General features: G+C 55.6%; 2 protein-coding genes across 7 annotated transcripts; both read right to left on the bottom strand.

The window, feature by feature from the left end:
• Positions 1-8,114: 8,114 nt before the first annotated feature.
• SIGIRR (single Ig and TIR domain containing) lies at positions 8,115-68,103 on the bottom strand. Of its 5 annotated transcripts, none has more exons than XM_039911347.1 (13): positions 68,086-68,103; positions 58,036-58,162; positions 49,712-49,842; positions 41,280-41,381; positions 35,631-35,845; positions 27,827-28,025; positions 26,621-26,742; positions 24,956-25,114; positions 19,726-19,869; positions 19,088-19,190; positions 17,051-17,201; positions 11,674-11,851; positions 8,115-8,837 (listed from the first exon to the last, which is right to left on the bottom strand). In XM_039911347.1, the coding sequence occupies exons 5-13, from the start codon at positions 35,635-35,637 to the stop codon at positions 8,653-8,655; spliced, it is 1,248 nt and encodes a 415-aa protein (XP_039767281.1). In that variant the 5' UTR covers positions 35,638-35,845; positions 41,280-41,381; positions 49,712-49,842; positions 58,036-58,162; positions 68,086-68,103; the 3' UTR covers positions 8,115-8,652. The 5 variants fall into 5 exon arrangements, with proteins under 5 accessions (XP_039767281.1, XP_028917144.1, XP_028917145.1 ...); XM_029061311.2 differs by lacking the exon at positions 68,086-68,103 and adding an exon at positions 63,099-63,196; XM_029061312.2 differs by lacking the exons at positions 49,712-49,842; positions 68,086-68,103 and adding an exon at positions 63,099-63,196.
• Positions 68,104-80,101: 11,998 nt separating this feature from the next.
• ANO9 (anoctamin 9) lies at positions 80,102-124,669 on the bottom strand. Of its 2 annotated transcripts, none has more exons than XM_029059070.2 (25): positions 124,550-124,669; positions 109,883-109,945; positions 105,157-105,219; positions 104,206-104,316; positions 102,152-102,291; positions 101,967-102,013; positions 101,237-101,295; positions 100,907-100,992; positions 100,402-100,536; positions 97,876-97,972; positions 96,542-96,602; positions 96,096-96,178; positions 95,143-95,247; positions 93,977-94,144; positions 93,674-93,710; positions 93,095-93,206; positions 91,259-91,316; positions 90,965-91,062; positions 89,584-89,750; positions 87,471-87,623; positions 87,208-87,349; positions 86,216-86,335; positions 84,318-84,411; positions 84,089-84,201; positions 80,102-80,593 (listed from the first exon to the last, which is right to left on the bottom strand). In XM_029059070.2, exons 1-25 carry the CDS (start codon positions 124,553-124,555, stop codon positions 80,572-80,574), a joined length of 2,340 nt encoding a protein of 779 aa, XP_028914903.1. In that variant the 5' UTR covers positions 124,556-124,669; the 3' UTR covers positions 80,102-80,571. The 2 variants fall into 2 exon arrangements, with proteins under 2 accessions (XP_028914903.1, XP_028914904.1); XM_029059071.1 differs by lacking the exon at positions 124,550-124,669 and adding an exon at positions 114,836-114,867.
• Positions 124,670-127,698: the final 3,029 nt, after the last annotated feature.

The following is a 127,698-nucleotide window of genomic DNA, read 5'->3' as shown; positions in this document are numbered from 1 at the left end:
GGAGTCTGAGGTCATGGGTTCGAATCCCTGCTCCTCCACTTAGCTTTATGACTGTGGGCCAGTCACTTCCCTTCTCTGTGCCTCAGTGGCCTCATCTGGAAAATGGGGATGAAGACGTGGGCCTCACGTGGCCCAGCCTGACTACCCTGTATCTACCCCAGTGCTTAGAACAGTGCTCTGCACATAGTAAGCGCTTAACAAATACCAACATCATTATTTCCAGATGAGGGAACGGAGGCCCAGGGAAGTGAAGCGTCTTGGCCGAGGTCACGCAGCGGACAGGTGGGGGGGGGACCCAGGACCTCCTGACTCCCTGGCGCGGGTTCTAGCCACTAGGCCACGCCGCATCTCACGGCGGTAACTCAGCGCCCGCCCCCCGGGGCACCCCAGGCCCACCCCGTTCCCACAGGCCGTAGGTGGGAACGAGGACGGGGAGGAGGCCGAGGCCGTCGGGAGATTTGCGGGCCCGGGCGGGCGCTGACTCACCCCCGCCTCCAGTCCGTCCTCCTTACAAGGCGGCGGGCGAGGGTGGCCCCGGCCTGAGTCAGATCACGGCGGTGCCCACTGACTCACCCCGTCCCGCCCTCCCTCCGGCCAGGGCCGACCGCTCCGCCCGGGGGGCTGCGGCCACCCCCGCTCCCTTCACGAGGGGCCAGTCCCCTCACTGAGAATGGGGAGGAGGAAGAGGATGATGATGGCATTTTTTAAGCGCTTACTATGTGCCAAGCACTCTTCTAAGCGCTGGGGGATACAAGGTGATCAGCTTGTCCCACGTGGGGCTCGCAGTCTTCATCCCCATTTGACAGATGAGGGAACTGAGGCCCAGAGAAGCGCAGTGACTTGCCCAAAGTCGCACAGCTGGCGGCGGAGCCGGGATTAGAACCCATGACCTCTGACTCCCAAGCCCGGGCTCTTTCCACTGAGCCGCGCTGCTTCTCTGAGGAGGGGCGGAGACCTGGCCCGAGGGGGTAGGAGGTCAGGGTGGGCTCGGAGCCTGCTTCTCGTGGCTCCAAGTGCTGGCGAAGCAGCACGGCCTAGTGGTTAGAGCTCGGGCCTGGGAGTCAGAAGGTCATTCATTCATTCGATCGTATTTATTGAGCGCTTACCGTGTGCAGAGCACTGGACTGAGCGTTTGGAAAGTACAGTTCGGCAACAGAGACAATCCCTACCCAACGACGGGCTCACGGTCTAGAAGGTCGTGGCTTCTCATCCCGGCTCTGCTGTGGGACCTCGGGGGAGTCACTTCACTTCTCTGGGCCTCAGCGACCTCGTCTGAAAAATGGGGATGGGGGCCGTGAGTCCTGGGTGGGACGGGGACCGTGTCCAACCCGATTCTCTCGGATCTCCCCCGGCGCTTAGTACAGTGCCTGGCACGTAGTAAGCACTTAACGAATACCAGGGACTTCATCTGCAGCTGAGCTTGAAGGTGGAGCCCAGAGGGTGGGGTTCGAAGTGTGTGAGGGCAGGTGTGTATAACACACACATGCACACACACACACACACACACTCTCTCCCCCCCACACACTCTCCCCACATCCATAATAATAATTATGGTATTTGTTGAGCGCTTACTATGTGCTGAGCACTATTCTAAGCACTGGGGTAGATACGGGATAATCAGATTGTCCCACGTGGGGCTCACATTTTTTTTTTACAGATGAGGTAACTGAGGCACGGAGAAGTGAAGTGACTTGTCCAAGGTCACACAGCAGACAAGTGGAGGAGGCAGGATTAGAACCCATGATCTCTGACTCCCAAGCCCGTGATCTTTCCACTAAGCCATCCAAACACTCTTTCTCTTTTTCCCCCCTTTCACACACACATGCATCCTGTCCCCCAACACACACTTTCTCTCTCCACACACACAGACACGCAAACTCTCTTCTCTCTCCCTTTACACACTCTCTGCCCCCACACACACTTTCTCTCTTTTCCCATACACATTCATTCATTCAATCGTATTTATTGAGCACTTACTTTGAGCAGAGCACTGGACTGAGCGCTTGGAATATACAATTTGGCAACAGGTAGAGACAATCCCTGCCCAATAACGGGCTCACAGTCTATGCATTCTTTCCCCCAACACACACTTTCTCTCTCCACACACACAGGCACACAAACTCTCTTTCTCTCCCCCTTTACACACTCTCTGCCCCTATGCACACACACACACACAAAAAGCAAACAAGCACACCTGCATTCTTTCCCCCAACACACACTTTCTCTCTCCACACACACAGGCACATAAACTCTCTTTCCCTCGCCCTTTTCACACTCTCCACCCCTACACACACACACACACACACAAGCACACATGCATTCTTTCTCCCAGCACACTTTCTCCACACACACAGGCAAACTCTCTTTCTCTCCCTCTTTACACACTCTCCGCCCCCTACACACACACACACACACAAAAACCCCCACACATGCATTTTTTCCCCAAACACACGCTTTCTCTCTCCACACACACAGGCACACAAACTCTCTTTCTCTCTCCCCCTACTCACTCTCCACCCCCACACACATGCATTCTTTCCCCCGACACACACTTTCTCTCTCCACACTCACAGGAACGCAAACTCTCTTTCTCCTTTTACACACTCTCCACCCCCACACACGCTTTCTCTCTCTCCCCACACACACCTATTCATTTTTTCCCCCAACACACACTTTCTCTCTCCACACACACAGTCACTTTCTCTCTCCCCCAACACACTCTGCCCCCCCAAACACTTTCCCCACACACAACCATTTTATTCCCCCAACACAATACTTTCTCTACACACACACACACACACACACTCTCTCTTTCTCTCTGTCCCCATTGTACACACTCTTTCTCTCTCCCCCCACAACTTTGTGTGTGTGTGTCTCTCTCTCTGCAAAAACACACACAAATATACACACATAGTCTCTCTCTTCCTCCACCCCTACACACCCCCATGTTGAGAAGCAGCGTGGCTCAGTGTCAAGAGCCCGGGCTTGGGAGCCAGAGGATGTGGGTTTCAATCCTGGCTCTGCTACTTGTCTGCTGTGTGACTGTGGGCAAGTCACTTCACTTCTCTGTGCCTCAGTTCCCTCATCTGTCAAATGGGGATGAAGACTAGGAGCCCCACGTGGGACAACCTGATGACCTTGTATCTACCCCAGAGCTTAGAACAGTGTTTGACACACAGTAAGCGCTTAACAAATACAATCATTATTATTATTAGAGCCCGGGCCTGCGAGTCATAAGGATCTGGGTTCTAATCCCAGTTCCGCCCCTTGTCTGCTGTGAGACCTCGGGCAAATCTCTTCACTTCTCTGTGCCTCAGTTATCTCATCTGTAAAACGGGGATGAAGATGGTGAGCCCCAGGCGGGCAGGGACTGTGTCCAACCAGATTAGCTGGTTTCTACCTCAGTGCTTAGTACAAGGCCTGGCACGTAGAAAACACTTAACAGATACCACTGGGGGAAAAAAAAACAACGTTGGGGCCAGTGGTAGAAAAGCAGCGTGGCTCAGTGAAAAAAGCTGGGACTTGGGAGTCAGAGGTCATGGGTTCAAATCCCAGCTCTGCCACGTGTCAGCTGTGTGACTGTGGGCAAGTCACTTCACTTCTCTGGGCCTCAGTTCCCTCATCCATAAAATGGGGATGAAGATTGTGAGCCTCACGTGGGACAATCTGATGACCTTGTATCTACCCCAGTGCTTAGAACAGTGCTCTGCACATAGTAAACGCTTAACAAATACCAACATTATTACATTATCACTCACTCAGTAATGCTGATTGATCCCTTGCAGGTTGAAGAGCACCATAGTAGGCACTTGGGAGAGTATAATTAAGAGAACAGGGACCCTGAACTCAAGGGGCTTTTACACTCTAAAGGAGAGCAGACCTGAGCTATTTAAACATGGTACAGCTCCTCCTCTATTCATTCAATCAACTGTATTTATTAAGCGCTTTTTGTGTGCAGAGTGCTGTACTAGGCGCTTGGGAAAGCGCAATACAACAATAAACCGTGACATTCCCTGCCTACATGAGCTCACAGTCTAGAGTATAATTTCCTTGTGGGCAGAGAAGAAGTTTGTTTGTTTTCTGGTGCTCGTTAAGCACTTACCATGTGTCGAGCAGTTGTTCTAAGCGCCGGGGTGGATGCCAGTTAATCAGGGCGGACCCAGTCCCGGGCCCGCAAGGGGCTCACGCTCTTAATCCCCATATGAGGGATGAGGTAACCGAAGTCCGGAGAAGTGAAGTGACTTGCCCAAAGTCACGCAGCAGGTGGGTTGGCGGCGCCGGGATTAGAACTCGGGTCCTCTGACGCCCAGGCCCGGGCTCTTTGCCGGCCTCACCACTTGTCTGCTGTGTGATCTTGGGCAAGTCGCTTCACTTCGCTGGGCCTCAGTTACCGCATCTGTCAAAGGTGGATGAAGACCGTGAGCCCCACGTTGGACACAGTCCAAACCGCTTTGCTTGTTTCCACCCCAGTGCTTAGTACAGTGTCTGGCACATAATAAGCACTTTACAAATATCACTATTATTATTACTATCATTTCCACTACTAGGCCACGCTGCTTCCCTAAGACATCTATCGACTGCGGTGTATTGTACTCTCCCAAGCGCTTAGTACAGTGCTCTGTACATGGTAAGTGCTCAATAAATACTATTGATTGATTGCAGAGATAAAGGGAGATAAATGGATAAGTCCAGGGTCTCTCCCCCCTTCAATATTGTGCTAGCAGATGACAGGAGGTCAGGGGACCTGGGGGTGAATCCCTGCTCTGCCACTGGCCTGATGTGTGTCCTTGGGCAAGTCATTTCCCTCCTCTGGGCCTCAGTTTCCTCATCACTGACATGAAGAATCAATAACCGTCCTTCCATCTCCTCAGATTGGGAATTTGCCCGTCAAACGGCAGGGACTGTCTCTATCTGTTGCCGACTTGTTCATCCCAAGCGCTTAGTACAGTGCTCTGCACATAGTAAGCGCTCAATAAATACTATTGAATGAATGAATGAATGAATGAATTGGGAATTGTGTCCAGCCTGATTATCTCGCATTTACCGCCGTGCTTAGTACAGTGCTGGGCACATGGTAAGCCCTTAGTGCCAAAGTCTCATAATTACTATTAATATTACCGATAGTGCTAGGAAATGGGAGATTGCAGAGGAGAGAGGTTGGGTTTCGGGAGGGGGTCACTGAAATGCAGGGAGTGGACGAGCTCCAGTGGAAGGTATTGTAAAGCGAGAAGAGAAAGTGTCCCAAACAGAGCTTGAAGGGACGCCCCTCACCCTCAACAGTTAGGGTAGGAGATCAGAGACAGAAAAGAAGCTAGTGAAAAGAATAAAAAGAATTGTGGTATTTGTTAAACGCTTACTATGTGCCAAGTATTGTACTAAGCACTGGGGGAGATACAAGGTAATCAGGTCGTCCCACGTGGGGCTCACGGTCCAAGTAGGAGGGAACATATAGAAGCAGCGTTGCTCAGTGGAGAGCCCGGGCTTGGCAGTCAGAGGTCACGGGTTCTAATCCCGCCTCCGCCACTCGTCAGCTGTGTGACCTTGGGCAACTCACTTCACTTCTCTATGTCTCAGTTACCCCACCTTGTAATAATAACGTTGGTATTTGTTAAGCCCTTACTATGTGCAGAGCACTGTTCTAAGCGCTGGGAGAGATACAGGGTGATCAGATTGTCCCACGTGAGGCTCCCAGTCTTCATCCCCATTTCACAGATGAGGTCACTGAGGCCCAGAGAAGTGAAGTGACTTGCCCACAGTCACACAACTGACAAGTGGCAGAGTCAGGATTCGAACCCATGGCCTCTGACTCCCAAGCCCGGGATCTTTCCACTGAGCCACGGCGCTTAGAATAGTGCTTTGCACATAGTAAGCACTTAACAGATGCCATCATCATCATTATTATTATTATCCCCGTTTTACAGATGAGGAAACTGAGGCCTAAAAAAGTGAAGTGACTTGCGCAGCGAGTAATTGGCAGAGAAGGGATTAGAAGTCAGGTCCTCTGCCTCCCACCTCTCGGGGCGGCACCTGGAGAGTTTCCAGTCCTCTACCAGTCTCGGCTACGGGAGGGAGAGTCAAACAGAGGCCCGTCCGGTCCATTCCTACCTTGGGCAGTGGCTAGCGAGCGGAAGGCCACCCGCTACAAGTCAAAACTCACCGGTGCTGGGCAGCGGCGGCGCGGGAGAGAGTCGAGGGCAGAGATTTGAGTGGGCGGCGCGGAAGGCGGCGATTGGAAACCGCTTCCGTATTTTGACCAAGAAAACTCAGTGGATCCACTACCAGAAGGATCGCTGATGGAGAGCGGGGCGTTCCGGGAGAGATGCGTCCGCGGTGTCGCCGCGGGTCGGAAACGACTCGACGACACATGACAACAACAACCTCTGACTCCCGGGCCCGGGCTCTTTCCGCTAGGCCACGTTGCCTCTCTTGTGGGCAGGGAATGTGACTCTACCAACTCTATGATATTGTATATCCCCAAACGCTGAATACGGGGCTCCCCCCGCAGTAGGCACTCCAATAAATACAATTGATCGATTGATTGATTTACTAGCTTCCCCTAGACCTTCCTGCGCTTTCTTTCCCATGAATTCACCTTCAAATGAGCCACTTGCCTGCAGGCCTAGGGAACAGACAGTCTACACTGAGCCAAAACCCACTTCCAGGCCTCTGAGATCACTCTTTTAGTCGTGATGCAATCAGAGCAACAATTTAATTGTGCTATTTGCTAAGCGCTTATCCTGTGCCAAGCACTGAATTAAGCACTGGAGTAGATACGAGATGATCAGGTTGGACACGGTCCCTATCCTACGGAGAGGCGGCGTGGCTTACTGGAAAGAGCCCCAGCTTGGGAATCAGAGGTGGTGGGTTCTAATCCCGGCTCCGCCTCTTGTCAGCTGTGTGACTTTGGGCAAGTCAACACTTGTCAGCTGCGTTACTTTGGGCAAGTCAACACTTGTCAGCTGTGTGACTTTGGGCAAGTCACTTTACTTCTCTGGGCCTGAGTTACCTCATCTGTAAAATGGGGATGAAGATGATGAGCCCCCCACATGGGACAGTCTGATGATCTTGTATCTACGACAGTGCTCGGCACATAGTAAGCACTTAACAAATACCATCATCATCATTATATTATTCTCTGTGCCTCAGTTATCTCATGGGGATGAAGACGGTGAGCCCCACGTGGGACAATCTGATGACCTTTTATCTACCCCAGTGCTTACAACAGTGCTTGGCACATGGTAAGCGCTTAACCAATACCATCATTATTATTATTACCCCACATGGGGCTCATTGTCTAAGTAGGAAGGAGACTAGGTATTGAATGCCTCTTTTAAAGATGAGGAAACCGAGGCAGAGAAGTGAGCTGCCCAAGGTCACGCAGCAGGCAAATGGCAGAGCTGAGATTCGAACCCAGGACTTCGGGCTCCCAGGTCCCTGTTCTTTCTACTGGACCACACCAGGGGTTTGGGAGAAATCAGCTTGGTTTTTGGAATGGACTGTTGAACCCCTATTCTTCCGGACTCGGGGGACCGGCTGCAAGTGAGAAGCAGCGTGGCTCCGTGGAAACGGCATGGGGTTTAGGAGTCAGAGGTCATGGGTTCGAATCCCGGCTCCTCCACCTGTCAGCTGTGTGACTTTGGGCAAGTCACTTCACTTCGAGGCCTCGGTTCCCTCATCTGTAAAATGGGGATTAAGACTGTAAGCCTCACGTGGGACAATCTGATGACCCTGGATCTCCCCCAGCGCTTAGAACAGTGCTCGGCACACAGTAAGCACTTCACAAATACCATAATTATTATTATTACTATTAACATAAATTTTAAAAAACCCCAAGCCTTCAAAACCCACAGTGAGGGTGGTCGGGATGAGCAGATGGCTTCCGGTTCTCCCACCGGGGATGCCAGCTCTATATCCTCCCCGCTGCTCTCTCCCAGCAGCCCGGGGAGGGGGATCGGGGCTGCCTCAGTTTCCCTGTTTGGTCCTCCACCATGGGCAACCCCTCCCTAAGCTGACCCACGGTGGAGGAGGGGCAATTGTTCGTTTCCCACTTCCCCCTCCGGTAGGATCTTGCCTGGCCCCAGGCGGGACGGCGAGGCGGGGTGGGGAGACTGGTCTGGAATTATTGCCTTTATTTTCATTTCTGGAGGAAGGAACCAATCAGGGTGCTCCCTGGGAATGCTGGGGGGGGGGGGGTCTCCCCACAATCATCACCTTAACCCCATCCCGGAGGGACCCGAGTTGGAGGGGTGGGGGACAGAGCGACCCGGCATCTTTGACACAGCCGCACGGGGAGCGGCTGGAGGCGGGAAGAGAGGAAGCCTGGGGGTGGTCTTTGGGGGTCTGAGCCCGGCCAAGGGGGGGCGAGGGGGCACCCGGGGGTCGCGGTCCCCGATGTTTGGCATCACACCGACCCTCACGGCGGAGGGGGCCGTGTTCCCCGGGGGCGGGTTTGCTTCCTGGCTGCGGGCCGGGCTCCCCAAATCGAGGGGCCCGGGGGCCGGAGTCCGCACTGCTCCACGGGGGCAGCGGACGAGGACCCTCCCGGGCCTGCCTGCCCCCGGCCCCTCTAAGGTTGGAGATGTGCGTGCCCCTCGGGGAGTGGGGGGCCCGCCGCGGCCGCCCCCTCCGGCCTGCCCAGCCCGGGCCGGGCCCCTACACGTCGTCTTCGGTGACCAGGCAGTAGAAGTCCGTCCGCGCCCCGTAGTTGCGGGAGCCCAGGTCGGACACGTCGATGTCGGCCCTCGGCGGGGGCTCCCCCGACGGGGTCTCGGCCGGGGTCCGGGCCTCGGCGCTCAGGTACAGGGGGCGGGGGTCTTTGAAGATGGGCCCGCGGGTACCTGTGGGGGAAGGATGAAGTGCGAGACGTCGGCAGAGAGGAGGAGGAGACCGGTGAGCCCTCCTGGGGTATGCCCGCCCCACTAATCATCATGGTGGTATCTGTGAGGCGCTTACTGTGTACCAGGTGCCGTACTAAGCGCTGGGGTGGATGCAGACAAATCAGGTTGGATGCAGTCCCTTGTCCCACGTGGGACTCAACAGTTTCAATTCTCATTTTACAGGTGAGGCAATTGAGGTCCAGGGAAGTCAAGTGACTTGCTCAAGATCAGCAGAACAGCAGACAAGTGGCAGAGTCAGGATTAGAACCCATGACCTTCTGACTCCCAGGCCTGTGCTCTAGCCGCTACGCCATGCTCATTTAGACATGAAGTCGGCCCCAGACTGCCTTCTTTAAGGCCCAGCCTGATTTCTTTCCGGACTGGCTGCCTTAGGCACTTCCCCTCTGGCAGAGGGAGGGGAAAGGGAAGAGGAAGTGGACGTCAAGAAGGTAAACGTCCCGGCTTTTCCTCCTCCCCATCTCTTTGCCGGCCCCCTTCCCCCAGGCCCGGCATCACGGATGTCCCGGGGAAGCTTCTGGGGGGGTGGGCTGCCACGGCGGGGCAGCGGGACTCTGAGCATGATGCCCAGCAAGGAGCCGGGCCGGCCGGCCCGGCCCGATTTCCAGGATGCTCTGGGGCCGTCAGGGGCGGCCCGATTCCCGGCAGGCGGCGGGGTCCGCACGTCCTCGGGCGGGGAGGCCTGTGGCTGCCTCGCTCCAACGGAAAGCCCCTTCTCCCCTCCCCCCCAACTCTGCGCGGGGCCATATTTGACCGCGACGCCACTCGGCCCTCGAGGTTTCCTCCCGAGCTGGACAGACATGGGCCGCCCGCCGCAGGGTGGGGTGGGGGAAGGGGTTGGGGTGCTGACCTGATGAGCTCATGGCTACCCCAGCCCTCAGCCCAGGGCTTGGCACAGAGTAAGCGCTTCACACACCCGCCACTGTTCTTCTCCTCCTCATTAGGATGCCCCGTTCCCCGCCCTCCAGAAAACCCCAGCTTCCGGGCCAAGCCGGGGGAAGACCGGCCAGAGACACCAGTTTGGCCCCGTGTGCCCGCCTGCTTCAGACAATGCCTCCCACCAAGACGATTGTTCTCTCCGTCTCCAGGCCGGAAAAAAACGGAACGCTTTTTGGCCCGGGTGTATGGGAGGCCACACCGCCCCCCCCCAAATCCCACCACCCTCCGGGGCCAGTCCTGGTGTGACTCCCAAACTTAACAATAGAGAAAAACGCAACTACCGGGCGGTGGACGAACCCCTCCTGTCCGGGCTTGTTCTCCCGACGCCCCCGGGGCGCTATCGGTTGCGCTGTCGGGGGGCCGTCGGGGCTCCCCGCGGGTCGGGGAGCAGCCCGGGGGTCGCGTGGGCTGCCCCTCCCCTGGACCCAGGCCCCGGGATAACTCCCACCCCCAGCCCGTCTTCCCAAGCTGGGTTTTCTGGCGCTCCTCTGAGGATTGCCTCAGGAAGGGAGCGTCTGGATAGAGGAAGAGAGGGGTCTTTGTTCCTGGAATGTCTGCGGTGGGGGGAGGGGGGTTTGTATTAACTGTCCGAACCAAACTGCCGGGGGAGGTGGCCCACCCGAGGGGTGGCACGGGCGGTGTTCTGCCAACTGGGGGAGGTTGGCAGCAGTGTCAGATGCTGGCAGGCCCGCCCTGGCCGAGACGAACAAACAGCGCATTGAGCATCCGGCGGGCTGACGAGTCCAGTGGGCCATTGCTGAGGGGGACGGTGGGATCCATCAGGAGATGAGCGGAGTATAAATCACACGTGTGGGGGGTGGGGGGGATGAAGATGGGCGAGGAGGCCTAGGCTGGAGCCAACTGACCCAGACTTGGAAAGGAAGGAAGAGATTGGGTGTTCGGGGTGTGCGGTGGAGGTGTTGCGCAATAATAATAATAATGATGGTATTTGTTAAGCGCTTACTACGTGCCAGGCACTCTTCTAAACTCTGGGGTAGATACAAGCAAGTCGGATTGGACACAGTCCCTGTCCCACATGGGGCTTACAGTCTCACTCCCCACGCTGAAGCAGCGTGGCTCAGTGGCAAGAGCCCGGGCTTGGGAGTCAGAGGTCAAGGGTTCAAATCCTGGCTCTGCTACTTGTCTGCTGTGTGACTGTGGGCAAGTCACTTCACTTCTCTGTGCCTCAGTGACCTCATCTGTAAAATGGGGATGAAGACTGAGAGCCTCACGTGGGACGATCTGATTACCCTGCATCTACCCCAGCACTTAGAATAGTGCTCTGCACATAGTAAGTGCTTAACAAATACCAACATTATTATTATTTTGCAGGTGAGGTAACTGAGGCCCAGAGAAGTGATGCGACTAGCCCAAGGTCACACAGCAGGCAAGTGGCAAAGCTGGGATTAGAACCCATGACCTTCTGACTCCCAGGCCTGTGCCCTTTCCATTACATCACGCATCCGGCAGGAGCCGGGCTCCCTCGGGCAGAGACGGTAGCCCTGCTGGCACCCGGGGCCGGGGAATGTCTGTCAGGAGGCGGGCTACCCCGGTTGGAGCAGGTAGCCCCATCGGCTCCCCCCGAGGCAGCGAGAGCACCCCCGGCATCCAGTCGACGCCGTGCGGAAAGGACCTCCCGTCCGGGACCCTTATCCCCTGCCCTGCCCGGCCCGGCCGCCCCCCCGAGAAGAGCCGACGGCCTCGGGGCGCCCAGGGGCCGACGGGGGAACTCGGTGCCCGGCGTCCCACGGTGCCAGACGCGCCCCTCGGGCACCAGGAGGCCCAGTCCGGCCTACAGCGGCGGGGAGGGGGGATGGTGGGAGGGGTGGGGGCATCATACCCAGGTCTCCGTCGGGGTCGGGGTCAGCCCGAGCCTCCAGGTAGCTGCCGCTGTGCAGGGTGAGCATGGGGTCCTTGTCCTCCTGGAGCTGGGTCTGGGGGTCCCCCACGAGGGTCCGGTAGGGCAGCCGCCGGGGCAGGGCCAGGCACAGCTCCTTCCAGAAGTCCGAGGACGGCGTCTGCCAAGCAATCGCATTGATCGACTGATTGTTGGATTGATTTCTAGTACTGCCGGCCTCCCCCTCTGGACTCTCAGCTCACGGTGGGCAGGGAATGTGTCTGTTTATTATCCTGTCGTCCTCTCCCAAGCGCTTAGTAGAGAAGCGGCGCGGCTTAGTGGAAAGAGCCCGGGCTTGGGAGTCAGAGGACGTGGGTTCCAATCCCCGCTCCGCCACTCATTCGCTGTGTGACCGCGGGCAAGCCACTTCACTGCTCTGTGCCTCGGTGATCTCATCTGTAAAATGGGGATGATGACTGTGAGCCCCATGAGGGACAACCTGATCACTCTGTACCTCTCCCAGCGCAAAGGACAGTGCTTGGCAAGTAGTAAGTACTTAAGAAACACCATAATTATTATTACTACAGTGCTGTTCACACAGTAAGCTCTCGATAAATACGATTGAATGAATGAACGAATTGAGCGCTTACTGTGCGCACGGCACTGGAGCAGCACGTCATATTGATGGTCTTTGTTAAGTACTTACTACATATCAAGCACTGTTCTAAGCGCTGAGTTAGAGACAAGATAATTGGGTTGGACACACACGGGGCTCACGGTCTTAATCCCCATTTTACAGATGAGGGATTTATTGAGCGCTTATTACGTGCACAGCACCTGACTAAGTGCTTCATAACTGACAATGACTCGCCCCACCTTCAAAGCCTTTTTCAAAGCACATCTCCTCCAAGAGGCCTTCCCCGGCTAAGCCTTCATTTCTTCTACTCCCTCTCCTTTCTGCATCGCACCTGGCGCTCGGATTTTCCCCCTTCATTTACCCCACCTTCAGCTCCACATATGCCCATATCCGTCATTCCTTTATTTATATTCACGTGGAGCGCTCTGCACATAGTACGCACTTAATAAATACGATCGATTGATTGATGTCTGCCTCCCTCTCTGGACTGTAATCTCGTCATGGGCAGAAAATGTATCTACCAACTCTGTGATACTGTAGTCTCCCTAACACTTAGGACAGTGATCAGCACACAGTAAGCGATCAATACATTCCATTGATTGATTAATAATATTTGTGTTATTCGTTGAGCACTTACAATGCGTCGGCATTGTACTACACACGGGGAGACATGAAAGTTAATTAGATCCCACGTGCGGCTCTCAGTCTAAGCAGGAAGGAAAAAGAGATTGAATCTCCATTTTGCAGGTGAAGGAACTGAGGGACAGAGAAGTCCATGCCTACGGTCACAAGGCAGACAGGTGGGGGACTGAGATTAGAACCCAGATCCCCAGACTCCCAGGATGAGGCTCCTTCCACTAGGCCATGTGGTTTACTCGCTGGAGTGGGCTACTTTGGCCTCCCTGCAGTTTGGAGGGTTGGATTTTTTTCCAACGGGGTGGGGGGCAAGGGGCAATCCCTCCCCCCACCGCCCCGTGCCCCCAACTTTTCCATTTGCAGCTCCCTGAGGGCAGGAACTGCGCTCGTTCACTCAGACTGAAATACCCCCATGCCTAGAAAAATACTCAGCCCACCAGAAAATGCTCAGCCCCCTGTAAAGTGCTCGCTCCATTGACATACGGGTGTCACGTTCGTTTGTACGTTCGTTCATTTCTTCATTCCTTCAATTGCATAAATAATAATAATCATGATAATCATTTGTTAAGCACTTACTATGCTATACTACTATATACTTACTATACAATGCCAAGCATTGTTTTAACCGCTGCGGTAGATACAAGGTAGCCAGGTTGTCCCACGTGGGGCTCACAGTCTTAATCCCTATTTTACGGATGAGGGAAGTGAGGCCCAGAGAAGTGAAGTGACTTGCCCAAGGTCACCCAGCACACACAAGTGGCGGAGCTGGAATCAGAACCCAGGTCCTCTGACTTCCAAGCCCGGGCTCTTTCCACTAGGCCGTACCGCTTCCCTAACGAGTGCTGAGGGTTTTCCCAACTCCCGGGCCCGCCCAAATATCCAGGTAGCTTTGGCTCCCCATCAGGGAAGGAGACTCCTTATCAACCAATGGTATTTATTGGATGCTTACTGTGTGCAGAGCGCTGAACTAAGCGCTTGGGAGAGTCCACTAGGACAATCTAACAGACTCCCTAGATTCTTTGGCGGGAGGTTGGGCCAGCTCTGTCTGTCTGTACGTATTTATTCGAGAAGCAGTGTGGCTCAGTGGAAAGAGACCGGGCTTGGGAGTCAGAGGTCGTGGGTTCAAATTCTGACTCCGCCACTTGTCAGCCGTGTGACTTTGGGCAAGTCACGTCACTTCTCTGTGCCTCAGTACCCTCCTCTGTAAAATGGCGATTAAGACTGTGAGCCTCACATGGGACAACCTGATGAATCTGTATCAACCCCAGCGCTTAGAACAGTGCTCTGCACATACTAAGCGCTTAACAAATACCAACATTATTATTATTACTAATTCTATTTATTTATACTGATGCTATTGATGCCCGTCTACTTGTCTTGCTTTGTTTTGTTGTCTGCCTCCCCGCATCTAGACTGGGAGCCCATTGTTGGGTAGAGATCGTCTCTATCTGTTGCCAAATTGGACTTTCCAAGTGTTAGTCCAGTGCTCTGCACACAGTAGGCGCTCAATAAATTCGATTGAATGAATGAATGAATGACCCACAGCCTTCTCCCGTCACGGGGCGGTGCTGTCTTCTAGGAAACCCTGGGGAAACATCGGCTCCAACTACCCACCGCGGGTTTCCTAGGAGACAGCACCATCCCGTGGCCAGTTGTTATTAATAATAATAATAATTATTATTATGGCATTTGTTAAGCGCTTACTATGTGCAAAGCACTGTTCTAGGCGCTGGGGAAGATACAAGGTGATCAGGTTGTCCCACGTGGGGCCCACAGGCTTCATCCCCATTTTACACATAGGGTAACTGAGGCACAGAGAAGTTAAGTGACTCGCCCAAAGTCACACCGCTGACAAGTGGCTGAGCCGGGTAATTATAATGATAATAGTTGTTAATAATAATAATGGTATTTGTTAAGTGCTTGACAGGCACTGTAACTAAGCGCCGGGGTGGTTACAAGCAAATCAGGTTGGAAACGGTTCCTGTCCCATATGGGACTCCCCATCTTAATCCCCATTTTACAGATGAGGGAACTGAGGCCCAGAGGAGTGAAGTGACTTGCCCAAAGATACAGAGCAGACAAGGGGCAGAGCCGGGAATAGAACCCATGACCTTCTGACTCCCAGGCCGGGGATTTATCCACTAGGCCAGGTTGTTAAGCACTTACTATGCGCCAGGCACCGTACTAAGCGCTGGGGTGGATACAATTACATTGGGTTGGACACAGTCCATGTCCCATTTGGGGCTCACAGTCTCCATCCCCATTTTCCAGATGAGGGAACTGAGGCACAGAAGAAGGGAAGTGAGTTGCCCAAGGCCACAGAGCAGATGAGGGGCAAAGCTGGGATTAGAACCCAGGACCTTCTGACTGTAAACCCGTGATTAGACTTTAAGCCCGTCACTGGGCGGGGATTATCTCTATCTGTTGCCGAATTGTACATTCCAAGCGCTTAGTACAGTGCTCTGCACATAGTAAGCGCTCAATAAATACTACTGAATGACTCCCAGGCCCAAGCTCTTCCCACTAGATCACGCTACTTTTCCAGATCTCGTGGCCTGGCGCGACCCCATCAGCCCAAGATGAGGGCGGGAGGGGTCCCGAAGGAAGCCGGCCAGGGAGGGCCAGGCTCATCGTGGCCACCAGTCGATCAATCGTATTTATTGAGCGCTCATTTTGTGCCGATCACTGTAGTAAGCGCTTGGAAGTGTCCAATACAACAATATAACAGTCGCATTCCCCGCCCACAAGGAGTTTACACTCTAGAGGGGGAGACAGGCATTAAGGAGTGAGGAAAAGAAGGTTTTTTGGTTTTTTTGAGTAGGGCCAGGGGAACACTGACCCTCCCCCTGCCCAGGCTGGCCACACAGCAGGGCCTGGAAGCGGCGCAGGGTGGGGAGGTCTACCCAGCGCTTAGTACAGTGCCTGGTGCACAGTAACTGCTTAACAAATACCATTATTATTATTAGCACTCAGTGTCCAGCGCTTAAAACAGTGCTCGGCACAGAATAAGCACAGAGAAGCAGCGTGGCTTAGTGGAAAGAGCCCGGGCTTGGGAGTCAGAGGAAGTGGGTTCTGATCCCGGCTCGGCCACTTGTTTGCTGTGTGACCTGGGGCAAGTCACTTCACTTCTCCGTGCCTCAGCTGCCTCATCTGTCAAATGGGGATGAAGACTGTGAGCCCCATGTGGAACAAGCTGATAACCTTCTATCTACCCCAGGGCTTAGAAAAGTGCTTGGCACATAGTAAGTGCTTAACAAATACTATTATTATTAATAATAAGTGCTTAACAAGTACCATAATTATTCTTACAGTGCTGGCAACTGGTCTGGGTTGGGGAGTAGCGGGGGGAAGGGGACATCCAACTCGTGCCTGCTGAACTCCTCCCCTAGAGGCAGGGATTGTCTCTATCTGTTGCCGAGTTGTCCATTCCAAGCGCTTAGCACAGTACTCTGCACATAGTAAGCGCTCAATAAATACTATTGAACGAATAAATGAACTCGCTTTTGTCTTTCTATACAGGGGAGTCCTACAAAGGTCAGAGGGGGATTCCTCTAGATGGTAAACTCGTTGTGGGCAGGGAACGTTGTCTACCGTCTCTTCTTTTTAGTTGTTTTTTGTTTGTTTTGTGGTAACACCATTTCAAAAAAAAGGAGCTTCCAGTCCAGGGGATGATGACGATTCATTTGTTCATTCAATCATATTTACTGAGCACTTACTGTGTGCAGAGCACTGGACTAAGCGCTTGGGACATATATTTTTATTACCCTATTTATTTTGTTAATGAGGTGTCCAGCCCCTCGATTCTATTTATCATGATTTAAGTTGTCTTGTTTTGGTCCGTCTGTCTCCCCCGATTAGACCGTGAGCCCGTCATTGGCTATCTGTTGCCGAAATGTCCCCTGCAAGCGCTTAGTACAGTGCTCTGCACATAGTAAGCGCTCAATAAATACGACCGAATGAATGGCAAAAAGAAAATAAACAGACACGGTCCCTGCCCACCACGAGCTTAGAGGCTCCGGATGATTGAGAGCGTGTGGCTGGCCGGGTTTCCAGGTGCCCGCTCGCCCCCCGCCGTGCCCGTGCCCGGGGCCCCCCGGCCGTGCCCACCATGGATCCGGCCCTCCAGAGCAGCAGGGTGACGGTGTGCTTGTGTTGCCGCAGCAGGCGGATGGCCGGGTGAGACAGCTCTCGGTACTGGCTCTCGAACGCGATGAAGATGGGTTTTCGGGACAGTTCCAGCAGCCTCCACAGCCCTTCCCTGCAAAACAGGACCCCCCCAAACCCTCACCGGGGGGCTGCGGAAGGCTCCGGTCGACCCCACCCGCCTCCCCGCCCCCCCACCGCTCCCCCCTTGGCGGCCCCCTACTCGGAAGCCCAGGCTACAGACCCTGCTGTGAGCCCCTCTCCCTCCTCTGCCCTAGAATTCATCCATCCATCGGTGGGATTTATTGAGTGCCGACTATGTGCGGAGCACTGGACGAAGCTCTTGGGAGAGGACAATAATAATCACTATGCTATCCGTTAAGCGCTTTCTACGTGCCAAGCACTGATCCAAGCCCTGGGGTAGATACGAAGCAATGTGGTTGTTCCACGTGGGGCTCAGAGTCTTAATGCCCATTTTCCAGATGAGGGAACTGAGGGCCAGAGAAGTGAAATGACTTGCCCAAAGTCACACAGCTGACAAGCGGTGGAGCTGGGATTAGAACCCACGACCTCCGACTCCCAAGCCCGGCCTCTTTCCACTAAGCCACGCTGCTTCACAAATACTCTGTTGTACTGTCCTATCCCGGGTAATAAGAATTATTATTAATAATAATGTTGGTATTTGTTAAGCGCTTACTATGTGCAGAGCACTGTTCTAAGCGCTGGGGGGAGAGACAGGGTAATCAGGTTGTCCCACATGAGGCTCACATTCTTCATCCCCATTTTACAGATGAGGGAACTGAGGCCCAGAGACGTGAAGTGACTTGCCCACAGTCACACAGCTGACAAGCGGCAGAGCCGGGATTCGAACCCATGACCTCTGCCTCCCAAGCCCGGGCTCTTTCCACTGAGCCACGCTGCTTCTCTATGATGGTATTTGTTAAGTGCTTACTATGTGCCAAACACTGTTCTAAGCACCAGGGTAGATTCAGAGTCATCAGGTTGCCCACGTGGGACTCACGGTCTTAATCCCCCTTTAACAGATGAGGTCACTGAGGCCCAGAGAAGTGACTTGCCCAAAGTCACACAGCTGACAAGTGGTGGAGGCGGGATTAGAACCCCCGACCTCTGACTCCCAAGCCGGGACTCTTTCCACTAAGCCACGCTGCTTGAACCGCTAGCGATTGACCAGTTGATTGGATTTATTGAGTGCTGACTGTGTGCAGAGCACTGGACTAAGTGCTTGGGAGAGGGTAATAATAATAATAATAATAATAATGTCGGTACTTGTTAAGCGCTTACTATATGCAGAGCACTGTTCTAAGTGCTGAGGGAGATAGAGGGTCATCAGGTCCCTCGTGGGGCTCACAGTCTTCGTTCCCATTTTACAGATGAGAGAACTGAGGCCCAGAGACGTGAAGTGACTTGCCCACAGTCACATCGCTGACAAGTGGCCGAGCCGGCATTCGAACCCATGACCTCTGACTCCCAAGCCCGGGCTCTTGCCACTGAGCCACGCTGCTTCTCATTGATTGATCTCATTGACTGATCGATGACGGCCACTGAGAAGCCGCCCTGGGAGTCTCTCAGCAAGTCGAGGGTCCCTAATGGAAAAAGAGTTGGGGGACCTGGGTTCTAATCCCGGCTGCGCCCCCGGTCTGCCGTGGGACCGTGGGCAAGTCACTTCACTCCTCTGAGCCTCGGTTTCAGCATCTGTAAGATGGGGACTGGTCTCCTTCCCACCTGGAAACCCCCTGGGAGAGAAGGGTCTGGGCCGGATCTGGATGCTGCTCTACCTACCTCAGGGCTCCGGACAGTGCTCGGCACAGTGCTCGGCACAGGGTAAGCGCTTAACCGATATCGGTTATCGTCAATCCTATCCCCGAAGGAGGTGCGTGGGTACCGGGTCACGCTGCAGGGTAAATGTGTCCCTTCCCCAAGACCCCCCGTCCCCCCTCCGGCCTCTCCCCTCCCCCCCGCCCCGCCCGGCCGCCAGCGTACTTGAAATTGGTGTTGCACCAGTCCTGCTCCAGGTAGGCGTTGGAGAGAACGACGATGAGACGCCGGCAGCGGCTGACGTTCATGATCAGGTCGGCCGAGGGTTCTGTGCCCGGGATGGACGGACGGACGGACGGACGGACGGACGGAGGGAAGGGAGGGAGTTAGCCGGGCCGGTCAGTGTGGGAGGAAAAGGGACGGGGACGACTTGCCTCCTACTCATGTCTGTCTCGCCTTCTAGACTGTCAGCTCGTTGCGGGCAGGGAATGGGTCTGTTTATTGTTCTACTGGACTCTCTCAAGCGCTCAGTGCTCTGCACACAGTTAGCACCCCATAAATACGATCGAATGAATGAATGACGATGGGCTGGGGTCCCCCTGGGGTCTCTCTGAGCCAGGGAGAGAGCCGGGCTGGTCAGTCTCAAAGGGCAGGGACCGTCTCTATCTGTTGCCGATTTGTACATTCCAAGTGCTTAGTACAGTGCTCTGCACATAGTAAGCGCTCAATAAATACTATTGAATGAATGAATGAATGTGATGGGGAAAGGATGGGGATGATGGGTTGGGGGTCCCTTTGGTGGGTGAGCGAGGGGAAAGATGGGCGAGGGGAAAGATGGACCCCTCCCCACCCCCGTCACGCACCTGAGTGAGGGAGGATGTCTTTGTCATCCAGGAACAGCTTGTAGCCGTGCCGATTCTCCAAGTGGGGCTTGACGATGAAATTCACAAACTTCCGGTCATCGGCCGAGTTGATGTAGGAGACGTAGGCGTCGTAGAGTTTCCCGTCTTGGGGGGCGGAAGGGACGGGGCAGAGAGGTCGAGGGAAAAAGCAGGGAGGACACTCAGGTTCTCTCGGGGAAGTCCGTTGACGGCGACCCCATCTGCCAAGCCCTACTGAAATCAGGCCTCCTCCGGGAAGCCTTCCCCGACTGACCCCCCCATTTCGCATCCCTCCTTCCTCAGGTCCTGCACTGCGGTCTAGTGGGTAGAGCCCGGGCCTGGGAGTCGGAAGGACCTGGGTTCTACTCCCAGCTCCGCCGTGAGTCTGCTGGGTGACCTTTGACAAGTCACTTTACTTCTCTGGGCCCCAGATGCCTCATCTGTAAAATGGGGATGAAGGCTGTGAGCTTAATGTGGGACAGGGACTGCATCCAACCTGATGACCTTGTATCTAGCCCACCGCTTAGTACAGTGCCTAACATATAGTAAGCACTTAACAAATACCATTATTATCATCATCAGCTGGCATGGGAGTCCGTACTCCCTAAGCTCTTAGGTAAGATACCTTGTATCTATTCTAGCACTTAGAACAGTGCTCGGCACATAGTAAGCACTTAACAAATACTATTATTATTATTATTATCCCCACTGCACTTATTTACTCATTCGCTCCCATGGCTTGAAAAATGGTTACAGGAGGAGAGTGGTGAGGTAGGAGGGAGCAAGGGGATGGAGGGTTTTAAAGCCAATAGTGAGGAGTTTCTGTTTGATGCAGAGGTGGATGGACAACCAGTGGAGGGTCTTGAGGAGCGGGGAAACATGTCCTGAGCCTTTCCGTAGAAAAAGGATCCGGGCAGCAGAGTGAAGTGTGGACTGGAGTGGGGAGAGACGGGAGGTCAGCAAGGAGGCTAATGCAATAATCCACGCAGTTTAGGATGACTTGCTCCCTTTGTTCTTCCCCCCTCCTAGCTCCACGGCATTTATGTAATATCTATCGCTTATTTATATTAAATGTCAGTCTCCCCCGGCTCCAGACTGTAAACCCCCGGTGGGCAGGGAATGTGTCTGTTTATTGTTGTATTGTCCTCTCTCAAGCTCTTAATACAGTGCTCTGCACCCAAAAGTGCTCAATAAATACAAATGAGTGAATTACCACCTCTGGGAGGAATACTCCCAAATCTCCATCTCCAGCCCTGATCTCCCTCCTTCTCTGCAGTCTCACATTTCCTCTTGTATTCTGAGAACTGCAAGGGGCAGCGGGGGGCTGCATAGTAATAATCATCGGTGTCTGTAATGCGCTTACTATGTGCTAAGCGCTTTACCCTATTTATTTTGTTAATGAAGTGTCCATCCCCTCGATTCTATTTATCGTGATTAAGTTGTCTTGTTTCTGTCCATCCGTCTCCCCCGATTAGACTGTGAGCCCGTCAATGGGCAGGGATGGTCTCTATCTGTTGTCGAATCGTCCATTCCAAGCGCTTAGTCCAGTGCTCTGCACAGAGTAAGCGCTCAGTAAATACTCTTGAAAGAATGAATGAATGTTCTATGCACTGGGGTCCACACGAGGTAATCGGGTTGTCCCACGTGGGGCTTCCAGTCTTCCTCCCCATTTTACAGAAGAGGGAACCGAAGCCCAGAGAAGTGAGGTGACTCGCCCAGGGTCACCCAGCAGACGAGGGGCGCAGCCGGGATTAGAACTCACGCCCTCTGAACTCCAAGCCCAGGCTTTCGCCATTAGGCTCCTCCGCATAGAGACGCAGGGGGGGCAGCAGAGAGCAGCAGAGGGCTGCACAGAGACGTAGGGGGCAGCAGGGGGCAGCACGGAGACAGGGGGCAGCTGAGGGCTGCGTGGCTCAGTGGAAAGAATCCGGGTTTGGGAGTCAGAATTCATGGGTTCGAATCCCGGCTCTGCCACTTAGCTGTGTGACTGTAGGCAACTCACTTCACTTCTCTGGGCCTCAGTTCCCTCATCTGTAAAATGGGGATTAACTGTGAGCCTCACGTGGGACAACCTGATTATCCCGTATCTACCGCAGCGCTTAGAACAGTACTCTACACGTAGTAAGCGCTTAATACCAACATTATTAGAAATGTAGGGGCAGCAGGGGGCAGCAGAGGGCTGCAGAGAGACGCAGGGAGCAGCAGAGAGCAGTAGGGGGCAGTAGAGGGCAACAGGGGGCAGCAGAGAGCAGCAGGGGGTGGCAGAGGGCTGCACAGAGACGTAGGGGGCAGCAGGGGGCAGCACGGAGACATGGGGGCAGCAGAGAGCTGCATAGAAATGTAGGGGCAGAAGGGGGCGGCAGAGGGCTGCAGAGAGACGTAGGGGGCAGCAGAGGGCAGCAGAGAGACGTAGGGAGCAGCAGGGAGCAGTAGGGGGCAGCAGAGAGCGGCAGGGGGTGGCAGAGGGCTGCACAGAGTCATGGGGGCAGCAGGGGGCAGCAGAGGGCTGCAGAGAGACGCAGGGGGCAGCAGAGGGCAGCAGGGGGCAGCAGAGGGCTGCACAGAGACGTAGGGGCCAGCAGAGGGCAGCAGAGGGCTGCAGGGGGCAGCCGAAGGTTGCATAAAGACGTATGGGGCAGCAGGGGGCAGCAGAGGGCTGCACAGAGATATAAGGGGCAGCGGGGGGGCAGCGGGGGGCTGCATTATCATCATCATCAGGAAAGAGGCCGGGCTGGGGAGTCTGAGGTCATGGGTTCGAATCCCGGCTCTGCCACTTGGCAGCTGGGTGACTGTGGGCAAGTCACTTCACTTCTCCGGGCCTCGGTTCCCTCATCTGTCAAATGGGGATGAAGACGGTGAGCCACCTGTGGGCCAACCCGATGACCTGTATCTCCCCCAGCGCTTAGAATGGTGCTCTGCACATAGTAAGTGCTTAACAAATACCAACATTATTATTATTATTATTTGCAGAGAAGCAGCATGGCTTAGTGGAAAGAGGCCGGGCTTGGGAGTCAGAGGTCATGGGTTCTAATCCCGACTCTGCCACTTGTCTGCTGTGTGACCTTAGGCAAGTCACTTCACTTCTCTGGGCCTCGGTTACCTCATCTGTAAAAATGGGGATTAAAAAATGTGAGCCCCATGAGGGACAATCTGATGATCCTGTATCTACCCCAGCACTTAGAACAGTGTTCTGCACATAGTAAGCGCTTAACAAATGCCATAATTATAATTAATTATTATTTGTTAAGCGTTTACTATGTGCCAAGCACTTTTCTAAGCCCTGGGGGACATACAAGGTGATCAGGTTGTCCCAAGTGGGGCTCACAGTCTTCAACCCCACTTTACAGATGAGGGAACTGAGGCACGGGGCAGTTAACGTGGCTTAGTGGAAAGGGCCCGCGCTTGGGAGTCAGAGGCCGTGGGTTCTAATCCCAGCTCCACCACTTGTCAGCTGTGTGACCTCGGGCAAGTCACTTAACTTCTCTGTGCCTCAGTTACCTCATCTGTAAAAATGGGGATTTAAAAATGTGCACCCCACATGGGACAATCTGATTAACCTCTATCAACCCCAGCGCTTAGAACAGTGCTCTGCACATAGTAAGCACTTAACAAATACCATAATTTGTTTTTTTAAAGTGACCGGCCCCAAGCCACCCAGCTGACAAGTGGCGGAGCCAGGACTAGAACCCACGACCTCTGGCTCCCAGGCCCGGGCTCTTTCCACTGAGCCACGCTGCTTCAAGAGAGCATAGAGATGTAGGGGGCAGCGGGGGCAGGCCGGAGACCCGGGCCGGGGGGAGCAGGGGGCAGCCGGGGGCAGCAAAGTCCCGGCCACCCAGCCTGCTTCGGCCTTCAATCGTCACCGGGGTCATCTATTGAGCGCTTACTATGTTTAGAGCGCCGGACTAAGTGCTTGGGAGAGGACCACGTGGCAGAGAAGGGCAGTCAGTCGACCAGTGGTACTTATTGAGCGCTTTCTTTAGGGTATTTCTGAAGCACTTCTCTTACTGGAAGTTTTACCGCATTTGTAGCGGACGGAGAGACGTTCGAAACAGTTGACGGTTTTTCTCTCCCGGGTCGATTATCGATAATCAAGGAACATGGCGTTACGGAGGCCTCGTTACGAAGAGCCTCGAAAAAGTCACGGAAGGCGCCGACGTAACGATCGCCACGGAAATACAAGTCGTCAATTCTATGGTGTTTCCAGTGACGGCGTATGGATCCGAAAGCCGGACGGTGGGAAAAAAAAAAAAAAAAACGGGAAAGAAAGAGCCTCGATTCTTTTGAAATGTGGTGTTGGAGAGGCTTTGGCGAAGACTGTGTTTGTTTTTCCGACGTGGAAAAACAAACAAGGGGGTTTTAGAGTAAATTAGGCCAAAGTGGTCTTTGGGAGGTCAAATAACTCGGTTTAGATGCGCACATTCTGGACACGTCATCTTCGATTCCCTGGAGAAGAGGCTGATGCTAGAAAAAGTCCAGGGAAATTACGGAAGAGGCAGACGGGCGACTAGATGGACAGAGACCATAACAGCGATAACGGAAGACCGTTAGAAAGGTTGCGGATTATGGCAGAGGACGGACGTCCCGGATCGGAAACGACCCGATGGCCCTCGATATTAAAAATCGGAATACGTGCCAGGCACCGTAGTAAGCGGTAGGGTAGATACTAAGTAAATCGGGTCGGACCCAATCCCCGTCCCACGTTGCGGGGGTCACGGTCTTCATCCCCATTCGACAGGTGGGGGAACCGAGGCCCAGAGAAGCGACTCGCCCAAGGGCACGGGGGAGAGGTGGGATGAGAGAAATAGCGTGGCTCAGTGGCAAGAGCCCGGGCTTGGGAGTCAGAGGTGGTGGGTTCAAATCCCGGCTCAGCCGCTTGTCGGCTGTGAGACTTTGGGGCGACTCGCTTCGCTTCTCTGGGCCTCAGTTCCCTCATCTGTCAAGTGGGGATGAAGACCGGGACGACCCGATGGCCTCGTATCCTCCCCGGCGCTCGGAACCGTGCCCTGCGCGTAGTAGGCGCCTCCCGGATGCCACCGTCATCGTTAGTGGTAGTATCAGGACGCGGGGCCGGGCTCTTCCCACTGGGCCGCAGGGCGGGAACGTCCGGACGGAGCCCCGGACGACGTGGGCCCCCACCCCGAGCGGAAGCCCGGCCCGGCCGCCCCGCCTCCCGCCCCCCGGGGTCTCGGTCGCCCCCCCCGGCTCTGACCGTTGATCTCGAAGTCCCCGTAGTTGTTGCGGTACCAGAGGCGGGCGTTGAGGCGGCAGTTCCGGGCGAGCAGCAGGGCCCCCGCCAGCAGCAGCAGAGCCAACCCCAGCAGCGCCGCCGGCGGCCCCCACGCCGACCACCACCACCGGCCCGACGCCTCTACGGAGACACAATCCGGGGGGGGAGGGGGGCCGGCGTGGGGCCCGCGCACCTGCCCGCCCCACCCTCGCACCCCGAGACGCACACACACCCACCCCCGGGACACCTCCGCCACAGGGGCACGCGTCCGACACCCGGAGACGCGTCCACCGCGAGGGCACACACCCAACACACCCCGGGGGGCGCGTCCAACGCACCCATGAGGACGCGCCAGAGGGAAATGTCCACCACACGTGGCCACGCTCAACGCCCACGTGGGCACTCGACACGGGCACGCGGGAACACATCCACCACGCGGGCACGCCCGCCACCCACATGGGCACAGGCCAAGGGGACACACCCACCTCGCGGGTACACCCCGGGCACACACGTGACATACCCGGCACACGGAGGGGGCGGTCCGCTGGGCCGACGTTGGCCAAGGGACTCGGGGCGGACACGTCGCCGCGTGACCCCCGACCCGGGACCGGCCTCTCTCCAGCCCGCACCCCCAATGTTTTATTTTTCCTTCACGGTACTTGTTAAGCGCTTACTCTGTGCCGGGCGCTGTACTAAGCGCCGGGGAGATGCAACGTTTATCTTTTTTTTTAAGGGCATCTTTTAAGCGCTTCCGTGCCAGGCATCACAGTCAACGCCGCGCACAGATACAAGCTAATCGCTGTCCCACATGGGTCTTACTCTCCATTTTACAGACGCGGGAACCGAGGGATCAGAGAAGGGACTTGCCCGAGGTCACCCGGCAGACAGGTGGCGGAGCCGGGATCGGAACCCAGGTCCTTCGATTCGCAGGCCCGGGATCTATCCGCCAGGCCCCGCTGCTTCTTTCGGCTCTGCGTCTTTGGGAGCCAGCCGGCGCTTTAGCGCCGGCCCGGATGTCGGTGATGCGGCCGCCCGCCCCGATCGGAGCCGTCGACCGGGCCCCGTGCTAAACACTGGCGTCGATGCTTTCGGCTCAGACCCGATCTCCGTCCCACACGGGGCTCACAGTCCGAGAGGGAGGGAGAGCGGGGATCGGAGCCCCGACGTCCGGCTGAGGAAACCGAGGCCCGGAGAAGAGAAATGACTTGCCCGAGGTCACGCGGCAGGCGGAGCCGGGATTAGAAATCGGGACTCCTGATCCTCTCCCCCAGCGCCCCCGGTCCTGTGATCTTGCACGGCGTAGGGACTCGAGCCCGGGCTTGGGAGTCGGAAGGTCACGGGTTCTAATCCCCGCTCCGCCGCTCGTCTGCCGCGTGACCTCGGACGAGCCACTTCACTTCTCTGAGCCTCAGTTCCCTCCTCTGGAAAATGGGGATGGCGACTGGGAGCCCCGCCGGGGACGGGGACTGCGTCCAACCCGATTTGGTCGAATCTACCCCAGCGCTTAATACAGTGCCCGGCACATAGGAAGCGGTTAAGGGATACCACGGTTATCGTTATCAGGACCCTATCGGAGGCTCCGGCCCCCGGCCCACCCAGCCCTCTGCCGCCGGGGATGGGGGCCGGGGAGGGGCGGGGGGCGGGTACCCGCGGGCCGCAGCGTGAACGAGGCGGTGGCGTTCCTCACGAGGCAGGAGAACAGGCCGTAGTCCTGCGGGCCGGTCAGGTTGACCCTCAGGAAGCTGGTGCGGATGTCCGTAGCGTTGGCCCTGTCCCCCGACCCAAAGAGAAACCCCTCCTCACCGTCGGCCTCAGGGCCCTCCCCCCCCCAGACGGGACGCTCGCTGCGGGCAGGGAGCGTGTCCGCTTAGCGTTCCACTGCCCTCTCCCAACGGCGCCCCGCCCAGAGTGAGCGCTCGGTAAATACGGAGCAGCGTGGCTCGGTGGGAAGAGCCTGGGCTTCGGAGTCGGAGGTCATGGGTTCGACTCCCGGCTCCGCCGCCTGTCAGCTGTGTGACTGTGGGCGAGTCGCTTCACTTCTCTGGGCCTCAGTTCCCTCATCTGGAAAATGGGGATTAACCGGGAGCCTCCCGTGGGACGACCCGATGACCCCGTATCTCCCCCAGCGCTTAGAACGGTGCTCTGCACACAGGAAGCGCTTAACAGATACCAACGAATACCAACATTATTATACCACGTCCTCCGGCTGTCCCGGAACGCCCTCCCTCCTCGCCTCCGCCAAACTCATTCTCTTCCCCTCTTCAAATCCCCACTTAGAGGCTCACCTCCTCCGAGAGGCCTTCCCACACTGGGCTCCCCCTTTTCCCTCTGCTCCCTCTACCCCTCCTTCACGTCTCCTCAGCTAAGCCCCCTTTTCCCCCCTTTTCCCTCTGCTCCTCCCCCTCTCCCTTCCCCTCAGCACCGTGCCCGCCCGCTCAACTGTATATATTTTTATTACCCTATTTATTTTGTTAATGAGATGTACATCACCTTGATTCTATCTGTCGCTATTGTTTTAATGAGCTGTACATCGCCTTGATTCTATTTATTGCTACTGTTTTTGTCCGTCTCCCCCGATTAGACCGTAAGCCCGTCAATGGGCAGGGACCGTATCTGTTGCCGATCTGTCCATTCCAAGCGCTTAGTCCAGTGCTCTGCACACAGCAGGCGCTCAATAAATACTATTGAATGAATGAATACGACCGACCGGCCGACCGATTTTACCGGCTCGGTCCCTCTCTGACGTCGCTGATGACCGCACGGCCTCGCACCATTCCGGGACCCCCACCCCCCCCCCCCCGGGCCCACCCCCCGGCCCCCCGGCCCCGGTCGAGCCCCCCAGAGTGCGCTTACGGGCCCGGCCCCTCGCTGACGTCGCCGAGGCGGTCCAGCTGCCGGCCGTCTTTGGTCCAGCTGAAGGCGTCCCCCGGGCAGAGCGGCCTGTCGGCCGGCAGCCGGACGGTGCAGTTGAGCGTGAGCTGGTTGCCCGGGGCCACGTCCAGGATCTGCTCCCCCAAGGGCCACAGGAACTCGGGGAGGACGCTGCACCAATCTGAGGGGGGTGCGGGCGAGCGGGGAGGGTCCGGGACCCGGAGGCGAGGGAGACGGAGAGAGAGGAAAAACACACGTGAAGCCTCTGCACCCAGCTCGTCCTCAAGACGGCAAGCTCGCCGCGGGCACGGAATGCGAATGTGGCTGCTTATTGTTCTACTGTCCTCTCCCAACCGCTTAGTATTCATTCATTCAATCGACAGTACTTACCGAGCGCTCACTACGTGCGGAACACTGGACTAAGCGCTTGGAATGGACGATTCGGCAAAGATAGAGACCATCGCTGCCCGATGACGGGCTCACAGTCTAAAGGACGGGCAAATCCTCCTCCCTCCTACGTACACTCTGAGCCTTATGTGGGCTCAGACCCGATAAACGGGGCTCGGTGGAAAGAGCCCGGGCTTGGGAGTCAGAGGTCATGGGTTCGAATCCCGGCTCCGCCACTTGTCAGCCGGGTGACCGTGGGCGAGTCGCTTCACTTCTCGGTGCCTCGGTTACCTCATCTGTAAAATGGCGATGAAGACTGAGAGCCTCACGTGGGACGACCCGATGACCCTGTATCTCCCCCAGCGCTTAGAACGGTGCTCTGCACATAGTAAGCGCTTAACAAATACCAACATTATTATTATTATAAAACCTGTATCTACTCCAGCACTTATAAAAGCGTTTAGCGCTCTGCACACGGTAAGCACTCAGTAAATACGACTGAATGAATGAATGCACATCTATTAATCTGCATAACAGTAATGGCTCAGTGGAAAGAGCCCGGGCTTGGGAGTCAGAGGTCGTGGGTTCGTATCCCAGCGATGCCACTTAGCTGTGTGACTGTGGGCGAGTCACTTCCCTTCTCTGGGCCTCAGTTCCCTCATCTGTAAAATGGGGATGAAGACGCGGGCCTCACGTGGGACAACCTGATGACCCCGTATCTCCCCCAGCGCTTAGAACAGTGCTCTGCACATAGGAAGCGCTTAACAAATACCAACATTATTAATGATAATAATCATGGCATTTGTTAAGCTCTTACTAGGCACCAGGCACCGTACTAAGCGCTGGGGTGGATACAAAGAAATCGGGTGGACGCAGTCCCTGCCCCACGTGGGACTCACAGTCTCAACCCCAATTTTACAGATGAGGGAACTGAGGCCCAGAGAAGTGAAGTGACTTGCTCAAGGTCTCCCAGCAGACAGGTGGCAGAGCCGGGATTAGAACCCATGACCTTATGACTCCCAATCCCGGGTTCTATCCACTCTGCCATGCTGCTTCCGTAATAATGATGATAATAATAATGATAATCCTGGTATTTTTTAAAAATGGCATTTGTTAAGCGCTTTTACAAATGGGGATTTGTATTTTGCAAATATAAATTTAAATTTTACAAATGGGGGTATTTTACAAATCCCTCAAATTCCCCCCGTTCCAGGACCTCTTTATGGATTTCCCGCCAGCACCTCTAGTCAATAGTTTCAAACCTAATGGGGCTCGCGGTCTTGATCCCCATTTTCCAGATGAGGTAACTGAGGCACAGAGAAGTGAAGTGACTCGCCCAACGTCCCCCAACAGACAAGTGGCAGAGCCGGGATTAGAATCCAGGTCCTTCCGACTCCCAGGCCCGTGCTCTACCCACTAGGCTGCTCTGCTTCTAGATTGCTCTGCACACAGTAAGCGCTCAATGAATACCACTGATTGATTGATCGATTGATTGGTTGGATCCCAGCTCTGCCATCGGCCCTCTGGGTGACCTTGGGCAACTCACTTCCCTTCTCAGGGACTCAGTTCCTTCAACTGGAAGACGGGGACGAAATCCCCGGTCTCTCCCCACGCTTAGGCCGTGGGACGGGGACCGGGTCCGAGAAGCAGCAAGACACAGTGGGTAGAGCCCGGCCCTGGGCTTCAGAGGGCCATGGGTTCTAATCCCGGCTCCGCCACTTGTCTGCTGGGTGATTTTGGGCAAGTCGCCTCACCTCTCTGCGCCTCAGCGTCCTCATCTGGAAAATGGGGATGGAGACGGTGAGCCCCACGTGAGACTGGGTCTGTGTCCACCCCAATTTGCTTCTATCCACCCCAGCGCTTAGTACGGTGCCCGGCACAGAGTAAGCGCTTAAATGGGAAGCAGCGTGGCTTAGTGTAAAGAGCCCGGGCTTGGGAGTCAGGGGTCACGGGTTCGAATCCCGGCTCCGCCGCTTGGCAGCTGTGTGACTGTGGGCGAGTCACTTCACTTCTCCGGGCCTCGGTTCCCTCATCTGTCAAATGGGGATGAATCCCGTGAGCCTCACGTGGGACGACCTGATGACCTTGTATCTCCTCCAGTGCTTAGAACAGTGCTCTGCACACAGTAAGCGCTTAACAAATACCAACATTATTATTATTACGTGGGGCGACCTGATTACTTGTATCTACCCCAGCGCTTGGCATATAGTAAGCGCTTAACAAATACCATAATTATTATTAAATATCATATTATTATTACCTCATAAGCCAGGACCCAACCCCACGGCTTGAGGCATAGTAAGCGCTTAACGAATCCCACAGTGATTGTTATTATGATCGGACCCCCCGTGATACACAGCACAGCCTAGTGGATCGAGCCCCCGGCCCGGGAGTCGGAGGCCCTGGGTTCTAATTCCGGCTCCGCCCCTCGTCCGCTGGGTGAGCTCGGGCGAGTCACTTCACTTCTCTGGGCCTCAGTTCCCTCATCCGTAAAATGGGGATGAAGACTGCGAGCCCCATGTGGGAGAGGGATTGTGTCCAACCTGATTAGCCTGGATCTACTCCAGCGCTTAGGACAGCGCCTGGCACAAAGTAAGCACTTAAATAGAATAAAAATAAAGAGAGACGGCGGTTTAGAGGGGGAAAGGGAAGGCAGCCATGAAAACCTCTCGCTCCCCAATGTCAATCCAGTCAGTCAATGTCAACTGATTCATTCAATCATATTTATTGACTGCCTACTGTGTGCAAAGCACTGTACTAAACACTTGGGAGTACAGCTGGCCATAGTGGATAGAGCATGGGCCTGGGAGTCGAAAGGTTGTGGCTCCTAATCCTGACTCTGCCACTTTCCTTCCTTCATTCAAGCGTTATTTATTGAGCGCTTCCTGTGTGCGGAGCACTGTCCTAAGCGCTCGGAAAGTACAATTCTGGAAAGTACAACTGGGGAAGCAGCGCGGCTCCGTGGAAAGAGCCTGGGCTTCGGAGTCAGGGGTCACGGGTTCGACTCCCAGCTCTGCCGCTCGTCAGCTGTGTGACTGTGGGCGAGTCACTTCACTTCTCCGGGCCTCAGTTCCCTCATCTGGAAAATGGGGATTAACCGTGAGCCTCCCGTGGGACGACCCGATGACCCTGTATCTCCCCCAGCGCTTAGAACGGTGCTCTGCCCATAGGAAGCGCTTAACAAATACCAACATCATTATCATTATTACAATTCGCAACAAAGAGAGACAATCCCTGCCCACGACGGGCTCACGGTCTAGAAGACGGGCTCGCTGCTGCGTGACTTTGGACAAGTCGCTTCCTTTCTCTGTGCCTCAGTTCCCTCGTCTGGAAAATGGGGGTCCTGACTGTGAGCCCCATGTAGGACAGGGCCGCGATGTGCCCGCATCCACCCCGGCGCTTAACACGGTGCCTATGTAAGCGCTAAACAAACACCACGATATCACCATCGACGGCCACAGTCCCTGCCCACAAGAAGCCTCGAGCGCGGAGGCCGTACGGGGCTGCGGGAACGGCCGGCCGACGTGGGAGCTCGTCGTGGCCGGCGTGAGATGGATCGTTTGGCCGGCCCCGCCTCGGGCCTAACCTCCGGGAGCCGATCCCTCCGCCGGCCCGAGACGTCCGGTCTGGCCGCGGGCTCGTAGAGGAGGCGGGCGGCTGATCGTTAACTGGAGCCAAGGAAACGGGCCACCTTTGTCCCCTTCTGGGCATCGAGAAAGTCTCCGCCCACGGAAAGCTCCAGCCGCGACTCGAACCAGGAGCGCGGCCTCGCTGGGCCCGGGGGCTGGGCCGGACTGAACCCCGGCGCTCTGGGTCGCTGAGCCCCTGGAGAGGCTGGGATGGCCCCCCGCCGCCCCCCGCCCTCCCCCAGTCTGCCCTGTTCCTTTCACCCTCCACGTCTCTCCCCGTGTCTCTTTCTCTCTATTTGTCCAGCACTTACTATTCATTCGATCATCCTTATCGAGTGCTTAATAATTAGACCGTAAGCCCGTCAAAGGGCAGGGATCGTCTCTATCTGTTACCGATTTGTACATTCCAAGCGCTTAGTACGGTGCTCTGCACATAGTAAGCGCTCAATAATAATAATCTGTCGCCGACTTGTTCATTCCAAGCGCTTAGTACAGTGCTCTGCACAAAGTAAGCGCTCAATAGATACTATTGAATGAATGAATGGATGAATAATAATAATAATGTTGGTATTTGTTAAGCGCTTACTATGCGCAGAGCACCGTTCTATGCGCTGGGGGAGATACAGGGTCATCAGGCGGTCCCACGTGAGGCTCACAGTTTTAATCCCCATTTTACAGATGAGGGAACTGAGGCCCAGGGAAGTGAAGTGACTCGCCCACAGTCACACAGCTGACAAGTGGCAGAGCGGGGATTCGAACCCGTGACCTCTGACTCCAAAGCCCGGGCTCTTTCTACTGAGCCACGCTGCTTCTCAATAAATACTATTGAATGAATGAATGAATGATGGTATGTGTTAAGCGCTTACTCCGTGCCAAGCACTGTTCTAAGCACCGGGGGAGACACGAGGTCATCAGGTCGTCCCCCGTGGGGCTCACGGTCTTCATCCCCATTTTCCAGATGAGGTCACCGAGGCCCAGAGAAGTCAAGTGACTTGCCCCAAGTCACACAGCCGACACGTGGCGGAGGCGGGATTAGAACCCACGACCTTCCGACTCCCAAGCCCGGGCTCCTTCCACTGAGCCGCGCTGCTTCTCATTCCTTCGATCGTCTTTATCGAGCCCTTCCTATTTGTTCATTCAACCGCACTGATTGAGTACTTTTACTGATCGTTCATTCATTCAACTGCATTTATGGAGCGCATACTGTGTGCAAACACTGTACTGAACGCTTGGGAGAGTACAATATACTATTCATTCATTCAATCGTATTTATCGAGCGCTTACCGTGTGCAGGGCACTGTACTAAGCGCTTGGAAAGTACAGTTCGGCAACAGATAGAGACCATCCCTGCCCAACAGCGGGCTCACAGTCTCAAAGTCTCACAGTTTCATCTGTAAAATGGGGGCGAAGACTGGGAGCCTCACGTGGGCCAACCCGATGACCCTGGATCTCCCCCAGCGCTTAGAACAGTGCTCTGCACGTAGTAAGCGCTTAACAAATACCAACATTATTATGATTATTAGAGGGGGGAGACAGACAACAAAACAAAACAAGTAGACAAGCGTCAATACCATCAATATCAATGAATACTAATACTAATAAAGAGACACGTTCCCTGCCCGCGACGAGCTGACGGTCTAGAGTGTGCAGAGCGCTGTACTAAGCACTTGGGACCGTCCAAGTACAGTACTTGGGAAGCAGGGTGGCTCAGTGGAAAGAGCCTGGGCTACGGAGACAGAGGTCATGGGTTCGACTCCCGGCTCTGCCACTTGTCGGCCGGGTGACTGTGGGCGAGTCACTTCACTTCTCTGGGCCTCAGTGACCTCGTCTGTAAAATGGGGATTAACTGTGAGCCTCACGTGGGACGACCCGATGACCCTGTATCTACTCCAGCGCTTAGAACAGTGCTCTGCACAGAGTAAGCGCTTAACAAATACCAACATTTTCGTTATTATTACAACAGAACAAAAATCGGACACATTCCCTTGACCACAGCGAGAGCTTAGAGTCTAGAAGATGAGCTTCTTATGTGCCAGGTACTGTACTAAGCGCTTGGGTTGATACAAGATCATCAGGTTGGACAGAGTCCCTGTCCCCCGTGGGGCTCACGGTCTCAATCCCCATTTTACAGATGAGGGAACTGAGGCACAGAGAAGTGAAGTGACTTGCCCGAGGTCACACGGCAGACCGGCCGCCCACGTCCTGCCTCGGGCCTGGAACGCCCCCCCCTTTCCATATCCGACAGACGATCACTCTCTCCCCCTCTTCGAAGCCTCATCGAGGGCCCGTCTCCTCCAGGAGGCCTTCCCCGACTAAGCCCTCTTTACCTCTTCTCCGGCTCCCTTATCATTATTATTATGTTGGCATTTATTAAGCGCTTACTATGTGCCAAGCACTGTTCTAAGCTCCGGGGTAGACACAAGGTGATCAGGTTGTCCCACACGGGGCTCACAGTCTTCATCCCCATTTTACAGATGAGGGAACTGAGGCCCAGAGAAGTTAAGTGACTTGCCCGAGGTCACCTAGCTGACAAGCGGCAGAGCCAGGATTAGAACCCATGACCTCTGACTCCTAAGTCCGTACCCTTTCCACTACGCCACGTTGCCTTCTGCGTCGCCCTGACTCGCTCCCTTTCTTCATCCCCCCCTCCCAGCCCCACACCACCTACGTCCATATCCGTCATTTATTTCTTTCTATTCATGTCTGTCTCCCCCCGTAGTCAGTCACTCAATTGTATTTACTGAGTGCTTACTGTGTGCAGAGCACTGTACTAAGCGCTGGGGACGGTACGCTATAACAATACGACACATTCCCTGCCCGCAAAAAGCTTACAGTCTAGACTCTAAGCTCGTCTTGGGCAAGGAACGGGTCTCCCGACTCTTATATATGTGGCTCGGTGGAATGAGGTCGGGCCTGGGAGTCAGAGGTCCTGGGTTCTAATCCCGGCTCTGCCACACGCCTGCTGTGAGACCTTGGGGCAAGTCACTCTCCGACACCTCATCTGTAAAATGGGGATTGAATCTTACTCCTTCCCGCTTAAACTCGGAGCCCCACGTGGGACAGGGACTGCGTTCAATCTGATTAAGCAGCGTGGCTCAGTGGAAAGAGCCCGGGCTTGGGAGTCCGAGGTCATGGGTTCGAATCCCAGCCCTTCCACTTCTCAGCTGTGTGACTGTGGGCGAGTCACTTCACTTCTCTGTGCCTCAGTCACCTCATCTGGCAAATGGGGATGAAGACGGTGAGCCTCCCGTGGGACAACCCGATGACCCTGTATCTCCCCCAGCGCTTAGGACGGTGCTCGGCACACAGTAAGCGCTTAACAAATACCGATATTATTATTAGCCTGTATCTCCTCCGGTGCTTAGGACAGTGCTTGGCACATAGCAAGCGCTTCGAAAGTCCCATCGTTACTACTCTTACGATCGTCCCCTCCCACACGCCAAGTCCAGCCCAGCGCTCTCAGTCCGTCCGATGGACGGACGGATCGATCGCTCGACTGAAGGAAGGGGCAGAGCCGGGACCAGATGCCCGGCTACTTGTTTTGTTTTGTTGTCCGTCCCCCGCTTCTGGCCTTTGAGCCCGTTGCTGGGTAGGGATCGTCTCTATCTGTGGCCCCGTTGGACCTAGTGCGGTGCTCTGCGCACGGTCAGCGCTCAGCAACTACGACCGAGCGAATGAATGAGAATCAATCCAGTGCTCTGCGCATAGTAAGCGCTCAATAAATACTGCTGAATGACTGAATGAACCCAGATCCCCGCCGCCGGGCCTACCCGCCATGGCCGGCCGCCCCCGGAGCGGGTGTGTCCTCAGCAGGCGGTGTCGGCTCCCGGCATCGCCGGCCCGCCGCCGGCCCCGCCGGTCTCCCGGGGGTCGGTCGAGGGGCGCCGGAGGCGCGGTGTCCGCGGAGTCCGGCGTCGCCGAGGGCGATGGGGTCCTCGTGGGGTCGGGCGGGCCGGAGCGGGGGCCGCCGGGGTCACGGAGCGGCCTGAAAAACCAGAAGCGGGCGGGTTAAAGTCTAACCGCGGCGCCGTACTGACCCGCACCGCGTCCACGCGGAGCTGAAACCGGCGCCGGTCTCTCCGCCGCTGACCGGCCCCAAAGGTCGCCTTCGAAGGGGGGCTCACGGAGCGAGGGGAGAGCGGCCGCCCGCGCGGATCCCACCGAGGGGCGGAGGCCGGTGGGGCCGGGGCGCCAGGCTGCCCGGGAGACGGCAGCCCGGCCCGTCGGTCGACCGGACCCGGCGCGGCACGCGTGCGGCGGCCGGAACCCCAGAAGCGGCGTGGCCTGGCGGGGAGAGCCCGGGCCCGGGAGTCGGAAGGCCCGGGTGTCTCGATCCGACTCCGCCTCTCGTCCGCCGGGCAAGCGTGGCTCAGTGGAAAGAGCCCGGGCTTGGGAGTCGGAGGTCGTGGGTTCTAATCCCGGCTCCGCCACTTGGCAGCTGGGTGACTTTGGTCACTTCCCTTCTCTGGGCCTCACTTACCTCATCTGGAAAATGGGGATGAAGACTGGGAGCCCCATGAGGGACAACCTGATCACCTTGTGTCCCCCCAGCGCTTAGAACGGTGCTTTGCCCATAGTAAGCGCTTAACAAATACCAAAAAAAAAAAAAAGTCACTTCCGTGGCTCAGTGGAAAGAGCCCGGGCTTGGGAGTCCGAGGTCATGGGTTCGACTCCCGGCTCCGCCGCTTGTCAGCTGGGTGACTGTGGGCGAGTCACTTCACTTCTCTGGGCCTCGGTTCCCTCATCTGTAAAATGGGGATGAAGACCGTGAGCCCCACGTGGGACAACCTGATTACCTTGTTTCTCCCTCAGTGCTTAGAACAGTCCCTGGCACAGAGTAAGCGCTTAACAAATACCAACATTATTATTTTCTGAGCCTCGGTTCCCTCATCCGGAAAATGGGGATTAAGGCTGGGAGCCCCAAGTGGGATACGGACTGTGCCCAAGTATCTACCCCAGCGTTTAGTACAGTGCCTGGCACACGATAAGCGCTTACTAAATACCGTTAAAAAAATATATCCTAGGGAGTCCAGGCCTGTTCAGCTCACTCCTCCTGTAGACTCATAATAATAATAACGTTGGCATTTGTTAAGCGCTTACCATGTGCAGAGCACTGTTCTAAGCGCTGGGGTAGATACAGGGTCATCAGGTTGTCCCCCGTGGGGCTCCCAGTTTTAATCCCCATTTCACAGATGAGGTCACCGAGGCCCAGAGAAGTTAAGTGACTTGTCCACAGTCACACAGCTGCCAAGCGGCAGAGTCAGGATTCGAACCCATGACTCCCAAGCCCAGGCTCTTTCCACCGAGCCACGCTGCTCTTAGACCTTAAACTCCGTGTGGGCCAGGATCGCACCTGCAAACTCTTTTTTTTTTAATGGTACCTGTAAAGTGCTCACTATGTGCTAGGCACTGTACTGAACGTTGGTGGGGGGGGGGGAGGGAGACAAGCTAATCCGGTCAGACACGGTCCCTGTCCCACACGGGGCTCACGGTCCTCATCCCCGTTTGACAGACGAGGGGACCCGGGGCAGAGACAAATGAAGGGGCTTGCCCAAGGCCACACAGCTGGCAAGGGGCGGAACTGGAATTAGAACCCAGATCCTTCCGACTCCAGAGGCAGGCTCTAGCCAGCAGAACACGCCGCTTCCCTAACTTTTACAACTCCGTTGAATTGAACCCTCCCAAGGGCTTAGCCCAGCGTTCCGCACACAGTAAACGCTCAGTAAACACCACTGACTGATTCTCTCACGGTGGCGGCCGATTCCGCCTCACCCTTCGACGCCTTGGCGTAAACGTTAAACTTTTCTATGCATCGAGCGCTGGGGCAGACCCGGGAGAATCAGATCAAACTCAATCTCTGTCCCACAAGGGACTCCCAGACCAATGACAATAATAATGACGGCATTTGTTAAGCGCTTACTATGTGCCGAGCGCTGGGGTAGTCATTTGATCCTATTTATTGAGCGCCTACTGTGTGCAGAGGAAGATACAAGGTCATCAGGTCGTCCCACGAGGTGCTCCCAGTCTTCATCCCCATTTTCCAGATGAGGTCACTGAGGCCCAGAGAAGTCAAGTGACCTGCCCAGAGTCGCCCGGCTGACCAGCGGCGCAGCCGGAATTCGAACCCATGACCTCTGACTCCCAAGCCCGGGCTCTTTCCACAGTGTCACGCTGCTTCTCCGACTTGTAAACACCACAGACTAAGCAGGAGAACGGTTCCTGGATCCCAATTTTACGGAAGAGGAAACTGGGGCACGGAGTGACTTGCCCAAGGTCACGCAGTGGGCGAGCGGAGGAGTCAGCATCGGAATCCAGGTCTCTCGACTTTTTTTTTATGGTATTTAATAATGTTGGTATTTGTTAAGCGCTTACTACGTGCAGAGCACCGTTCTAAGCGCCGGGGGAGAGACGGGGTCATCGGGTCGTCCCACGGGAGGCTCACGGTTAATCCCCATTTTCCAGATGAGGTCACTGAGGCCCAGAGAAGTGAAGCGACTCGCCCACAGTCACCCGGCTGACAAGGGGCAGAGCCGGGATTCGAACCCATGACCTCCGATTCCCAAGCCCGGGCTCTTTCCACTGAGCCACGCTGCTTCTCTTTTCTTAAGCGCTGACCCATGTGGCTGCAGAACAAGAACATCGGGTTGGACAGAGTCCGTGTCCCACGTGGGGCTCGCAGTCTCAAACCCCGTTTTGGAGAATGAGTATTTTTTTTATGGCACTTGTTAAGCGCTTACTATGTGCCAGGCACTGTAATAATAATAATGGTGGCTTTGTTAAGCGCTTACCACGTGCAAAGCACCGTTCTAAGCGCTGGGGGGGGGGGATACAAGGTGATCAGGTCGTCCCACGTGGGGCTCAGAGTCTTCATCCCCATTTTCCAGATGAGGGAACTGAGGCCCAGAGAAGTCAAGTGACTTGCCCAAAGTCACACAGCTGGCAAGCGGCCGAGCCGGGATTAATAACAACAACAATAATAATAATAATAATGTTGGTATTTGTTAAGCGCTTACTACGTGCAGAGCGCCGTTCTAAGCGCTGGGGGAGATACGGGGTCATCGGGTCGTCCCACGGGAGGCTCACAGTTTAATCCCCATTTTCCAGACGCGGTCACTGAGGCCCAGAGAAGTGAAGCGACTCGCCCACAGTCACACAGCTGACGAGTGGGAGAGCCGGGAGTCGAACCCATGACCTCTGACTCCGAAGCCCGGGCTCCTTCCACCGAGCCACGCCGCCTCTCCGGGCACCAAGCACTGGGGAAGATGCAAGCTAACTGGGTGTCCCCCATGGGGCTCCCAGTCTTCATCCCCATTTTGCAGATGAGGGAACTGAGGCCCAGAGAAGTGAAGTGACTTGCCCGGGGTCACCCAACAGGCCCCGCTGCTCCTCCCAAGCGATCTCGGCTCCGGCAGCGGGCGGGATGTGCCACGGCCGGATCCCGGTGGCCGGCCCCCCTCCTCTGGGCACGTTTCCCGCCTCCTCCAGGACGGGCAGCGAGGCCGGGGGGCCCGGCCCTCGGGGAGGAACCGGCACCCGGGGCCGGCGGAGGAAGCTAGGCCGGAGCCCCCCGTTCCCACCCCGGGAACGCCGCGGGGGTCAGCGAGGGGCCCAGCCGGGAGACGCCCAGCCGGGGCCTGCCGTGGGAGGGGAGAAGCCCGGGCCTAGGAGCCGGAAGGACCCGGGTTCTGATCCTGGCTCCGCCGCCTTCCTTTAACGAAGGAGGCAACCGTGGCACAGAGAATAACGATGATGATAATAACGGTATCCGTTGAGCGCTTACTACGTGCCAAGCACCGTTCTGAGCACTGGGGGAGATACGACGTAATCAGGGTGTCCCGCAAGGGGCTCGCGGTTTCAATCCCCGTTTTCCAGATGACATCACTGAGACCCAGAGAAGTGAAGCGACGGGCCCGAAGTCACCCAGCTGACAAGGGGCGGAGCCGGGATCCGAACCCACGACCTCCGACTCCCAAGCCCGGGCTCTTTCTACCGAGGCACCAAGCCAAGTGACTTGCCCTGGGTCCCACAGCACAGGAGGCGGGACGAGAGCCTAGGTGCCCCTTTCCGGTTAAGGTACTTGCTAAGCGCTTACTACGTACCGAGGCCCGAGGCGGAATCGGCCGTGCCAACGAGGCCGGCCCACGCGACCCGGGGCAAGGAACAGGTCGCGCCCGCCGGGCACCGCCTCGGGTGAGACGTGGGTGGGGGCTGCCTTCTTTGCTCGACTTCCTCCCGGTCTGAGATCGAAAGCTCTCCGTACCCCAAAGGGGCTCTAATAATACTGTTGGTATCTGCTAGACGCTTCCTACGCGCAGAGCCCCGTTCTAAGCGCCGGGGGAGATCCGGGGTCATCGGGTCGGCCCACGGGAGGCTCCCGGTCTTCATCCCCATTTTCCGGATGAGGTCACTGAGGCCCAGGCCAGCGAAGTGACTCGCCCCCAGTCACCCAGCTGACCGGCGGCAGAGCCGGGATTCGAACCCATGATCTCTGACTCCCAAGCCCGGGCTCCTTCCCCTGAGCCGCGCTGCTCGATAACTGTCAGCCCCTGCGGGCGGGGAACGTGTCTACCGATTCTGCCGTCCCGGACTCTCCCAAGTGCTCGGCACAGTGTCCTGCACACAGTGAGGGCTCCGGAAATACGACCGATCGACTGCTACTGTCCCGAGAGCCTAATCCAGTGCTCTGCACCTAGTGAACCCTCATTAAATCCCATTTATTGATTGATTTTTTTAAATGGCACCTGTTAAACGCGTACTGCGTGTCAGGTACTGTTCCAAGAGCTGGAGTAGATCCAAGCTAATCATTCAGTTGAATCTGTTGAGCGCTTCTAGTGTGCGGAGCACTGTATTAAGCGCTTGGGCAAGTAAAATAAATACCCAGAGAAGCAGCGTGGCTCAGCGGAAAGAGCCCGGGCTTGGGATTAAGAGGTCATGGGTTCAAATCCCAGCTCTGCCACTTGTCAGCTGTGGGACTGTGGGCGAGTCACCTCACTGGGCCTCAGCTCCCCTCATCTGTAAAATGGGGATGAAGACCGGGAGCCTCACGTGGGCCAACCTGATGACCCTGTATCTCCCCTGGTGCTCGGAACAGTGCTCGGCACACAGTGAGCGCTTAACAAATAAGCCCGTCAAAGGGCAGTCTCTATCCGTTACCGATTTATACATTCCAAACGCTTAGTACAGTGCTCTGCACATAGTAAGCGCTCAATAAATACTATTGAATGAATGAATGAACAAATACCAACATTATCATTATTATTATCAAAATACCAACATTATTAAAATACCACAATAAACTGACACATTCCCTGCCCACAACGAGGCGGAAAGTCCCCGTCCCCCATGGGGCTCCCGATATTAATCCCCACTTTCCAGATGAGGTAACTGAGACCCAGAGAGGTGGCCGATTCATCGATTACCTTCGGAAGCCGCCGTCCTCTCCTGTCCCGCTTTACTCCGGCCGGGGCGGGCAGGACGCGGGCCCGACTCACATCCACTCGGGGTTCCTCACGGGCCAAACCCTGCGCGGGCAACAAAAGGAAAACCATGGTGACTGGGCTATCTACTAAGCGCTTACTACGTGCCAGGCGCCGTTCTAAGCGCTGGGGTGGATAGAAGATCATCGGGCTGGACACGGTCCCTGTCCCACGTGGTGCTCGCAGTCTTCATCCCCATTTTCCAGATGAGGTCACTGAGGCCCAGGGAAATGAAGCGATTTGCCCAAGGTCCCGTGGCAGACAGGGGGTGGAGCCGGGATTGGAACCCAGGTCCTTCTGACTCCCAGGCCCGGGATCTTTCCTCTAGGCCATGCTGCTTCTCATTACATATGATAATAATAATAATAATAATATTTAAGCACTCATTATGTGCTAGGCACTGTAATAATAATGATAATAATGTTGGTATTTGTTAAGCGCTTACTCTGTGCAGAGCACCGTTCTAAGCGCCGGGGGAGATACGGCGTCATCGGGTTTGCCCCACGCGAGGCTCCCGGTCTTCATCCCCATTTTACAGATGAGGTAACTGAGGCCCAGAGAAGTGAAGTGACTCGCCCACAGTCACCCAGCTGACAGGTGGCCGAGCCGGCATTCGAACCCATGACCTCTGACTCCAAAGCCCGGGCTCTTGCCCCTGAGCCAGGCTGCCTAGAGGAGGAGACCGACAATAACAGAAATAGATAAACGACAGGCGGCGCGGGGCCGGGCCGGGGGACGGATGAGGGGGGCGAGTCGGGGCGACCCAGACGGGAGCCGGAGAAGAGGAAAGGAGGGCGTAGGCAGGGAAGGCCTCTGGGAGGAGGTGGGCCGTCCATAGGGCTTTGAAGTGGGGGAGAGTGGGGGTCTGTGGGGTTTGGGGAGGGAAGGCGTTCCCAGCCAAAGGTGGGATGAGGGCGACAGACAGATGAGACAGCGGGACGGGGAGTAATCATAATAATAACGTTGGTATTTGTTAAGCGCTTACTACGTGCAGAGCACCGTTCTAAGCGCTGGGCTAGAGACAGGATCGTCAGATGGTCCCACGTGGGGCTCACATTTTTTAATCCCCATTTTTACAGATGAGGTAACTGAGGCACAGAGGAGTGAAGTGACTTGCCCGAGGTCACACAGCAGACGAGTGGCAGAGTGGGGATTAGAACCCACGACCTCTGACTCCCAAGCCCGGGCTCTTTCCGCTGGGCCGCGCTGCTTCCAGGTTGGCACTGGAGGAGTGAAGTGTGCGGGCTGCGCTGGAGTAATAATAATAATAATAATAATGTTGGTATCTATTAAGCGCTTCCTACGTGCAGAGCACCGTTCTAAGCGCCGGGGGAGATCCGGGGTCATCGGGTCGGCCCACGTGGGGCTCACGGTCTTCATCCCCATTTGACAGACGAGGGAACCGAGGCCCAGAGAAGGGAAGTGACTCGCCCACAGTCACACAGTTGCCGGGTGGCAGAGCCGGAATCCGAACTCATGACCTCTGGCTCTTTCCACCGAGCCACGCCGAGAAGGGAGGTGAGGCAGGAAGGGGCGAGGAAACTGAGGACTTTACAGCCCTTCCCCTAGAGTCCCCCGGGGTGGCGGAGAAGAGGGAGGGCAAGAACGATAATAATAATGTCGGTATCTGTTAGGCGCTTCCTATGTGCAGAGCACTTTGCTAAGCACTGGGGGAGATACAGGGGAGTCAGGTGGTCCCACGTTGAGGCTCAGAGTTAATCCCCATTTTACAGATGAGGGAACTGAGGCACAGAGAAGTGAAGTGAGTGCTTCTATGACGACCCCAGGCCCCGAAGGGAAGCATAATAATAATAATGATGATGGCATTTGTTAAGCGCTTACTCTGTGCCGAGCACCGTTCTAAGCGCCGGGGGAGATACGGGGTCATCGGGTCGGCCCCCGTGGGGCTCCCGGTCTTCATCCCCATTTTCCAGCTGAGGTCACTGAGGCCCAGAGAAGGGAAGTGACTCGCCCACAGTCACACAGCCGACAAGTGGCTGAGCCGGCATTCGAACCCATGACCTCTGACTCCCCAGCCCGGGGTCTTTCCACTGAGCCAGGCTGCTTCTCAAACAGAGAGATGCCATCCTCTCCGGTTCCCCCCGCCAACCCGGACCCCCCTACTGCCGTTTCTCACGGTGGGCATCGAACTAGCGACATTCATTCATTCAATCGAATACATTGAGCGCTTACTCTGTGCAGAGCGCTGTACTGAGCGCTTGGAACGGACAATTCGGCAACAGATGGAGACCGTCCCTGCCGAGGGACGGGCTCACGGTCGAATCATTCGAGACTAAGACGTCCCCACGACCCCCCCTCCGCCCGGCCCAGGTATCGGGGGTCCGGGCTGGCGTCTCCCCGGAGGGTCTCCCGGCTGGTGGGGCCGGGTCCCGGCCGACCGACGGGCTCTGGGCAGCGTGGCTCAGGGGAAAGAGCCCGGGCTTGGGAGTCAGAGGTCATGGGTTCGAATCCCGGCTCCGCCACCGGTCAGCTGTGTGACTGTGGGCGAGTCACTTCGCTTCTCTGGGCCTCAGTTCCCTCATCTGTAAAATGGGGATGAAGACCGGGAGCCCCACGTGGGCCGACCCGATGACCCCGGATCTCCCCCGGCGCTCAGAACGGTGCTCGGCACATAGTAAGCGCTTAACAGATACCACCGTTATTATTATTATTATTATTACTGTCCCCCGCCCAGGGGTGACCTGCAGCTTCCTTCCCTCTCGGTCACGCGGAACCATCTCGGACATCGTGTCCGAGTCAACCGGGCCGGCCAGTCTCAGCAGGAGGGAGGTCAGAGATCGAATCTACACCCTCTCCCTCGGAGAACCCGTTCGGCTTCAACTCCCACCCCTAGGCAGCGTGGCCCGGTGGCTAGAGCCCGGGTTTGGGAGTCAGAGGTCGTGGGTTCTAATCCCGCCTCCGCCCCTTGTCTGCTGGGTGACCTGGGGCAAGTCGCTTCTCTTCTCTGGGCCTCAGTTCCCCCATCTGGAAAATGGGGATGAAGACCGTGAGCCCCACGTGGGCCAACCTATCTTGTATCTCCCCAGTGCCTAGAACAGTGCTTGGCACCTGGTAAGCGCTTAAGAAATACTATTATTATTATGCCATCTCCAGCCCCGATCCCTCTCCAATCTCACATTTCCGCCCGCCTTCGGGACATCTCTACTTAGATTCTATTTATCGTGACCGTGTCGTCCTGTTTGCGTCTGTCTCCCCCGATTAATGATAATGTTGGCATTTGTTAAGCGCTTACTATGCGCAGAGCGCCGTTCTAAGCGCCGGGGCGGACACAGGGGAGTCGGGTGGCCCCCCCCCCCCCCCCCGTGAGGCTCCCAGTCTTCATCCCCATTTTCCAGATGGGGTCACTGAGGCCCAGAGCAGCGAAGTGACTTGCCCACAGTCACCCAGCTGACAAGAGGCAGAGCCGGGATTCGAACCCATGACGTCTGACTCCCAAGCCTGTGCTCTTTCCACTGAGCCACGCCGCTCGGATTAGACCGTGAGCCCGTCCATGGGCAGGGATGGCCTCTATCCGTCGCCGAAGTGTCCGTCCCAAGCGCTTAGTCCAGTGCTCTGCACGGAGTAAGCGCTCAATAAATACTATTGAATGAACGAATGTCCTCCTCTCACCTCCAACTTACCACATCCCACACAGAACTCCTCATCTTCCCACCCAAACAAACCCTGTCCTCCCCCTGACTTTCCCATCACTGTAGACAGCACCGCCGTCCTTCCCGTCTCACAAGCCCGGAACCCTGACGTCCTTCTCTCTCTCTCAACCCACAAATTCGATCCGTCGCCAAATCCCGTCGGTCCCACCTTCACCGTGTCATCAGAATCCGCCCTTTCCTCGCCGCCCAAACAGTTGCCCCGCTGACACGGCCACTCCCGTCTCCGAGCTCACTGTGGGCAGGGAACGGGTCTGTCTACTGTTCTGTCGTCCTCTCCCAAGCGCTTACTACAGTGCTCTGCACACGGTGGGCGCTCAACGAATCTAACGGAATGAACGGCAATAACGCTGGCATTTAAGCGCTCGCTACAGGCAGAGCACCGTTCTAAGCGCCGGGGGAGACACGGGGTCATCGGGTCGGCCCACGGGAGGCTCACGGTCTTCATCCCCATTTGACAGAGGAGGGGACTGAGGCACGGAGAAATGAAACGACTTTCTCGAGGTCACACAGCAGACGAGTGGCAGGGCCAGGATTAGAACTCGCCACCTTCTGACTCCCAGTCCCGGGCTTCATCGACCACGCCGTCTATCTACCCCAGCGCTCCGTACGGTCCTCGGCACAGAATGAGTGTTTAACGGCCCCGCTGTGACCACTGTTTCCCCAAACGTCCTTCTCTGCCACGTTTTCCCTTTCCTTTCCACTCCGGTTTCCAGGAGCAGAAAGTCGCTTCACTTCTCTTCGCTTAGAGAAGCAGCGCGGCTCAGTGGAAGGAGCCCGGGCTTGGGAGTCAGAGGTCACGGGTTCGAATCCCGGCTCCGCCACCTGTCAGCTGGGTGACTGTGGGCGAGTCACTTCCCTTCTCTGGGCCTCAGTGACCTCATCTGTCCAATGGGGATGGAGACCGCGAGCCCCACGTGGGACGGGGACTGTGTCCGACCCGCTTGGTCTGTATCCACCCCAGCGCTCAGTACAGCGCCTGGCACATAGTAAGCGCTCCACCAATACCACAATCTATTTTACTTGAAAAAAAGATTTGTTTGGAAGGCGGACCGGGGGACGGAGAAGCGGCGATCGCCGGTCGACGAGACTCCGGAAAACCAGACACGAATCAGTGGGCGACTTAACCGCCAACGACGCCGAGCGTTTTCACGCGTTGGAGATGCTCGCGGGTTTGAAGAGGTGGGGGGCTGGTGACCTAATGGGTAGAGGCCCAGCCTGGGAGTCAAAAGGACCCGGGTTCTAACCCCGCTTCCGCCACTAGTCCGCTGGGTGACCCTGGGCCAGTCACTTCCCTTCTCCGTGCCTCGGTTACCTCATCCGTAAAACGGGGATTAAGAATAATAGTAACGACGGTATCCGTTAAGCGCTCACTACGTGCCGAGCACCGTTCTAAGCACTGGGGGAGATACAGGGTCATCAGCTCGTCCCACGTGGGGCTCCCGGTCTCCATCCCCATTTTCCAGATGAGGTCACCGAGGCCCAGAGAAGTGAAGCTACTTGCCCGAAGTCACCCAGCTGATAAGTAATGATAATAATAATGTCGGTATTTGTTAAGCGCTCGCTGTGTGCCGAGCACCGTTCTAAGCGCTGGGGGAGATACGGGGTCATCGGCTTGTCCCACTCTTCATCCCCATTTTCCAGATGAGGTCACCGAGGCCCAGGGAAGGGAAGCGACTCGCCCAAAGTCACCCAGCTGATAAGTGGCGGAGCCGGCATTCGAACCCACGACCTCTGACTCCCCAGCCCGGGCTCTTCCCACTGAGCCACGCTGCTTCTCCAAGGCCGTGAGCCCCGGGCGGGGCGGGGACCGTGTCCCACCCGCTTTGCTTCTATCGACCCCGGCGCTTAGTCCTGGGCCTGGCACGTAGTAAGCGCTTAACAAATACCGTAAAAAGAAAATAAAATAAATTCTCCCGGACTATGAACTCCGGGAAGGGCAGGGGCTGTGGCCGATTAGATTACCGGGTATTTACCTTTCAAATTCTTGTCATTCACCCTACCCTCGGCCCCACGGCGTTTAGGACCAGATCCGTCATTCCTTTCAACGTCTGCCTCCCCTCCGGACTCTAAATTTGTTGTGGGTGCGGGGAGGGAACGTTTCTCCTAGGGAAGCATGCCGTTTCTGGAGAAGCAGCGTGGCTGCGGGGCAAGAGCCCCGGCTTGGGAGTCAGAGGTCGTGGGTTCTAATCCTGGCTCTGCCCCTTGTCAGCTGGGTGACTCTGAGCGAGTCACCTCCCTTCTCTGGGCCTCAGTTCCCTCATCTGTCAAAGGGGGATTAACTGTGAGCCTAGGGAGCGCTTAACAAATACCAACATTATCATTTAGGAAAGCCGTGTGGCTCGGTGGAAAGAGCCCGGGCTTGGGAGTCAGGGGTCATGGGTTCGACTCCCGGCTCTGCCCCTTGTCAGCTGGGTGACTGTGGGCAAGTCCCTGCACTTCTCTGGGCCTCGGTTCCCTCGTCTGTCAAATGGGGATGAAGACCGTGAGCCTCACGTGGGACGACCCGATCACCCCGTATCTCCCCCAGCGCTTAGAACGGTGCTCTGCACGTAGTAAGCGCTTAACAAATACCAACATTATTATTATTATTATTATTATTATTATTATTATTAATCCCGCCTCCTCCCCTTAGCTGCTGTGTGACTTTGGGCATGTCATTTCACTTCTCTGGGCCTCAGTGGCCTCATCTGTCAGATGGGGGTGAAGACTGGGAGCCCCCGCCGTGGAACAACCTGATTACCTCGTATCTACCCCAGTGCTTAGAACGGTGCTTGGCACATAGTAAGCGCTTAACAAATACCATCATTATTATTACCTCTGTTGTACTGTCCTCTCCCAAACACTTAGTCCAGTGCTCTCTAACACGGTCGGCGTCCGATAAACTTATTTTTTGGATGGCACCGGTTAGGCGCTTGCTGTGAGCCAGGCACTGTACTAAGCGCTGGGCCGGATCCAAGCTAGTCAGCTTGGACTAGCATGTTGGAAGCACTTAGCGGATACCGTAATTATTATTAATTATTATATTATTACACCCCGGAGAGACAGGTGCAATCTATAGACTGTAAGCCCGTCAATGGGCAGGGATCGTCTCTATCTGTTGCCGAACTGTACCTTCCGAGCGCTTAGTGCTCTGCACCTAGTAAGCGCTCAATATATTCGATTGAATGAATGAATGAATCAAGTGCCTCTGCCTCTGCTCCGTGACCTTGGGCGAGTCACGCCACTTCTCTGTGCCTCAGTTCCCTCATCTGTAAAACGGGGATTACAGCCCCCCCCCCCCATGGGGCTCACGGTCTTCACCCCCATTTTCCAGGTGAGGTCACTGAGGCCCAGAGAAGCGAAGGGACTTGCCCGAGGTCATGAGACAGACAAGTGACCGAGTCGGGATTAATTCACCGCTTCTACCCCGACGGTCGGTACAGAGCAAACGTTTTTAAAAATCCCGTTCTGGAATTAACACTATTATCACCTCCTCTGTGACCCCTTCTGACCGCCTCGGGTTTTCGGGAGACTGGAGAGGGGAAAAGAAAAAAAAATACCTCAGGAAACCTCAGTTCACCTCAGTTCAGAAACCGGGTTCTAATCCTGCCTCCGCCACGCGTCTGCTGCGTGACCCTGGGCAAGTCTCTTCACTTCTCTGGGCCTCAGTGACCTCATCTGGAAAATGGGGATGAAGACCGGGAGCCCCACGGGGGGCAACCCGATGACCTTGTATCTACCCCAGCGCTTAGAACAGTGCTAGGCACATACTGAGCGCTCAATAAATGTCATCATCGTCATCATCATCATCATCATTTCACTTCTCTGGGCCTCAGTGACCTCATCCGGAAAATGGGGATGAAGCCTGGGAGCCCCAAGGGGGACGACCCGATGACCTTGCTTCTGCCCCAGCGCTTAGAACAGTGCTAAGCACATTCTGAGCGCTTAAAAAATACCATCATCATCACCTCACTTCTCTGGGCCTCGGTGACCTCGTCTGGAAAATGGGGATTGAGACTGGGAGCCCCACGGGGGTCAAGGGACTGCGTCCAACCCGACGAGCTTGGACCCTCAGTGCTTAGAACAGTGCTGGGCACGTTGGAAGCCCTTAACAGACACCATGATTATCATTAATTATTATCCCGCCTCCGCCACCTGTCTGCTGTGTGACCTTGGGCAAGTCACTTCACTTCTCCGGGCCTCGGTCACCTCATCTGGAAAACGGGAATTAAAAGGGTGAGCCCCACGTGGGACAACCCGATGACCCCGCATCTCCCCCCAGCGCTTAGAACGGTGCTCGGCACATAGTAGGCGCTTCACGGATACCATAGTTATCATTTTACCCCTGAGAGACCCGTGCCACCTAGCAAGCGCCTCGGCCACTTGTCCGGTGTGTGACCCTGGGCGAGTCACGCCACCTCTCTGTGCCTCAGTTCCCTCATCTGTACAACGGGGATCCAGACCCAGGTGGGACGAGCGACCCTGTCCGACCTGCTTAGCTTCTATCTCCCCCGGCGCTTAGTACAGTGCCTGGCACGCAGGAAGCGCTCACCAAATACGATAAAAAAGAACCACCACCCCAAAATCTGGCGAACTCTCCTTCCCGCTTCTCCCTGCTACCCCAGGCCGGCCTGCGTCTCCGGAGCAGAGCTCAGCCCTCCCCGTGCCCGGTTCGAATCCCGCGAGCCTCACAGGAGCGCCAGAGAGAGAAAAAAAGTTTTTCACCTGTTTTCTTCGTCTTTCTTCCTGATCCTGGCGCAGCCATTTGCTCCGATCACGACGACGAAACTCTTTTCGGCGGCAAGTAACCCATTCCGAACTCAACAGAAATTGCTCTGGAGGTTTTCCCCTTTTTACTTAGCGAAGTCAAATAAATAAAATTAAGCTCTGCCAAGCCCGTCACCCCACAACTGCAAGAGCTATTGGGGGGTTGGGTTTTTTTTTTTTTTGGCTTTTTGATCTGAACTGTATTTTCCCCTGTAGCTTCCTGGCTGTTGCTCACATCCTCTCCTACACCGAAACCCCACCCGGATGTTAACCCCTTCTCCACCGATATTTCAAAAAAAAAAAAAAAAGAAATCAGAGTGACCAAGTGACCACACCAAAAAAAAAAAAAAAAGGCATTGTATGAAAAATCCCCGAACACTTTCCTCCCAGTTTTTCCTGGCATTTTCCGGCTGGATTTGACCTCCGTCTGGCCCGTGAAAGTTAACTCTTTCTGTTCATTCATTCGATCGCATTTATTGAGCGCTCGCTGTGCGCAGGGCACTGCGCTAAGCGCTCAGACCCGGGGGCTCTCGCTGGCCTAGCCCGGAAGCTCGTTGTGGGCAGGGAACTTCTCTCCCAGCTCCGTTGTTGGAGAAGCGGCACGGTCCGGGCAGCCACTCATTCATTCAACTGTATCTGTTGAGCGCTTACTGTGGGCAGAGCACTGTGGTGAGCGCTCAGACACATTTGGGAAAGAGCCTGGGCTTCGGAGTCCAGAGGTCATGAGTTCGACTCCCGGCTCTGCCACCTGTCAGCTGTGTGACCGTGGGCGAGTCACTTCACTTCTCTGGGCCTCAGTTCCCTCATCTGTCAAATGGGGATTAACCGCGAGCCTCCCGTGGGACGACCTGATGACCCTGCATCTCCCCCGGCGCTTAGAACAGTGCTCTGCACGTAGTAAGCGCTTAACAAATAACCAACACGATTATCATTTGCCGCCCACGACACGCTGACGGTCTAGAGGGGGAGAGGGACATGAATAGAAAGAAAGAAATGACGGACTGGGACGTCACGCGGTGCGGGGCCGGGGGGAGGGGGATGAAGGATGGGAGGAAGTCGGGGCGACGCAGAAGGGAGCGGGAGAAGAGGAAAAGCGGGGGTCAGTCAGGGAAGGCCTCTGGGAGGAGGAAGCGACCCTTCAGTAAGTCTTTGAAGCGGGGGAGAGTCACTGTTCGTGACATTCGAGGCCTAGCGGCTGCAGCCCGGGCCTGGGAGTCGGAAGGGCCCGGGTTCTAAACCCGACGCCGCCCCCCGTCTGCTGGGTGACCTCGTCGGGCAAGTCTGGGCCTCCGTTCCCTCATCTGTAAAATGGGGATTAAGAGCGGGAGCCCCACGCGGGACAGGGACCGTGTCCGACCCGACGATTTCGTATCTATCCCGGCTCTTAGAACGGTGCCTGGCACGTGGGAAGTGCTTAACGGATACCACGGTTATTATTACTCTCCCCAGCGTTTGGTCCGGTGCTCTGGATCCAGGAAGTGCCCGATAAATAGTGATGATTGATTGACCGGTGGGTACCGGAGCTGCCCCAAACACTGGGTTTTGATGGCCAGGCCTGGGCAGGGTTTTAAAGAGGAATAATAGGGGCTGGACCCTGGAAGCTCGCTGTGGGCTGGGAAAGTTTCTCCCAACTCCGTTGCATCATCCTCGCCCAAGCGCTTAGTCCGGTGCTCTGCACACAGGAAGTGCTCAAAAAAGACAACAACATTCGACTGATTTCCCACCGTAAGCACTCAACCAACCAATCAGTCGTACTTATTGAGCGCTTTCTGGGTGCAGGGGACTGTACCAAGCACTTGGGAGAGTACATTCTCGTCAATCAGTGTTATTTATTGGGCGCTTCCTGGGTGCAGAGCACTGTACTAAGCACTTGGGAGAATAACAATAATAATTATGGTATTTATGAAGCGCTTACTATGTGCCGGGCACTGTGCTAAGCCCTGGGGTGGATGTAAGCAAATCAGGTTGGACGCGGCCCCTGTCCCATGAGGGGCTCATGGTCTCAATCCCCATTTTGTAGATGAGGCAACTGGGGCACAGAGAAGTGAAGTGACTTGCCCAAGGTCACACAGCAGACAAGTGGCGGGGCCTGGATTAATAATAATAATAATACTAATAATAATGTCGGTATTTTTTAAGCACTTACTAGGTGCAGAGCACCGTTCTGAGTGCCGGGGGAGATACAGGGTCATGAGGTTGTCCCACGTGAGGCTCCCGGTCTTCATCCCCATTTTCCAGATGAGGGAACTGAGGCCCCGAGAAGTGAAGTGACTTGCCCAGAGTCACACAGCAGACAAGTGACGCAGCCAGGATTAGAACCCGTGACCTCATGACTCCCAGGCCCGTGCTCTTTTGAGCGCTTCCTGTGTGCACAGCACTGTACTAAGCACTTGGGAGAGTAGTAATAATAATAATAATTACGGTATTTGCTATGCGCTTACTACGGGCCAAGCACCGTTCTAAGCGCTGGGGGAGCTACAAGGTGATCAGGTCGTCCCACGTGGGGCTCACGGTCTTCAACCCCATTTTACAGATTCATTCATTCATTCGCTAGTATTTCTTGAGTGCTTACTATGTGCAGAGCACTGTACTAAGCGCTTGGAATGGACAAATCGGTAACAGATGCGGAAACGGAGGCCCAGAGAAGTGCGATGACTTGACCGAGGTCACCCAGCAGACAAGCGGTGGAGCCGGAATCGGAACCCAGATCCTTCTAGCTCCCAGACCCGGGTTCGATCCACTCGGCCACGCTTTCCTCTAGGCCCCGCCGCTTCTCCGTCAGTCAGTCGGTGCAGCGTGGCTCGGTGGAAAGAGCACGGGCTTGGGAGTCAGAGGTCACGGGTTTGAATCCCGGCTCTGCCGCCTGTCAGCTGGGTGACCGTGGGCGAGTCACTTCACTTCTCTGGGCCTCAGTTCCCTCATCTGTCAAATGGGGAAGAAGACTGGGAGCCTCACGTGGGACAACCCGATGACCCCGTATCTGCCCCGGCGCTTAGAACAGCGCTCTGCGCGTAGTAAGCGCTTAACAAACACCAACATGGTTATTGTATTGCGCGCCGTGTGTAGGGTGCCGTAGTAAGCGCTTGGGCGAGGACAACAGAACAATAAAAATAAATTCTGGGTAGTCAGGCTGGGACAGCTTGGGAAATTCCTTTCTCCTCCACCTTCCTGAGGTGGAAGTTCAAACTCAAGTAGATAAGACGGCAAATTAGAGGCTGGCGGAGGGTGTTGCCCAGCAACTCCAGGGCTCCACTCGGCCTCTCCCCCCTTTCATCTGTGTTCGGAGAACCAGACAGCAGCCGGTCGGAACTCCAAAACCGATCGGGCAGCGCGGCTCAGTGGAAAAGGCACGGCCTCTGGAGTCCGAGATCATGGGTTCGAATCCCGGCTCTGCCACTTGTCAGCTGGGCGACTGTGGGCAAGTCGCTTCGCTTCTCGGTGCCTCAGTGACCTCAACTGGAAAATGGGGATGAAGACTGCGAGCCCCACGTGGGACACCCTGATTCCCCCGTGTCTACCCCGGCGCTTAGAACAGTGCTTGGCACATAGTAAGCGCTTAACAAATGCCAACATTATTATTATTATCAATCCATCGATCGGTGAGGCCTAGAGGAAAGAGACGGGGTCCGGAAGCCCGAGGGACGGGAACTGCATCCTGGTTCCATCATTTTACCCGCTGTGTGACCTCGGGAAAGTCACTTAACTTCTCTTAGAGAAACGGCCCGGCCGCGGGGGAAGTGCGGGGCCCCGCCAGCCAGGGGGCCCGGGAACTAATCCTGTCACCACCACTTATTATTAATAATAATAATAATAATTACAGTTAAGTGCTTACTATGTGGCCAGCACTGTTCTAAGCGCTGGGGTAATAATAATTCATTCGTTCAATAGTATTTATTGAGCGCTTACTATGTGCAGAGCACTGTACTAAGCACTTGGAATCTATAATTTGGCAACAGATAGAGACGATCCCCGCCCAATGACGGGCTCACAGTCTAATCGGGGGAGACGGACGGACAGAATATAATAATGACGATATTTGTTAAGTGCTTACTATGTGTCGAGCACTATTCGAAGCGCTGGGAGAGCTGCAGGGTCATCAGGTTGTCCCGCGTGGGGCTCCCAGTCTTCATCCCCATTTTCCAGAGGAGGGAACTGAGGCCCAGAGAAGTGAAGTGACCTGCCCAAGGTCGCGCGGCGGACAAGTGGCGGAGCCGGGATTAGAACCCACGACCTCCGACTCCCAAGCCCGGGCTCTTGCCACTGAGCCCTCTGAGATGATGAGGGTCTGTTTTATTTGCTCATAAAGAAAACGCGAGGTCACCTACGACCTCGGGGAAACCCTCCGCAAAACCAAAGGTCTTCATTCATTCATTCAATAGTATTTATTGAGCACTTACTATGTGCAGAGCACTGTACTAAGCGCTTGGAATGGATAATTCGGCAACGGATAAAAATAAGACAACCTAATACCATTTGACGGTATTTATTGAGCGCTTACTATGTGCAGAGCACTGGACTGAGCGCTTGAAATGGACAATTTGGCAACAGATAGAGACCATCCCTGCCCACTGATGGGCTTACAGTTTAAACGGGGACTGACAGCTCCAAATTTAAAGCAGACGCTGCATTCTGCTACCTAGGCAGCACAGGGCCCAATAAGGCAGAGAGAGATTAAGAGCTACGAGACAAAATCCGAAAGGTCAGCGTAGCTTTAGTGGAGAGTCAGAGGACATGGGTTCTAATCCCGGCTCCGTCACTTGTCAGCTGTGTGGCCTTGGGCAAGTCACTTAGCTTCTCTGTGCCTCAGTCGTCTCATCTATCAAATGGAGGTGAGGACTGTGAGCCCTATGTGGGATGACCTGATGACCTTGTATCTACCCCAGCGCTTACAACTGTGCTTGGCACATAGTAAGCGCTTAACAAATACCAACACTGTTATCATTATTAATGGAAAGAGCCCGGCCTTGGGAGTCAGAGGTCGGGGGTTCTAATCCCGGCCCTGTCACTTGTTAGCTTGTGAGACCTTGGGCAAGTCACTTCACTTCTCTGTGCCTCGGTGATCTTATCTGTAAAATGGGGATGAAGACTGTGAGCCCCACGGGGGACAACCTGATCACCTTGTATCTACCCCGGCACTTTCGAACAGTGCCTGGCATATAGTAAGCGCTTAACAAATGTCAAGATTATTATTCTTCTCTTTGCCTCAGTTTACTCATCCTGAACATGAGGATTCATTCCCCGTACTCCCTCCTATTTAGACTGTGCCCCACGTGGGACAGGAACTGTGTCCGCTCACTTCACTCTTCTAACGCCAACCTAATCACTGTCCCTCGATCTCGTCTCTCTCACCGCTGACCCGCGGCCTCTGGCCTGGAACGCCCTCCCTCCTCAAATCCCACAGCCAATCGCCCCCCACCCCCCATCCCACTCCCACCTTCAAAGCCTTACTGAAGGCCCATCTCCTCCAAGAGGCCTTCCCAGATTTGCTCCCTTTATTCACCCGTCCCTCAGCCCCACGGCACTCGTGTCCAGATCCACATGCAGCGTGGCTTAGGGAAAGAGCCCGAGCTTGGGAGTCGGAGGTCGTGGGTTCTAATCCCGATTCCGCCACAGGTCAGCTGGGTGACTTTGGGCAAGTCACTTCGCTTCTCTGGGCCTCAGTTCCCTCATCTGTAGAATGGGGATGAAGACGGTGAGCCCCACGTGGAACAACCTGATGGCCCTGTATCTACTCCAGCGCTTAGAACAGTGCTTGGCACATAGTAAGCGCTTAACAAATACCATCATCATTATTATTATTATATTAATGTCTGTCTCCCCATCTAGGGAACACATCTACTGATTCTATTTATGGGACTCTCCCAAGCTCTTAGTCCAGTGTTCCGCACAGAGTAAGTGCTCAATAAATACCACTGAGCATCTGACCGGATCATCTTGTATCTACCCCTGCTTTTAGTGCAGTGCTTATTTATTCATTCAATAGTATTTACTGAGCGCTTATGATTTAGTAAGTGCTTAATAAATGCCACACATTATTATTACTATTATTATTATGGCCCCTCTTGTTGTGGGTAGAGAATTGTTTATCACCTCTGCTGTACTGTCCTCTCACAGTTATTACTGTCATTATTATTGTTATGGCCCATCTAGACTAAGCTCACTGAGGGCAGGGAACATGTCCATCCACAACATTCTACGGTGCTCTCCCAAGCACTCAGTACAGTGCTCCGCACACAGTAAGCGCTCAATAAATACGGCCGCCCGAATGATTGAATGAGAGGAGAATGAGCCACGGCAGGATCCCGAAGCAGCCTGGCCTAGTGGAGAGAGGCCGGGCCTAAGAGTCGGAGGACCTGGGTCCTCATCTCGTCTCTGTCCCCTGCCTGCCACGTGACCTTGGGCAAGTCACTTTGCTCCTCCTGAGCCTCAGTTCCCTCCTCTGCCAAACGGGGATTCAATTCTTGTTTTCCCTCCTAAACAGACTGTGAGCCCCATTGCTGATCTTGTATCTCCCCCAGGGCTCAGTACAGTGCTCGGCACATAAATGTCGGTATTTGTTAAGAGCTTACTATGTGCGGAGCACTGTTCTAAGCGCTGGGGGAGAGACAGGGTAATCTCTCTCACGTCCCACGTGAGGTTCGGTCTTCATCCCCCTTTGACAGATGAGGTCATTGAGGCCCAGAGAAGGAAAGTGACTTGCCCCTCAGTCCCACAGCTGATAATTGGCAGAGCCTGGGATTCGAACCCATGACCCCTGACTCCCAAGCCCGGGCTCTTTCCACTGAGCCACATAGAAAGTGCTTAACAAATACCACTGTTATTAATGTTTTTATCGGTAGCTTCCATATACAGGGATCTGAAAGGGTGTTACTAGTATTTGTAAAGTGGTTACTATGTGCCCAGCACTGTTCTAAGTACTGGGGGAGACACCGGGTCACCAGATTGGACACAATCCTTGGGGCTCACAGTCTTCATCCCCATTTTCCAGATGTGGGAACTGAGGTCCCGAGCAGTGAAGTGACTTGTCCAAGGTCACACTCAGCAGTCAGTCAGTCAGACGACTGTATTTATTGAGTGCTCACTGTGTGCAGAGCAATAAGCGACTTGGTGGAGACCGCACAGGTCTGGGAGCCAGAAGGACCTGGGTTTTAATCCTGGCTCTGCCACCGGTCTGCTCTGTGACCTTGGACAAGTCACTTCACTTCTCTGGGCCTCAGTTCCCTCATCTGGAAAATGGGGGTGAAGACTGGGAGCCCCACATGGGACAGGGACTGTGTCCAACCTGCTGAACTTGTGTCTACCCCAGCCCTTCGAACGGAGCTGGGCACACAGTAAGTGCTTAATAAGTACCATAATTATTAAAATAGAGCAGTATAACAGGCACATTCCCTGTCCACAACGATCTTAGAGCAGAAAACGACGACGACGATGTTGGTGTTTAAGCGCTTACCATGTGCAGAGCACTGTTCTAAGCTCTGGGGTAGATACAGGGTCAACAGGTTGTCCCACGTGAGGCTCACAATCTTAATGCCCATTTGACAGATGAGGGAACTGAGGCCCAGGGAAGTGAAGTGCCTGGCCCACAGTCACACGGCTGACAAGTGGCAGAGGCGGGATTCAAACCCATGACCTCCTACTCCCAAGCCTGTGCTCTTTCCACTGAGCCACGCCGCTTCTCTAAGGGGCGGAGCCGGGACTAGAACCCAGGTCCTTCCGACTCCCAGACCCGGGCTCCGCCCACTAGGCCACGTTGCTCCTCAATTCCTTGATTTTATTTATTCTTGATTCTATTTATTCTTGGTTCTATTTATTTGCTATTGTTTTAATGAGCTGCTCATCCCCTCGATTCTATTTACTGCTATTGTTCTCGTCCGTCCGTCTCCCCCGCTCAGACCGTAAGCCCGTCGAAGGGCAGGGACCGTCTCTATCTGTTACCCGTTTGTCCATTCCAAGCGCTTAGTCCAGTGCTCTGCACATAGTAAGCGCTCAATAAATACTACTGAATGAATGAATGAATTGCGAGATTCCAAGAAGCGGGTGATCTTTCCGGCCCCGCTCCCACATCCCGGCTCCCCCACTCGTCCGCTGGGAGACCCCGGCCAGGTCACTTCACTCCTCTGGGCCTCAGTTCCCTCGTCTGGAAAATGGGGAGGAAGGCCGCGACCCACACGCGGGACAGGGACTCCGTCCACCCCGACCGCCCTGCATCCGCCCGGGCGCTTCGTACGGTGCCCGGCACCGAGTGAGGGCCGGGCGACCACCGCGGTCCGTCGGCTTCTTACCTGGATCTTCCCGAGAAGAGGGGCGAGCGCGACGTGGTGTTCCCAGCGGGTCCCCCGGGATGACGACGACGACGACGACGGTATTTGTCGACCGCCCGCCTCCGACCGAACCTCCGGCTCCGAGGCTCTGAAAGGACCAAGAATGCGGCAGGGCTCGTTTCCCGGCCCCTGGGCATCGGCTCGGTCACCCCCGAGGGGCCCGGGGGACTCTCATTACTATTATAATAATGAAAACGCACGCAGTCGTAATGATATTAATAAGACTTGCGGTAGGTAGTAAGTGCTTAGTAGGTACCGGGCCCCGTAGTGAGCGCTGGGGTGGATCCAAGAAAACCGGGTCAGACCCAGGCCCTGTCCCACGTGGGGCTCACGGTCTCCATCCCCATTTTCCAGATGAGGGAACTGAGGCCCGGAGAATAATAACGATAATATCAGAGAAGCAGCGTGGCTCAGTGGAAAGAGCCCGGGCTGGGGAGTCAGAGGTCATGGGTTCAATTCCCGGCTCTGCCACTTGGCAGCTGGGTGACTGTGGGCGAGTCACTTCACTTCTCTGGGCCTCGGTTCCCTCATCTGTCAAATGGGGGTGAAGACGGTGAGCCTCAAGTGGGACGACCTGATTCCCCTGTATCTACCCCAGAGCTTAGAACAGTGCTCTGCACATAGTAAGCGCTTAACAAATACCAACATTATTAATACCTGTGGTATCCGGTAAGTGCTTACCACGAGCCGGGCACTGTACTAAGCGCTGGGGTGAATACAAGCGAATCGGGTCGGACACAGTGCCCATCTCCCACGGGGATCACAGTCTTCAGCCCCGCTTTCCAGACGAGGGAACCGAGGCCCAGAGAAATGAAACGGCTTGCCCCAGCCCGCCCAGAAGACAGGTGAAGCAGCTGGGATTAGAACCCGGGTCCTTCTGACTACCGTCCCCGGGCCGATGACGGTATTTGTTAAGCGCTTACTACGTGCCAAGCACTGTTCTAAACGCCGGCTGTACCCGCTAGGCCACGACATTAGGTCTCTAGACTCTTAGCTCGTTGTGGACGGGGAATGTGTCTGTTTACCGTGGTACCGTCCTCTCCCAAACCGCTCAGTACAGTGCTCTGCACACAGTAAGCGCTCGAAAACTTCGAGTGACAGACTGCCTGGCACGCCGCTGCCCGTCCAGGCTCCGCTTCACATGTATCAATCGTCTTTATTGAGCACTTCCTGCATGCAGAGCACTGTACTAAGCGCTAAGGAGAGGACAAGAGAACAGAGGCAGGGATTGGGACCGGGGGGGATTGGGAGGGGGGATTGGGAGGCAAGGACAAGACGCCCCTCCGGACCCGTGGCACGGGAGCCTCGGGGGCTTTTGAGGGCGCGGTGGCCGCAGGGCGCTGTACTGAGCGCTGAGGGGAGGACAACAGAACAGGGGCAGGGGTTGGGACCGGGGGGATTGGCGGGGGGGTGTGAGGCAAGGACAAGCCGCCCCTCCGGACCGTGGCACGGGACCTTCGGGGGCCTTTGCGGGCGCGGTGACCGCAGGGCACCGTCCACGCGCTCTCTCGTGGACGGTGGCTGGGCCCCGCCGCTCCGCGGGGAGGCCCTGCCCAACGTCGCCTCCGGCTGCCTCGCTCAAATCCGGTCGGACCACATCTCCTCCTGGCTCCCTCCCGGACGGGCCACCTCTCTTCTCCTCGCTCGCCGAGGCCCGGGCTGCTCGGGCCCCAGGTCATCGGTGGAAAGACCGGACGGAATACGGGCCGGGCCCCTCGAGGCCTCTCGACCTTCGACCGTCGACGACGGAGCCGAAAGGGGGTGGGGAGGTGACATTTTGGAGGCCGCGACGGCGCGCTGGGAGAAAGCCACGTTTCAGTGCCGCGGGGAGGGGGAAGGGAACTCATCGTGAGGGTAGGGGTTGCTGCGCCTCGTGGACAAGGACCGTGTCTGTTTATCGTGCCGTCGTCCTCTCCCCACCACAAAGGACAGTGCTCTGCAACGGTGAGCGCTCCATACATTCCAAGCGCTTAGTACAGTGCTCTGCACACAGCAAGCGCTCAGGAAATACTACTGAATGAATAAATACGGGTGACCGAAGGACCGACCGGCGGTTTGGACGCCAAACCTTCAGGCCCGTGGCCTGTTGGGAGAAATTCTTTTTTGAATGAAGTGTCCATTCCCTTGATTCGATTCATCGTGATTAAATTATCTTGTTTTTGTCCACCTGTCTCCCCCGATTAGACTGTGAGCTCGTTACCGGGCAGGGATGGTCTCTATCTATTGCTGAATTGTCCAATCCAAGCGCTTAGTACAGTGCTCTGCATATAGTAAGCGCTCAATAAATACCATTAAATGAATGAATTATGAAGGAAAGGGTGGCTACACTTGGTGGGCAGGGAATATGTCTGTTTATTAATAATAATGGTGATGATGGTATTTGTTAAGCACTTACTCTGTGCCAAACACCATTCTAAGCACTGGGGCGGGGGGGGGGGGGAATACAAGGTCATCAGGTCGTCCCACGTGGGGCTCACCGTCTTCATCCCCATTTTACAGACGAGGGAACTGAGGCCCAGAGAAGTGAAGTGACTCGCCCACAGTCACCCAGCTGACAAGTTGCAGAGCTGGGATTCGAACCCATGACCTCTGACTCCCAAGCCCGGGCTCTTTCCGCTGAGCCCCGCTGCTTCTCTGCAGAGAAGTGAAGTGACTTACCCGAAGTCACACAGCCGATAAGTGGCGGCGCCGAGATTAGAACCCACAACCTCTGACTCCCAAGCCCGGGCTCTTTCCACTAAGCCAGCGCTGAGTACAGTCCCCCGCACGTGGTAAGCGCTCAATAAATAGGACTGACCAGCTTTTTGGATGCCAAAGCTTCAGGGCCACGGCATGCTGGGAGAAAGCCTCATGTGACTGTTTATTGCTCTGTTGTCCTCTCCCAAGCTCTGAGCACAGTGCCCTGCACACAGTAATCGCGCAATAATAATAATAATAATCATAATGGTGATATTTGTTCAGCGCTTACTATCTGCGAAGCACTGATCTAAGCGCTGGGGGGATAGAAGGTGATCAGGTCGTCCCACGTGGGGCTCCCCGTCTTCATCCCCATTTTCCAGATGAGGGAACCGAGGCCCAGAGAAGTGAAGTGACTTGCCCACAGTCACACGGCTGACAAGTGACGGAGCGGGATCAGAACCCGTGACCTCAATAAATAGGACTGACCGAAAGAAGTCCCAAGAAGACGGGGACAGACGGAGGCTTAAACCTTGCCCGTTTGGCAGGTGGAATGACGGCCAGGTCCCCAAAGTCCGGGAATCGGGGCGAATCCGGCGTTCAGCGACGGTGAGGAAAAGAGCCTGGGCCTGGGAGTCAGAAGGATCTGGGTTCTAATCCCGGCTTCCCGGCTTGTCTGCTGTGGGACCTTGGGCAAGTCACTTGGCTTCTCTTGGCCTCAGTTTCCTCAACTGTAAAATGGGAATTGTATCCCTGTCACCCCTCCTACTAAGCCTGGGACAGGGACTGTGTCCATCCTAATTAACCTGTATCTACCTCAGTGCTTCGAACAGTGCCTGACACACACACAGTACGCGCTTAATAATAACGATGACGGCATTTGGTAAGCGCTTACTATATGCCGAGCACCGTCCTAAGCGCTGGGGTAGATACCAGGTCATCAGGTTGTCCCACGTGGGGCTCCCGCTCTTCATCCCCATTTTCCAGATGAGGTCACTGAGGCCCAGAGAAGTGAAGCGACTGGCCCAGAGTCACACGGCCGACAAGTGGCGGAGCCGGGATTAGAACCCAAGACCTCTGACTCCCGAGGCTTGCTCTTGCCACTAAGCCACGCTGCTTCTCTGCTGCGTAACAAATACCATAATAAACATAAGAGGGAGGGCCCTTTACCATGACCGCACTCACGCAACACCTGTTATATACAAATTATAATAATAACGGTGGAACTCGTTAAGCGCTTATTATGTGTCAAGCCCTGCACTAAGCCCCGGCTTAGACACGAGGCGGTCAGCTCGAACACAGTCCCCGCCTCTCACCGGGACTCACGATCTCCCTAGAAGAGGTATTAAATCCCCATTTTACAGATGAGGAAACCGAGGCACAGAGACATTAAGAAGCGGCAACATTAAGAACGCAAAATACAGCGATAAACAGACACATTCCCTGTCCACCACGAGCTTACATCACCCCAGATGTTTCATTCATTCCTTTGGTGACATTTTATTGAGCGCTTACTGTGTGCAGAGCACTGTACTAAGCGCTTGGGAGAGGACGACAGAACAATAAACCGACACATTCCCTACCCACAGTGAGCTTACATCACCCTAAACGTTTCATTCATTCATTCAGTGGTATTTATTGAGCGCTCACTCTGCGCAGAGCACTATACTAAGCGCTTGGGAGAGTCCGATACAACAATGAACAGACACATCCCCCGCCCACGACGAGCTTACATCACCCCAAACGTTTCATTCGTTCATTCGATCGCATCTAATGAGCGCTTACTCTGCGCAGAGCACTGGACTAAGCGCTTGGGAGAGTCCGATACAACAATAAACAGACACAGCCCCCGCCCACGACGAGCTTACATCACCCCAAACGTTTCAATCATTCATTCAGTCGTATCTAATGAGCGCTCACTCTACGCAGGGCACTGTACTAAGTGCTTGGGAGAGTCCACTACAACAATAAACAGACACATCCCCCGCCCACGATGAGCTTACATCACCCCAAACTCCTCATTCATTCATTCGATCGTATCTAATGAGCGCTTACTCTGCGCAGAGCACTGGACTAAGCGCTTGGGAGAGTCCACTACAACAATAAACAGACACATCCCCCGCCCACGACGAGCTTACATCACCCCAAACGTTTCATTCACTCATTCGATCGTATCTAACGAGCGCTTACTCTGCGCAGAGCACTGTGCTAAGCACTCGGGAGAGGACAAGAGAACACCAGACAGGTTCCCTGCCCCCAGCGAGCTTCCAACCAGTCGCCCGGCTCCCTGCGGCCATCCATGCCCGCCTCCGCCAGCCCCAAGGCCCACCTCCCTTGAGGCCGCTTACCTGAGGCCTGGCAGCTCAGAGCGCCTCGGGCAGACCAGGGCCGCCGGCGGACGACGCCAGACGCGGAACGCACACGGCGCCAGAGTTTCAACGTCTTTTAACGGACGCGGAGGCCAAAGCGGGTCACCCTCACTCGTTCAATCGTATTTATTGAGCCATTACCGTGCCCAGAGCACCGGACTAAGAGGGAGAGGACCACGCAACAATAACCTCGTTCCTGTCTCATAAACCCGCAACCTCGGTGTCATCCTTCACCCCACACATCCGATCCGTCCCCGACACCTGCCGGTGTCACCTTCACAACACCAAGATCCGCCTTTTCCTCTCCATCCAAAGGGCTACCACGTTAGTGCGATCCCTCCTCCTCTCCCTCCCGGATGACCGCGTCGGCCTCCTCTCTGACCTCCCAACCTCCCGCCTCTCCCCACTCCAGTCCGGACTTCCCTCCGCCGCCCTGCTCATCTGTCTACGGAAACGTTCGGGACGCGTCACCCTCCTCCTCGAAAAATCTCCAGCGGTTTCCCATCCGCCTCCGTATCGAGCAAAACCTCCTCCCTCTTGGCTTCCGAGCCCCCCGACCCCGGCCCCCTCCTCCCTCCCCTCCCTTCTCTCCTTCTCCACCCGAGGCCGCACGCTCCGCTCCTCCGGCCTCCGTCTCTCCCGTCCCGCCGCCGACCCCCGGCCCACGTCCCGCCTCTGGCCCCGAACGTCCTCCCTCCTCAAATCCCACAGACGATTACCCTCCCCGACTTCAAAGCCTTACTCGTTCATTCGTTCGATGGTATTTACTGAGCGCTACTGTGTGCGGAGCTTGAAGGCCCATCTCCTCCGAGAGGCCGTCCCAGAAAACCCCCCATTTTTCCTCATCTCCCCCTCCCGCGTCGCCTTGACTCGCTCCCTTTGCTCTTCCTCCCCTCCCCACACCACTTAAGTCCACAGCCCTCATTTTATTTATTTCTATTGATGCCTCTTTATTTGTTTTGATGTCCGTCTCCCCCACCAGACTGTGAGCTCGTTGTGGGCAGGGACTGTCTCTCTTTATTACTGTATTGCACTCTCCCAAGCGCTTAGCACGGTGCTCTGTACCTAGTAAGCGTTCAATAAATACGACTGAATGAACGGATTGCATAAACAATAAACAGACCGGTCCCCTGCCCACAATGAGCTTACAGTCCAGAGACGAGCTGTGTTCGTCAGCCATCACCCCGCGCTGATTTGAGGAGATGCGGCAGCAAGACCGCCTGGATATCGTCATTTATTTATTTCTATTCTGGTCCGTCTCCCCCTCTAAACTATCGGCTCCTTGTGGGCAGGGAATAAGTCTGTTTATTCTTGTATTGTCCTCTCCCAAGTGCTCAGTCCAGTGCTCCGCACACAATAAACTCTCAAAAAATATGATCCAATGAGCACTTAGGTCCATGTCTGTTATTTATTTATTATTTCCATTCATGTCCGTCTTCCCCTCTTGACTCTAAGCTCATTGTGGACGGGTTTACTGTTCTATTGGACTCTCCCAAGCGCTTAGTACAGTGCTCCACACACAGTAAGCGCTCAATAAACGCAACCGAATGAGAGCACTGGAGAGGGCACCTAGGGCCGGGGGGCGGGAGCAGGAGGTGTGGTGACCCGGGCTGATGCAAAGAACCAGCCGTTATGGGACACGATGGCTCCTTCCCCTCCGTTTCCCCGCACCGTGACGCTGAAATGCTTTTCTGAATTCTTTTTCACAATAAGAACAATAATAATAATGCCATTTGTTAAGTGCTTCCTACGTGTTAAGCACTAAACTAAGCACCGAGGTAGAGACAAGTTAATTCGGTTGGACACAGTCCCTGTCCCACTTAGGGCTTCCGGTCTCAATCCCCATTTTACAGATGAGGGAACTGAGGCCCAGAGGAGTGAAGTGACTGGCCGAAGGTCACACAGCAGGCAAGTGGCGGGTCTGTAGTTAATAATAATAATAATAATGTTGATATTTGTAAAGCGCTTACTATGTGCCAAAGACTGTTCTAAGTGCTGGGGTAGATACAAGGTCATCAGGGTGTCCCACGTGGGGCTCCCAGTCTTCATCCCCATTTTACAGATGAGGTCACTGAGGCACAGAGAAGTGAAGTGACTCGCCCAAGGTCACACCGCAGACAAGTGGCAGAGTCAGGATTAGAACGCACGACCTCTGACTCCCAAGCCCGTTGTGGGCCGGGAATGTGTCCGTTTGTTGTTCATTCATTCATTCGATCGTACTTATTGAGCACTTACTGCGTGCAGAGCACTGTACTAAGCACTTGGAATGTACAATTCATTCATTCAATAGTATTTATTGAGCGCTTACTATGTGCAGAGCACTGTACTAAGCTCTCGGAATGGACAGATCGGCAACAGATAGAGACAGCCCCTGCCCTTTGACGGGCTTACAGTCTGTACATGGAATGTACAGAGAAGCAGCGTGGCTCACTGGAAAGAGCCCGGGCTTGGGAGTCAGAGGTCATGGGTTCGAATTCCGGCTCTGCCACTTGTCAGCTGTGTGACTGTGGGCAAGTCCCTCGGTCTCGCCTATCCCGCCGTCGACCCCCGGGCCACGTCCTCCCGCGGTCCCGGAACGCCCTCCCTCCTCACCTCCGCCAAACCGATTCTCTTTCCCTCTTCAAAACCTTACTTAAAACTCACCTCCTCCAAGAGGCCTTCCCAGACTGAGCTCCTCTTCTCCCTCTTCTCCCTCCGCCACCCCCCCTTTACCTCTCCGCAGCTAAAGCCTCTTTTTCCCCTTTTCCCTCTGCTCCTCCACCTCTCCCTTCCCATCCCCACAGCACCGTACTCGTCCGCTCGACTGTATATATTTTCGTTACCCTATTTATTTTGTTAATGAATCGTACATCGCCTCGATTCTATTTAGTCGTCATCGGTTTTTACGAGACGTTCTTCCCCTCGACTCTATCTATCGCCATCGTTCTCGTCTGTCCGTCTCCCCCGATCAGACCGTAAGCCCGTCCAACGGCAGGGACCGTCTCTATCTGTTGCCGACTTGTTCATCCCAAGCGCTTAGTACAGTGCTCTGCACATAGTAAGCGCTCAATAAATACTATTGAATGAAAGTCACTTCACTTCTCTGTGCCTCGGTTACCTCACCTTAGACTGTGACTCCCATTTACACTGTGATCTCCCATTTATACCGTGAGCCCGTTGCTGGGGAGGGATGGTCTCTCTCTGTTGCCCAACTGTCCATTCCAAGACCTTAGTCCAGTGTTCTGCACATAGTAAGCGCTCAATAAATACAACTGAATGAATGAATGAAATGGAGATGAATCAGCGCTCAATAAATACGACTGGATGAATGAATGAATAAAATGGGGATGAAGACTATGAGCTCCATGTGGGACAACCTGATCACCCTGTATCCTCCCCAGTGCTTAGGCAGTGCTTGGCACATACTAAGTGCTCATCAAATACCATCATTATTATCATTACAATAACGCATTGTACATTCCAACATTGTTGCTGCATTGGACTCTCCCAAGTGCCCAGTCCAGTGCCCCGCACACAGTAGGAGCTCAATATGAGTAAATGAATGAATGAGGACACCCCCAGCACCCCTTCTCCCTCAGATCCCCCAAATCAGCCCCTTGCGGGACACCCCCTCCTCTGCCTCAGCTCCCTCCTAGATGCCCCCCATCCCCCACCCACAGAGACACCCGCCTTCCTCAGTTTCCCCCAGGGCGTTCTCTGCCCCCATCAAGGCCAACTTCCTCCCTCAACCTGCCGCCATCGAAGATCCCAACACTTCTCACCCCTCCTCAGGGCCCCCTGACTCCCTCTGTTGCCAAATTCTCCTCTCCGGAGTGCTTAGTCCAGTGCTCTGCACACAGTCAGCGCTCTTTCGTCTTGAGACAGTCATCCGTCTTGAGACCGTGAGCCCGTCGTTGGGCGGGGACGCAGCGGGCTCGGCGGAATGACACTGGGCTTGGGAGTCGGAGGTCATGGGTTCGAATCCCGGCTCTGCCACTTGGCAGCTGTGTGACTGTGGGCAAGTCACTTCATTCATTCATTCAACAGTATTTATTGAGCGCTTACCATGTGCAGAGCATTGTACTAAGCGCTTGGAATGTACAAACCGGCAACAGATAGAGTCCCTGCCCACTGATGGGCTTACAGTCTAATCGGGGGAGACGGACAAAAACAATAGCAGTAAATAGAATCAAGGGGATGAACATCTCATTAAAACAATAGCAATAAATAGAAGCAAGGTGATGTACATCTCTGGGCCTCAGTGACCTCATCTGGAAAATGGGGATGAAGATTGGGAGCCCCATTTGGGACAACTTGATCACCTTGTACTCCCTGCAGCACTTAAAACAGCGCTCAGCGCATAGTAAGCGCTTAACAAATACCAATATTGTTATTAGTATCTGCGGTCCAATTGGACTTTCCAAGCGCTCGGTCGGTTGCCGAATGGTCCATGCGCTTCGTCCAGTGCTCTGCACGCAGTTAGCGCTCAAGCGGCATTCATTCATTCAATCGTGTTTAGACCGCGAGCCCGCCTTTGGGCAAGGATGGTCAACACCTGTGGCCCAGTTGCACTTTCCCAGCGCTTCGTGCAGTGCTCCGCACCTTGTCGGCCCTCACTAAACACGACTGAATGAACTTCTCGGGAGCTGACCGGGTGCGGGGCACTGCTCTAAGCGCTGGGAAAGTCCAACTGGGCCACAGATATTGACACCATCCTTGCCCAACGGCGGGCTTCCGGCCTAGAAGGCGGGAGACGACGACGACAACGACAACAAAAAAGTAGGCGGGCGGCGAGAGCAACAAAATAGATCGACCGAATCATAGATTTAGACACGTCATTAATAAAATAGAGTAATAGATAATATATACAAATATGCCCAGGTGGTTGTATGGTTGAATGAATGAATGAATGAATGAATGAATGATCAGGCGCCCCTCCCCGCGCTTGGCCCGCTGGGCCCCAGGGCGCGAGGCCCCTGTGACTCACCTCCGCGTCTCGCGGGGGGCCCTCAGAGCGCGAGGGCGGTGCCTTCAGGGGGCGGGGCCTAAGTGGAGGGCGTGGTCGGGAGGGGCGTGGCCTGGAGGAGGCGCGACCTGATTGGAGGACGACTGGGAAGGGGCGTGGCCCTTTCCGGGTGGGGTCAGGGAGGGGCGGGGCAGCGCGGTGCGGGGTTCCGAGAGGGGGCGTGGCTTTGTCCTTGGGGGCGGGGCGTGTCCCGGATGTGGGCGTGGCCTCGGGGGCCCAGGCGCTCCCCCCGCGACCGCAGGCAGGGGCCGCCCGGTTGCCAGGGAGACGGGAGGCCGCACCCTTCCGGGCGGGCGCGCGCGCCCCACCTGCTGGGGTGGGGGAGGGGAGCCTTCCCAGCAGCCCCCGCGCGCCCCGCCCCTCCTCCCCCACCTGTCCGGCCTGTAATAATCATGTTGGTATTTGTTAAGCGCTTCCTCTGTGCAGAGCACTGTTCTAAGCGCTGGGGGAGATCCGGGGTCATCAGGTTGTCCCACCTGAGGCTCACAGTTAATCCCCATTTTACAGATGAGGTCATTGAGTCCCAGAGAAGTGAAGTGACTCGCCCACAGTCACCCAGCTGACACGTGGCAGAGCCGGGATTCGAACCCATGACCTCTGACTCCCAAGCCCGGGCTCTTTCCACGCTGCTTCCCATGAATAAATGAAGATCAGGCTCCCCTGTAATAACAACACCATCAATAATCATTATTATTATGGTATTTGTCAAGCGCATACTATGTAATAATAACATTCAATAATTCAATAGTATTTATTGAGCGCTTACTGTGTGCAGAGCACTGGACTAAGCGCTTGGAATGGACAAATCGGCAACAGATAGAGACGGTCCCTGCCCTTTGATGGGCTTACGGTCTAATCGGGGGAGACGGACAAGAACAATAGCAATAAATGGAATCAAGGGGATGAACATCTCATTAAAACAATAGGCGCTTACTATGTGCCAAGCACTGTTCTTAAGCGCTGGGAGGGATACAAGGTGAACAGGTCATCCCACGTGTGGCTCACGTTTTTTAATCCCCATTTTCCAGATGAGGGAACTGAGGCCCAGAGAAGGGAAGTGACTGGCCCGGAGTCACACAGCTGGCAAGCGGCGGACCCATGACTTCTGACTCCCGAGCCCGGACTCTTTCCACTGAGCCACTATGTGCTAAACGCTGGGGTGGATAGAAGCAGCGTGGCTCAGTGGAAAGAGCCCGGGCTTCCGAGTCAGAGGTCATGGGTTCGACTTGCGGCTCTGCCACTCGTCAGCTGTGTGACTGTGAGCGAGTCACTTCACTTCTCTATGCCTCAGTGACCTCCTCTGTAAAATGAGGATTAACTGTGAGCCTCAGGTGGGACAACCTGCCCGATGACCCTGCATCTCCCCCAGCGCTTAGAACAGTGCTCTGCACATAGTAAGCGCTTAACAAATACCAACATTATTATTACATTATTATTATTATACTTCTGTAGCACAATTCCAGGCCGTAGCTGCTCCATAAGGGCTGGAGAGGGGGATCCAATTCAATTGCCAAGGAATCCCAGAAATTCCAACCAGAGGCTCCAGTTAAGATGGTAGGAAATTCCCCCAAAAGTCCCTGTCCTGGAAGCCCCCGCCCATTACAGAGTGGGGTGTAGACTCTTTGGGATTTCCCCCGCCCAGGTGGAAAATCCCTGCTCCTTCCCCCGGAGAGCATCCAAGGTTTGGGAGCCTCCCTCTAGAAGCAGCGTGGCTCCGTGGAAAGAGCCCGGGCTTGGGAGTCACAGGTCATGGGTTCGACTTGCGGCTCTGCCACTTGTCAGCTGTGGGACTGTGGGCGAGTCACTTCACTTCTCTGGGCCTCAATCCCCTCATCTGTAAAATGGGGATGAAGACTGTGAGCCTCACGTGGGACGACCCGATGACCCTGTATCTCCCCCAGTGCTTAGAACAGTGCTCTGCACATAGTAAGCGCTTTACAAATACCAACATTATTATTATTAGAAGAAGAAAAGTAGGAAATGCTTGCCCAGGTGCCTGGGAGATTGGCAGAGACTGCCAGGCACACCGTAACCCCCCCCACCCCGGGGCCCCCCCCCCCCCCAGGCCGGTCCCCTCAAAACGAGTCCCTTGGCGGTCGGTTAGATCTGAAATAGCGCGGTTTTTGCCGGCGGCTACCAATTATTCCCGATCCCGGCCTGTAGCCCCTGGGTGCAATTACCAGACAGAATACACACTCAATTAATTCCATTAATTGGAAGTAATTAGGCGGTGCCTTCACTGTTTCAGCCAGGAGGGTTTCCATGGATCCAGCCCGCACGCTTTGCTCCTCGAATGCCAACCTAGTCCCTGTCCCTCCATCTCGCCTGTCTTGCCGCCGACCCCCGGCCCACGTCCCGCCTCCGGCCCGGAACGCCCTCCCTCCTCAAATCCCACAGACGATGACTCTCTCCCCCTTCAAAGCCTTCCCGCAGGCCCACCTCCTCCAAGAGGCCTTCCCTGACTAAGCTCCACTTTTCCTCATCTCCCACTCCCTTCTGCGTCGCCCCGACTTGCTCCCTTTATTCCTCCCCGCTCCCACCCCAGGGCGCTGAAGTCCCTATCCGTAGAGATGCAGCATGGCCTAGTGGATAGAGCCCGGGCCTGGGAGTCAGAGGTCGTGGGTTCTAATCCCGGCTCCATCGCTTGGCAGCCGTGTGACTTTGGGCAAGTCATTTAACTTCTCTGGGACTCAGTTACCTCAGCTGGAAAATGGCGATTAGGTCCGTGAGCCCCACGTGGGACAACCTGATGACCTTAGAGGAAAGAGCCTGGGCCTGGGATACGGAGGTCATGGGTTCTAATCCCAGCTCCGCCACTTAGCTACGTGACCTCGGGCAAGCCACTTAACTTCTCTGTGCCTCAGTTGCCTCATCTGTAAAATGGGGATGAAGACTGCGAGCCCCACATGGGACGACCTGATTACCTTGTATCTACCCCAGCGCTTAGAACAGTGGTTGGCACATAGTAAGCGCTTAAACAAATACCAACATTATTATTATCCCAGTGCTTAGAACAGTGATTGGCACATAGTGAGCGCTTAAGAAATACCTTCATCATCATTATTATTATCATTTATTTATCACTATTAACATCTGTCTCCCCCTCTAGACTGTCAGCTTGTTGTGGGCAGGAAATGGGTCTGTTTATTGTTCTTTTGTCCTTTCCCAAGTGCTTAGTCCAGAGCTCTGCACACAGTAAGCGCTCAGTAAATACAATCGAATGAATGAATGACTCCCCGGCCCAGGCTCTAGCCACCAGGCCACGCTGCTCATCCTCGTCTTGAGGCACCTGCCGTTCCTGATCACCTGATAGGGGTGCAGACCTCAAGAGCCCTGGGGTCTGCCAGAGCCCCCCGGGGATGCTTGTTGCTATGGAGACGGGCATCCACGCCAGCCTCCAGAGCCACCTGTAATCACCCCTTGTTTTTTCTTTGCCCGCTTCCCCATCAGGGAATCTCACTACCTCCTTCCGACAGCCCCGTGAGGGAGGGAGAGAAGGTTTTCTCGTTTCCAATTTACTGAGGAGTAGCTTGGCCCAGAGGAGAGAGCCCAAGCCTGGAAGTCAGAAGGTTGCTTTTTTTAATGGTATTTGTAGAGTGCTTATTAGGTGCCAGGCGCTCTTCAAAGCGCTGAATAACAGCGGTATTTGTTAAGCGCTTACTATGTGCCAGGCACCGTACTAAGCACTGGGGTGGATACAAGCAAATCGGGTTGGACCCAGTCCCTGTCCCACGTGGGGCTCACGGTCTCAATCCCCATTTTACAGATAAGGGAACTGAGGCACAGAGAAGGGACGTGATTTGCCCAAGGCCACAGAGCAGACAAGTGGAGGAGCCGGGATTAGAACCCATGACCTTCTGACTCCGAGACCCGGGCTCTGTCCACTACGCCAGGCTGCTTCTCGAGTACAATGCTCCGCACGCAGTAAACTCTTCATAAATACCACCGATGGATTGACACTGTGCTGTCGGTGTCTAGCCGAACCATCAAGAAGGAGTTTGGGGTGGGAGCTGGATGGAATAATAATAGCATTAATAATGATGTTGGTATTTATTAAGCGCTCACTATGTGTCGAGCACTGTTCTGAGCACTGGGGGTAGATACGAGGTCATCAGGTCGTCTCACGTAGGGCTCACCGTCTTCATTCCCATTTTACAGATGAGGGAACCGAGGCACAGAGAAGTGAAATGACTTACCCAAGGTCACACAGCTGACAAGCAACAGAGCCGGGTTTAGAACCCATGACCTCTGACTGCTCTTTCCACTAAGTCACGAGCCCCTGCCTGTGGTCCTACTGGATTGGTTGCTGGGACGGGAGAATAATAGTAATAACAATAATAGTGATGGTGTTTGTTAAGCGCTTACTATGTGCCAAGCACTGTTCTAAGCACTGGGGTAAATACAGGTAATCAGATTGTCCCAGGCAGGGTTCACAGTCTTCATCCCCATTTTACAGCTGAGGGAACTGAGGCCCAGAGAAGTTCAGTGACTTGCCCAAGCAGAAGAGTGGCGGAGCCGGGATTAGAACCCACGACCCCGACTCCCAAGCCCGGGCTCTTTCCACTAAGCCATGCCGCTTCTCCACGCTGTCTCTCCCTTGGGAGACGAGAGGACCTTCCCTCCCGCAACTCCCAATCCTACACTTCATTCATTCGATCGTATTTATTGAGCGCTTACTGTGTGCCGAGCACTGGACTAAGCGCTTGGGAGAGGACAATAGAACAATAAACGGATTCGTTCCCTGCCCACGAGGACAACACTTAGATCCCTTCCTCTAATTTATTTATCTGTACTATTGTCTTTATCCCCCCTCTTGACCGTAAGCTCCTCGTGGGCAGGGAATGTTGCCTGTTTATGGTTATACTGTCCTCTCCCAAGTGTTTACTACAGTGCTCTGCACCCGGTAAGGCCCACTGGTAAGACCGTGGACTTGGGAATCAGAGGTCGTGAGTTCTAATCCCGGCTCCGCCGCTTGTCCGCTGTGTGACCTTGAGCGGGTCACTTCACTTCTCTGGGCCTCAGTGACCTCATCTGTAAAATGGGGTTGAAGACCGGGAGCCCCACGTGGGACGACCTGATGACCTTGTATCTACCCCAGCGCTTAGAACAGTGCTAGGCACATAGAAAGCGCTTAACGGATACTACATTATTCTATTTATTTTGTTAATGATGTGTATATATCTGTGATTCTAATCATCCGGATGATATTGACGCCAGACTACTTGTTTTGTTTTGCTGTCTGTCTCTCCCGTTTAGACCGTGAGCCCGTCGTTGGGCAGGGATGGTCTCTCTCTGTTGCCGAATTGTCCCTTCCAAGCGCTTAGTCCAGTGCTCTGCACACGGTAAGCGCTTGATAAATACGACTGACTGACAATGAATGAATAATAATACAAAATACAGCCGAATGAACGGACGACCCCGGTGGGCCCCGGCATCCGGGACGTTCAGCAGCGGCCGGAGGCTTTGTCATCCAAGAGCCGGAAGACCTTCCATCGCCCCCGTCCCCCCCACCAGAATGACATGCTCCCCTGGCCCCCTACTCGCTGTTTCCGCCCTAATAATAATACTAATAGCATTGGTATTTGTTAAGCGCTCACTATGTGCAGAGCACTGTTCTAAGCGCTGGGGTAGAAACAAGGTAATCAGGTTGTCCCACTTGAGGCTCACAGTTTCCATCCCCATTTTACAGATCAGGTAACTGAGGCACAGAGCAGTTAAGTGACTTGCCCACAGTCACACAGCTGCGAAGCAGCAGAGCCGGAATTCGAACCCATGACCTTGGACTCCCAAGCCCAGGCTTTTCCACTGAGCCACGCTGCTTCTCTATAATGATGATGGCATTTGTTAAGCGCTTACTATGGGCAAAGCACTGTTCCAAGTGCTGGGGGATACAAGGTGATCAGGTTGTCCCACTTGGGGCTCCCAGTCTTCATCCCCATTTTACAGATGAGGGAACTGAGGCTCAGAGAAGCGAAGCAACTTGCCCAAAGTCACCCAGCTGACGAGCGGCGGAGCGGGGATTAGACCCCATGACCTCTGACTCCCAAGCCCGGGCTCTTTCCACTGAGCCACGCCGCTTAACCAAGGTAGCCTCCAGAGCGGGGGTTAGGGCGAACCTTGGCCCTGAAGAAGGAAGGCTGCGAGAGATAGAGAAAACAGACGACCCACCCGCCCGCCTTGGCTTTAGTCACTCACTACTCTCCACTAATTAGCTGAGCAGCGTGGCCTAGTGGGTAGAGCCCGGGCCTGGGAGTCAGAAGGTCATTCACTCAATCCTATTTATTGAGCCCTTACTAATAATGTGACTAATAATGTTGGTATTTGTTAAGCGCTTACTATGTGCTGTGTGCAGAGCACTGTCCTAAACGCTTAGATAATAATGACGGTTTTGGTTAAGCGCTTACTATAAGCCGAGCGCTGTTCTAAGCGCTGGGGATATGTAATAATAATGATAATAGTGGTGTTCAAGCGCTTACTATGTGCAAAGCACTGTTCTAAGCGCTGGGGGCATACAAGGTGATCAGGTTGTCCCACGTGGGGCTCACAGGCTTCATCCCCGTTTCCAGATGAGGTCACTGAGGCACCGAGAAGTGAAGTGACTCCCCCGATTAGACCGTAAGCCCGTCAAAGGGCAGGGACCGTCTCTATCTGTTACCGATTTGTACATTCCAAGCGCTTAGCACAGTGCTCGGCCCATAGTAAGCGCTCAATAAATACGATCGAATGAATGAATGAAAGTGACTCGCCCAAAGTCGCACAGCTGACAAGTGGCGGAGCCAAGATTAGAACCCACGTCCTCGGACTCCCAAGGCCGGGCTCTTTCCACCGAGCCACGCTGCTTCTCATCTCTACCGACTCTCTCGTACTGCCCTCTCCCAAGCGCTCAGTACGGTGCTCTGCACACAGTAGACTGGAAGCCCCTTGAGGGCAGGGACCGTGTCTACTAAACTCTGTCGGACTCTCCCAAGTGCTCAGTACAGTGCTCTGCACCCAGGAGACTGTAAGATCCTTGAGGGCGTGGAGTGTGCCTCCCAACTTTATTTTACTATTCCGAGTGCTCAGTGCAGTGCTCGGCACAGAGCAAGTGCTCGATAAATATCACTTTTTGATTGGGTCCTTTCGGGAGAAAATGATTGTTTGCTCTGCGCTTACTATGTGCTAGGCACTGTACTAAGCGCTGGGGTAGATACAAGCAGATCAGGCTGGACACAGTCCCTGGCCCACCTGGGGCTGGCAGTCTCAATCCCCATTTTACAGATAAGGCAACTGAGGCCCAGAGAAGTAAAGCGACTCGCCCGAAGTCGCACAGCTGACAAGTGGGACTTGTCCCGCTTGGAGAAGCGGTTCGGCCTAGTGGAAAGAGCCCGGGCTTGGACGTCAGAGGACCCACGTGTCCTCCATGTGTCTACTCTGTGACCTTGGACGAGTCACTTCACTTCTCTGGGCCTCAGTTCCCTCATCTGGAAAATGGGGATTAAGACTGTGAGCCCCACGTGGGACAGGGACTGGGTCCAACCTGATTATCTGGTATCTACCCCAGCGTTTGGAACACTGCTTGTTACCCAGTAAGCATTTAAGAAATACCACAATTATTATTATTAAGTGGCAGAGCTGGTACTAGAGCGAGTGGATGGATGGATGGATGGATGGATGGATGGATGGATGGATGGATGGATGGATGGATGAACGAACCCAGGTCCTTCTGACTCCCAGCCCCGGGCTCTGTCCACTAGGCCTCGTTGCTTCTCCGGGCCACAGTCAATCCATCAGTGATATTTATTGAGCTCCTTATCCTCCCTCCCAAGCCCTGTGCTCTCCCTGACTTTCCCATCACTGTGGACGGCACTGCCATCCCTCCCGTCTCTCAAGCCCGCAACCTCGGCGTCCCCCTTGACTCGGCTCTCTCCTTCGCCCCACACCTCCGATCCGTCCCCGACGCCCGCCGGTCTCACCTTCACGACATGGCCGAGATCCGCCCTTCCCTCTCCATCCAAACGGCTACCGTGCCGGTACAAGCTCTCATAATCTCCCCGCTGGATTATCGTGTCAGCCTCCTCTCCGATCTCCCTTCCTCCCGTCTCGCCCCGCTCCGGTCTACTCTTCACTCCGCCGCCCGGCTCATCTTCCCGCAGAAACGCTCTGGGCCTGTCACTCCCCTTCTTAAACACCTCCAGTGGTCGCCTATCGACCTCCGCACGAAACAAAAACTTCTCACCCTAGGCTTCGAGGCTCTCCGTCCCCTCGCCCCCTCCTACCTCTCCTCCCTTCTCTCTTTCCGCCGCCCACCCCGCACGCTCCGCTCCTCCGCCGCCCGCCTCCTCGCCGTCCCCCGTTCTCGCCCGTCCCGCCGTCGACCCCGGGGTCGCGTCCTCCCGCGGTCCCGGAACGCCCTCCCTCCTCACATCCTTCGAACTCCCTCTCTTCCCCTCTTCCAAGCCCTCCTGAGAGCTCCCCTCCTCCGGGAGGCCTTCCCAGACCGAGCCCTCCCTTTCCCTCCGCTCCTCCTCCCTTCCCCATCCCTTCTCCCGCCCTCTGCTCTTCCTCCTTCCCCCCCCCCGGCCCCCAGCACTTGTGCCTATTTGTATACATTATTTATTACTCTATTTTATTAACGATCTGAATATATCTATGATTCTATTTATCTTGATGATATTCATTCAATAGTATTTATGGAGCACTTACTATGTGCAGAGCACTGTACTAAGCGCTTGGAATGTACCATTCGGCAACAGATAGAGACGATCCCTGCCCGATGACGCGGTCTAAACGGTATTGACGCCAGACTGCCTGTTTTGTTTTGTTTTGCCGTCTCCCCTGTTTAGACCGTGAGCCCTCTGTTGGGCAGGGATCGTCTCTATCTGTGGCCGAATTGTAACAATAATAATAATAATTGTGGTATCTGTTAAGCGCTTACTATGTGCAAAGCACTGTTCTAAGCGCTGGGCGATACCAGGTGATCAGGTTGTCCCACGTGGGGCTCACAGTTTTTTTAATCCCCATTTGACAGATGAGGTAACTGAGGCACAGAGAAGTTAAGTGACTCGCCCAAGGTCACACACTCTCCAAGCACTTAGTCCAGTGCTCCGCACACAGTGAGCGCTCAATAAATACAATTGAATGAATGAATAGATCAATTTATTGAGTGCTTACTAGGTACAGAGCACTGTACTAAGCACTTGGGAGACGACGATACAAAAACAGAACAGACACAGTGTCTACTCACAATGAGCTTCCATTATATATCTATAATTCTATTTATATTGATGCCTGTTTACGTGTATTGTTGTCCATCTCCGCCCCCCCCCCCCCCCGGGCTGTGAGACCGTTGTGGGAAGGGATTGTCTCTCTTTGTTGCTGTATTGTACCTTCCAAGCGCTTAGTCCAGTGCTCTGCACACAGTAAGCACTCAATAAATACGATTGAATGAATGAATGAATGAATAAATGAATGAAAGGGGGAGACATTGCCTCCTCCCCCAGCTCCTCATTCAGTAGCATTTATTGAGCGCTTAGTATGTGCAGAGCACTGGACTAAGCGCTTGGAATGGACAATTCAGCATAAGGAAGAGGGGGGATTCTACTCTTAACAAGGCCCCTAATAATTGTTTAATAATCAATTCGTGGCCAGTGAGAATTTTGCTGTGCCATGGAGAAGCAGCGTGGCTTAGTGGCAAGAGCCCGGGCCTGGGAGTCAGAGGTCATGGGTTCTAATTCCGGCTCCACTTGTCAGCCGTGGGGCACTTCACTTCTCTGGGCCTCACTTACCTCATCTGGAAAATGGGGATGAAGCCCGGGAGCCTCACGTGGGACAACCTCATGACCTCGTCTCTACCCCGGCGCTTAGAACGGTGCTTGGGACCTAGTAAGCGCTTAAGAAACACCATCGTGATCATTATCAGCAACAGCAGGATGGGGAAGGGAATGAGGAGGGGCTGAAGGTCCGCGTGGGTGGGCACGGGGGATGGGGGGCAGGGGTCCGGAGGGAGGGGAGGGTCTGGTCCTCCCACCTTCCCATCCTGGAATTACCATCCTCTCCCGCCGTGTGTGACGAGGCCTGGAGCAGGCGGTTCGTCCCCGAGTCGGGGAGGGCACGGGGACGGTCGATGGTGGAGGGGTCCAAACTGTAGCCAGAGGGTTGTGAGGAGGAGGAGTTTCCTGACACCTGAGCCGCATCTGAGCAGGTGATGGGGGGGCGGGGGGCGGGTCAGGGGTCACTCGAGGGACTCGGCCTTCTTGACCTTCCAGAAGGCTTTGAATCGCCCGGGGGACGGAGAAGGGGACGGGGGCGGTGCGATGGGACAGCGACGAGGGAGGGGGCAGATGGAGGCACTGAGGAAAAGGAGCGTAGGTAGAGCCCGGGGTCTGGGAGGACCCGGGTTCCAGTCCCGGCTCCGCCTCTCGTCTTTCCCGTGACCTGGGCGAGTCGCTTCAGATAGGACCCCGGCCCGTGAGTCCGAAGGTCGTGGGTTCTATTCCCGGCTCCACCCGCTCTCCGTTGTGTGACCTTGGGCAAGTCCCTTCAGGTCTCTGGGCCTCAGTGACTTCATCTGTAAAACGGGGATTGAGACCGGGAGCCCCGTATTGGACAGGGATTGTGTCCAACCCGATTTGGTTGTCTCCACCCCAGAGTTTACTACAGTGCCTGACACATAGTAAGCGCTTAGCACATGCCGTAATTCTTCTTCTTCTTCTCTGGGCCTCAGTTCCCTCGGTTGCGAACTGGGGATGACGACTGTAAGCCCGATGCGGGACCGGACTGTCCAACCTGATGACCCTGTATCTACCCCAGCGCTTACAACAGTGCCTGGCACGTAGGAAGCGCTTAACAAATAACGTAAAAAAAAATTGAGGGGAGGGAGAGCCTGAAAAAGAGAGGTGGGGAGAGGGTGGGAGGAGTTTGGGGACACAAGGGTGGGAGTGGGGAGAGGGAAGAGGAATTTTTTAGCCTCTGGACACCCAACAGGATCGATTGGATGAGGGGGAGGGCGCGTTCCCCACTCCTTCGCCTTGACTCCGGTGTCCCCTGCAGCTCTCGGAGGTAATAAATCAATCAACCAGTCGATCAAAGGTATTTATTGAACGCTCCCCGCGTACCTCTGGACTGCAAGCTCCTTGTGGCAGGGTCTGTGCCTATCACCTCTATCGCATCATCCCCTCCCACGCGTTCAGGGCAGTGCTCGGAACACAGGAAGCGCTCAATAAATGCCACCGATCGATTGCCGAACACTTACGAGGCGCTTGGGAGGGAACGGTACAGTAGTGTTGGTAGACAGATTCCCCGCCCGTAAAGGGCTACAGTCTAGAAGGGGAGGCAGTCGTTAAAATAAATTACTGACGGGAAATAGAGAATGGGAATAGAGAAGCTAGGGCACGGGCCTGCAAGTCAAAAGGACCTGGGTTCAAATTCCGGCTCCGCCACTTGTCTGCCGTGTGACTCTCGGCGAGTCGCTTTACTTCACCGCGCCCCAGTTCCCTCACCTGTAAAATGGGGACGAAGATTGCGAGCTCCATGTGGGAAGGGGACTGTGTCCAACCTGATGATCAGTATCGACCCCAGCGCTTAGTGCAGCGCCCGGCACATAGTAAGCGCATAAAAAACTCCATTAAAAAAAAAAGGAATGGGAAGGTATAGCAAAATGTCCAAAAATGCTGTGAGGATGAGAGCGGGATGAATATCAAGTGCTCTGGGAAGGCAGCATGGCGCAGCGGATAAGCCCGGGCCCGACACTCAGAAGGTCATGGGTTCTAATCCCGGCTCTGCCACTTGTCTGCTGGGTGGCCTTGGGCAAGTCACTTCCCTTCTCTGGGCCTCAGTTCCCTCATCTGGAAAATGAGGATGGATACCGTGAGCCCCACGTGGGGCAGGGACTGTGTCCAACCTGATTAACTCGAATCTACCCCAGCGCCTACTACAGTGCCCGGCACACAGCAGGTGCTTAAGAAAGACCACAATCATTATTATTATTAAGGGGGACAGATCCAAGCGCGAGGGTGACGCAGGAGGGAGAGGGAGGAGGGGAAAGGAGGGCGTAGTGGGGGAAGGCCTCTTGGTCCTCAGCAGCTGACCGGTTCTTACTGCCCGGCGGCCGGCAGGCCGGGCGGGCGGGACGGGGGTGGGAATGGGTCCCGAGGAGGCCGACCCTCGCCCGGGACCGAGGAAAGGCAGAGCGAGGTTCCGCTCCCCCCGGTCGGCTCGCCCCGGCCCCGAAAGCAACGTCCAGTGCGTCGTCCCTCCCGCCGAGGCCGGGGGTTCCCGAGCCTCCAGGCCGGGAAGGCCTGCGTTTCCTGAAGACCCTCCCCCAAACCCTCCCTCCTTTCCCCGGGGGCTTCGGCGCAGAGACATCCCATCTCCGAGGAGAGGCGTGAAGAGCCCAGGGGTGGTGGGGGGGTCCGGCAGAGACGATCAGGCCTCGCAGCTTCCGCCGGGCACCGCCTCTCCGGCCGGCGGCTACACGTCCGTACACCTGGAGCTGGGGACCGGGGGGGACACAGACGCAGCCGGGTGAGGGGGCAGCGGGGCCCGGGGGAGACGGAGGCTGTGGGGGAAGACCCTAGACTCTGAGCTCACTGTGGGCAGGGAGTACGACTGTTCATTACTGTATCGTCCACCCCCAAGCGCTTAGTACAGCGCCCCGCGCAGAGTATGCACTCCGCACATACCACTGACTGACTGGATGGGCCGCCAGACAGTCCTCTAGGTTGTCAGCTTGTTGCGGGCGGGAAATGCGCCTGTTTATCGCTCTATCGTCCTCTCTCGGGCGTTTAGTCCAGTCTCTACACACAGCAGGTGCTCAATAAATCCGACCGACTGATTCAGGAGCCCAGAGGTGCCCCTACTTAGACTGCGTTAGCCCCATGTGGGATAGGGACTGCGTCCTACCTGATTAATTACCATCCACCCCGGCGCTTAGAACAGCGTTTGACACACAGGAAGCGCTTAACAAATGGAGAAGTGGCGTGGCTTAGTGGAACGAGCCCGGGCCTGGGAGTCAGAGGTCGGAGGTTCTAATCCCGGCTCCGCCACCTGTCAGATGGGTGACTTTGGGCGAGTCGCTTAGCTTCTCTGTGCCTCAGTTACCTCATCTGGAAAAGGGCGATGAAGACCGTGAGCCCCACATGGGACAACCTGATGACCACGTATCTACCCTAGCGCTTAGAACAGTGCTGGGCACATAATAAGCGCTTAACAAGTACCATCGTTATCATTATTATTAAATACCATAAGATAAAAGAAACTATCCCACACACCACCCGCTTCCGGCTCGGTCGGGAGCAAAGCCGCAGCCTGGACCCTGAGGTGCACTGGGAAGGGAAGCGGCGGAGAAGCAGCGTGGCTCAGTGGAAAGAGCCCGGGCTTGGGAGTCAGAGGTCATGGGTTCGAATCCCGGCTCTGCCACTTGGCAGCCGGGTGACTGTGGGCAAGTCACTTCACTCCTCTGGGCCTCAGTGACCTCATCTGGAAAATGGGGATGAAGACCGTGAGCCTCACGTGGGACAACCTGATTACCCTGTATCTACCCCAGCGCTCAGAACAGTGCTCTGCACATAGTAAGCGCTTAGCGAATGCCAACGTTATTATTATCTTGCATCCTGAGGTAAGGTCTAATTCATCCATTCGGTCGTATTTACTGAGCGCTTACTGTGTGCAGAGCACCGTACCAAGCGCTTGGAATGTACAGTTCGTCTCCCTCGCCCCAAATCCCACTGCAGGTTCCGGTGGCCTCCTTGTGGGCAGGGAACGTGTCTGTCTGTCCTTGTAGAGTCCTCTCCCAAGCGCTTAGTCCGGTGCTTTGCACACAGTAAGCGCTCAAAAAATACGACTGAATGAATGAACGGTCTCTTCCCGACTCTGGAGATTCAGGAGGGGAACGTAGCCACGGGTGGGCAACCTCCAGCCGGATGGGTCGTGTGCCCACGGGCCTGGACGGCCTGGCAGTGCCGCCCACCCGGCCCGCTGGCTGGGGCATAGGCGGCACACAGGGCGCGTGCCCCCGTGGACAGCGGGAGGGGTTCCATCCTCACACCCCGGGTTGGTGCCCCGCGGGGTGGTTTCGGACCCTCCGGGCTCATTTCATTCATTCGATGGAATTTATTGAGCGCTCACTCTGTGCAGAGCACTGGACGAAGCACTTGGGAAAGTACGTCGCAACAATAAACAGTGACGATCCCTACCCACAACGAGCTGGCAGTCTTGCGGTGGGGGAAGACAGATGTTAATGTAAAAAAATAAATTACAGCTATGGACTCGGCGGTGTGGGGCTAGGAGGAGAGATGCATAAAGGGGACAAGTCAGGGGGAGGCAGAAGGGAGTGGGAGAAGAGGAAAGGAGGGCGTAGTCAGGGGAGGGGCCCTCCTTGACGGAGGTGGTCCCCAGTCCTGAGCTTCGCACAAACTGAATTGAGACCCCCTCCCCCAATTCCCTCATCTGTAAAATGGGGGTGAAGAGTGTGTGGGACAGAGACCGTGTCCAACGTGACTAGCTCGTATCTACCTCAGAGCTTAGTAGAGTGCCTGGCACAGAGTAGGCACTTAACAAATACCAAGAGGGAAGGCGAGCGAGACAGAGAGGGAGAGGGAGAAAGAGAGGGAAAGAGACAGATTGAGAGACATAGAGACAGAGAGCAAGAAGGAGAAAGAGAGACGGAGAGAGGGAGAGACAGAGAGAAAGTGAGGGAGAGACAGAGCGAGAGGGAGAAAGTGGGGGAGAGACGGAGAAGGAGAAAGAGACAGAGAGGGAGAGGAAGACAGACCGAGAGGGAGAGAGAGTGTGAGAGGGAAAGAGAGGGGAAGAGAGAGAAGAGGGAGAGAGAGGAAGAGAGAGAGGGAGGGAGAGATAGAGACCAAGAAGGAGAGAGACAGAACGTGAGAGGGAAAGAGAGGGGAACAGAGAGAGAAGAAGAGAGAGGGAGGGAGAGACAGAGACAGAGGAGAGAGACAGAGAGTGCGAGAGAGATAGAGATGGAGAGAGAGAGAGAAGAGGGTGAGAGGGAGAGAGGAACAGAGGGAGAGAGAGAGGGAGAGAAAAATAGAGACCGAGAGGGAGGGAGGGACAGAGTATGACGGAGAAAGAGGAAGAGGGCGAGAGAGGGAGGGAGAGACAGAGATGGAGAGGGAGAGAGAGACAGAGCGTGAGAGGGAAAGAGAGAGGAAGAGAGAGAAGAGGGAGACAGGGAGGCAGAGACAGAGGGAGAGAGACAGAAAGGGAGAGGAAGAGATAGAGACCGAGAAGGAGAGAGACAGGGTGAGAGGGAAAGAGAGAGGAAGAGAGAGAAGAGGGAGAGAGAGGGAGGGAGACAGAGACAGAGGAGAGAGACAGAGAGTGAGAGAGATCGAGATGGAGAGGGAGAGAGAAAGAGTGTGAGAGGGAGAGAGGAACAGAGGGAGAGAGAGAGGGAGAGAAAAATAGAGACCGGGAGGGAGAGAGGGACAGAGTGTGAAAGGGAATGAGAGAGGCAGAGAGAGAAGAGGGAGTGAGAGAGAGAGAAACAGACAGAGATGGAGAGGGAGAGACAGAGCCTGAGAGGGAAAGAGAGATGGAGAGAAGGAGGGAGAGACAGAGAGAGGGAGAGAGAGAGAGAGAGAGATAGGGAGAGGAAGAGATAGAGACCGAGAGGGAAAGAGAGAGGGAGGGAGAGACAGAGGGAGAGGGAGAGAGACAGAGAGGGAGAGGAAGAGATAGAGATGGAGAGGGAGAGAGACACAGCGTGAGAGGGAAAGAGAGAGGAAGAGAAGGAGAGAGAGCACAGATCGTCTAACCTCCTTCCTTGACAGGGGGTCCACTCAGCCGGGTCCCCGGGCATCTGCCCAGCGACGGTGCCCCCCTCTGCCCTCTCCAGAGAGGCAGCAGGAGAGGTCCGGGGCGGCAGGCCTCCAGCCCCCTTTGTCTCGGGGCGGGGGTGACGCACCCCGAGAAGGGAGGATGCCGCCTCCCCCCGCCCCCACCCACCCCCTCCGGCCGCCCGTACCTCAATCTCTTCATCAGGCCGCACTGCTTCTCCCTCAGGAGGTCGGTCTTCACCGACTTCGGGACGTCGGGCACGAACCAGGCCGCCACCAGCTTGATGCACAGAGCCACGTGCTGGAGAGCGAGGGCCAGCTGGAGCCCGGGCGAGGGGGCGGCCCCCGGCCCCCACCCCCGCGCCCCCTCGCCCCTGCCCCGCGGGCCCAGCCCCGACCGCCGGTCATCGTCCGCACCTCGAAGATGATCACGAAAGCCAGCCGGATGGCCAAGATGAACCAGAACTGCTCGGAGAGATCGTAATTGTCGGGGTTTCGGTAATCCCGGTACCTGTCGGAGGGAGAGAGGACGGTGGGGTGGCGTCCGGGAGGGCCCCCAATCTGGCCCCTGACCTCTGACCCCCGTCCCTCCCCCGCCCCTCACATCCAGTCCTCGGGCGCTCGGCACACTCGGTCTCTCCGGACAATCAACCGACCGATCGATCTGTAACATATCTGTAATTGATCTATTCATCTAGAGGTCCGTCTCTCCCGCTCCGGACTGGCGGCTCGTTGTGGGCAGGGAATTCATTCATTCAGTAGTCTTTTTGGAGCGTTTACTATGTGCAGAGTATTCAATAGTATTCATTCATTCAATAGTATTTATTGAGCGCTTACTATGTGCAGAGCACTGTACTAAGCGCTTGGGATGAACAAGTCGGCAACAGATAGAGACGGTCCCTGCCGTTTGACGGGCTTACGGTCTAACCGGGGGAGATGGACGGACGAGAACAATGGCAATGGCAGAGTACTGTACTAAGCGCTTGAAATGGACAATTCGGCAACGGAGAGAGACGATCCCTGCCCGACGACGGGCTCGCAGTCTAATCGGTAGAGACGGACGGACAAAAACAAGACAACGTCATCACGATAGATAGAATCAAGGGGACGGACACCTCGTTAGCAAAATAAGTAGGGTGATAAAAATATAAACAAATGAGCACGTGTCTGGGTATTGTTATACTGTCCTCTCCCAAGCGCTTAGTCCAGTAGTCTCTACGCAGGAAGTGCTCAGCAGCACGGCTCAGTGGAAAGAGCCCGGGCCTGGGAGCCAGAAGTCTTGGGTTCTAATCCCGGCTCCGCTACTTGTCAGCTGTGAGACTTTAGGCAAGTCACTTCACTTCTCTGGGCCTCAGTTCCCTCATCTGTAAAATGGGCATTAAGATTGTGAGCCCCACATGGGACAACCTGATGACCTTATATCTATCCCAGCGCTTGGAACAGTGCTGGGCACATAGTAAGTGCTTAACAAATACCACCATTATTAAATATGATTGAGTGAATGAATGAGTGAGTGAGTGAGTGAGTGAGTGAGTGAGTGAGTGAATGAGTGAATGGTCTCGATTTTAGACTGTGAGCCCATCGTTGGACAGAGATTTTCTCTATCTGTTGCCCAATCGTCCATTCCGAGCGCTTAGTCCAGTGCTCTGCACCCAGTAAGCGCTCAATAAATACGATCGAATGAGTGAATGAATTGAGCGTCTACAGGAAATTAAAGACCCGATCCCTGCCTTCACGTGTCTTACGATCTCCCTTCCGGAGAGACCCCCCCCACCGCCGTCCAGCCCCTCGGCTCCGAGCCCCCCGACTCTGCTCATCCGAGGGGTCGCCCTCCCCCTCCCTCGCCCCGGCTCCAACCCCCGACCGCCCCCCCCGCCCCCCGCCTCGGCTCTGCGCCCCGACCGCCCCCAGCCGAGGAGCCCGTCGGCCTAGCACGGAGTAAGCGCTTAAATACCATTAAGAATAAAAATAAAATAAAAAAGCGAGGTGGTGGGTGGGACCCCAGGGGGGAGGGGGGTGGGCCGAGGATGGGGGTGCAGGAGGGGGGGAGGGTAGAGAAGGGATGGTGGGGGGTGGGAGGACCCGCTAGACTCCCCCTCTAGACTGCGAACCCGTTGTGGGCAGGAATGTGTCTGTCTGTTGTTCTACCGTACTTTCCCAAGCGCTTTGAACGGTGCTTTGCACGCAGTAAGTGCTCAATAAATACAATTAATAATAATAATAAAAAAGGAGGCAGGGGCTTCCCAGAGGAGTGGGGACCGTGGAGGTTGAGCCCGTCGGGGGCGGAGACGCGGGGGTGGGGAGGGGAAAGTTACCTGCATTCGGTGATATTCCCCGAATGTTTGGAATCGGGTGGCATTTGGACGTTCTTGAAGTCCAGGAGGTCTTTGATGTAGAAGACGGAGAGACTGTGATTGACGTAGCCCATCAGGCAGCTGGCGGAAAAGAGAGACCAGCTCCGCTCACGAGCCGATGATGGGGCAGAGCCCCCGCCGCTGGGGGTGGGCTGGACAGTCCCCCTTCGTTCAGGGACCGCCTCGATGGGTAGTGTGGCCGACTGGAAAAAGCCCAGGCTGGGAGTCAGGGGGCCTGGGTTCTAATCCCGGCCCCGCCACTTGCCCGCCGCCTGACCTCAGCCGAGTCGCTTCGCTCCTCTGGGCCTCCGTTTCCCCAACCGTAAAATGGGGACTCAGTACTTAGACCGTGAGCCCCACGTGGGTCACGGACTGCGTCCGACCCCGTTAGCGTGTATCTACCGCGGTGCTCGGAACAGTGCCGGGCACATAGTAAGCGCTTGGCAGACACCGTGAAAAAAACAAACAAAAAATGGCAAAGGCCAAGGCTGGCCCCATCTCTCCCCGCCCCCCACGGTGGAAAAGCCTTGAACCCCCGCAGGAGTAGCCGTGGCCTAGCGGAACAGAGCACGGGCCTGGGAGCCAGGTGACCTGGGTTCTAATCCCGGCTCTGCCGCGGGACCTCAGGCAAGTGGCTTAACTTCTCCGGGCCTCGGTTTCCTCAACTATAATAGGGGGACTCAACGCCCGTCCTCCCCCCTACTCAGATTACGAGCCCCACGTGGGGCACGGCCCGCGTCCGACCCGACGGTCTCGTATCCACCCCGGCGCTTAGAACGGCGCCCGGCACATAGTAAGCGCTTAACGGATATCGCGACCGTCGTCACCGGAGCCGAGCCCGGGGGCTGAGAGGTCGAGCGTCGGGGGACCTCCCCCCGAGCCGCGGCGGTCCCCGCGGAGCGGACCCTCGTGCCGGCCGGCCCGCCCCACCGCGATCGGCGGGGCCCGCTCACTTGTCCGAGGACCGGTCCCGGCACGGCCCGTAGCGGTACTTGTAGACGAGGCGGGGGATGAACTCGGAAGTGAAGGCGATCACCAGCCCGTTGGCGATGACGGCCAGGACCCCGACGGCCTCCAGGATCTGCAGCAAGATCCCTGCCGGGAGCGAGGCCCGCCGTCAGCTCCTCCTCCTCCACCCCTCTACGGGGAAGAGACTCCCGTCCCCTGGGCCGGGCGGCCAGATGGACGGACGGACGCCCCGTCCCCCCTCCCTCACCGATGTCCTTGGCCTTCCGGGGCACGAGGCGCCTCTGGAGCCGGCTCATCTTGAAGGCGTCCATCCGGATCTCGACGAGGTTATTGAGAAGGGCCAGCAGTGGAGCCAGGGGGAAGGCGGCCACGAAGATGGTGGTGAAGCTGTACTGGATCACTGTGGGGGGGAGCGGGAAGGGGCTGGCCGACCTGAGGTGCGGAGGGTCGGGGGGGGGGGGGACCCGGTCTCTCGTTCACTACTCACTGTATTTATTGAGCGTTTACCGTGGGCAGAGCACCGGATTAAGCGTTTGGGAGAGTCCAATATAGCCATGAACGGAGGAGGAACCCGGGGGTGGAGGGAAGACGGAGGAGCTCGGTACACAACCCCCAACCCGGAGGGAGGGGGACAAGGAGGAGACGTCCCCGGGCTGGGGTGGACCGCAGCCCGGGCAGCCCCCACATAGTCCCGGGGGGCCTGGGGAGGCTACGAAGGGGGCGGAGCACGAGGGGCGTGAGCGGGTGGGGCTCGGGAGGGACCGGCGGAAGCTCACTGTGGGCAGGGAATGTGTCTGGTATATCTTATGCTCCCAAGCGCTTAGTCCGGCGCTCTGCACACAGTGAGCGCTCAATAAATGCCACCGAACGAACGAAAGACTCCAGATTCGGCGACTCGTCAGTTCCGCTCGAGGGCTCATTCATTCAATATTCATTCAATAGTATTTATTGAGCGCTCACTGTGTGCGCAGCGCCGGACTAAGCGCTTGGAATGGACAATTCGGCAACAGATCGAGACCGTCCCCGCCCAGGGACGGGCTCACGGTCTAATCGGGGGAGACGGACGGACAAAAACAAGACAACATCATCACGATAAATAGAATCAAGGGGATGGACACCTCATTGACAAAATAAATAGGGTAATACCTCTTCGGTCTGGCCTAGAGGACGGCGCACAGAGCTATGGGTCAGGGAAGCAGTGCGGCCTAGCGGATAGGGCCCGGGCCTGGGAGTCTGAGATCCTGGGTTCTAATCCCAGCTCCGCCACTCGTCTGCTGGGTGATCTTGGGCAAGTCCCTCCGCTTCTCGGGGCCTCAGTTCCCTCGTCTGTAAAATGCGGATGAAGACTGGGAGCCCCATGGGGGAGACGGGGACCGTGTCCAACCCGCTTATCTTGTATCTACCCCAGCGCTTAGTACAGTACCTGGAACATTGTAAGCGCTTATCGAACCCCACTTCTTTCTTTTCGAAAAAGGACCAAAGGCTTCTGGTCCCACTCTGTCACAGGCCCATAGTGTGACCAGAGCCAAGTCACTTTATCTCTCTGGGCCTCAGTTTCCTCATCTGTAAAATGAGATGAAATACCCACTCTCCTTCCCTCTTAGACTGGAAACTGGCAGGCGACGTGGAAGTATCCAGAGACTACGTCCAACCCGATTCACTTTTATCTATTCCGGTGCTTAGAACAGTGCTCGGCACGTAGTAAACGCTTAACAAATACCATCATTCTGATGATCCGTATATTCCACAATTTACTTAGCCCAGGGCTCTGCAGATGGCTGAGTGTCTAGGGAAGCAGCATGGGCTAATGATGGTATTGGTTAAGCCCTTGCCATGTGCCAAGCACTGTTCTAAGCACTGGGGTAGATACAAGGTGATCCGGTTGTCCCCCGTGGGGCTCAACGTCTTCATCCCCATTTTCCAGATGAAGTAACTGAGGCCCAGAGAAGTGAAGTGTCTTGGCTATGGTCATACTATGGGCCTGTGACAGAGTGGGACTAGAAACCTATGGTCCTTTTTCGAAGGCAGAGCCGGAACTTAGCGGACAGAGCCCGGGCCCGGGAGTCAGAAGGACCTGGGTTCTAAACCCGGTTCTGCCACTTGACTGCTGTGGGGCCTTGGGCGAGTCACTTCATTTCTCTGGGCCTCAGTTCCCTCACCTGCGAAAGGGGGATTAAGCCTGTGAGCCCCACATGGGACAGGGATTGTGTCCAACCCGATCAGCTTCTATCTACCCCAGCGCTTTGTACGGTGCCTGGCACGTAGTACGCGTTTAACGGATACCATTAAAAAAAAGAAAAGAAGGGATGTGCCTCCCCCCAAGGACTGGGGTCCCCAGCCCCACGGGGGGTGCCACTCACTGATCTCCATGAACTCGTCGAAGAGGCTGAAGACGTTGATTTCGTTGAGAATGTAGTTGTCCAGCCACTGCTCCCGGCACGATTCCGCCTCGCTCTCCTTGCCCATTTCCCTGCTTCCCTTCCCCTGGGGGTACGCCCGGAGCTGCCGGAAGCGTTGTTTCAACCACCTGTCGGCCCGGGGAGGACGGGGGGCCGGGTGAGGGCTGGGGTCACAGAGCCCCCTCTCCGCCCCGTCCCCACAACATCGCCGCGGTCACCTCGTCCTTCCCCCTGCCTCCCCGTCCACCGCCTCCCCCCGCGGCCCTATCCTAGGCAGCCGGGAAGTTCTTCCTCACGGCGAACTCAGCTCTCTCATGCCGCAGTTTCGAGACCCCCTCAACCTCCCACATTCCCCGTCTTCTCCCTAAGCCCCCCCTTTCCTCTTCTCCCACTTCCCTCCGCGTCGCCCCGACCCGCTCCTTTTATTCATCCCCCCTCCCAGCCCCACGCCACTTCTGTCCAGATCTGTCATTTATTTATTTCTAATCACGTCTGTCTCCCCTTCTCGACTGTGAGCTCGTTGTGGGCAGGGAACGTGTCTGTTTATTGTTGTGTTGGACGCTCCCAAGTGCTTAGTCCAGTGCTCTGCACACAGAAAGCGCTCAATAAATAGGACCGACCGACTGACCGACTGTCCTTCGGAAGACCAGCCGGCCTTCTGCCTCCACGTGAGGCCCCTCCGGAGTCCGGCAGACTGTTAGGACGTGGCCCTTGGCCTTCTGTCCTCCGGGATAGGGTCTCCGCCCCTTCCCTCTGGTCCCGCTGCCCTCTCCTCAGGTGTCTGTGCTCCCTTGTGCCCCCACGAGCCCCCCTGCGCCCCGCTTCCTCAGCTCCACCGGCGGATCTTGGTTTCCCCGTCTGGCCAGGCCGCCCAGGCCCGCGGGATCTTGGCTGTCGTCCGATCGATCGATCCATCCATCAGTGGTATTCAAGGAGCACTTACTGTGCGCAGTGACTCCCAGGAAGCTGTTGCCCAGGCAACCGTTGCCGTGAAGCTGTCGCTACCCGGCTGTACGGTTGCCGGGAGGCCGCCGTCCTGGCAGCTGTTGCCGGGAGGCTGCTGCCCTGGCAGCTGATGCTCAAGCAGTTGTTGCCTACGAGGCTGTCTCTATGAGGCTGCTGTCACGAGGCTATTACCCTGGCAACTGTTGCCATGAGGCTGTTGCCCTGATGCCCAAGCGGGCATTGCCTATGAGCCCGTTTCTATGAGGGCTTTGCCATGAAGCTGTTACCCCGGCAGCCGTTGCCAGGAGGCTGTTGCCGCGATGAGGCCACCGCCATGAGGCCCAGGAGGCCCCGGGTCGCCCGCCCTCTGGGCCGCCTGCCCGCAGCCGGCACTCACGGGACTAAATACTCGACGCAGTTGTTCAGGGTCTGTTTGAAGCCCATGATGACGGCCATCTGCACGAACAGGTCCATCATGCAGCCGCTCGGGTGGCACTGGTCGGGGAGAGAGGCCGGGCACTCAGCAGAGCCGGCGGGCCGGGGGCGGAGAGACGGCAGGCGGCGGGGAGTCGGGGGCGGGGGAGGCGGGGGGCCGGTGGGGCGGGTAGGGCCTGGGGGGGGGGGTTGCGGAGCCGGGGGGAGAAGGGGAGGCGGGCAGAGGAGGGGGCGGGGAAGGGGGTCCGGTCCTCACCTCCTCCAGCCTCCACTGGCCAGCGATGCGCACGTAGTTTCCGGGGCGACCGTTTATCCTGGGGAGGGGGGGCAGACCGACAGCCCGAGGTGGGAGGGCGGACGGAACGGACCGAAACGGTAGGGCGGACGGGCGGACCGACAGACTGAGGCGGGAGGACGGACGGGCACCCCCGAAAATGGGAGGACCGGCCCCCAGACCGACAGCCCGGGACGGGAGGACGGACGGAAGGACCCGCGCGCCGAGCCGAGAGGATGGACGGACGGAAAGACGGACCGAGACGGGAGGGCGGACGTGCGGACAACTAAACCGAGATGGAAAGATGGACGGCGGAGATGGCTCGGTCACGTCGATGACGATAACCGTGCTATCTGTTGGGTGCTTACTCTAGGCCATGGACTGTGCTAAGCACTAGGGCTGAGATTCGATGGGAATTGTCCATTCCAAGCGCTTAGTACAGCGCTCTGCGCATAGTAAGCGCTCAATAAATACCATCGAATGAATGAATGAGACAAGGCAATCAGGTTTGCAAAGAAGTCCACACGTGCGGTTTGCGGCCCAGGTAGGAGGGAGAACATTCATTCATTCATTCGTTCATTCATTCATTCAATCGTATTTATTGAGCGCTTACTATGTGCAGAGCACTGTACTAAGCGCTTGGAATGGACATTTGGGCAACGGAGAGAGACAATCCCTGCCCAGTGCCGGACGGGCTCCCAGTCTAATCAGTGACAGTCCTGTAAGATCAGGGATTCATTCATTCATTCATTCAATAGTATTTATTGAGCGCTTACTATGTGCAGAGCGCTGTACTGAGCGCTTGGAATGTCCGATTCCCACTGAATCCCCATTTTTGCAGAACAGGAAATCGAGGCACAGAGAAACTAAGTGACTCGCCCGAGGTCACGCAGCAGGCCCGGGCTCCTTCCACTAGCCGTGCCGCTGCTCCGTCTAACCTGCTCGGCTCCTCACCGGGAAGGAGGAGGAGAGGGCGGGGAGGTGCTTAACGGCAGTGCTTGGCACACAGCGGGCACATAAAAGGTACTTTCGATTTACAAGGGGGAGGTGTGAGGCATGGGGACGGGCCCACCCCCCAGGAAGAAAGGGTCTGGGGGGCCTTGCTGCCCGGGGAAGAGTCAGAGGGAGCCAGGGAGCCGCTGGGCCGGCCGGGGACGGAGTCGCTGGGGTACGAGGAGGGGGACGGGAATCGGAGCCCCAGAGACGGCAGGGAGGAGAGGGGGAGGCTGCTGGGACAAAGAGAGTCTGCGGGGAGAAGGAGAGGCTGCTGGGAGATGGGGAAAGAGCCCGGGCTCGGGAGTCAGAGGTCATGGGTTCGAATCCCCGCTCTGCCACTTGTGGGACTGTGGCTGAGTCACTTCACTTCTCCGTGCCTCAGTTCCCTCCTCTGGAAAATGGGGATGAAGGCTGTGAGCCTCACGTGGGACAACCTGATGACCCTGGATCTCCCCCGGCGCCTAGAGCAGTGCTCTGCACGTAGTAAGCGCTTAACAGATACCAACGTGACTATTACTGAGAGGCTGCTGGGAGAGGGGGAGGGTCCTGGGAGAGGGAGAGGCCGCTGGGAGGCAAAGAGGCCCAACGGCCCCGGGATGGCGGGAAGGCAGAGGACGGGGCCGCCTGAGCCGGTGGGAGAGAAGGGCGGCCGCGTGGTCCGAAGGGGCCCGAGGGGCCTGGGGCCCGTTTCCCGCCCGCCCTGGGGGTCCTGGCCCCCCTCCACCCACCACCATGGCCCCTCACACGCACACACCCACCCAGACACACACACTCTCTCTCTGTCGGTCTCTCTCTCTCTGTCTCTGGGTGTCCCTCTCTCACCTGCCCAAGAAGAAGGCGGTGTAGATGAGGCAGGAGAAGTGGGTGAAGAACTGGAAGGTGAAGAATTTGACGGTGAAGCTTTTCTCGCGCTCGGAGAAGGTCCGCGTCTTCTCTGGGGGGACAGAAGCAGCCGGGGCGGGGGGGGTGTCCGGTCACCCTCCCCGCTGGGGCCCTGCTGGGGGAGGGGGGACGGGGAGAGACGTGGCCTCCGCACCCCCCCCGCCCCCCATTTACGTCCCCACACACCCCGGCTACCGCCACCGCCACCCTCATCCACTCCACCACGGGGGATATTGTTATTATTAACAATTACTATCATTTATTGGACGCTCACTATGTAGAAAGCACTGTACCAAGTGCTTGGGAGAGGGCAAAAGAACAAAAAGCAGACACATCCCTCCCGCAGTGAGCTCGTACTCTAGAGGGGGAGTCTAGAGGTCCCCCCACATCCCTCCTCTACACCCCCCCCATCCCGCGCACCCCGCTGCCAAGCCGACCCTCCTCTACCTTCCCCGTCCCCTGCAGCCCCTCTCTCCCCCGCCGCCCCCCTCCCCACTGGGGTCCCACCCACCGCCTCACCGTAGTCACAGAGCTTGAGAGCCACCAGCCTGTTCACCTGCAGGGGTCAGAGGCCGAGGGTCAGAGGCCGCCAGGGCTCTGCCGTTCCATCGTCCTCTCGCAAGCGCTTAGTACAGTGCTCTGCACACGTAAGCGCTCGGTAAATACGACCGACTGACCCGGAGGGGCCGGACCGGGCGGGCGCCCCTTTCCCCGCCCTCCACGTCCCCCTCGGTCACGCCGGCGGCGGCGAGGCAGCGGGCCGGGGAGCCGCCCCCGGGGCCGGGCTGCGAGGTGTCCCTGCCCCGGCTCCCCCGCGCCCACCTTGGTCATGACGACGATGCTGAGGTAGTGGGCCACGGCCCCGGTGACGATGGCCATGTTGTTGGCCTGGACCCCCGTCAGGACGCTCCACTGGGAGTTGCTGAAGAAGGCGACGAACAGGACGCGGTAGATGACCAGCGCGTGGGCGATGGCGATCGCCACACAGATCTGGGAGCGGGGAGGAGGACGGGGGCGCGAGCGCGTCACAGACCCGCCGGTCGGGGCCGCCGGAAGCTGGGGACCGTCCCCCGCCCCCGCAGAGCGCCGCTGGTAACTCCGTGGTCCTCTCCCTAGGGCTCAGCGCAGCGCTCTGCACACAGTTAGTCCCCGAGGGCAGGGATCGTGGCTACCGACTGTATTGTCCTCTCCCAAGCACTCGGCACGATGCTCTGCACACGGTAGACCGGAGGCTCCTCGAGGGCAAGGGACCCTGTCTACCCACTCCCCTGTCCTCTCCCAAACGCTCAGCACAGTGCTCGGCACCCAGCGGGTGCTCTGTCATAACCAGCGACTGCCGGGGGACCGGCGGAGTGATGGCAGGAGCCCGGTGGGGCCGGGCCGGGGTAGGCGAGGCCGGGGCGGGGGCCGAGCAGCGGGGCCTCGTGGCTAGGGCCCGGGCTTGGGAGTCAGAAGGACCTGGGTTCTAATCCCAGCTCCGCCCCATGTCTGCTCTGTGTGAGCTTGGGCAAGTCTCTTGACTTCTTTGGGCCTCAGTTCCCTCGTTAGTAGAACGGGGATGAAGACCGTGAGCCCCACGGGGGACAGGGACTGTGTCCAACCCGGCGAAACTGTATCTCCCCCAGTGCTTAGAACAGCGCTTGGCACCTAGTAAGGGCTTAACAAGAACCACGATTAATATTATTATTATTAGGGAAGCAGCGTGGCCTAGTGCGTAGAGCATGTGCCAGGGAGTCAGAAGCTCATGGGTCCTAATTCCGGCTCTGCCACTTGGTCTGCCGTGTGACCTTGGGCAAGTCACCTGACTTCTCCGGGCCTCGGTTCCCTCGCCTGGAAAACGGGGATTGAGACTGCGAGGCCCACACGGGACAGGGACCGTGTCCAACCCGCCCTGCTCGTATCCACCCCGGGGCTTAGTACGGTGCCTGGCGCATAGTAGGCGCTTAACAGATTCCACCCAGTATTATTATTATTATTATTACTATTACCATGAACAGGGACAGGAGCAGGACGACAGAGCTGCGAAAGTAGGAGTGCTGGTATCCGGGCACTTGGTAGTCGGAGCTGTTGATGAGTTCCAGGGCCAGCTCCTCCTGGGGGCACACGACACGGGAGCCGGACGTCGGTGCCTCCGGCACGCTGCCCCGGCCGGGGGCCGGCGGGTGGGCGCGAGGTCCCCCGCCGGCCGGCGGCGGGCAGAGGGCACAGCGGGGAGGGTCTCGCCACGCAGGGCCCGGGCCCGCCGGGGACCGTCAGCGCCTCGGGGGCAGGCGCAGCGGCTTTTACATCTTCTATAGGTCCCCCGGGCTCAGGACAGCGCTCGGTCCCCAGTAGTGCTCGGTACAGTGCTCTGTCCGGAGGAGACACCCAGCAGAGTACTCCGTCTACAGCGGGCACCGAGTACACCGCTCAGCCCACAGAAGGTACTTGGTAGAGTGTTCGGCACACGATACTCACCCGATACAGTGCTCTGCGCACAACCATCACCCAACGCAGCGCTCTGCATACAGTGAGCGCTCCCGTACGGTGCTCTGCCCAGAAGCGGCCCCCATTCGGTGTCCGGGACGGGGCTCTCGCCAGGGCAGGCTCATAGTAGGTGCCCGGTCCGGGGCTCTGCCCAGAGCGAGCATCCAACCCCAGGGTTTGCCCCCGGGAGGCATTCGGTGCGGTCCCCTCCCCAAGGCCGAGCTCAGTCGGTGCCGGCGACCTGTAGCCCGGGGCCCGGCAATGCCCCCGTACCAACCGGCAGCGGGGCCCTGTCCCCCAAATCCCCGCCCGGGCACGCACCGGGGGCGGACTCTGGGGTCCCACCACTGGGAGAGGCGGCCACGGGGCAAGGGGCTGCAGGGGGTTGTGGGGTCCCCACCCAGGGTCCCGCTCTGGGGTGTGTGAAGGGGAGACGGGGGTGGCGCCTCAATCTGGGCCCGGGCCCGGGCCTCACCTCATCCTCGTCCCAGAGATAGAGGTTCCAGCCGGAGACGTCTTTGGCCCGCTGCCGTTTCCACAGCTCCAGGAACACAGTGGCTGCGGGGGCAGGGAGGGCAAGGGGCGGGCTCGGGGGGGGCACGGCAAGGGGGTGAACGGGGCGGCTGCGGGAGCGGGGCGGAGACGGGGCAGACTAAGGAGGGTCGGGGGGACACAGTGGCTCCGGGGGCAGGGCGGGCAAGGGGCACGCAGAGGACGGGCAGCGGGGGACGAGGAGGGTACGGGGCGGACTCAGGAGCGAAACTCGGCCGCTGGAGGGGGGCGGGAGGACCGGCGGGGCCCCTTCGACTCGGGGGGGCGGGGACGGACCACCTGGGCGATGCCCGTCGGGGGAGGATGGGGGAGGGGGATGATTCTCGGGGGCCCGCGGGCCCACCCGGAGATGGCAGGGGGGACACCTACCCCACAGAGCCATGAGGATGGCGAAGACGACGGTGCCCTCGTTGTCGAACAGGTGGGTGATCTGGAGGGGGCGAAGCCACTTTGGGTGGGGGGTAGGGAGGGGGGGCATCGAGGGGTGGAGGGGCGGGGACCGGAGAATGTTAATAATCAAGATAATAACGGTAATAACATCTGTGGTAACCGTTCCGCATCGAGGTAGCTTCAGTACCATCCTATGGGCCGGGAACATGTCGGTTTATTGCAACGTAGTCTCCCGAGTGCTCAGTTCAGTGCTCTGCACACAGTAGGCGCTCAATAAATAGGATTGAATGAATGAATACGATCACGACAGACACAATCCGCCAACCGTCCCAGCCCCACCCCGGGCTCACAGGGCGAGGGAGGACAGTTATCGAACCCCCACTTTATAGATGAGGAAACTGAGGCCCAGAGAAGCGAAGTGACTTGCCCAAGGTGACACAGCAGCAGGGTGAGAAGCAACGCGGTGTAGCGGAGAGAGCCCGGGCCCGAGAGTCAGAGGATCGGGATTCTCATTCCGGCTCTGCCGTGTGACCCTGGGCAAGTCGCTGGATAGCTCTGCGCCTCGGTTTCCTCAACAACAGAATGGGGATTAAATCCTGTTCCCTCCTGCTTAGACTGTGAGGCCCGGGTGGGACAGGGACTGTGTCCAACCCGATATCGGTTATCTCTTACCGACTGTACATTCCAAGCGCTTAGTACAGTGCTCCGCCCCTAGTAAGCGCTCAATAAATACTATCGAATGAATGAATGATAAACCTGTACCTACCCCAGCGCTCAGAACAGTGCTTGACACAGAGTAAGCGCTTCAGAAACTCCATAAAAAAAGGCGGTGGAGCCAGGAGTCGCCTGACTCCCCCAGCCCCGTGGTCTCTCCTAAGGCCGCGCTGCTTCACCCAGACTGCCGCGTGACCTCGGCCGGGGGAATTAATAATTGATAATGATGTTATCTCTTAAGCGCTTACAGTGTGCCAAGCGCCGTTCTGAGTGCTGGGACAGATACGAGTCCATCAGGTTGGACACCGTCCCTGTCCCTCACGGGGCTCCTACTCTCAATCCCCATTCTCCAGATGAGATCGCGGAGAAGCGAAGCGACCTGCCCAAGGTCACCCAGCAGACGGGCGGCGGAGCCGGGATCAGAACCCACGTCTCGCCACGAGGCCGTGCCGCTTCCCATCATCTGGACAAGGGGGCTCTGTCACCCCGCCAGACCCTTCCCGCACGGCCGGGCTAGCGTCAGGACGGGGTCCACCCGCCCGGGGTCCGGCCGAGCTCCCCGGGTGGGAGAGGGGGTCGGTCCAGTAGCGGAGAACGACCTTGGAGAAGGTGCACATGTTCGAGAGCGGCCAGTACGTGCAGTTCTTGTCGCAGAGCGGGCACATCAAGATGTCGGTGGCCTGGCAGATCTCTTTGCTGCAGGGAGACGGGGGAAGCGTCAGACCCGGGGACCCACCCTGACCCTCCCGACCCCCGCAGTGAGGGCCGGGGGCGGTAATAATAATAATGGTGGTGTCCGTTAAGCGCTTACTATGTGCCAAGCACTCTTCCAAGTGCTGGGGCAGATACAGAGTAATCAGGTTATCTCCCGTGGGACTCGGTCCTGTTCCCCATTTGACGGATGAGGTCACTGAGGCCCGGAGAAGTGAAGCGGCTTGCCCAAGGTCACGCAGCAGACAGGTGGCGGGGCCGAGATCGGCACCCACGTCCTCTGACTCCCAAGCCCGGGCTCTTGCCACTAGGCCGCGCTGTGGGGAACCCGCCCGCGTCCCCGCTCCGCTGAGCGTGGCCTACCGGGTCTGGGAATCGGAGGACCTGGGTTCTAATCCCCGCTCCGCCACATGTCCGCTGGGTGACCCTGAGCAAGTCGCTTCAGTTCTCTAGGCCTCGGGTCCTTCGACTGAAAAATGGGAATTCAGTCCCTGCTCTCCTGCTCCCAACCCAGCCCGCACCCTTCGCTTCTCTAACGCCAACCTTCTCAGCGGGCCTCCATCTCGCCGCCGATCCTCTCGCCCACGTCCTGCCTCTGGCCCGGGACGCCCTCCCTGTCAGCTCTTTGTGGGCAGGGAATGGGTCTGTTTATCGTCGCATCGTCCTCTCCCAAGTGCTCAGTCCAGTGCTCTGCACACCGTAAGTGCTCAATAAAGACGACTGAATGAGCGAATGAAATCCGACAATGACTCTCCCCCGTCTCAAAGCCTTATGAGGTCCCGTCTCCTCCAAGAGGCCTTCCCTGACTAAGCCCCCCTTTCCTCTTCTCCCACTTCCTTCTGCGTCACCCTGACTCGCTCCCTTTATCCGTCCCCCCTCCCAGCCCCACGGTACTTGTGTACATAGCCATCATTTATTTATTTCTATTAATGTCTGCCTCCCCCTCTAGACTGTAAGCTCGTTGTGGGCAGGGAATGTGTCAGTTTATTGTTGTATTAATAATAGAGAAGCAGCGTGGCTCAGTGGAAAGAGGCCGGGCTTGGGAGCCAGAGGTCATGGGTTCGAATCCCGGATCTGCCACCTGTCAGCTGTGTGACTGTGGGCGAGTCACTTCACTTCTCTGGGCCTCAGTTCTCTCACCTGTAAAATGGAGACGAAGACTGTGAGCCTCATGTGGGACAACCTGATTACCCTGCATCTCCCCCAGCGCTTAGAACAGTGCTCTGCACATAGTAAGCGCTTAACAAATACCAACATTATTATTACTATTAATTACGGTATTTGGTAAGCGCTTACTATGTCGCGAGGCCCTGTACTAAGCGCCGGGGTGGATACGAGCAAATCGGGTTGGACACAGTCCCTGTCCCACATGGGGGTCACAGTCTCAACCCCCATCTGACAGGTGAGGACACTGAGGCACAGAGAAGTGACGTGCCCAAGGTCACACAGCAGACAAGGGACAGAGCCTGGATTAGAAACCATGACCTTCTGACTCTCGGGCCCGGGCTCTAGCCACTATGCCATGCTACTCTCCCAAGAGCTCAGTACAGAGCTCTGCACACAAGTGCTCAATAAATGCCTTAATATAATAATAACAATGTTGGTATTTGTTAAGCGCTTACTATGCGCAGAGCACTGTTCTAAGCGCTGGGGTAGATACAGGGGAATCAATATAACAACAGACACATTCGCTGCAAGGGCAAAGGGAGCGAGTGAGGGCGAAACAGAAGGGAATGGGAGATGAGGAAAGTTGGGGCTGAGTCCGGGAAGGCCTCTTGGAGGCGACGGGCTTTCAGTAAGGCTCTGAAAGGTGGGGAGAGTCATCGTCTGCGGGATTTGAGGAGGGAGGACGCTCCGGGCCAGAGGCGGGATGTGGGCCGGGGGCCGCGGGTGAGACAGGCGAGCCGGAGGCCCGGGGAGGAGGTGAGCGGCGGCCGAGGAGCGGAGCGTGCGGCCTCGGATGGAGAAGGACAGAAGGGAGGGGAGGGAGGAGGAGGCCGGGGGATGGGGGGGCTTCGAAGCCGAGAGGGAGGAGGTTTTGCTCGATACGGAGGTGGATGGGAAACCGCTGGAGATTTTTGAGAAGGGGGCGGGTGACGCGTCCCGAACGTTTCCGTAGACAGATGAGCCGGGCGGCGGAGCCAAGTCCGGACTGGAGTGGGGAGAGGCGGGAGGCCGGGAGGTCAGCGAGGAGGCCGATGCGGTCATCCGGGCGGGAGAAGAGGAGGGATCGGACTAACGGGATAGTGGTTTAGCGGATCTTGGCAATGACTGACGGGATTTGGCGACGGACCGTTCCCGCCCCCGACGTGGGACGCCGGTGCCCACCTGCTCCGGGCCCGCCCACCCCGCGAGATGCCAGTGCCCACCTCGTCCGTCCCCGCCGCCCCCCGCCACGAGAGGCCGGTGCCCACCTGATCTGGCTGGCGTGGAAGAGGGAGAAGCCGCTGAAGAAGGTGATGAGTCCGGCAAGGGCGGCGGGCAACAGCATGAGCGTGTACCAGCCCAGCCAGGCGAAGTACAGAGCCACCTTCTCCCCGAAGTAGTCCCTGCCGAGGGTGGCCCCGCTCACACCGGCCCCCGGGAGAGGGGGGAGACGCCGCCGCCGCCCAGCCCCCGACCCCCGACCCCCGGCCCCGCTCCGGCCCCTGCGTTTGCTCAAGTGACCGAGCCCGGGGCCTGGGCTTCTGGGAGCAGGGGCAGCCTCGTGGGGGGCGGGGGCTGCGCCCCGAGGGTCTGGGATGGGGTGGGGGCAGGGTCTGGGGTGGGAGGGATCTGGCACCCGGGAAGGCGGGCCGCCGGGATGGGGTTGGGGGGCGGATCTGGGACTCCAGGGGGCATGGCTGGGGCCTGGGATGGCGAGGGGGCTCGGGAAGGAGCGGGGTCCCCGGGGTGGTGGGGTGGGGAGGGCTCTCTCACCTGATGTCGTCGATCTTCTGCGGGAAGAACAGGTCCCGGCACCAGTCCGGCTTCCGCCCGGACCCCTTGGCCCGGCCTCTCTCCCTCTGTGGGCAGAAGCGCGTGCCACCCGGCCCTCCCGTCAATCGATCCGTCGACCGAGGGGACCGCACGACCCCTGCCCACCCCCGGGGTCCCCACGGCTCAACCCTGAGCCCCACCACGTGGCAAGCCAACCGGGCCCAGCCTGCCCTCCGCCCCCTCCCCGGCCCTGCCCTTGCGCCCCCTGACCCCGCGGCCCCTTCCCCACCGGACACCCCCTGCCCCCCGACCCCTCCGGCCTCACGTGACCTCGTGCAGGGGGAACTTGGTCTCAAAGACGTGTTGCTGGATCAAATCTTCTAGCCTCTCTGCCGCCATCGCCAAACCGGAGAGTTTATCATAATTAATATTAATAATAATGACAATAATAATGGTATCCGTTAAGCGCTTACTATGTGCCGGCCACCGGACCGAGCGCCGGGGTGAATACGAGCAAATCGGGTTGGACACGGTCTCTGTCCCATGGGGGACTCGCAGTCTCCATCCCCACTTTGCAGATGAGGGAACTGAGGCCCAGAGAAGTGAAATGACTCGCCCAAGGTCACCGTAGGCAAGTGGAGGAGCCGGAATCAGGACCCACGACCCTCTGACTTCCAGGCCCGGGTTCTAGCCACTGTGCCACGCCGCTTCCCACACAGTGCTCCGCACACAGTAAGTGCGGCACGGCTTAGTGGAGAGAGCCCGGGCTTGGGAGTCAGAGGTCGTGAGTTCGAATCCCGCTCCTCCGCTCGTCTGCTGTGTGACGTGGAGCGAGTCGCTTAACTTCTCTGTGCCTCAGTGACCTCATCTGTAAAACGGGGATGAAGACCGTGAGCCCCACGTGGGACAACCTGAATGCCTTCCATCTCCCCCGGCGCTTAGAACAGTGCTTCGCACATAGCACTTAACAGATACCATCATTATTATTATTAATGGGGAGCAGAGGGACCCCCGCCAGCCGGGCCCGGAAACCGTGAGGGGGTCCGAGGCCTCGCCTTACCCTCCTCCACCACCATCTTCCTCAGGATGAAGTTGACGATTCGGATCCTGCAAAATGGGTACGAGACTCCAGCAACGGGCCCCACCCAGCAGAAGGGGCTCGGGGGACCCCCGCTCTCCCCCCCCCCGTCCCGAGGAGACCGCGGTGGCCGCCCGGCTCCGACCCTCCCCGTGGGCCGGGCTCACCTGGTGGTCTCAGGCACCCCGGCCCCCGGCCCGGGGGTCTTGGGGTCGCGGCTTGGCTGCTTGAGGAGGGCCTGGTACTGGTGGATGAGGCCGTTGCCCGCCCGGATGCCGTAGAACATTTTGTTCTGGTCTTCAATTTTCTGGTCATAACAATAGTAATGATATTTATTATTCATTCGCTCATTCGATCGTATTTATTGAGCGCTTACTGTGTGCAGAGCACTGGACTAAGCGCTTGGGAAGTACGATTCAGCAACCGACAGAGACGATCCCTACCCAACAACGGGCTCACGGTTTAGAAGCGGGGAGACGGACATCAAAACGAGTAGACAGGCATCAGTAGCATCGACAGAAATAGAATGATAGATACACACACACATCATTAATAAAATAAATAGAGTAATAAATAATATATAGAAATATACACAAGTGCTGTGGGGCGGGGAGGAGGGTAGAGCGGAGGAAGGGAGTCGGGGCGATGGGGAGGGGAGGAGGAGCGGAGGGAAAGGCTCAGTCTAGGAAAGCCTCCAATTAATGCTGTCCTCTCCCAAGCGTTTAGTACAGCGCTCTGCACACAGGAAGGGCTCAATAAGTACAAATGAATGAATGAATGAATGAATGAATGAATACAGTAGTCTGCACACAGTAAGCGCTCAATAAATATGACTGATTTAAGGGCCTACTCTGTGCCAAACACTGTAATAATATATTACAATGGTATTTATTGAACACGCACTGTGTGCAGAGCACTGTACTAAACGCTTGGGAGAGTACAAAATAACTCCCTCCCTCTGCTCTACCCTCCTCCCCGCCCCACAGCACTTGTGAATATATGTACCTATTTAGGATTCTATTTATTTTATGAATGGTGTGTATATATCTATAATTCTATTTACTTATATTGATGCTATTGATGCCTGTCTAGTTGTTTTGTCGTGTTTTGTTGTCTGTCTCCCCCCTTCTAGACTGTGAGCCTGTTGTGGGCAGGGATTGTGTTGCCGAATTGAACTTTTCCAAGCGCCCAGTACAGTGCTCTGCACACAGTATGCGCTCAATAAAAACAATTGAATGAATGAATGAACAATAAATAGACCCGTTCCCTGCCCACGTCGAGCTTACAATCCGGGGGGGGGGGGACAGGCATTAATAGACATAAATCAATTATATATTTATAATTCTATAAGGATATATTCATATGATTGTATCATAAATCAGTAGGCATAAATAGAAATCGATAGTAATTATTATTATTATAAAATACCACAATCATTATTACAAATTCCACAGTTAGTATTATCGTTCTTAACAAATGCCACAGTTATTATTAAAAGCCCGACTATTATGATTATTAACAAACACCACAATTATAGACTGTGAGCCCGTCATCGGGCAGGGATTGTCTCTATCTGTTGCCAAATTGTCTATTCCAAGCGCTTAGTACAGGCTCTGCACATAGTAAGCGCTCAACAAGTACGGTTGAATGAATGAATGAATGACTACCACAATCATCGTTATGATAAAAAGCCCTCGATTATCATTCTTAAGAAACACAACCCTTGCATTATTATGATTATTGTGTATAATAATAATAATGTTGGTATTCGTTAAGCGCTTACTATGTGCAGACCACTGTTCTAAGCGCTGGGGTAGATACAGGGTGATCAGGTTGTCCCACGTGAGGCTCCCGGTTAATCCCCATTTGACAGATGAGGTAACTGAGGCCCAGAGAAGTGAAGTGACTCGCCCACGGTCACACAGCTGACAAGGGGCGGAACCGGGAGTCGAACCCATGACCTCTGACTCCGAAGCCCAGGCTCTTTCCACTGAGCCACGCTGCTTCCATAATACATAATATATAATACACATTAGTAATAATGTGTATTATTAACAAATAATAATGATAGTAAGAAAACCCAATGATGAGGATGATGATTAGGTGAGGGGGGGGATCGTGGGGTGGGCGGAAAGGCAGCCTTGGCCCCTCTGCCCCGCCGGCCCCCCGTGGCCGCCGGCCCGTCCGCCCGCAAGACGCCCCCTCCCCGTGGGCACCTCACCTTGATGGTGAAACCCCTCCTGCTCAGCTCCTCGAAATACTTCCTCCTCTTGACGTCCTTCTTGTCGCTGGTCTTGCTGAGGTCAGAGACCAGGACGAAATCGTACTTCTCCTAGGCCACGACGACGGAATAATAATAACGATGGTATCTGTTAAGCGCTTACTGTGTGCCGAGCACATGTTCTAAGACCTGGGGTTGATACAAGGTCACCGGGTTGTCCCACGTGGGGCTCCCGGTCTTCATCCCCCTTTCACAGATGAGGGAACCGAGGCCCAGAGAAGCGAGGTGACTCGCCCGAGGTCACGCAGCTGATAAGCGGCAGAGCCGGGATGAGAACCCACGACCTCTGACTCCCGAGCCCGGGCTCTTTCCACTGAGCCCCGGCGCTTCTCAGAAGACCGGAAGTTCACTGTGGGCGGGGAACGCGGCTGCCAACTCTGTTCTTTCATTCATTCGTATTTACCGAGCGTTTACTGTGTGCAGAGCACTGTACTCAGCGCTTGGGAGAGCACCGTGCAACAAGAAACGGACGCATTCCATCATCATTATTATTACCGTTGACCTGCACGGGCCCGGGCGTCAGAGGACCCGGGTTCTAATCCCGGCTCCGCCACTTGTCTGCTGTGTAACCTTGGGCAAGACACTTTGCTTCTCTGGGCCTCAGTTGCCCCGTCTATCAAATGGGGATTTAAGAGCGTGAAACCCAGGTGGGACAGCGACTGCGTCCAACCTGATTGCCTTGTATCAATCCCAGTGCTTAGAACAGTGCCGGGCACGTAGTAAGCGCTTAACAGGTACCATAATTTTTATTATTTGTCGCTTCCCACCTCGAAAGACGTTCGGACTCTGTCCCCAACGCTGCGGCCAGGGGGCTTCTGGAAGACCCCTCCCACACCGAGAGGGACGGGGGGGCGGAGGGAGGTCAAGGCAGGCGGAAGGAAGGGGACTCACCTGGCTTCCAAGATCCATCAGCTGGAAGCTTTCACTCCGTGACCGAAACATAATTTCGCTGTCCTTGCGGGGAGAAAGAGACAGAGGGAAGGTCAGATCTGAGCCGGGACACAGACCGGGGGGGCGGGGGGCGGGGGGCGTCAAGGCTCCCCACTCACTCTATCGATCAGTGCTATTTATTGAGCGCTCACTATGTGCAGAGCACTGGACGGAGCGCTTGGGAGAGCACAGTACAACATTCCTCGCCCAGAACCGGCTTACCATCCATACTTGAAAATGACACCCACCACCTTCCAAGTGATAATAAGCAGCATAATTAGAGAAGCGGCGTGGCCCAGTGGAAAGAGCCCGGGTTTAGGAGTCAGAGGTCATGGATTCGAATCCCGGCTCTGCCACTCGTCAGCTGTGTGACTGTGGGCGAGTCACTTCACTTCTCTGGGCCTCAGCGACCTCATCTGTAAAATGGGGATTAACTGTGAGCCTCACGTGGGACAGGCTGACGGCCCTGTATCTCCCCCAGCGCTTAGAACGGTGCTCGGCACATAGTAAGCGCTTAACAAATACCGACATTATTATTATTATTATTCTCTGTGCCTCAGTTACCTCACCTGTAAAATGGGGATTAAAACCGTGAGCCCCACGAGGGACAACCTGACGACCCTGCATCTCCCCCAGCGCTTAGAACGGTGCTCGGCACATAGTAAGCGCTTAACATGTGCCAACGTTATTATTAATAAACTCATAGTGTTGGGGTGGTATTTGTTAAGCGCTGGCTCTGTGCCGGGCGCCGTACTAAGCGCTGGGGTGGGTACAAGGAAAATCGGGGCGGACACAGTCCCCGTCCCCCGTGGGGCTCACGGTCTTCATCCCCATTTTACAGAAGACGGCCGTGGAGTCGGAAGGACCTGGGTTCTAATCCCAGCTCCGCCACCTGTCCGCCGTCCGACCTGATCTCTAGATTGAAAGTTGCTGGTGGGCAGGGAGCGTGTCTACCAACCCCGTCCGTATTTTCCAAGCATTGAGTCCAGTGCTCTTCACACAGTAAGAGCTCAATAAATACAGTGGAATGAATGGATGAACACGCTCGTTCGTTCGTATTTATCGAGGGTTTACTGTGTGCAGAGCACTGTGCTCAGCGCTTGGGAGAGGACAGTACAACACTAAACGGACACATTCCATCATTATTATCGTTATTAATAATGTTGGTATTTGTTAAGCGCTTACTAGAAGCGCTGCTAGAAGCGGCGTGGCTCAGTGGAAAGAGCACGGACTTTGGAGTCAGAGGTCATGGGTTCAAATCCCGGCTCGGCCATTTGCCAGCTGTGTGACTTTGGGCGAGTCACTTAACTTCTCGGTGGCTGAGTTACCTCATCTGTAAAATGGGGATGAAGACCGTGAGCCCCACGTGGGACAACCTAATTCCCTTGTGTCTACCCCGGCGCTTAGAACGGTGCTCGGCACATAGTAAGCGCTTAACAAACACCAACATTATTATTATTATTATTATTACTATGTGCAGAGCACTGTTCTCAGGTCGTCCCACGTGGGGCTCACAGTCTTCATCCCCATTTTCCAGATGAGGTAAGTGAGGCACAGAGAAGTTAAGTGACTTGCCCACGGTCACCCAGCTGACGAGTGGCAGAGCCTGGATTCGAACCCATGACCTCTGACTCCAAAGCCCGTGCTCTTTCCATTATTATTATTATTGACCTGCACAGGTACAAACAACATTAACGGACACAGGCTGTCTAATCCCCAAGGGCCTTGAGGTCGACAAACTGAATCGGAGGAGAAGGTGACTTAGGGTTAGACTGGACTGTCCCAAGCGCTTAGTCCAGTGCTCAATAAATATGATTGAATGAATGAATAAGCGCTCAGTAAATACCACTGAATGATTGATCTGACTGATCCCCTTCTGGACTGTAAGCTCTCTGTGGGGAGGGAACATGTCTAACAACACTGTTCTATTAATAATAATACTGACGATGATGGTATTTATTAAGCACTTACTATGTGCAGAGCACTGTTCTAAGCACTGGGGAGGATACAAGGCGATCTGGTTGTCCCATGTGGAGCTCACGGTCTTAATCCCCATTTTACAGATGAGGCAGCTGAAGCACAGAGAAGTGAAGTGACTTGCCCAAAGTCACACAGCGGACAAGAGGCGGAGCCGCGATTTGAACCCATGACCTCTGACTCCCAAGCCCACTTTCTCCACTGAGCCCCGCTGCTTCTATTGACTCTACTTGTTTTATTTGTTGCCGTCTCCCCCCCTTCTAGACTGTGAGCCCGTCGTTGGGTAGGGATTGCCTCTATCTGTTGCCCAACTGGCCTTTCCAAGCGCCCGGTACGTTGCCCTGCACCCAGTAAGCGCGCAATAGATTGAATGCATGAATGAATGACTCTCCCGCGCGCTTAGTCCAGTCTCTGCACACAGTGAGCGCTCAATGAATACCGTCGATGGACCGATGTAGGTTGTCCTAGTGAAGGTTGGTCTGGGCCGCCCCCCACCTCCTCCACCTCCCGACCCCGGGGTCCTCTTCTCCAGCCCCCCGCCCCACGGCCCTTGTGCATATATCTATAATTCTATTTATCTATATCGATGCCTGTTTACTTGTTTTGACGTCTGTCTCCCCCACCCCCAATCATTCATTCATTCATTCAATAGTATTTATCGAGCGCTTACTATGTGCAGAGCACCGTACTAAGCCCTTGGAATGGACAAATCGGTAACAGATAGAGACAGTCCCTGTCCTTTGACGGGCTTACAGTCTAATCAGAGAATCGGCATGGCTCAGTGGAAAGAGCACGGGCTTTGGAGTCAGCGGTCACGGGTTCGAATGCCGGCTCTGCCACTTGTCAGCCGGGTGACTGTGGGCGAGTCACTTCACTTCTCGGTGCCTCGGTTCCCTCATCTGTAAAATGGGGATTAAGACCGTGAGCCCCACGTGGGACGACCTGATTCCCCTGTGTCTACCCCAGCGCTTAGAACGGTGCTCGGCACATAGTAAGCGCTTAACAGATACCAACATCATCATTATTATTATTATTATTGTAATCACCCCTGCCACTTGGTCTTGGCCCCATCCCCCGTTACTTGGTCCCGGACCCACCCCCGTCCCCTCAGTCCCACCTCCTGGTACCTCAGCCCCACCCACTTTGCATCAGCCCCTAATAATCATGGTATTTATTAAGCGCTTACTATATGCCAAGCACTGTTCTAAGCACTGGGATAGATACAAGGTGATCAGGTTGTCCCACGTGGGGCTCCCGGTCTTCATCCCCATTTTCCAGATGAGGTATTTATTGTTACTGTTCTCGTCCGTCCGTCTCCCCCGATTAGACCGTAAGCCCGTCAAAGGGCAGGGACCGTCTCGATCTGTTACCGATCTGTCCATTCCAAGCGCTCGGTACAGCGCTCCGCACATAGTAAGCGCTCGATAAATGCTACTGAATGAATGAATGAGGCCCAGAGAAGTGAAGCGACTTCCCCAAGGTGACACGGCTGACAAGTGGCGGAGCCGGGATTAGAACCCACGTCTTCGGACGCCCAGGCCCGGGCTCTTTCCACTAAGCCACGCTGCTCTAGACCGCAAGCCCCGTTTGTGGGCAGGGATTGTCTCTCTTTATTGCTGAATTGGACTTTCCGAGCGCTTAGTACAGTGCTCTGCGCACAGTAAGCGCTCAATAAATACGATCGAATGAATGAGCGGGAGCTGAATAGCTAGGGGTAGGGGGTGAGGGGAAGCAGTGAGGCTTAGTGGCTAGAGCACGGGCCTGGGAGACAGAAGGACAGCGTGGCTCAGTGGCAAGAGCCCGGGCGGGGGAGTCAGAGGTCGTGGGTTCTAATCCCGGCTCCGCCCCTTGTCAGCTGTGTGACCTTGGGCAAGTCACTTCACTTCTCTGGGCCTCAGTTCCCGCATCTGGAAAAGGAGGATGAAGACTGGGAGCCCCACGAGGGACAACCTGATCACCCTGTATCTACCCCGGCGCTTACAACAGTGCTCGGCACACAATAATAATAATAACGTTGGTATTTGTTAAGCGCTTACTACGTGCAGAGCACTGTTCTGCTTGTTAAGCACATAGTAAGTGCTTAACAAATACCATTATTATCATTAATATTCCTAGCACCGCTACATGTCTGCTGTGTGATCCTGGGCAAATCACTTACCTTGGACCTCAACTACTTCATCTGTAAAATGGAATTTAAGCGTCTGAGCCCCTTGTGGGCCAGGGACAGGGCCAACCTGATTAACTTGTATCTACCCCGGTGCTCAGAACGGTGTCTGGCACATAGTGTGGCTCAGTGGAAAGAGGCCGGGCTTGGGAGTCAGAGGTCATGGGTTCGAATCCCAACTCTGCCACTTGTCAGCCGGGTGACTGTGGGCAAGTCACTTCACTTCTCTGGGCCTCAGTTCCCTCATCTGTAAAATGGGGATGAAGACTGGGAGCCTCACGTGGGACAACCCGATGACCCTGAATCTCCCCCAGCGCTTAGAACGGTGCTCTGCACAGAGTAAGCGCTTAACAAATACCAACGTAAGCGCTTATTAGTACCACAATTTCCATTATTATTATCATCGGTCGCTTCCCACCTCGAAAGACGTTCGGACTCTGTCCCCAACGCTGCTGCCAGGGGGCTTCTGGAAGACCCCTCCCACACCGAGGGACGAGGGACGGGGGGCGGAGGGAGGTCAAGGCAGGCGGAAGGAAGGGGACTCACCTGGCTTCCAAGATCCATCAGCTGGAAGCTTTCTCTCTGCGGCAGAAAGATAATTTCGTTGTCCTTGCGGGGAGAGAGACAGAGGGAAGGTCAGAGCTGAGCCAAGACCAGGGGTCGGGGAGCGAGGCGGGCAAGGCTCCCCACTCACCCTCTCAATCAATGATATTTATTGAGCGCTCACTATGTGCAGAGCACTGGACGGAGCGCTTGGGAGAGCACAGTACAACATTCCTCTCCCATCACCAGTTTACAATCCATACTTGAAAAAGACACCCACCACCTTCCAAATGATAATAAACTCATAGTGTCGGGGTGGTATTCGTTAAATGCTGGCTCTGTGCCGGGCACCGTACTAAGCGCTGGGGTGGATACCGGGAAAATCGGGGCGGACGCAGTCCCCGTCCCCGCTGGGGCTCACGGTCTTCATCCCCATTTTACAGATGAGGGCCGTGGAGTCGGAAGGACCTGGGTTCTAATCCCAGCTCCGCCACTTGTCCGCCGTCCGACCCGATCTCTGGATTGGAAGGTCCCTGTGAGCAGAGAAGGTGTCTACCCGCTCCGTTGCATTGTACTCTTCCAAGCGCTTAGTACAGTGCTCTGCACACAGTAGGCACTCGATGCTCCCTGTCTCTTGATCTCGCCTAGCTCGCCGCTGGCCTCTCATCCACGTCCCGCCTCTGGCTTGGAATGCCCTTTCGTTCAATTCATTCATTCGATAGTATTTATCGAGCGCTTACTGTGTGCAAAGCACTGTACTGAGTGCTTGGGAGAGGACAATAGAACAATATATTGTATTATTCTCTCATATTCAACAGACAATGACTCTCCCCCCCGCAGAACCTCACTGAAGACCCATCTTCTCCAAGAGGCCTCGCATTCATCAATTCGTTCTGCAATTGTATTTATTGAGCGCTTATCGTTTGCAGAGAACTGTACTAAGCGCTTGGGAGACTACAATATAATAAACAGACACATTTCCTGCCCACGACGAGCTCCTCAGCCCTCCTTCCCTCTTCTCCCACTCCCTTCTGCATCGCCCTGACTTGCTCCCTTTATTCCCTTCATTGATGTCGAGCGCTTAGGACAGTGGTTGGCACATAGTAAGCGCTTAACAAATGCCATTATCATTATTATTATTATTCATTCCCCCCTCCCCCAGCCCCACACCACTTCTGTCCAGATCTGTCATTTATTTCTTTATATTAAAGTCTGTTTCCCCTTTTAGACTGCAAGCTTGTTGTGGGCAGGGAATGTGTCTGTTCTACTGTCGCGTTGTCCTCTCCCAAGCGTTTAGTCCAGTGCTCTGCTCACAGTAAGCGCTCGCTAAATAGGATTAATTGTTTGGCTGACTAAATACCACTGATCGATCGATTAGCCCTTATCTACCCCACCACGCGGCACGTAGTAAGCGCTTGACATAGCTGGGGCGGGAGGCGGGCAGTGTGGCTTCTAATTGGTATATTTCCTATCCCCTTCCGGACAGCACAATCGCCAGCACTCAGCACAGTGCCTGGCACATAGTGAGTGCTTAACAAATACCACGATTGTCATTATTATTGGCCGGGACTGCTATCCGGTCGGTCCCACCTTCACGACATGGCTAAAATCCGCCCCTTCCTCTCCATCCAAACGGCTCCCGCGTTCATAGAGTCCCTCCTCCTCTCCCGCCCGGATGACCGCATCGGCCTCCTCGCTGACCTCCCGGCCTCCCGCCTCTCCCCACTCCAGTCCGGACTTCCCTCCGCCGCCCGGCTCATCTGTCTACGGAAACGTTCGGGACGCGTCACCCTCCTCCTCGAAAAATCTCCAGCGGTTTCCCATCCACCTCCGTATCGAGCAAAACCTCCTCCCTCTCGGCTTCGAAGCCCCCCATCCCCCGGCCTCCTCCTCCCTCCCCTCCCTTCTGTCCTTCTCCATCCGAGGCCGCACGCTCCGCTCCTCCGCCGCCGCTCACCTCCTCCCCGGGCCTCCGGCTCGCCTGTCTCACCCGCGGCCCCCGGCCCACATCCCGCCTCTGGCCCGGAGCGTCCTCCCTCCTCAAATCCCGCAGACGATGACTCTCCCCCGCTTCCTGAAGGCCCCCTCCCCCAAGAGGCCTTCCCAGACTAATCCCCGCTTTTCCTCATCTCCCACTCCCTCCTGCATTGCTCTTCCCGTCCCCCCCGCCTCAGCCCCATAGCCCTTGTGGATAAATCTGTCATTTTACTTATTTGTATTGATGTTTTTCTCCCCCGACCAGACTGGGAGCTCTCTGTGGGCAGGGAATGTCACTGTCTATTGTGACATTCTACTTTCAAAAGCGCCTGGTACAGGGCTTAATAGATTCGATTGAACGACTGAATGGTTCCAGTCCTACGGGTAGAGCGGAAGGGTGACTCTGTGAGATTCGGTCACGACGTCCTTGGAATGGCAACGCCGATAATCTCGTTTCCCTCTTCCTCCGGCTCCTCCGCCTCCTCCTCCTCCCTGTCGTCAACGGAACTGACAAAACACCTACTGGAATCTTGCACTACGGGACTAAACTCTTGGGAAAGGAAATAACGAGAATGATTGTGGAATTCGTGAAACGCTTGCTAACGCGGTGCCCGGGACTGTACCGTCTCTCTTTGTTGCCGAACTGTGCCTTCCAGGCGCTCGGTCCAGTGCTCCGCACACGGTAAGCGCTCAATAAATACGACCGAATGAACGGATAATCGGGTTGCACGCCGGGCCTGTCCCACATAGGGCCCACGGTCTTCACCTCCAGATGATAATAAAAGTGGCATTTGTTAAGCTTACTATGTGCCATGCACTGCACTAAGCGCTGGGGTAGATCCCGGCCCTGCCGCTTGTCAGCTGCGTGACTGTGGGCAAGTCACTTAACTTCTCTGTGCCTCAGTTCCCTCATCTGTAAAATGGGGATGAAGACTGTGAGCCTCACGCGGGACCGCCTGACTCCCCTGTAATAATAATATTGTTGGTATTTGTTAAGTGCTTACTATGTGCAGAGCATCGTTCTAAGCGCTGGGGGAGATACAAGGTAATCAGGTAGTCCCACGTGAGGTTCACAGTTAATCCCCATTATACAGATGAGGTAACTGAGGCATGAGGTAACTGAGGCGCAGAGAAGTGAAGTGACTTGCCCACAGTCACACAGCTGATGAGGGACAGATCCGGAATTCGAACCCATGACCTCTGACTCCCAAGCCCAGGTTCTAATCCCGGCTCCGCCACCCGTCAGCTGTGTGACTTTGGGCAAGCCGCTGACTTCTCTGGGCCTCAGTTCCTCCTCCTCCGTCAAATGGGGATGAAGACTGTGAGCCCCACGTGGGACGACCTGATGACCTTGGGTCTACCCCAGCGCTTCGAATAGAGCGTGGCACATAGTAAGCGCTTAACAAATACCACCGACATCATCGCTGTTCTATCACAGCACTGCCAAGCGCTGGGGCAGATACCAGGTCATCGGAGCCGGGATTAGAACCCACGTCCTCTGCCTCCCGAGGCCGGGCTCTTTCCACTGGAGCTACGCCGCTTCTCGAGACGGAAGCTCGTCCGTGCGTTCGCTCGATGGTCTTTACCGGGCGCTTCCTCGCCACTGGGCCCCGCCTGGCAGGGGAAGGAGGAATCCTGGACCGGAAGGAGCAGCTGCCCGATACTCTGTGGGTGGCAGATTTTGGTCTCCGGGGCCGGGAGCCAGCTTCATCCCTCCCAGCTTCCCCCACGCCCCACCATCAGCTGAAAAATAAAAAGGCTTATCTCCGTACCCATCATCTCCCCATTTCAGAGATAAGGGGACCCAAGTACCCACACAGTGCCAGGAAGAACCACACCCTTCCCCCAAAGAGCAGCAGCCTGGCCTAGTGGGTGGAGCGCGGGCCTGGGAGTCGGAAGGACCTGGGTTCTAATTCCGGCTCGACCACATCCATTCACTCGATCGTATTCATTGAGCGCTTCCTGGGTGCAGAGCACTGGGCTAAGCGCTTGGAGAGTACCATTCGGCAACTGACAGAGACAATCCTTACCCAACAGTGGGCTCACAGTCTGCTGGGTGACCTTAGGCCAGTCACTTTGCTTCTCTGAGCTGCCGTTCCCTCATCTGGAAAATGGGGATGAATAATAATAATAATAATGTTGGTATCTGTTAAGCGCTTACTATGTGCAGAGCACTGTTCTAAGCGCCGGGGGAGATACAGGGTAATCGGGTTGTCCCACGTGAGGCTCACAGTTAATCCCCGTTTTCCAGATGAGGTGACCGAGGCCCAGAGAAGTGAAGTGACTTGGCCTAGGTCACACAGCGGAGAAGCACCGGAGCCAGAATTAGAACCCAGATCCCCTGACTCCCAGGCCCAGGCTCTCTCCATCAGGCCGCATTCACTCACTCATTCATTCAGTCGTATTTACTGAGCGCTTACTGTGCGCAGAGCACTGGACTGAGCGCTGGGAAAGTACAATCTGGCAACAGATAGGGACCATCCCTACACGACAACGGGCTCGCAGTCTAGAAGGGGGGGAGACAGACGACAAAACAGAACAAGTAGACAGACATCAATCGCACCAATATGAATAAATAGAATTATAGATCTACGCACATCCTTAATAAAATAAATAGAATAATAAATTCGCACATATATACACAAGTGCCGTGGGGCGGGGCGGGGGGTAGAGCAGAGGGAGGGAGTCAGAGTGATGGGGAGGGGAGGAGGAGCAGAGCTTCCCGGAGGAGGTGAGCTCTCAGTAGGGCTTTACAGTAGGCCGCACTGCTTCTCATTATATAAGCGACTCTCCCACGGTCGTCCGGTAGACGAGTGGCGGAGCCAGGATTAGAACTCAGATCCTCTGACTCCCAGGCCCGGCCTCTCTCTCTTTTTGGCAAGTTGAAGAGGGCTTCACGTCCCCCAGGCCCCCCCCCCCCGCCCCTGCCGCCGCCCCGCAAAGCCCGACGGCGGGGACCGGGCCCCGAATCTATCTCACCGGGCCCGGAGGCCGAGGCGACACCACGCTGAACTTCGGATGAACCGGAAACTGATCCCCAAAACCAAAACCGAAAGGAGCCTCGTCTGCTGTCTCCCGCCAGCCTCACCCCCCACCGGGAAAGAACCGAGTTCAAATCTCCCGTTGATGGCCAGAGCCTTCCGGGTTTACGGCTTGACCTCGAGACTGGAAGCTCGTTGTGGGGCAGGGAATGCCGTGGGGCTGGGGAGAGGTGGGGGGGGGCGTCGATAAAGGGAGCAGGTCGGGGTAGGCGTTTAACCGATACCACAATTAATCGTTATTATCAGGATTATTAATCAGCTCTTCGCTCAATCCTTCACCCGCCTTTAGTCCATCGAGGATATTTACAGAGCGGTTACCGTGCACCGAGCACCGAACTGAGCGACTGGGAGGGTCCGATTCAGCTCATCGTGGACAGGGAATGGGTCCGTCGACTGCTATATTGTCCTCTCCCAAGTGCTTAGTACAGTGCTCTGCACACAGTCAGCGCTCAATGGAGTCAGGGGTCATGAGTTCGAATCCCGGCTCGGCCACTTGTCAGCTGTGTGACCGTGGGCAAGTCACTTAACTTCTCTGGGGCTCAGTTACCGCATCTGTAAAATGGGGATGAAGACTGTGAGCCCCACGTGGGACGACCTGATTCCCCCGTGTCTACCCCAGCGCTTAGAACAGTGCTCTGCACATAGTAAGCGCTTAACAAATACCAACGTTATTATTATCATCATTACAATTGAATGTACGAGTAAGAGTCGGCAGACACATTCCCTGCCTTCAAGGAGCTGACAGTCTAGCGGGGGAGACGGATGTGTCCGAGCTGATGACCTTGTGCCTACCCCAGCGTTTAGAACAGTGCTTGGCACATAGTACGCACTTAACGAATACCATCATCACGATAAATACAATAATAATAATATTGGTATTTGTTAAGCGCTTACTATGTGCAGAGCACCGTTCTAAGCGCTGGGGGAGATACAGGGTCATCGGGTTGTCCCACGGGAGGCTCACGGTCTTCATCCCCATTTGCCAGATGAGGTCACTGAGGCCCAGAGAAGTGAAGTGACTTGCCCACAGTCACACAGCTGAGAAGTGGAAGAGCTGGGATTCGAACCCATGACCTCTGACTCCCAAGCCCGGGCTCTTTCCACTGAGCCACGCTGCTTAATCAAAGAATGAGGAAGCGGCAGAATATAAGGATAAGGACATAAGGTCTGGGGAGCGGGGTGAATATCAACGTGCTTAGACCCAAGTGCAGCGCTGAGCAGAGGGGAGGGGGAATAGGGAGGGGATTTCTTTTTTATGGTATTTGTTAAGCACTGACTATGTGCCAGACACTTTACTCAGCATTGTAAACAGGTTGGACACAGTCCCTGTCCCACAGGGGGCTCACGGTCTTAGTCCCCCTTTTCCAGATGAGAAAACTGAGGCCCAGAGAATAATAATAATGGTATTTTTGAAGTGCTTACTATGTGCCAGGCACTGTACTGAGTGCTGGGGTAGTTAAGAGAAGCAGCGTGGCTTAGTGGAAAGAGCCCGGGCTTGGGAGTCAGAGGTCGGGGGATCTAATCCCGGCTCCGCCGCTTGTCAGCTGTGTGACCTTGGGCAAGTCACTTCACTTCAATCATGAAGATTGTGAGCCCCACGCGGGACGACCTGATGACCCTGTATTTACCCCAGCGCTTAGAACAGTGCTTGGCACCTAGTAAGCGCTTAACAAATACCAACAATATTATTATTATTGAAAAGCGGCGGGGCTCAGTGGAAAGAGCCCGGGCTCGGGAGTCAGAGGACGTAGGTTCTAATCCCCGATCGGTGATTTGTCTGTTGTGTGACCACGGGCAAGTCAATTCACTTCTCTGGGCCCAAGTTCCCTCATCTGGAAAATGGGGATGAAGACTGGGAGCCCCACGGGGGACAACCCGATTACCTCGTATCTACCTCAGCGCTTAAACTAGTGCTCGGCACATAGTAAGTGCTCAACAAATACCATAATTATCATTATTATTACAAGAGCAAATCGGGTAGGACACAGTCCTTGCCCCACATGGGGCTCACGGTCTCAATTCCCATTTTCCAGATGAGGTAACTGAGGCCCAATGAAGTGACTTGTCCAAGGGCACCCAGCAGACGTGTGGCGGAGGCGGGATTAGAACCTAGACCCGGGCTCTAGCCACTAGGCAGCACTGCTGCTCTGGAAATGAGGACGTTGGGGCTGGGCTGGGCGTGGGTCCTCATCCCCGGGGGGGGGGGGGGGTCATGCGTCACCCCCTTTCTCCAGGATTGCAAAATGATCTCAGGGTACGCGAAGCATCCCCCACCCCCATCCATCTAGACTAAGCACAGTGTGGGCAGGGAATGTGAGTGTTCATTGTTGTGTTGTTCTTTCCCCAGCAATTAGTAACGATAACAATAATTATGGCATCTGTTAATCGCTTAACTCTGTGCCAGCCACCGTACTGAACGCTGGGACGCTCGGCACACAGTAAGAAGCAGCGTGGCCCAGTGGAAAGAGCACGGGCTTTGGAGCCAGAGGTCATGGGTTCGAATCCCGGCTCGGCCACTTGTCAGCTGGGTGACTTTGGGCGAGTCACTTAACTTCTCTGTGCCTCAGTTCCCTCAACTGTAAAATGGGGATTAAGACCGTGAGCCCCACGTGGGACAACCTGATTCCCCTGTGTCTACCCCGGCGCTTAGAACAGTGCTCGGCACATAGTAAGCGCTTAACGAATACCAACATTATTATTATTAAACACTCAATAGATACGATTGAATAAATTTAGGGACACCCCAGATCTCACAGGATCGCCTTGGGACTGGTGGTCCGAGACGCTACTAAGTTTCAGAATCGTCCATCAATCAATCGGTCAATGGTATTTATTGAGCGCTTACTGTGTGCAGAGCATCATACTTAGCGCTTGGGGGAGGACAATATAAAAATTATATCGGTAATTTATTTATCTATTTATTTGATTCATTTATTTAAGTATATTCATGCCTGTCTCCCTCTCTAGGCTGTGAGCTTGTCGTGGGCGGGGAATGTGTCTGTTTGTTGTTATATTGTACTCTCTCAAGTACTGAGTACAGTGGCTATGCACATAGTAAGCACTCAATAAATACGACCGAATGAACCAAGAATAGAACAGATACATTCCCTGCCCACAACGAGCTTACAGTCTAGAGGTCAGTCACGCAGTCTATCACATTTATTGAGCGCTTACTGAGTGCAGAGCACTCTACTAAGCATTCATTCATTCATTCATCCAAGCACCCAGGAGAGGGAGGAAATCAAAACATCAGGCTGACCTTGTCCACTTCAAGCTTGTCCTTTCTTGCCTTAACTCTGCCCGGCAAAACTATTCCTCTTCCCTTATTGACAGCCACGCCCATCACCCTCGTCGGTCGTTCCGGACTTTAACTCCCTCCTGAGGCCCCCCCCCCCGTCCCTCCCCTTCCCCCATCCCTCACCCCCAGCCATCTGGCCACCGACTTCATTAGGAAAATTAACACCATCCAATCTGAGCTCCCCCAGATCGCCCCTTCACCCCCCTCCACTCGGCCCCCTTTCCAATTTCCCCATCCTTCCCAGCAGTATCTTTAGAGATCTTCTCCCTCCTCGCAAGTGCCATCCCCTCCACTTGTGTTCTGACCCCATTCCCTCTCACCTTACAAAAACTCCCACCCCTTCCATCCTTCCCTCCTAACTACCATCTTCAACCACTCACTCTCCAGTGGCTTCTTCCGCACAGCCTTCGAACATGTCTACGTCTCCCCATCCTAAAAAAACCCTTCCCCCTAGCCGCCTCCAGTTATCGACCCACGTCCCTCCTACCTTTCCTCTCCAAACTCTTTGAGCGAATCGTCTACACTCGCTGCCTCGAATTCCTCTCCTCCAGCTCTCTCCCAGACCCCCTCCAAACTGGCTTCCATTCCCCTCCAAACTGACTTCCGTCTCCTCCGCTCCACTGAAACTGCCCTCTCAAAGGTCACCAATGACCTCCTTCTTGCCAAATCCAACGGCTCCTATTCCATCTTCATCCTCCTCGACCTCTCAGCTGCCTTTGACACTGTGGACCATCCCCTTCCCCTCGACACGTTATCCAACCTCGGCTTCATGGATTCCGTCCTCTCCCGGTTCTCCTCTTATCTCTCTGGCGGTTCATTCTCGGTCTCCTTCGGGGGCTCCTCCTCCCCCTCCCATCCTCTGCCGGGGTTCCTCAAGGGTCAGTTCTCGGCCCTCCTCTGTTCTCCATCTACACTCACTCCCCCGGGGAACTCATTAGCTCCCGGGCTTCAACTATCATCTCTCTGCGGATGACACCCAAATCTGTATTTCCTCCCCTGTTCTCCCTCCAAGCTCGCATCTCCTCCCGCCTCCAGGACGTCTCCACCTGGATGTCTGCACACCACCTGAAACTCAACGTGTCCAAGACGGAGCTCCTTATCTTCCCTCCCAAACCCTGTCCTCTCCCTGATCTTCCGGTCCCCGTGGACGGCGCTACCATCCTTCCCGTCTCACAGGCCTGCAACCTTGGTGTCATCCTTGATTCCGCTCTTGCATTCACCCACACATCCAATCTGTCACCAAATCCTGCCGGTCTCACCTTCGCAACACCGCTAAGATCCGCCCTTCCCTCTCCAACCGAACCGCTACCACGTCAGTACAGTCACTCATCCCATCCCGAGTGGATAACTGTATCAGCCTCCTTTCTGACCTCCCAACCTCCTGCCTCTCCCCACTTCAGTCTATACTTCACTCCGCTGCCTGGATTCTCTTTCTACAGAAACGCTCTGGGCATGTCACCCCGCTCCTCAAAAATCTCCAGCGGTTGCCCATCCACCTCCGTATCGAGCCAAACCTCCTCCCTCTCGGCTTCGAAGCCCCCCATCCCCCGGCCCCCTCCTCCCTCCCCTCCCTTCTCTCCTTCTCCATCCGAGGCCGCACGCTCCGCTCCTCTAGAACTAACCTTCCCATCGGGCCTCCGTGTCGCCTGTCTCGCCGCCGTCCCCTGGCCCACATCCTTCCTCTGTCCTGGAACGTCCTCCCTCCTCACATCCGCCAGTGACTCGCTCCCCCGCCTTCAAAGCCCTACTGAAAGCTCACCTCCTCCAAGAGGCCTTCCCAGACTAAACCTCCTTTTCCTCAGCTCCCCCTCCCTTCCGCATCACCTTGACTTGCTCCCTTTGCTCTTCGCCCCCCTGCCCCACATCACTTATGTATTTATATACATATTGATATTTATTCTGACACCCGTTAACTTGTTTCTATTTATTTATATTGATGCCTGTTTACTTGTTTTGATGTCTGTCTCCCCCCTTCTAGACTGTGAGCCCGTTGTGGGTACCGATTGCCTCTCTTTATTGCCGAACTGTAGTTTCCAAGTGCTAAGTACGGTGCTTTGCATGCAGTCAATGCTCAATAAATACGACTGAATGAATTAATCAATGACTCAATATAACAGATACATTCCCTGCCCACGACAAGCTTCCAGTCTAGAGCCCAGTCAGTCGGTCAACGGTATTTATTGAGCGCTTACTGTGTGCAGAACACTGGACTGAGATTATCTTGTACCTATCCCAGCGCTTAGTACGGTGCCTGGCACTAAGCAAATTCTACAAAGCACTTAGTTCCATTTCCCCCTCAAGACTGGAAGCTCATTACAGGCAGGGGACGTGTCTGCTAATCCCGCTGTACTGGACTCTTCCGAGCGCTTAGTATTGTGCTCTGCACATAGTAAGCACTCAATAAATATCATCGATCAATTGCTTGATTGATTAGGTCAACAGCTCCGATTTAGGGAGGGAGGGGGAACTCTCCGGAGCACAGCAGTGAAATGAGGGGAGCCAAGTCCACCCCCTTCTACGCCGCGGGGGACCCCCAGGTCAAGCCAGTGATGTGACCGTGTGCTGAGCCACTTCAAGCACCGGAGAGAAGCAACCCAACTCCTGCCCCTAGAATAATTACTTTTCTTCTTATTAATAATAATAGTAACGATATTAACTGGAGCAGTGGTGCCTAGCGGGTAGAGCCTGGGCTTGGGAGTCAGAGGACCTGGGTTCTCACCCCGGCTCTGCCACTGGTCGGCTGTGTGACCTTGGACAAGTCACTTATATAGCGAGAAGCAGCGTGGTCTAATGGGGAGAGCCCAGGCCTGGGGGTCAGAAGGACCTGGGTTCTCACCCCGGCTCCGCCACTTATCTTCTGCGTGACTTTGGGCGAGCCACTTCGTTTCTCTGGCCCTCAGTTCCCTCATCTGTAAAATGGAGATTAAGACTGTGAGGCCCATGCAGGACGTGGACTATGCTCAATCTGATTAGGTCGGATCTACCCCGGTGCTTAGTACAGTTCCTGGCACACAGTACGCGTTTAACAAATACCATTAAAGAAACCTAACGATAACTGGCATTTGCCAAGCACTGTACTAAGCGCTACGATGGATATAAGAGAAGCAGATCGGACACAGTCCCCGTCTTACGTGGGGCTTTCGGTCTAAGTAGGAAAACAGGGATTGACCCCCATTTTACAGATGAAGAAACTGAGGCCCGGACAAGTGAAGAAACTTGCCCAAAGGCACACAGCAGATTGTGTCCAACCCAATTCGCTTGTATCCACCCCAGCGCTTAGTACGGTGCCTGGCACATAGTACACGCTTAACAAATACCACGATTATTATTAGTAAGTGTTGGAGCCGGGGAGTAATAATAATAATAATGTTGGTATTTGTTAAGCGCTTACTATGTGCCAAGCACTGTTCTAAGCACTGGGATAGATACAAGGTAATCGGGTCATCCCACGTAGGGCTCACAGTCTTCATTCCCAATTTTTTTTTTACAGATGAGGTGACTGAGGCACAGAGAAGTTAAGTGACTTGCCCCAGGTCACACAGCCGACAAGCGGCGGAGCCGGGATTCGAACCCATGGCCTCTGACTCCCGAGCCAGGGCTCTTTCCACTCAGCCACGCTGCTTCTGCTTAGGAGTGGCCTTATCCAAGACAATAAATCCTGAGAAAAGATGGGAAAGGGAAGATCCAGATTGGCTGATTCCTAGATCCTGGCAGGCTTCTTTGGGGATGGGAAGATCTGATCTCCCCCCAGAAGGCAATCAATCAATCTCTGGTATTCACTGAGCGCTCACTGTGTGCAGATCACTCGACTAAGAACTGGGGAGAGTCCAGTACAACAGAGTTGGTAGACACGTTCTCTGCCCACCAGGAAACTACGGTCTAAAGGAGGAGACAGACATTAAACAGACAGGGAATGTGTCTGTTTATTGTTGTACGGTCCTCTCCGAAGCGTGTAGTACAGTGCTCTGCACACAGTAAGCGCTCAATAAATACGACTGAATGATTACTAGAAACATATATTTCTAGAAATAAACAAGTTCCGGATCTGGACCTAGGTGGAAATGGAGGAGGGGGCCTCTAAGGAGAGATGTAGGCGTCTTGAGTCAGTCAGTCGTATTTATTGGGCACCTACCGTGTGCAGAGCACTGTACTGAGCACATGGGAGAGTACAATAAACCAATCAACAGACACATTCCCTGCCCACAATAAGCTTACAACTTTGAGGACAAGGATAAAGCCTAATAATTCAAGCAATCAATTGTATTTATTGAGCACTTACTATGTGCAGAGCACTGTACTAAGCACTTGGAAGAGTACAATCCAACATTTCCTGCCCACAGAGAACTTACAGTCTAGTGGAGGAGACAGACTCCCCCTACTCTGCTCTTTCAATTCTACTTTACTCTCCCAGCGAGCCAAACAGTGGTATTTATTGAGCACTTATCGTGCGCAGAGCACTGTGTGGGGTGTTTGGGAGCCTACTTATAGAGATTGTAGATGCAATTCCTGCCCTCAAGGAATTTCAAGTCCACCGTGTGCGGAGCACTGTGTCGAGCACTTGGGGGAGTCCAGTAGAGTGCACTGACACAATCCCTGCCCTCAAAGAGAAGCAGCGTGGCCCAGTGGATATTTGTTAAGCACTTACTATGTGCCAGCCAGCGTACTAAGTACTGGTTTGATACAAACTAATCAGATCGGACACGGTCCACGTCCCACTGAGGGATCGCAGTCTTATCTCCGTTTTACAGATGAGGGAACCGAGGCCCAGAGAAGCGAAGCGATTTGCCCAAGGTCACCCAGCCGACAAGTGGCAGGGCCGGGATTAGAACCCAGGACCTCCTGACTCCAGGGCCGGTGCTCTTTCCATTAGGCCACGCTGTCTCCTCAGCCACAGGTGAGGAGGAATAATTCCGAGTGGTGGGAATTCTCCCCTGAGCTTTCCCTGTGAGATTAAGAAAACATCTCTGCCATCCCCACCTGCTTTCTGGGTGGGGCGCCTACTTGGGAGCAGGAAACCCGTCACCCTACTCGTATTTGTTGAGCTCTTTCTGTGTGCAGAGGACCGTACTAAGCGCTTGGGGGAGAGAACAACAAAACAGTACAACAAAGTGGGTTGACACGCTCCCTGCCCACAACGAGCTTGCAGTCTAGAGCTTATGTAAGTTTACAGACTCCTCTCCCAAGCGTTTAGTCCAGTGTTCCGCACACTGTATTCAATAGATCGCACTGATCGATCGATCGATGGATCACTGAAGCCGTCCCTTCCCAGAAGCCTGTGGACCGGTGGACGAGCGTCCCCCTCCCAAAGGCCTCTCGTAGATCACCGGATCGCCGGGGGTTGCCAATCAATCGCTCAATCGACGGTATTTACCGAGCACCCGCTACGTGCAGAGCACGGTTCTCGGGGCTCGGGAGAGGCCCGAGGGTTTGGGGAAGCAGCGTGACGTAGCGGATAGGGCCCGATCCTGGGAGTCGGGAGGTCGTGGGTTCTAATCCCGACTCCGCCACTTGTCTGCCGTGTGGCTTTGGGCAAGCCACTTCCTTTCTCCGTTCCTCCGTTCCCTCGTCTGTCAGATGGGGATTGAGACCGTGAGCCCCTTATGGGACAGGGACTGTGCCCGACCCCATTTGCTCACTTCCACCCCAGCGCTTGGTACAGTGCTGGAACATAGTAAGTGCTCAGCAAATACCTCAATTCTTATTATTAGGACACTAAAGCGGAGTCAGCGGGCATGTTCCCTGCCCACAGTGAGCTGACGGTCTAGAGGAGGCTCCGAAGAGGCCGGAGTGTCCTCGGCAGGAGCCTGACCTACCCCTACTCGAGTTCCCTCCCCCGCCCTTCTCGATAGTATTTATCGAGCGCTTACTATGTGCAGAGCACTGTACTAAGCGCTTGGAATGAACCAGTCGGCAACAGATAGAGACGGTCCCTGCCCTTTGACGGGCTTACTACGGTCTAATCCTCCACCCCCGCCCATGCCCCATCATCTCTTGCCCCTGGGCCCGTTTAAAACGATCATGACAAGAATAATGGCATTCGTTAAGCGCTCGCTATGTGCCGGGCACTCTACCGAGCGAGGGGGTGGAGACGAGCGAATCACGTCGGCCACAGTCCCCGGCCCACCTGGGACTCCCGCTCTCGATCCCCATTTTCCAGATGAGGTGACTGAGGGTCAGGGAAGCGAAGTGCCTCGGCTCAGGTCACCCGGCGGAGGAGTGGCGGGGGCGGGATTAGAACCCGGGACCTTCTGACGGCCAGGCCCGGGCTCTAGCCACGAAGCCCGGCTGCCTCGTTGGGCCTGGGGGCGTGGGATGGGGGGGGGGTGGGGGTGGGCCGGGGGCCGGGGCCCTCACCTGCATGACGGGGGGAGGGAGGACGGGGCAGAGATGCGCCCCCCGAGCCCCGTCTCTGTGCCGGAGCCGGAGCTGGAAGGCCGGGGCTGCCGGGACCCGTGCGCCTCCGCTTCCGTGTGAACAGACGGCCCGCACCTGCACCCGGCTCCGGCCCTCCCAACCCTCCCAACCTGTCCACCCTGCCCGGCCCGGCCCGGCCCTGCCCTGCCCTGCCCTCACCTCACCTGCTCCTCCTCCATCTCCTCCTCCTTCTCCCCTTCCCTCCTCCTCCCCTCCTTCTTCCTTTCTTTTCCCTCTTCCCCTCCCTTCCTTCTTTTCTTTGCCCTCCTCCCCTCCCCTCCTTCTTCCTTTCCTTTCCCTCCTCCCCTCCTTCTTTCTTTCTTTTCCCTCTTCCCCTCCCTTCCTTCTTTTCTTTGCCCTCCTCCCCTCCCCTCTTTCTTCCTTTCTTTTCCCCCTCTTCTCCCTTCCTTCTTCCTTCTTTTCCCCTTCCCCTCCCCTTCTTCTTTTCCCTCCTCCCCTCCTTCTTCCCGTCTTTTCCGCCTCCCCTCCTTCTTTTCTTTGCCCTCCTCCCCTCCTTCTTCCTTTCTTTTCCCTTTTCCCCTCCCCTTCTTTTTTTCTTTTCCCTCCTCCCCCCTTCTTCCTTTCTTTTTCCCCTCCCCTCCTCTCCCCACCTTTTCTTTTCCCTCCTCTCCCCCCTTTTCTTTTCCCCCCTCCCCTCCTCCTTCTCCTTTTGCCTCCTCCCCTCCCCTCCTTCTTTTCTTTTCCTCTTCATCCTCCTCCTCCTTTTCTTTTTCCTCTTCATCCTCTTCCTCTTTCTTTCACCTCCCTCCTCCCCTCCTTTTTCGTTTCTTTTCCCTCCCCCTCCTTCTTTTCCCTCTTCATCCTCTTCCTCTTTCTTTCATTTCCCTCCTTCCCTCCCCTCCTTCTTTTCTTTTCCCTCTTCTCCTCCTCTCCTTTCTTCTTTTACTTTTCCCTCTTCACCTTCTTCCTCTTTCTTTTCATCTCCCTCCTTCCCTCCTTCTTTTATTTTTCCTCCTCCCCTTCTCTTCTTTTTCTTTTCCCTCTTCCTCCCCTTCTCCTCCACCTTTTCTTTGTCCTACTCCCCTCCTTCTTTTCTTTTCATCTCCCTCCTCCACTCCTTTTCTTTTCCCTCGTCCTCCCCCTTCTCCTTTTCTTTTCCCTCCTCCCCTTCTTCTTTTATTTTCCTTCCACCTTCGTCTTTTCTCTCCTCCCCTTCTTTTCTTTTCATCTCCCTCCTCCCCTCCTTTTCTTTTCCCTCTTCCCTCCTCCTCCACCTTCTTTTCCTTTTTTTCCTCATTTGCCGTCTTTCTTTTCCCCTCCTCCCCTCCACCTTCTTTTCTTTTCCCCCTTCCCTCCTTAATCATCTTCCTTTCCCTCCTTCCCTCCTCCTCCATCTTTTTTCCCTCCTTCCCTCCCCTTCCACCTTCTTTTACTTTCCGCCTTCCCCCTTTGCCTTTTATTTTCCCTCCTCCCCTCCTCCTTCTTTTCTTTTCCCCCTTCTCTCCTCCTCCAAATTCTTTTCTTTTCCCTCCTTCCCTCCTCCTCCTTTTCTTTCCCTCCTCTCCTTCCCCTCCTTCTTCCCTTTTCCAATCGGCCAATCGATCAGTGGTATTTATTGAGCAACTTACTGTGTGCGGAGCACTGTACTAAGCACCTAGGAGACTCCATTACAACACAGTCTCTGTCCCAAACTTGCCTGCAGCCTAAGAGGGGGAGAGGGAATTTCCCATTTTACAGGTGTGGAGGCTGAGGCAGGGCAAAGTTAAGTGAGTCAGCGAGCAAGGGCAGAGCCAGGTTGGGACCCAGGTTTCCTGGCTCCCAGCCTTGTGCTTTTGCCGCTAGGCCGCTCTGTTTCTCTAAGCGCCCCTCTTTATGAACTTGGGGAAAACGAGACTTGTCAGCTCCTGGGAAGATTGGTGAGGCGGTGAGATGTCAGTCATATTTATTGAGCGCTTACTATGTGTAGAGCACTGTACTAGGCTCTAGGTAGGCGCAAGCAGCATGGCATAGTGAATAGTGCCCGGGCCTGGGAGTCAGAAGGTCTTGGGTTCTAGTCCCGGCTCTGCCACTTGTCTGCTGTACGACCTTGGGCAAATCACTTCGCTTCTCTGGGCCTCGGCTACCTCACCTGGAAAATGGGGATTAAGACTGTGAGCCCCAGGTGGGACAACCTGACTACCTTACCAAGAACAATGCTTGGCACATAGTAAGCGCTTAACAAATGCCATAATTATTATCATTTCAATTCATTTCAATTGTGCCTGACTTGATTAACTTGTATCTACCCCAGCTCTTGGAACAATGCACGTAGAAAGTCAGTCAATCAGTCGTATTTATTGAGCACTTACTTGTGCAGAGCACTGTATTAAGCACTTGGGAGAGGACAATAAAACAATAAACAGACACACTCCCCGCCCACAGCGAACTTACAGTCTAGAGGGGGAGACAGACATTGATATAAAGAAATAAATGACGGATATGGACATAAGTGGTGTGGGGCAGGGAGGGAGGATGAATAAAAGGAGCTAGTCAGGACGACCCGGAAGAGAGTGGGAGAACGGAAAAGGAGGGCTTAAGTCAGGGAAGGCCTCTTGGAGGAGATGGGCCTTTGAAGGTAGGGAGAGTAAGTGTAAAATCGTCGTGGGCAGGGAACACGTCTACCATCTCTGTTATATTGTCCTCTCACAAGTGTTTAAGGTAGTGTTCTGCACACAGTAAACATCAGTAAATACCATTGATCGACTGATTAACAAATACCATAGAAAGGAAAAAAAAAAGGCCCGTTCTAGGAAGGGTTTGAGGATCCCAAAATGTCACTCCCTCCTGATCCCTATTTACCAGTCAGGGCAGGGGCGGAGAGAAGAGCGAGAGGTAGGGAAGGAAGCTACCGCAAGTCCCCCATTTCTCACTAGCTCCAGATGGGAGACAGTGTGGCGTAGTGGCAAGAGCCCAGGCCTGAGTGTTGGGGGAGCTGGATCGATACCCCGGTTCTGCCCCTTGCCTTCTGGGGGACCTTGGGCATGTCACTTGACCTCCTTGGGCCTCAGTTTCCTCAGCTATAAAATAGAGACCGAAACTTTGAGGCCCTTCTGAGACAGAGACCGTGACCCATCTGATCGTTTCTGTGG

Source organism: Ornithorhynchus anatinus, chromosome 3 (assembly GCF_004115215.2).
Source record: "Ornithorhynchus anatinus isolate Pmale09 chromosome 3, mOrnAna1.pri.v4, whole genome shotgun sequence".
Lineage (NCBI taxonomy): Eukaryota > Metazoa > Chordata > Mammalia > Monotremata > Ornithorhynchidae > Ornithorhynchus > Ornithorhynchus anatinus.
Note: the sequence above shows the minus strand (reverse complement) of the source record. Positions and strands in the feature narration are given on the sequence as shown.

Coding starts and splice junctions, on each gene's coding strand:
- SIGIRR (XM_039911347.1), bottom strand. Junction 19,191..19,725: donor AGACATCCTCCCTCACTCAG/GTGCGTGACGGG, acceptor TCCCGGGCACAG/AACCCTCGGCCGACCTGATC. Junction 17,202..19,087: donor TGGTGCAACACCAATTTCAA/GTACGCTGGCGG, acceptor CCTGTTTTGCAG/GGAAGGGCTGTGGAGGCTGC.
- ANO9 (XM_029059070.2), bottom strand. Junction 93,207..93,673: donor TCTCAAGCTCTGTGACTACG/GTGAGGCGGTGG, acceptor CTGTCCCCCCAG/AGAAGACGCGGACCTTCTCC. Junction 84,202..84,317: donor CTTTCGTGATCATCTTCGAG/GTGCGGACGATG, acceptor CTCGCTCTCCAG/CACGTGGCTCTGTGCATCAA.